The sequence below is a fragment of the Musca domestica genome, unplaced genomic scaffold, assembly GCF_030504385.1.
Source record: "Musca domestica strain aabys unplaced genomic scaffold, Musca_domestica.polishedcontigs.V.1.1 7, whole genome shotgun sequence".
Classification (NCBI taxonomy): domain Eukaryota; kingdom Metazoa; phylum Arthropoda; class Insecta; order Diptera; family Muscidae; genus Musca; species Musca domestica.
Window position 1 is genome coordinate 11,279,343 of NW_026712383.1, and position 144,179 is coordinate 11,423,521.

Below are 144,179 nucleotides of genomic sequence, written 5' to 3' on the forward strand. Positions count from 1 at the left end.
GCAATACAATTCCGAATTTAAAAGATACAAATGCTTCGGCATATTTAGTCCTTTGAACTTTAAATAATAATTATAATCATAGCGTGTATGATTGAATTCTCCCATAAAAACTTTTAATTGTTAGGTGGAGCTCTACTAAATTAGCAAAGTGATGTAGGGTATCATAAAGTCGGCCCCGCCCGACTTTAAGACTTTCTTTACTGGTTTTGATTATATCATATTTCTATGATATAAAGATTTTATGCATAGTGTAACAAATGTAGAGAAACTATAAATCTGAAAAGTATTGCAAAGAAAACAAGCTCTGTTATTCAATTATACCTCCAAAAAATGCACAATATGTGTTATAAAATGTTCAATACATATAAATGTGATATCCTACAATTCTACAATATTTTGCAAGCGACCTAATGTCCGCATCCATTTCGAAAGATTTCGTTTTCGAAATGATGTCATAGAGCCCTGCCAAGATTTTACCCCTAACTTTTTGACCGGTGGCAATCGCCCAATATTTTTCACGCACTCGGTCGTGTTGTTAGGTATTGAAAACAATTTCACAGGAAAGTTTTGGTCCATCTTAAAATTTTATTTTTTTCGGTACATCATGCTGACCACTGACCATAGGTTGTAGCATGGTACAATAATATCAAGGTAGGGCTTTGATACCATATGATTTCAATTTTTTTATTTTCTTGGCTTAATATGTCATCTTTATTTGTTTATGTATGTGTTTTATTTTCAATAACGGAAAAATTGTTCAGAAAACATTCAAATTCGGATGTTTTCAAAATGTTTATTTCATCGTATGCATCGACAAAATCTAGAGTTTTTGTAGCGAAATAATCCTTTAGAGATATATAGAACCTGGTTTTGAAAAGAAGTGTTGACCTTTCATTCAGTTTTCGCGGTTTTCAATTATTTATTCAAAATAAATGCAACAAGTTGTTTGATTTTGTTATTGTTTTGATACTATTTCTGACATTACAAGCCAAACAGGTAGACCTCTATACTTGCAATTTTTTCAAAGTTGACCTACCTTCTCTTCATTGTACCATGGGTTGTAGCATGGTACAATGAATTCAATGTAGGGCAGAACAACCATATGATTTCAATTTTTTTTATTTTTCTGGCTTAATATGTCAACTTCATATGTTTATGTGTGTGTATTTTTTCAATAATAAAAAAATTGTTCAGGAAATATTCAAATTTGGGTGTTTTCAAAATGCTTATTGCAACGTATACCTCGACAAAATCTACAGTTTTTGTCGCGAAATAAACCATAAGAGATATATAGAACATGATTTTGAAAAGAAATTTTGACCTTTCATTCATTTTTCGCGGTTTGAAATTATTTATTCAAAATAAATGCAACAAGTTGTTTGATTTTTTATTGTTTTGGTAGCAATTCTGACATTACAAGCCAAACAGGTAGACCTCTATACTTGCAATTTTTTCAAAGTTGACCTACCTTCTCTTCATTGTACCATGGGTTGTAGTACCCATTACGAACTTTAAATATGAAATTTGAAATGATTTCGGTGAATAATATTGCTAAAATCATCAAAATACCGACCGTTACCGTTAAATGGGGGCTATACGAAGACGTGGACATACAAACATTGTTGTCATAGGCTGAAGTACCCATTACAAATTTTAAATATGAAAATTGAAATATAATATATAAATATACCGAATATCGGAAGGTACCGTTATATGGGGGCTATACGAAAACGTGGACGGACATGGCCCATTTACGAACTTGCCTACTGGTAAAGTATGCATGCATGCAAAATTGTAGCTTTCTATCTCAATTCGTTCGAAAGATAGCGTGATTACAACAGACAGACGGATAGACAAACAGACAAACATCGCTAGATCATCTTAGAATTTTACGCTGATCCAGAATATATATAATGGGTAGGGTCTATTATGAATATTTCGAGGAATTACAAACGGGATGACAAAGCTATTATAACCTCCATAGAATGGTGGAGGGTATAAAAATGTAACAAAAAATATTCTCTTTTTTATTGGCATATTTTTACGCGATTTTCTTAGGTTTTATCCTTTTTTGACAAGAAACCATTCCGAATTGATAAGAATCGTGAAAATCCGGCGGTTCTTTATTTATAGGTATTACAACTTTTTCTTGTACTTATATATTACACCTATTTTGCTATATATCCCATATCTTGGCTATCAGCATGATTACAAATAAACAAGGACAGACGGACATACATAGCTAGATCAAATCAGCTTGGCGAGATAGGAAGACCCATATATACATTCCAATGTGGGGCACCAATATTTCGAGGTGTTACATAATTTTGGGGCCTATCAAACGTACAGTGTTGTTAAATGGTGTAATAAGAGTCTTAATCAATTCCTTTTTTGGTAGAATTTCTTCGAGTGTATTCCAATATAAAATAAATTGTCGCCAATAAATTAACACTGGCATGTGAATATTTCACATAAATTACCCATCTAATATTCGAGCGCAAAATGAAAACAAAACACAAACACAAGGATCTCACAGCAAATACAAAAATATAAAATCCAATTTATTTGCCCTCAGTACCGAACCAACAATTTGTTGCAAAAGTAATCATGGTTAACGAATTACATTTGAATTTTTTAAAATTCTTTGTCATCTTTGGCCTAGCGCCATACACGAGAAGGAGGCAAAATCAGCAACGAAGAAGGCGGCGGCAGTGTCAGTGCCGAAGTCAGTGCCAGCACCTCTCTCATACTTATCCGCATAATGTCAATTATCACAACAAGCAGCATTATTTCGTTCATCATCATCATGATGATAATGATGATGTACTTCGCGGTGGCCCCAATCACCATTTGCGTTGGCAACAAATTTACACGGGGGCGTTAATTATTCTCAATCTGTTGCTAACCTTGTACGGTGTGGTCGTTATGCCCTTTGAAGACAAGACAGTAATATCGGATTTGGTTAGCGTCATTGTTTTTGTAATACAAATGACAGTGATATTTGTTGTACTCATAGAGACGGCACTGTCATATGGCGAACATTATAGATTCATTGAAAATATCCACAGGATACAGAGTCTAATGCAACGGCTGTTACAGACCCAACTCTGCTCGGTGACGTTACGTCAACGCCAGAGGCGTAAATATTTTCTTTTCATTGCCGTGGTCTATGGCAGTTTATTGCTCGTCATGTTGGTGATATTTTTCGTCCATTATTATGGCTATTTTTGGCATGCCATATTGGCGGTCTTGATCATACGGACCCGTTGCCTACAAATGCTGGTGGCCCTAGATTACATCTGTTTTTATCTGGAGTTGATGAATCGCAAACTGCAGGCCTTGATTTCATGTAAAAATTCCCAAAATTATCATTGCCTCGATGTGAATTACGAACATTTGGAATCCTACGAGTATTTGGAGAATTTCAAATTGATCTATGATGAGATTTACATTTTGCATTCAATCTATAATCGAATATTTGGGGTGTCGTTGGTAGGCATCTTAACTGTCATTGTATTGGATATAATAATCCACGTCTATTGGTCGCTGCTGACCACAATGGGTTATTATGAGAGTTATTTTATTGTCATCACCGGAGCAACACTTCTACCGCTCACGACCATTTTTGTTGTACTCTGCGCCACGGGAGACCAGTGTGAGAAAGAGGTAAGAATATGGTTTAATTTTCTGAAAATATTTGAGGTTAGTTTGCACATCATTCTATGAATATACATATATAAAGTGAATCTTCTCTTATAACCTCCACCATAGTATGGAGGGTATATTAAGTTTGTCATTCCGTTTGTAATACCTCGAAATATATATTTTAGGCCCCAAAAAGTATATATTTTCTTGATCAGCATAAAATTCTATGTCGATTTAGTCTGTCCCTCTATTCGTCTGTGGAAATCACTCTAGCTTCCGAACGAAATGCAGTAGATTGATAAAATTTTACTCAAATGTATATTATGGCTGCAGGACTTTTGGTATTGAAAATGGGCCATGTAGGTCCACGTTTTGGTATAGCCCCCATATAACGGTACCTACCGATATTCGGTATTTTAATGATTTTTGCGACAATAATCATCGGAATTGTTTCAAATTTGGTATATGAAGTTCGTAATGGATACTACAGCTTAAGTCAGAAAATTGTCTGTGCAGCTCCATGTCTTCGTATAGCCCCCATATGACGGTACCTCCCGATATTCGATATTTTGATGATTTTAGAGACATTATTCACCGGAATTATTTTTAATGTTGGGATTTGAGGTTCGTAATGGATAATACAGCCTAAGTCAGAAAATTGTCTGTGCAGGTCCGCATTTTGGTATAGCCCCATATAATTGAACCTCTCAATTATCGGTACTTTAATGATTTTAGTGACATTATTCAACGGAATTCTTTCAAATTTGGTATTTGATGTTCGTAATGGATGCTACAGTCTATGACAGCTGATTGTCTATGCAGGTCCATGTCTTCGTATAGCCCCCATATAACGGAACTTCCCGATATTCCGTACTTTGCTGATTTAAGTGACATTATTCAACGGAATTCTTTCAAATTTGGTATTTGATATTCGTAATGGATGCTACAGTCTATGACAGCTGATTGTCTATGCAGGTCCATGTCTTCGTATAGCCCCCATATAACGGTACCTCCCGATATTCGGTACTTTATTGATTTTAGTGACATTATTCACCGGAATTCTTTCAAATTTGGTATTTGAAGTTCTTAATGGATACTACAGCCTAAGACTGCGCAGGTCCACGTCTTCGTATAGCCCCCATATAACGGTACCTCCCGATATTCGGTATTTTGATGATTTTAGCTACATTATTTTTTTAAGTTTAACAAAAATTCGTTCCAAATGGTGGAGGGTATTCAAAATTCAGCCCGGCCGAACTTACAGTTTTTTTACTTGTTTCACATTTATATTTAGCATTTTTGGCTCTCGTCAAATTTTTAAACATTTCATCAACGCCCAGACGAAACTCCTCAAGTTAGAATCTTGAAATTTTGGTTAAGGGTTAGTCTTGGTCCGAAGGCTGGGTTTTTAGAAATTCACACTAAAACGGTAGGGAATGTATTAAAAGGTATAAATATGGTACCATTTGTATTTGAGGAGACAGTATAGCTAGAACTCTTAAATTTAGAATGAGAGTCTCTGATGGATTGTATGATAAATGTTCCAAAGGGTTGTTGGAAATTTGCACTATAAGTGTACGAAAAGTTCCAATGTATACTACATTTGGTAATATTTCGTACCACGTGAACGGTTAGAGATAAAAACATAAAACTTGGAATGGGAATAAAGGTTGAGGGGTCCAGTTGATGTAATAGGGTAGTCTTGGAAGTGTATACACATTTATCATTCCAAAAGTACTAAACGGTACTAAATTTAGTACAATTTGAATTTGGGAGGAACGGATGGAGCTGGAATCCTGAAATTTGAAATTAACATTACTGGCGGAATGTTGCAATTGGGATATGGAGGAAGTTTTCGGAATTTGTACTTTTGTGCAGAGAAAAGTACTAAATTGTACTAAATTTGCTAAATTTTTGTTTTGGAAAAACCCATAGAGGTGGAATTCTGAAATTTAGAAATAAGATGGCTATTACATTGTCGGACTGAGGAATGTAGGTAATTTTGGAAATTCGTACTAATCTGTACTAAATGGTACCAAATTTGATACAATTTAAATTTTGGGAGAACCTATAGAGTTGGAATCCTGAAATTTGATGATAAGATTTCTCTTGGACTGTATGACGTAGGTATTTGTGAAAAAATTGTACTTAAGGTACAATTTGGATTTAGGAGAACCAATAGAGCTGGAATCTTGAAATTTGGATTTAAGATTACTGTTGGAGTGTAGGATTGGGTTATGTAGAAAGTTTCGGAAATTCGTACTTATCTGCACTATATATATACTATATATACTACATTTGCTACAAATTGGATTTTATATGAACCGATAGAGCTGGAATCTTAAAATTTGGAATTAAGATTGCTGTTGGACTGTAGGATTGGGTTATATAGGAAGCTTTGAAAATTCGTACTTATCTGAACAATATGGCACTAAATTTTGTACAAATTGTATTTAGGCAAACCAATAAGGAATGCTTAACTTTGGAATTGGGTTAGCTGTAGGAGTGTGTGGTGAGAATTTTCCAGAAAAAAAATTATTCGTGATGGAATTCAAGCGTGATAGTGTGTTTTTTTATATTCGGCTGGAAATTAGAACACTCCAGCATTTAAATATGAATAAATAAATTTTGTGTCTCGTATCAGCGCTCGTTACCGTGATACTGCTAGCGTAGCCCTACGTCAAGGAAATGGACGGAAGAAAACAGCAACATCAGCAGAAATGGTTCGAAAAGTAAAGAAGCGACTTGATCGAAACCCGCGTAGCAGTGGCCCAAAAATGGCTCGTGAGCTGAACATATCGCAATATTCCATTCGGCAAATATTGAAAAAGAAAGAAAATAGACTCAAAAGTGCTAAAGAGTTGTTTCGCTTGGCCGAAAGTGGTGAACAGCCGAATTTGGTTTTATCCGACGAGGAAACATTCGTTGTCCAGCAGTTTGTAAACAAACAAAATGAACGTGTTTACTTGCCAAAGAGGTCAGCTGAAAATGTGCACCCTCGGTTGGCCATGGTGATGGTGTGGGCCGCCATAACAGCCGATGGTCGCTTTCCGCTCGTATTAAACGTCCGTGGCATCAGAATAAATGCCGAATATTATCGAGAAAATATTCTGGAGGGTGTATTAAAGTCTTGGGAACCAAACATTTTGACCGCAGACCTTGGAAGTTCCAACAGGACTTAGCACCATCGAACTCAGCACCCACCACCCAAAAATGTTTACAAAATGAGGTTCCTCGCTTCATTTCCAGCGCACAATGGCCACCAACATCTCCGGATACCAATCCGTTGGACTATTGTGTCTGGAGTATTCTAGAAAGCAAGGATGGAACTAAACACCAGTAAGGAAAGCTCAAAAGTCGGGCGGGGCCGACTATATGATACCCTACACCACTATGCATATTAAGTAGAGCTCTCGTAAAAAGGTTTATACAGGACATTTCAGAGCTCTATGAGATATTTGGTACAAAATCAAAATCTATCTAATTCTATCGTGCATTTTACGAACTATAGCTATCTCTGAACCGTGTTTCTCCAAATTTGACGTATTAGCTTCTAGACTGAATTCGGTCTTATGTACGAAAATTCATGCCATTTGGGCTGATATTGGCCATTTGATGCACAATTAACACGAAATCGGATGAAGATATATATGGGAGCTATAGCTATATCTGAACCGATTTTTACTAAAATTGGTGTACGTGCTTCTAAGCTGGCAAAGACATAGAAGTGTAAAGATAGGACAAGACAGAGTCAAAACATGGCAACCCTGTGAAAATACCTCTGTTGTTACGATATCATAACAACATAGTTACCAATGTTAACAGATTTAAACCGCTAAAGGAATATGCAAATTTTTGGAAAGGTCTATAGAATAAAATTTCGAAACCAAAATTTTGGATTTTTCAAAATTTTATTTGTTATTCGTTTCTGTAACTGTGGTTTTCATATTAACATGTCTGTGCCATGAGCTGTTACTCTATGTATTATAGACACAAACCATTTGCTCAAAATGCATTTTGTCTAGTCTTTACCATTTTAGGTCTTTGAAGCTGGTTTCGGTAGGATTTGCCAAAATTGATGCTATTACGGCCATTTGGTGGTCAATCACCCGAAATCGGATGAAGATATATATGGGAGCTATATCCAAATCTGAACCGATTTCGGTAAAATTTAAAACAGCTATTCCTGTGCTCCATCTAATACCTGGTACCGAATATCACGGTTGTGGAGTGAATATCACGAATGTAAGGGACTAAAACACTAAATCGGATGAAACATATATATGGTTGTTATATCTATATCTGAACCGATTTTCACTAAATTTAATATACTTGCTTCTAGGCTGAATTTGGTCCGATGTACTAAAATTCAGTTCATTTGGACTTATATCGGCCATTTGGTGCACAATTAACCCGAAATCGGATGAAGATATATATGGGAGCTATATCCAAATCTGAACCGATTTCGATAAAATTACAAACAGCTATTTCTGGGCTGTATCTTTTATCTGGTACCAAATATCATTCTTGTGGAGTGCATATTACGAATGTGAAAGGCTTAAACACCAAATCGGATAAAACATATACAAGGGAGCTATAGCTGTTTCTGAACCGATTTTCTCCAAATTTGTTGTATTTGCTTTAAGGCTAATCTCGGTCACATGTGCCAAAATTTGGGCCATTTGGGCTGATATTGGCCATTTGGTGGTCAATTAACCCGAAATCGAATGAAGATATATATGGAAGTTATATCCAAATCTGAACCGATTTCGATAAAATTTAAAACAGCTATTTCTGTGCTCCATCTAATACCTGGTACCAAATATCACGGTTGTGGAGTGCATAGTAGGAATATGAGGGACTTAAAGATCAAATCGTATGAAAGATATATATGGGAGCTATAACTATATCTGAATCGATTTTCTCCAAATTTGATATACTTGCTTCTAGGCCGAACTCGGTTAGGTGTGCCGAAATTCAGGTAATTTGGACTGATAGTGGACATTTGGTGCACATTTAACCCGAAATCGGATGAAGATATATATGTGAGCTATATCTAAATTTGATCCGATTCTCACCAATTTCAATAGGGTTCGTCCTTGGGCCAAAAAAATGTTGCTTGGAAAATTTCATCTCAATCGGATAATAAATGCGACCTGCATTTTGTTCACAAGAATACATGGACAGACGGACGGACGGACGGACAGACGGACTGACATGCATAAATCAACTCAGAAAGTGATTCTATGAAGGTTCTCAAAAGTAACTATGGGTCTATCTCGTTTCCTTCTCCATGTTACAAACAAATGCACAAAGACATAATACCCTTACCACTATGTGATGTAGGGTATAAATACCAAAGTGTCGATCACCTCAAGCAAGCGCTACGCCGGCAATGGGCCAAAATAGCGAAGAGCAAAATTCGGGCAGCGTGTGACGGTTTCATTGCCCGTTTGAAGGCCATAATTCGTGCTAAAGGTGACCAATTCGAACAAATCTAAACTTATTCTAAAATTTTATGCTTTTTTTCGACATTTTTGCTTTAATTCAATAAAATTAAAAATATTTAAAAATTATGGCATTTGACTTTGTTGCGGTTTGTTTTATCTCATCCTGTATTTACCATAAAGAAGTAATTTTCCATTTTTTTCTGAATTCGCTGCAAATTTTATTATAATTTCACTTTCCACTAGCCAGTTTGGGTTGTGGAAAATTCCAAGTTGACTCTATAGTACATGGTTTTTTGTATCAAAAACCCAGAAGATAGGGATGGAATTGTGAAGAATTTTGGGTTCTAGGGGTAAAACTTTTTTAGGGCCTTTATAAAACCTTCAAAATAAAAAAAATCTGAGAGTGGAGAACAAAAAAAAATTTTTATAACAAAAATCATATCAATTATTTTTTCAGTGCAATTCAATTTTAATTTCCCTAAAAAGCCTCCTGAGAACCTCCTTCAATCCCCATGCCGTGGAATATAATTCATTGCTGCAAGGATTCATTATGCAAATTCTGCACAATCCGATACGGATCAGTGCCAATGACTATTTCACGCTCAATTTGAAATTTGTAATGGCGGTAAGTGGAATGAAAAATAACAATTTTAAAAAAATAATTTGAAAAAATTAACAAAACTTTCCTTTACAGATTGCTGCCAACATTGTTACCTACATTGTCATACTCCTGCAATTTCGTCAGAACTCCCCAAATCTAACCAATGGAAATCTCAATATGACAACGAATTGTACGAAAGATTTGTTGTTTTCAAATTCTACAAATTTCAATCGAACCTATGTGTATTAGTAAAAAAAACAATTTGGAAGTACACCATTATCTCTTTGCTGGTGGTCCGAAGATTTTCAAAATCGTATGTTATGATCATGCGAGGCAAACATGTTTTGATGTTTTTTTTTCGAAAATATTATTGTAGAGATAACAGAGATTAGTGTTGTTTTGGTTCAGATGTTAGTACTTGTGGCATTTTTGGGGCTCTTGGATACAATGGACGAAAATTAGGCAGATTTTGGTTGAATCTGGAATAAAAAAGAAATATCAATTTGCTCATATTATTTTTATATACAGTGAGAGTCAAAAGTGGGTATAGAGGATAATTTTAAGAGTTCTATGTATAGTAGAGGACAAAAGTGGTTAAAATTAATTGAGAAGATGGTCTTAAAAAGACTGAAGACTTTTGAAGGAATTTTATAGACCGAAAACCTTTTAAAAGACATTTATAGACCGAATACTTTTATGTTCTTCTGTACATTGAATACCTCGTTCTCGTGAAGGTCTTCTAAAAACCGGAGACCCTTTGAAGATTTTCTATAGAAAAAAAGCTTTTTGCAGGTCTTCCATAAACGGAAAGTGTTTAATAGACCGTAACCTTTTAAAGGTCTTCCAGAGATGCAAGAGCTTCCGAAGATCTTGAGTCTATAGAAGACCTTCAAAAGAAGATCTATATAGCGGGAGTCAAATGTGAGTATAAACAATAATTAAGGATTTTCTGTGGATGTTCCCCACAGTGGAGGACAAAAGTTAGTAAACATCTTCATTACACCAAAGCCATTTTAAAGGAATTTTATAGACCGAAGACTTTTGAGTTCTATTAAAGATGGGACCCTCTTTATATTAAAGAAGAACCTTTTTGCAGGTCTTCCATAGACGGAAGGTCCTTGGAAGGTCTTCTATTGACCAAAACCTTGTATAGGTCTTCAAAAGATAAAAGAGCTTCTGAAGGTCTTTTCTACTCCGACGACCTATTGAAGGTCTTCGATAGACCGAAGGACCCTGAAGAACTTGTAAAGGTCTGTTGTAGAACGAAGGCTTTCGAACCGGCTTCTATAGACCGTAGATCCTGTGAAAATCCCCTACATTCAGTAGACCTTCTGCTTCTGCTGTAGACAGCAGACCATCCAAATCATCCTAAAGTCAGTAGACTTTCTGCATGTCTTCTACAGTCAATAGACCTTCTGAAGGGCTCCTATAATCAGTAGATCTTCTCCCCTATAGTCAATAGAACTTTTCCTGTAGACAATAAACCTTCTGAAGGTCTCCTTTAGACAGTAGACCTTATTAAGGTCTCACTTAGACAGAAGTCCTTTTAAAGGTCTCGTTTAGACAGTAGACCCTATGAAGGTCTCCTATAGCCAGAAGACCTTCTGAAGGTCTCCTGTAGTCAGTAGACCTTCCAAAGGTCTCCTATAGTCAGCAGACCTTCTCATCGTCTCTTATGGTCAGTAGACCTTTTAAAGGTGTCCAATAGTCAGTAGACCTTCCGAAGGTTTCCTATAGTCAGTGAACCTTCCGAAAATCTCATATAGTCAGTAGACCTTCTGAATGCCTCCTACAGTCGATAAAACTTCTGAAGGTCTCCTATAGTCAGTAGACCTTTTGAAGGTCTCCTATAGTCAGCAGATCTTCTGAAGGTCTCCTATAGTCAACAAATTTTCTAAAGCTCTCCTATAGTCAGTAGACCTTCTGACGCTCTCCTATAGTTAGAAAATCTTCTGAAGTAAACCTTCTGAAGATCTCCTATAGCCAGAAAATCTGCCGAAGGTCTCATTTAGACAGTAGACCTTTTGAAGGTCTCATTTAGACAATAGACCTTTTAAAGGTCGCCTTTAAACAGTAGACCCTCTGAAGGTCTCCTTTAGTCAGTAGACTTTCTGAAGGTCTCCTATAGTTAGCAGACCTTCTGAAGGTCTCCTATAGTCAGTAGACATTTTGAAGGTGTCCTATAGTCAGTAGACCTTCTGTTGGTCTCCTATAATCAATAGACCTTTTGAAGGTATTCTATAGTCAGTGTTTCTTCTGAAGGTCTCCTATAGTCTGTAGTCCTTCTATAAGTCTCTTATAAACAGCAGACCTTCTAAAGGTCTCCCACATTCAACAGACCTTTTGAAGGTCTCCTATAGATAGAGGATGAAGCTCTTCTATAGACTAAAATCCTTTTATTTAAATCTGAAAGAGGCAGAGAATCTTTTATAAGTCTTCAATCAGTTGAGGAGCTTTGCTCACTTTTGACTTTCACTGTATTTTGTAAAAAAATCTTTATTATCATTTTAAAAACAATTATTGCCAAGTCTAATTTTTATTTTAATATTTCAAATTAAACAAAAAATTACATCTGTTTTCAAAATTCGAATACACACCGACTTAAGCAAAGAAAAAAATCTCGCATAAATAAAAATTTTCAAAAATAATCATCGCCTTATCAACTAATTCCGTGAACAAAAGTTCAAGTTATAACAAATTCCACTTTTTCGCGCCGGTTTAAAGCAGTTTTAGGGTTCTGGAAAACAACAAATCCAAATCGAAAACGGCAAATCTGTGTCTGGAATGCACATTCATTTTGACGCGGATTAAGCCTTTGTTTTACTTTTATAGACAAAGTAAAATCGTAATATTTTCGAACAAAATGAAAGAAATTTTGCAATCGCTTATCAGTTGTTGTTGGGTTCTTAGATAATTGTTTTGCTGTTTAATAGTCCACAAATAATTGCGACGATGACCTGCAGGTCACATCAAAATGGTACATCAGACATCCAGTTGCTACTGGTTATTTTGAAAGTAATTTTCGCCCGACCTCGTTGCTTAGCAAATCACTCAGTATGGTCGTGTGACTCGGTTATTGAGAACCAACACAGTGGGTTTCAAAACAGAAAGAAAACATATTCAGAAATCGGACAGATACAGGGTGAGATAAAAAAAACTGCAACAAAGTCAAACGCCATAATTTTTAAATTTTATTGAATGAAAACAAATGACTAAGTTTAGATTTGTTCGAATTGGTCACCTTTGGCACGAATTATGGCCTTCAAACGGCCAATGAAACCGTCACACGCTGCCCGAATGTTACTCTGCGGTATTTTGTCCCGTTCCCGACGAAGCGCTTACTTGAACTGATCGACACTTTGGTATTTTGGTAGGTCCACGTTTTGGTATAGCCTTCATATTTTCAAATTTGTGTCAAACGGTGGAGGGTATACAAAGTTAAAGCTATAAGCGTGGATTTTTCATCAGTTGTAAAAGAAAACTATTTTCCTAAAGACCATCTTCTCCATTTGAAAACATTTTTTTCGAATTACCGCATCACACGTTATCTAAGAAAAATTACAATAAAAAAAACTATTTTTCTCTGTCTACAATATTGCATTAATATTATACAGAAGATGCATCTGTATGCCAGACATGACAACCAAAGCTAGTTTACAAGTTCGAAACCGACTCAAACCGGTTGACTGCATCTATGGAAAACTGGTAAAATTGAACTTTCATGGTTGACATGGTGATAAGGATGCGAAACCAAGTCGCTCTCTATGGATCTAATTTGAAAGCAAAACAAAGCGAATAGACAAGCAGATGCAAGTTTTGTACTTTAGACGTACAAAGGGACCTAATAAAAGAGAGGTAATAGAAAAATCACCAATTACGAACAAAAAATATCTCTTTCCCTAGGGCGTAAGTTGGATGTTTTAATGATTTAAATACTAAATTAAAATCTCTTCTGATCGGGAATTTTAGGTTTACGACGATTCATAGTTAATCGGGAGGACTAGTAATAATATTCAGATAATAGACGATTTGCAAAAAATCGGCAGCTATGGTGAAGGGATGTCTGGTTGTTGACGAAGCTCCTGTCGAACATAAAGCCAAAACTTATGTGAAACAATGAGGCAAAGTCTACTGTGGAAAAACGTGCTAAAGATTTTTTGGGTACAACGAGCCGAATTACCGGGTACTCAACATTAAGTTATTCCCAGCTAATACTTACATTGTGCGACAAAATTATATAAAATAAAATTTTCTCAATATCTACGAGGAAAATCCACTAGTGTGAAACGCCTTAAAGTATGTTATAAAAATATTTAACATATACGTAGAAAATGTAGCTTTTCATGTGATTCTAACATTATGTGTATCCTAGCCTTATGAAATGAACCATTATGAAACCAGTAAAGAAAGTCCTAAAGTCGGGCGGGGCCGATTTTATGATACCCTACACCACTTTGCTAATTTAGTTCAGCTCCACTTAATAATTAAAAGTTTTTATGGGAGAATTCAATCATACACGCTATGATTGTAATTATAATTTAAAATTCAAAGGACTAAATATGCCGAAACATTTGTATCTTTTAAATTCGGACTTGTATTGCCCATTTGGTGCGAAATTAATTTGAAATATGATAAAAATATATATGGGAACTATATCCAAATCTGAACCGATCTCGATAAAATTTGGCAAAGATATTTCTGAGCTGTATTTGATATATTTCCCTGAATATCGTTGTTACGGAGTGCATATGACGGCTGTGGGTAACGAATACAATAAATCGGATGAACAGTATATATGGGAGCTATAACTATATCTGAACCGATCTTCACCAAATTTGGCATACTACCTTCTAGACTAAATTCGGTCGTATGTGCCAAATTCCATTCCATTTGGACAAATATTAGACGTTTGGTGCACAATAAATGGTAAATAGGACGAAGTTATATATGGGAGCTATATCCAAATCTGAACCGATCTCGATAAAATTTAGCAAAGGTATTTCTGAGCTGCATTTGATATATTTCCCCAAATATTGTTGTTACAGAGTGCATATTACGGTTGCGGAGGACAAAAATAACAAATCGGATGAACAATATATATGGGAGCTATAGCTATATCTGAACCGATTTCGATAAAATTTGGCATACTTATTTTCAGGCCTAATTTGGTTGTATGTGCAAAATTCCATACTATTCGGGCTGATATTACACGTTGGTGCACAATAAAAGGCAAATCGGACGAAGATATATATGGGAGCTATATAATTTTTACCGATTATTTCCAATTTCAATAGGGTTCGTCCTTGGGCCAAACAAATGTTGTTTGCAAAATTTCATCTCAATCGGATAATAAATGCGACCTGCATTTTGTTCACAAGAATACATGGACAGACGGACGGACTGACATGCATAAATCAACTCAGAAAGTGATTCTATGCAGATCATCAAAAGGAACTATGGGTCTATCTCGTTTCCTTTTACCTGTTACAAACAAATGCACAAAGACATAATACCCTGACCACCTTGTGGTGTAGGGTATAAAAACCAACTACAGACTACTGTCATTTCTAAGCCAATGGTCCGACAGATGTTTACAAGCGCACAATAGCATTTTGAGAATTTTCTCGAAAAAAAGTTATTCGCTATGGAATTCAAGCGTGATAGTGTGATTTCTTTATATTTGGCTGGAAACCCACAAGTGGCTATCGTTAGAGCACTCCAGAATTTAAATTTGAATAAATCTTTTGTGTCTCGTACCATCGCTCTTTACCGTAATACTGGTAGCGTAGCCCAACGTCAAGAAAGTGGACGCAAGAAAACAGCAACATCAGCAGAAATGGTTCGAAAAGTAAAAAAGCGACTTGATCGAAACCCGCGTTGCTGTGGCCGAAAAATGGCTGGTGAGCTGAACATATCGCAATATTCCATTCGGCAAATATTAAACAATGAGCTCGTGGTAAAGCCATTGAAATTCAAAAAAGTGCAAGAACTTACACCTGAACAGAAAGAAAATAGATTCAAAAGAGCTGCTTTGCTTGGCCGAAAGTGGCGAACTGCCGATTTTGGTTTTCTCCGATGAGAAAACATTTTTTGTCCAGCAGTTTGTAAACAAACGAAATGATCGTGTTTACTTGCCAAAGAGGTCAGCTGAAAATGTGCACCTTCGGTTGGCCACCAGAACTCAAGCGCCGGCCATGGTGATGGTGTGGGCCGCCATAACAGCCGATGATCGCTCTCCGCTCGTATTAATCGACCGTGGATAGAATAAATGCCGAATATTATCGCGATAATATTCTGGAGGGTGTATTAAAGCCTTGTATTAAAGCCAACAGAACTCAGCACGAGGAATGGTTACAAAATGAGGTTCGCTCGCTTCATTTCCAGCGCACAATGGCCACCAAAATCTCCGGATACCAATCCATTGGACTATTGTGTCTGGGGTATTTTGGAAAGCAAGGTTGGCACTAAATAATATCAAAGTGTCGATCACCTCAAGCCAGCGCTTCACCGGGAATGGGCCAAAATACCACAGGGTAACATTCGGGCAGCGTGTGACGGTTTCATTTGCTGTTTGAAGGCCATAATTCGTGCCAAAGGTGACCAATTTGAACAAATCTAAACTTATTCTAAAATTTGATGCTATTTCCGAAATTTTTTGCTTCCATTCAAAAAATTTAAAAAAAATGTAGAAATTATGGCGTTTGACTTTGTTGCAGTATTTTTTTAACCCTGTATGTACAAAAAGTACTAAATGTTACTTAATTTGGTGTTGGCTGGAGGAATAGAGTTAAAATCCTGAAATTTGATGTTGAGATATCTGTTATGGTTGAGAGATGTTGAGATCTCTGTTATGGATCGGCTTTACAAATGTCAACGTATTAAATGTTACTAGATTTGGTATTGAGTGAATGTTAGAGCTGCAATCCCAAAATTTGTCTGTTAATATCTGATACTGGTTTTGCAAAAGCGTAATATTATTCGAAAAGTACAAAATGGTACTAGTTTCGGATCACTGTTATTGGCTAGGATGGGGAGATGTAGATTGTTTTGGTTTCTAGGATTAACATACAGGTATTTTATTTTTCACAGAAGACCAATACGACTTTTATGGGACAATGATGGCACACATGTTTTCTATATGAGAAAGAAGACTAACAGGACTTCTATATGAAGACCCAAAATGTATCTTGGTCATACAAGACCAACAGGACGAAAAGTTCACAAAAAGGCATCTATAGAACATAGCAGACTTATAGAACATCTTTATGTCGTAACATACCAACAAGTCATCTATGTGGCAAAGAAGACCATCAGTTCTTTTTATGACGTCGATGACGCAGCAGAACCAAAATATATTTAATAGGGCACAAAAGACAAAAGGTCTCCTATATGGTATAGAAGACCAAGATCTTTCAGAGGTCGGAGGACGGAAGTCTTTCTGGAGGTGTATTATAAATGGAGCTCCAAAATATATTCCATGGATGAGAGCCTTTCAGAAATCTGTTTCTATATATAGAGAGATATAGATATAAATATGCCTTCTTCAAATGGAAGAACCACAAGGGGCATATAATGGGGACTTCAACAATCTCGTTGTCCATAGCATAAAAACCGATTAATATATATCTTAATTTTTAAATTTATAGTCATGGGTTTCATTTTTTACATCTGGTTTCTGGATATCAATGAAAGCATTAGCAAAGCTCAGTATCATTTCGTAACAGGATATTTCTTAAAAAAAATCTTTGTACAGGTTTACAACCTTTCTTGTCATCCAAATTTATAATTTATTCGGGCTACTCATTTTTTTGTTCATGGAGAATAGTAATATGATATATTCCCAGATCACGTGATACAAAATAACACAAATATTTGTTTTAATATTTATTTTGAATTCATTATTTAAAACTATAACAAATAATTGTGATTTTGTAAAAATTAAGGCTGATCTCCTCTTCGGTTCAATTTGGTATTTCAATATTCATAATGTATTTCAGCATTGACCATTATATTATCGACGATACCATCGTTACAATCCAATATTTCCAAATTACATTCCAAAATATCTGAATTGTAATTTTCTATATTCTCATCTGGTTTTAAGGGTACATTTTTCGAATAATCCAGGGATGAGTTTCTTTGTGATTGAAAAGATTCAACTTGGTGTTTGAATTCAGTATTCTTATGTTCAAAATCAGAATTAGTTCCAAGTGTAATTTCAGTTTGAATTTCTTGGTCCTGGGTTTGAGTTTTGACATCGGCTCTCTGTGCATCAAAGATAACGTTGACACCATTCGAGAGAACTTTGTAATAGGGATTATCTTTTTTCTCGTTGTTCTCTTCACCGATGTACCAGTGTTCTGATGCAATGCTCTCTTTATGTTGCTCTTTTTCACAAGTATTCTCAACAGGTACCTCTTTAGAATTATTTTCGGTATATTGACAAATTTGTACATGTTTTTCTGTTTGAGACAAGTTTGGGAAGTCCTGCAAAGAACAAAGACAAGAGAGAAGGTAAGATGAGGAATTTTAGTAAATCTGAAACGACACATTGCGATAATATACATAGTGTAAACTAAATTTGCGGATCAGTGATCATTATATGTCGGTGGAGGATAATAAACAGAAACCCTTAACAAAAATGCAACGGAGATGAAGAATGGAGAGTTAAAGGAAGACCCGGACAATCTAACTATAAACAAATTAATTTTGTAATTGATGTAAGACAACAAGGAAAATTACAAATGAAACGAAGATAAAAAGCAGTAAGTTAGGCCGGGCCGAACTTTGAATACCCTCCACCATTTGGAAATTTTCTTGGGTGGCGCGTTGGAGATAAAAAAAATTAAAAGCAAAAATAAAATAAAAAAATAATAAAAAATAAAGAAAAATAAAAAAATAAAAAAAAATAAAAAATAATTAAAAAAATAAAAAAAAATAAAAAAAATTAAAAAAATATATAAAAAAATATATAAAAAAATAAATAAAAAATATATATAAAAAATATATATAAAAAATATAAAATATATAAAAAAATAAATAAAAAATATATATAAAAAATATAAAATAATAAAAATATATATTATAAAAAATATATTTAATATATATATATATATATATATATATATATATATATATATATATATATATATATATATATATATATATATATATATATATATATATATATATATATATATATATATATATATATATATATATATATATATATATATATATATATATATATATATATATATATATATATACATATATATATATATATATATATATGTTAACTGACATCTACCTTTCAACTCCAGGGCCTACATCGTGGGTTAGCTGGAAGATGCGAACACATTTAAACAAACAAAAATGACCGAAAAAGCTTAATGGGGCTCATTTCAAAGCGTGACAATGATCCGTCCAATGAGAGCTCAAAATGCAAAATTCTTTGGGAGAATAATAAGTAATATACCAATATTGAAATAAAAGGTGCAAAATAGTAGAGCGAATGGGACTTTTAGTAAGAAAAGGTTTTATATCCTTCCAGAAATTCTTCCCAAACATTCAAAATACCTAAAATCACTTTTGCACGTCTTTATATCGATCATAACTCACGGATAAGGGAACAACCCGATTTCATATTTATATAACCATCTATGATTTAAGTTATTTTTGGGGTCTTGGCCGGTCACTTTTTTCATTTTTTGGCCCTTATTTGACATTTTTGTTTCTAAGGGGGTAGATAACCTCTTCGCATAAAATTTGAAATTTTCAGAGTAGGGCCCATATTGGTATTGACCACATTCATCAATTGATTTGGCTAAAAAATTGTATTTATGCCACCCTGGGGTAGGGAACCATCATACAGATAATTGCCACATAGGAATTTATTTAAGTAAAGTCCCCACATTGGAGTATCCCCAAGTCCACTTTCACATCTAATGTGTGGTCAGAAAAGAAAATTTTGTATTCTATTGAATTTTTAACCCCCAAGAGAATATTGGTTGGGAACGTAGATTTGGGATGTGCATCCATATGAAATAAATTGTGGAAACATGAACAAATTACAAATATAAGAAAGTAGCACGGGACCGAATATTTATTTAATCATCATTGAATTATCCTATGATGAAAATATGGACTTTATGCCATGTTTACGTTAGAACTTTTTGTAGGGTTAACCTACTTTGAGAGGATTTATTTGAAGTAAAAGTAATGGATATGACAATTTAAATCCAAATCCAGTGGCTAAACCCTCATATATATAAACGTACTTTTAAGGGGTCTCCAACTTACAATTTAAATGGCAAATAAAATTAATTCCCATCTTATCATTCTGCCCGCAATTATGAGGTGGATAAAACTATTTTTACTTATTTAAATCACGCGAAATGCTATGACATGCTATATTGTTCTGCTATATTTTTGATTTGGCCTCTATTTGTCATCTTGGATTATAAGGGGTAGAAGAAAGTTTTCAATGTAGGTCGATGTTTCGGAGTAGTGCCCATATAAAGAAGGTACCTCCTAATTTAACCTCGTTTCAAAGAATTTGGCTAATAATGCGTATTAGGGGGGTGAAAATCTTACACTAAAATTTCAACATATCTACAAATTTTAGAATTTTTATCCATGTTATAATACCCTCTCAAGTCCACCTTTTGGCGGACAAACAGACTGACATGGTTAGGGGGACTTATGAGGACTCTAATGCACAATCTAAGTTGCTAATGGGTTTAAAAAAGTAATTAACTTTGGCTATTCTTAAATCATTCAGCCCTCAATTATGTAGTATACAAAATACAGCAAATTCCAAATTACTGCTCATTTGACTGGAAGATTTTGCTACGATTTTTACCATATTAAAAATTAATTTGATCCCTTATATGGCGATAAGATTGATATATACTTTTTAATAGATTTGTATAGCACATCCACACAGTTGAAGCCCACGGTTTAAATATTGAAGCCCACTGGTTAAAAATGGGTACAGGTATTTTAAAACACTTTAAATCGACATGTACGTGAACACTTATATCAGTCATATCTGTGAATAATTATGCTTGGGAATATATGCATAATAGACAAAAACTATGGGCCGGCAACGCGGACCGGGCCGGCTAGAATATATGTATATATATATATAGTATATATATATATATATATATATATATATAGTATATATATATATATATATAGTATATATATATATATATATATATATATATATATATATATATATATATATATATATATATATATATATATATATATATATATATATATACTAGCTGGCCCGGTCTGCGGGACCGACTTTATGATACCCTACACCACTTTGCATATTTAGTAGAGCTTCACATAACAAATAAAAGATTTTGTGGGTATTTTGTGAGAATTGAATCATACCGGGTGTGCTGATAATTATAATTTAAAGTCCAAAGGACTAAATTTGCTGAGGCATTTGTATCTTTTCAATTCGGGCTTGTATTACCCATTTGGTACACAAATAACTTGAAAACGGATAAAGATATATATGGGAGCTATACCAAATCTAAACCGATCTCGATAAAATTTGTCAAAGGTATTTCTGAGCTGTATTTGATATATTTTCCCGAATTTTGTTTGTTATGGAGTGCATATTACGGCTGTGGGGAACAATTATAATCAATCAGATGAAGAATATATATTGAAGCTATAGCTATATCTGAACCCATATTCAGCAAATTTTGAAGTACTAAATTCTAGACTCAATTTAGTCGTAAGTGCCAAATTCCATACCATTTGGACTAATATTACCCGATTGGTGCACAATAAAGGGCAAATCGGTCGAAGTTGTACGCGGGAGCTATATCAAAACCTCAGCCGAAAAAAAAAAAATAACAAAGGTATTTCTGAGCGGTATTTGATATAATTGCCCAAATATCATTGCTACAGAAGGCATATACGGCTTCAGAGGACAAAACAAATCGGATGAACAATATATATGTGGAAGCTATAGCTATATCTGAACCGATTTCGATAAAATTTTACATATTTCTTTTCAGGCCTAATTTGGTCATATGTGCAAAATTCCATATTATTTGGGCTGATATTACATGTTTGGTGCACAATAAAATGCAAATAGGACGAAGATATATATGCGAGCTGCATCTAAATGTTGACAGATTATCTCCAATTTCAATAGGGTTCGTCCTTGAGTCAAACAATTGACTTGTACAAAATTTCATTTGGATCGGGCAATAAAAACGACCTGTACTTTGTTCACAAAAATACATGGACGGACGGACAGGCGGACGAACATACATAAATCGACTCAGAATGTGATTCTATGCAAATCGACAAAAGAAACTATGGGTCTATCTCGTTTCCTTTTGGCTGTTAAAAACAAATGCACAAAGACATAATACCCTGACCACCTTGTGGTGTAGGGTATAAATAAAATTCGTTAAAAGTCCTGTAAAAATCTTAAAAATACCGAATATCGGGAGGTACCGATATATGGGGGCTATACGAAGATCTAGACCGACATAGACAAAAATTCTGTAATTTCCCTATTGGGAACTTCAAATACGAAATTGGAAACAATTCTGGCGAATATTGTCGCTAAAGTCATCAAAATACCGAATATAGGGAGGTACTGATATATATACGAAGACCTAAACCTACGTAGACACTTTTCTGTCACAGCTTGCACCCACTACGAACTATCATTACGAAATTTAAAACCATTCCGTCGAACAACGTCGGTAAAATCATCAAAATACCGAATATAGGGAGGTAAAGTTATATGGGGACTATACCTAAACGTGGACCTATACCTATATAGTTCATCTTCAATACCAAAAGTCCTGCAGACCAAACACACATTTGAGTAAAATTCTATCAACCTACGTCAATTCGTTCGGAAAACTAGAGTGATTTCCACAGCCGACACTGCTCACCTTCTCCTCTCTTTTTTCTAGTTCTCTTTTTACATTCCTGTAAAGTCTCTAGTCATAACATGTTATCGTCACTGATGCCAAATTGTTTTTCCACTATATGTCACTTCCGAGTAAGGCGTAAGAATATCACTTACCTCTGTCTTGCTGCTGCCAATTTTAATGCTCTCCAACAGCGTACGCTCTTCCTGCGTAAAAACTTCCTCAGCCGGCAGCTGAATTAAGAGATTCCTCAGCTCAGTATAGCTGCGAGAGCACTGTACAATTTGATCCTCATCTTGTGGTGTAAAATTTAAATGATCCAATGAAAGTTTATCGAAAAAGTCGCGATGAATATTATCGAAAATATTCAGCGATTTCGATGAAGGTGGCAGGGAATGAAATTGTTCCTCATCATCTGTTCCACTCTCAATGGAGTACCAGGGATTTTTGTAGTTCATGGCGGCAATGGAGGGGGCCTTGGAGGGGGTGTTCTCCATAAAATTAAATATTTTTCCATCTCTACTACCATCTGTCGCCTTCTCGGTAGTAACAATCTCATCTCCATCAGCATCACTTTCAATTGATTTCCAGGAATTTTGTTGCTTAACGACGTCACTCTGTTCTCCATCAAGTGCCTTCCTGGGCTTACTACAACAAGCTCCCTCATCGGCAGTATCATAATCATTATTATCACTATCTGAGTATGCAATATGCTTAGGCTTTTCTAGCTCTCTCAATTCTCCCGTGTCCTTGTGGACAATCATCAACTTGTCATCTATCAATTCTATGCTATCATCATAACGTTCTCTCTGGGCATAGACTCTATTGACCATTTGCTGAATTTCAATTTTTTGTTGTTCTTTAAATTCATTGAGTTGTTTATCCAGACTTTCATGGGTATCTTGATTGAACATTTTCAGCTGGGGTTGGCCAGCTAATTTCTTTAGACATGCACTCTTATCGCTTTCAGAAACATGAACTTTTTGTCGCTTCTTCTTGGGAATCCCTTTGAAAAGATCTGCCAGAGAATCCAGGACATCATGGATGGTCTTTGTTAGGGGTAGATGTTTTGTTTTTGTCATCTCCAGGGGATTCTTCTTTGGCTCATCGGCATTAGCATCGATAGCTGGAATTTGTGGGACTGTAAAAGAGCGATAATGAAAACATTTAAAGTTTTAATCCATTTTCAAATCCCAAAGCTTTTAGCCTCATTAAAAATCCCAAAAATTATTTGCAGGCCAAAAACAGTGTGGAAAACAAAAAAAAAATGTGAAACTCGCTCAAAGTCGAGCGGGAGTTAAAAACAAAACGATCACCCCCTTTTTAGATGTTACACCCACACACAAATCAGCTAACAAAAGTATTTTTTCCACTCGATTTAACCCTCCACACAAAACAAAAGAGTGAAGAATAAACTCCGTATAAAAACTCCCATCTTCGAGCAACCCCGCTTGCGAGCGAATTATACTGCTGAGTGTAAACGAGCAAATCTGTGCTCTGATCATGGTTAGTATTCCCACTCAATTTTTCTTGTATTCTCTCCTTAATAAAATTTGCAGTGTCAGTGACTTTTTGGAGAGAATATAAGATAAAAACAAGTTAAAAAGCTGTAAGTTCGGCCGGGGCGAACTTCGAATACCCTCCACCATTTGTAACGAATTTGGCAATTCTGAAAAACAATTAAATCAGTTAAAAATTCTGTTAAAATCTTAAAAATGCCGAATGTAGTCGTTATATTAGGGTCTACAACAATTAAATCCGTTAAAAATTCTGTTAAAAACTTAAAAATACCGAATGTAGTCGTTATATTAAGGTCTATACGACGACTTGGACCTGCATAGGTAACTTTTGTCATAAGCCATTGCAATATTCGAATGCGAAACTAAAAAAAAATCGGTGAATAATGTCGCTAAAATCATTAAAATACCGAATATCAGGAGGTACCGTTATATGGGGGCTATACGAAGACGTGGACCTGCACAGACAATTTTCTGTCTTAGACTATAGTATCCATTTCGAACTTCAAATACCAAATTTGAAACGATTCCGGTAAAAAATGTCGCTAAAATCATCAAAATACTGAGTATCGGGAAGACCTGCACAAACAATCTCCCGTCATAGGTTGTAGTATCCATTACGAACTTTAAATACCAAATTTGAAACAATTCGGGTGAATAATGTCGCTAAAATCATTAAAATACCGAAAATCGGGAGGTACCGTTATAAGGGCGCTATACCAAACCTACATGGCCCATTTTCAATATCAAAAGTCCTGCAGACATAATATACATTTGAGTAAAATTCTATCAACCTACTTCATTTCGTTAGGAAGCTAGATTTCCACAGATGGATATACGGATAGAGGGTATAATAAAGTAAGAATACTAACCATGATATACTTTCTTTGATACTTTTTTGTTTTCCACATGATTTTCGGCTTGTAAATAATTTGTGGGATTTTTCATGAGGCTAAGGGCTTTGGGAAGTTCTCTCTCACTTTTAGCAAGCTTGGATAGTTCATTTATTTCTTCCCCACCAGTAACGCGTTCATCAATCGGTTCTTCTTTGAAATTATTTTCGCAAAAGCTATCGCCATTAGATTCTCCCTTTGCAATTGTTTCAACGAGAGCTAATTTATTGATTTCTTCTTCTCTGCGACACATTTTCTTATTTGAACGAGTGAGGTTTTCTCCGCCCACATTTTTTTCCTCTTTAACATCTTCAATTAGCTCATCTTTGAAATTACTCTCGCAAAAACTATTACAATTATTTTCCCTTTTCGTAATTGTTTCAACGAGAGCTAATTCATTGCTATTCTCTTCCCTCTGCGACATTTGCTCATTTGAATGAATGAGGTTTTCTCCGCCCACAACTATTTCCTCTTCAACTTCTTCAGTTAGCTCATCTTTGAAATTACTTTCGCAAAGGCTATCGCCATTATTTTCACTCTTTGCCAATGTTTCAACGACAGCTAATTCATTGTTATTCTCTTCTCTATGACACATTTTCTCATTTGAGTTAGTGATGTTTTCTCCGCTCACAATTTCCTCCTCTTCAGCATTTTCCATTAGCTCACAACCTTTGAAATTACTCTCGCAAAAACTATTACAATTATTTCCCCTCTTTGTAATTGTTTCACCGAGAGCTAATTCTTTGCTATTCTCTTCTCTCTGCGATATTTGCTCATTTGAATGAGTGAGGTTTTTTCCGCCCACAATTTTTTCCACTTCAGCATCTTCAAATAGCTCATCTTTGAAATTACTCTCGCAAAAACTATTACAATTATTTCCCCTTTTTATAATTGTTTCAACGAGAGCTAATTCATTGCTATTCTCTTCCATCTGCCATAATTGCTCATTTGAATGAGTGGGCTTTTCTTCTCCCACAATTTTCTCCACTTCAGCATCTTCAATTAGCTCATCTTTGAAATTACTCTCGCAGAAGCTATTACCATTAATTTCTCCCTGTGTAATTGTTTCAACGAGAGCTAATTCATTGCTATTCTCTTCTCTCTGCCACATGTTCTCATTCAAATAAATGGGCTTTTCTTCTCTCACAACTTTCTCCTCTGCAACACCTTGAACTGGCTCATCTTTGAAATTACTCTCGCAGAAGCTATTATCATTAATTTCTCGCTGTGTAATTGTTTCGACGAGAGCTAATTCATTGGTATTCTCTTCTCTGTGCCATATTTGCTCATTTGAATGAGTGGGCTTTTCTTCTCCCACAACTTCCTCCTCTTCAGCATCTTCAATTAGCTCATCTGTGAAATTACTTTCGCAGAAGCAATTACCAACAATTTCTTCCATTGTAATTGATTCAACGAGAGCTAATTCGTTGCTATTTTCTTCTCTCTGACAAATTTTCTCATTTGAATGAGTGGGCTTTTCTTCTTCCGCAATTTTCTGCACTTCAGCATCTTCAATTAGCTCATCTTTGAAATTACTCTCGCAAAAACTATTACAATTATTTTCCATCTTTGTAATTGTTTCGACGAGAGCTAATTCATTGCTATTCTCTTCTCTCTGCCATATTTGCTCATTTGAATGAGTGGGCTTTTCTTCTCCCACAACTTCCTCCTCTTCAGCATCTTCAATTAGCTCATCTGTGAAATTACTTTCGCAGAAGCAATTACCAATAATTTCTTCCATTGTAATTGATTCAACGAGAGCTAATTCGTTGCTATTTTCTTCTCTCTGGCAAATTTTCTCATTTGAATGAGTGGGCTTTTCTTCTTCCGCAATTTTCTGCACTTCAGCATCTTCAATTAGCTCATCTTTGAAATTATTCTCGCAAACACGATCTTCATTATTTTCTCTCGTAGTATTTTTTTCAACGACAGCTAATTCATTGCTATTGTCTTCTCTCTGCAACACATTCTCATTCAAATATGTGGGCTTTTCATCTCCCACAACTTCCTCCTCTTCAGCATCTTCAATTGGCTCATTAATTATTGGCTCATTAATAGCTCTCTTTGTAAATGCTTCAACCAGAGCTAATTCATTGTTATTCTCTTTCTCTTGCTCTCCTTCCTCAATTCTCTCCTCTTCAGTATCATCATGTGCAATTGAGTTTGAATTTCGATTTGAAGACCTAGATGATTCATATATTTCCGATCGTATTAACGAAATGTCCTCAATTTCACTGTCTTCATCGATTTCGGACTCTTCTTCTATGTCACTTAATTGCGTCTGCTCTCTATATGAATATCTCGAATTATACGTCTCTTGATAGTTTTCAACTTCATAATATTCGCTCTCTGGTGACATGTCATAATCAGAGCAATTAATTAACATATCCGATTCCGTAAAGATATCTTCACTCCATAGATCTTTTTCAGTTTCAAATTCAATTGCTTCTAAACATGGAAGAGGAAATTATGAAGAGAAATTAGAAAAACTGAGTGAAGAGAAAAGTTCACACTAGATGTAATATCACTTTTCTCTTCACTCAGTTTAATGAAGTGGGCAAAATAGTGGAAGAGAAACATTTGACTTATGGAAGAGAATTTGACTTATTTAATCATTTTCAAAGGAAAACATAATCAAATGTGCTCAAAAACTAATTTTTAGAGAACAGATTTGACTGATGTCACGGGAGTGAAATTCGCTCGCGAGAGGGATTGCTCCAAGAGTGGAAGTTTTATACGTAGTTTACTCTTCACTCTTTTGTTTGCTCTATAAAGAGCAAAGCTCGGGAGTTCACTCGTTTTTGTTTTGTTTTTTCTACTCCTGCAAGTGCTCCCGCTCAATTTCGAGTAAGTTTCACTCTTTACTCAAATTCGGGCGATTTTTAAAATAAAATGGTTAAAAATAATCCGTTTATGCCTGTTTATCAATGTTTCAATCATGACAGAGAAAAATAGACATAAACGCTAGTTTGCGTATACAGTGTGAGATTAAAAAACTGCAACCAACTTCAGACTGCTGTCATTACTGAGCCACTCCTCCGACAGCTGTTAAAGTTACTTCAGTGGCAGCTCATTATATTGTTTACAAGCGTACAAAAGCATTTTGGTGAGAATTTTCCAGAAAAAAAGTTATTCGTTATGGAATTCAATCGTGATTATGTGATTTCTTTATATTTGGCTGGAAAACCACAAGAAGAAATCTTTTTTGTCTCGTACCATCGCTCGTTACCGTGATAGTGATAGCGTAGCCCGACGTCAAGGAAGTGGACGGAAGAAAACAGCAACATCAGCAGAAATGGTTCGAAAAGTAAAGAAGCGACTTGATCTAAGAAGCGCAGTGAACGAAAAATGGCTCGTAGCTGAACATATAGAAATATTTCATTCGGCAAATATTGAAAAATGAGCTCGGGGCAAAACAATTGAAATTCCAAAGAGTGCAAGAACTTACACTGCAACAGAAAAAAATAGACTCAAAAGAGCTAAAGAGTTGCTTCACTTGAAAGTATGCACCTTGGTGATGGTGTGGGCCGCCATAACAGGCGATGATCGCTCTCCGCTCGTATTAATCGACCCAAGAATGGTTACAAAATGAGGTTCCTCTCTTCGCACACAATCGCCACCAAAATCTCCAAATACCAATCCGTTGGATTATTGTGTCTGGGATTTTTGGAAAGCAAGGTTGGCACTAAAAAATACCAAAGTGTCGATCACCTCAAGCAAGAGCTTCGCCGGGAATGAGCCAAAATACCGCAGAGCAACATTCGGGCAGCGTGTGACGGCTTCATTGGTCGTTTGAAGGCCATTCGTAACCAATTCGAACAAATCTAAACGTGTTCTAAAAGTTGATGCTATTTCCAACATTTTTTGCTTTCATTCAAAAAATTAAAAAAATGTAAAAATTATTGCGTTTAACTTTGTTGCAGTTTTTTATCTCACCCTGTATATATGGGAGCTATAGCTATATCTGAACCGATTTGATATCCATGCTTCTAGACTGAATTCGATCGGATGTGGCAAAATTCAGGTCATTTGGATTAATACTGGCCATTAAATTTGGTTGAAGATATATGGGAGCTATATCTAAATCTATATCCGATTATCGCCAATTTTTTGGGCCGAACAAAATAGTGGAAGAGAAACATTTGACTTATGGAAGAGAATTTGACTTATTTAATCATTTTCAAAGGAAAACATAATCAAATGTGCTCAAAAACTAATTTTTAGAGAACAGATTTGACTGATGTCACGGGAGTGAAATTCGCTCGCGAGAGGGATTGCTCCAAGAGTGGAAGTTTTATACGTAGTTTACTCTTCACTCTTTTGTTTGCTCTATAAAGAGCAAAGCTCGGGAGTTCACTCGTTTTTGTTTTGTTTTTTCTACTCCTGCAAGTGCTCCCGCTCAATTTCGAGTAAGTTTCACTCTTTACTCAAATTCGGGCGATTTTTAAAATAAAATGGTTAAAAATAATCCGTTTATGCCTGTTTATCAATGTTTCAATCATGACAGAGAAAAATAGACATAAACGCTAGTTTGCGTATACAGTGTGAGATTAAAAAACTGCAACCAACTTCAGACTGCTGTCATTACTGAGCCACTCCTCCGACAGCTGTTAAAGTTACTTCAGTGGCAGCTCATTATATTGTTTACAAGCGTACAAAAGCATTTTGGTGAGAATTTTCCAGAAAAAAAGTTATTCGTTATGGAATTCAATCGTGATTATGTGATTTCTTTATATTTGGCTGGAAAACCACAAGAAGAAATCTTTTTTGTCTCGTACCATCGCTCGTTACCGTGATAGTGATAGCGTAGCCCGACGTCAAGGAAGTGGACGGAAGAAAACAGCAACATCAGCAGAAATGGTTCGAAAAGTAAAGAAGCGACTTGATCTAAGAAGCGCAGTGAACGAAAAATGGCTCGTAGCTGAACATATAGAAATATTTCATTCGGCAAATATTGAAAAATGAGCTCGGGGCAAAACAATTGAAATTCCAAAGAGTGCAAGAACTTACACTGCAACAGAAAAAAATAGACTCAAAAGAGCTAAAGAGTTGCTTCACTTGAAAGTATGCACCTTGGTGATGGTGTGGGCCGCCATAACAGGCGATGGTCGCTCTCCGCTCGTATTAATCGACCCAAGAATGGTTACAAAATGAGGTTCCTCTCTTCGCACACAATCGCCACCAAAATCTCCAAATACCAATCCGTTGGATTATTGTGTCTGGGATTTTTGGAAAGCAAGGTTGGCACTAAAAAATACCAAAGTGTCGATCACCTCAAGCAAGAGCTTCGCCGGGAATGAGCCAAAATACCGCAGAGCAACATTCGGGCAGCGTGTGACGGCTTCATTGGTCGTTTGAAGGCCATTCGTAACCAATTCGAACAAATCTAAACGTGTTCTAAAAGTTGATGCTATTTCCAACATTTTTTGCTTTCATTCAAAAAATTAAAAAAATGTAAAAATTATTGCGTTTAACTTTGTTGCAGTTTTTTATCTCACCCTGTATATATGGGAGCTATAGCTATATCTGAACCGATTTGATATCCATGCTTCTAGACTGAATTCGATCGGATGTGGCAAAATTCAGGTCATTTGGATTAATACTGGCCATTAAATTTGGTTGAAGATATATGGGAGCTATATCTAAATCTATATCCGATTATCGCCAATTTTTTGGGCCGAACAAATATTGTTTGGAAAATTTCATCTCAATCGGATAATAAATGCGACCTACATTTTGTTCACAAAAATAACTGGACAGACGGACGGACTGACATGCATAAATCGATTCAAAAAGTGATTGATCCTCAAACGTAACTATGGGTCTTTCTTGCTTCCTTCTCCATGTTACAAACAAATGCAGAAGACATAATACCCTAATCACTATGTGGTGTAGGGTAAAAAAAGAGCAAAACTCGAGGTTTTTCACATTTTGCTTTTTCTACACCCAGGAGTGCTCCCGCTCTATTTCGAGCAAGTTTCAATCTTTACTCGAATTCGGGGAGGCCTGGTTCAAAATGTGAATAAGAACAATAATTTCGATTGTATTCAAAAATGTGAGAGAGTTGACCCTAAAGAATCTCTTTCATTGTCGATCTCTCTTTTTAGAATTTATGTTTTTTTTGCGATCATCATTATGCTTACCAGACTCATACATATTCTCGTCGAATACATTCTCCTCTGTATTTTCATCGATCTCAATGCCATCCTTCTCTATCGTCGTGTACAGGTTTTCGTTAAATAGCTCCTCAAGGGATTCCTCCAATATTTCCTCTACAAATTGTACACTATTGGAGATATGTTCATGGGTCTCTCCGTCAAAATGCATATCCTCGGATATAAAATCATCATGGTTTTCCCCATTATCTTTGACTGCTAAAGAATCGTCATCCCCTCTAATTTTCAGCATTTTATTATTGTTCTCACTTTCTTCCACATTCTTATTCACCAATATATTCCGTTGCAATATGCATTCATCATCGTTTTCTTCTGTTGAACATGCACTCTCGTTATGGATATTCTCTTCGTTATCGCTCATGTCTTCATTAGTCTCTCTGAGCACATCATAATCCAGTTCATTGTTTAACTTTCTTTCCATGTCCTTTATTTTTTTGTGAATTTCATTTGAAGAACCTTCCTCTCCGATTTTATCTTCTTTTACATTGGCCTCGAAATTCATTTGCTGAGATATAAAGTAGTCATGATTCTCTCCATTGTTTTTTACTGTTAAAGAATCGTCATCTCCTCTAATTTTCAACATTTTATCGTTGTTCTCAATTTCTCCGGCATTCTTCCTCTCCAATATATCCTGTTCCAATATGCTCTCATTAGATCGAACACCGTTATCTTTTGTTGAACTTGCAATCTCACCATGGACCTCATCTTTATCATCTCTCGTGTTTTCATTGGTCTCTCTGGGCACATCATATTCAGGTTCAATGTTCAGCTTACTTTCCATATCCGTCATTTTGTTATTCATTTCATTTGCACAACCTTCCTCTTCGATTTTATCTTCGTCAAAATTCTTATCCTCTCCGATTTTATCCTCTTTTACATTGACCTCGAAATTCATTTCCTGGGATATAAAGTCGTCATGGTTCTCCCCATTATCTTTATTATTGTTCTCATTTCCTTCCACAAAAATGTTCTCCAATATGTCCCGTTCCAATATTCTCCCATCATCGTTCTCTTTAATTGAAGTTGCACTCTCACTATAGGCCTCCTCTCCAATATCCCTCATGTATCCAGTGATCTCCCTGGGTGCATCACAACCAAGTTCATCGTTCAACTTTTCTTTCATATCCTTTATTTTGTTGTGAATTTCGTTTAAAGAACCTTCCTCTTCAATTTTATCTTCTTTTACAATGGCCTCGAAATGAATTTCCTGGGACATACAGTCGGCATGGTTCTCTCCATTTTCTTTATTATTGTTCTCCATTTCTTCCACAATAATATTCTCCAATATGTCCCGTGCCAAAATGCCCTCATCATTGTTCTCTTTAGTTGAAGTTGCACCCTCTCCAATATCTCTGGATACATCATACCCCGATTTATTGTTCAACTTTCTTTTCATGTCCTCCGTATTATTATGATTTTCGTTTGCGCAACCTTCCCCGCCGATTTGAGATGCATTCTCTTTGACTTTCATTTCTTGTCTATTGTCGTCGAAATCCATTTCCTGAGATATATCAACGTCATCCGGGTCTTCTGTCAGCGCTTCCATTTTTTCTATCTCATAGCAACTGAATTTCCTGTCCTCGCTCTGGATGTTGCTGCATTCGCTAGATGTAGCAGCATAAATTATATTGAGAACTGTTTGTTTGATATCAATTTCGTCGAATTGTTCTTCATTATTTCCCAGTTTAATTCCCTCCGATCCGATATCACTCGTTGTCTCTGCAGGATTCAATTTTTGGCATTTGTTATCTCTTTTGATCTCTTTGGACTCCGTTTCGGACTGATAAGAGATTTCCTTTCCTTGTTGTTCTTCTGAATTTTCTCCCATAATGACATTGTCTTCATAAGACTTCTCATCCACATTTTCAGTGATTTCTTTCTCTTGAAATTCAATCTCTTTGAATTTCTCTTCATTTTCCTCTTCTAGATTTTGTAAAAGAGCAATGAGCTCTTTTGTTTCTCTTTCCAGCGAGTCCATGGCTTTATTGGAAGCTCTTGTCAAGGATGCCATGTCCAGGGGTTTGTATTCAAAATTGTTATCCCGCAACAAGTTTTGTGAAGGGATTGCAGTTGCAGTTTCCAATTTGAAATTGGTCGGACTCTCTTCCGGGTTAACTGGATTGTTATCAAATGTTTCCAATTCATCTTCCTTGGGATTTTCATCCAAAGCGGTGCTCTCATCCTCATGTTTAGTTGCAACTTTTTCCATTTTGCACTCTTCCGCATGAGAATCGAGGTTTGCAATATTCACTATTTTGTTCTGCATTTCGTTTAAGAAACACTCCTTTCCGATGTTATCTTCATTTACATTGGCCCCAAAATTCATATCCGGGGATATAAAGTCGTCCGAGGATATAAAGTCGCCATCTTGCAGATTAACTGGATTTTTGTCAATTTTTTCCAATTCCTCTTCCTTGAGATTTTCATCCAAAGAGGACCTCTCATCCTCATATTTAGTTGCAATTTTTTCCATTTTCCACTCTTCCACATGTGAATCGAAATTTTCAATAACCACTATTTTGTTGTGCATTCCGTTTGAAGAACACTCCTCTCCGATTTTATCTTCTTCTACATTGGCCTCGAAATTCATATCCGGGGATATAGTGTTATCCGGGGATATAAAGTCATCATTTTGCAGATTAACCGGATTGTTGTCAATTTTTTCCAATTCCTCTTCTTTGGGATTTTCATCGAAAGAGGACCTCTCATTCTCATATTCAGTTGCAATTTTTTCCATTTTGCACTCTTCCTCATGAGAATCGAAATTTTCAATATCCAGTATTTTGTTGTGCATTTCGTTTGAAGAACACTCCTTTCCGATTTTATCTTCTTTTACATTGGCCTCGAAATTCATATCCGGGCATACAAAGTCGTCCGGGGATATAGAGTCATCATCTTGCAGATTAACTGGATTGTTGTCAAATGTTTCCAATTCCTCTTGTTTGGGATTTTCATCCAATGCGCACCTCTCATTCTCATATTTAGTTGCAATTTTTTCCATTTTGCACTCTTGCACATGAGAATCGAAGTTTTCAATATCCACTATTTTGTTGTGCATTTCGTTTGAGAAATACTCCTCTCCGATTTCATCTTCAAATACATTGGCCTCGTAATTCATATCCGGGGATATAGAGTTGTCATCTTGCAGATTAACTGGATTGTTGTCAATTTTTTCCAATTTCTCTTCTTTGGGGTACTCTTCCAAAGAGGACCTCTCATTCTCATACTTAGATGCAATTTTTTCCATTTTGAATTCTTCCACATGAGAATCGAGGTTTTGATGTTGTATTGGATTGTTTTTCTGGATTTCGGTTTTTGTAGTCGCAGTTTCTAATTTGGAATCAGGCAGATTCTCTTGCATTTCAACTGGATTAATGTCAATTTTTTTCAATAGAATATCTTCTGTTTTCAGATTTTTTTCCAAGGCGATGGTCTCATCTTCAAATTTAGTGGGAGATTTTTCCATTTTTAGCTCTTCGACATAGGGATCGAGGTTTTCGCCTTGAATTGGTTTTTGTTGTTGGACGATATTCGATTCGTTCTTTAATCCCGATAATTCCGATTTCTCCTTCACTATGACCGAAGGACATTTTTCTTTTGGTGCCATTTTTGAATTGTCATTTTCTTGTCTTTGGGAGAATAGCTGCTCTAGAATTTCTTGTTCCCTTAGGAACTCGATAATTTTAAGGATATCTTTCACATCATTATCCGCCTTTAAAGCCTTTTCTTCGCTTTTTTGAGAGAAACTTTCGGGTAGGAGAGATGAATCGTCCGGTTTTCGTTGAGGCTCTTGGATTTCAGTGTCCATAGTTTTCATAACCTTGTCCATTTCGTCTAACACCTCGTATTTATCATCGGCAATTTCGATTTCCAAATTAACCCGTCTGGGAGCATTTTTAAGGATATCTTTCACATCATCATCCGTTTCAGTTGTCTCAATTAAATTGTTCTCAGCCTTTTCTTCGCTTTTTTGAGAGAAACTTTCGGGTAGGAGAGATGAATCGTCCGGTTTTCGTTGAGGCTTTTGGATTTCAGTGTCCATAGTTTTCATAACCTTGTCCATTTCGTCTAACACCTCGTATTTATCATCGGCAGTTTCGATTTCCAAATTAACCCGTCTGGGAGCATTTTTAAGGATATCTTTCACATCATCATCCGTTTCAGTTGTCTCAATTAAATTGTTCTCAGCCTTTTCTTCGCTTTTTTGGAAGAAACTTTCGGGTAGGAGAGATGAATCGCCCGGTTTTCGTTGAGGCTCTTGGATTTCAGTGTCCATAGTTTTCATAACCTTTTCCATTTCGTCTAACACCTCGTATTTATCATCGGCAGTTTCGATTTCCAAATTAACCCGTCTGGGAGCATTTTCGTGACTTTCCTTCGAATCCTTAAGGGTAATAATTAATATGGCACTACAGATTAGAATGTTACGAATTCAAGTGAAAGTGGGAATGCAACAGCATCCATCGACTCGGAAGATAATGTTATAAAGTTGGCCAAGAAACCAATAAAGGAGGAAATTGGAGAAATAAAAGCGAGTAATGTTGAAGAACTGTGTGAGCAGAGGGAAGAAAAAATAAGAACGACGAAACTGCCGCAAAAGCTGCTTTCATAGAATCGATACTCCACTTAGAAAAAACTGATTTTGGAAGAGTAATTTCGACTGAGAATGTTCCGGAGAATTATCAGTGGCATTCAGATGCTGATTGTTCTTCAAATTTGAAGATTCGATCTCACGAACAGAATAATGATACCAGTGCTAATCTAGGGTATCAGTGAAAACCTCTTTGGAGGAGTAATCATCATCTGGATCCAAAGGATGATTTTCACTAAAATTGTTATTAGAAGTCATGTTTTCAACATCCTGATTCAAATTATTTTCTTCAATAATTTGAATCAAAATGTTAAAAACATGACTTCGAATAACAATTTTTCTGAAAATCATCCATTGGATCCAGATTTTATTTTCATTCTTATTTTTTTCAATAATTTGAATCAGAATGTTGAAAACATGACTTCGAATAACAATTTTACTGAATATCTCCAATGGATGATTTTTACTCTACCAAAGAGTATTTCACTGATACCCTAGATTAGCACTTGCTTCATCATTCTGTTCGTTAGATCGAACCTTCAAATCTTAAGAACAATCAGCATCTGGATGCCACTGATAATTCTCTGGAACATTCTCAGTCGAAATTACTCTTCCAAAATCAATTTTTTCAAATCTGAAGAACAATCAGCATCTGGATGCCACTGATAATTCTCTGGAACATTCTCAATCGAAATTACTCTTCCAAAATCAATTTCAAAATCAATTTTTTCTATGAAAGTTGCTTTTGTGGCAGTTTCGTCGTTATTATTTGTTTCTTCCTTCTGCTCACATCTTTCTTCCTTCATCTTCTCGACATCACTGAACATATCTTGAATATTTGGTTTCTCCGCCAACTGTAGAAGATTATCTTCCGAGTCGATGGATGCTGTTGCATTCCCACTTCCACATGTCTTTGTAACATCCGAATTAATTACCGAAGTTGAAGAACTAACATCCGTCTGGGATGAGGATGAAGATGGTGATACTTCAGCTCCATGGCCGTCATCTCCAGCTACTTCATCCCATATTCCAAGTTCCATATCAACACCCGAATCGAGAACATCTTGTTGACGTTGTCGTCTCTGCTGTGTGGCTTCGTCTTCGGAATCGGAGGATACCAATAGAGTCATATGATCTTCAGGTTTACGGTATTTGTTACGCAGGCGTATTGTGGCTGAAAAAAGGGAAGACAATTTTAAATGAGGGGTGTCTTGAATTTAAATTGGAAATAGGAACTAGCTCTCAATTTTTTTAACAATCAAGATTTTATTTATTTTTACACCCTCCACCATAGTATGAAGGGTATATTTTCTTTTTCGGTTTATTTGGGCAAATTTTATGTAAAAAACTTGATATAAATATTTATACAAAAGTATAATTGTGATTTTAAATCTTTCTAAAATTTGTACTAGTAAGCTAGCTCCTGCTGATTAAAATTTTCATTCTTACCATTAACGCTGTCTCTCATCTTGCGACGTTCCTGGCGATTCCAACGTTCATTTTCTTTGCGTTCCTCCTCATAGCCGCCACGTTTCCTGGGAAATGAGATAACGAAAATACCATAATTGTCCAGAAATACATCAATCAATTGTCGATATTGGTTAAAGGAAAAAAAGAGACTTTTTTACCATCACATATTGTTTGACATCAATGCAAAAGGACATATACATCACATACTAGATGGAATTAGTCAGGATCGTCAGCGAAGAAGTCCAAATTTTATATTCGTCTTTTTAATACTCAAAATACAAAATATTTACAGTTTGACCATTATTTTAAACAAAACTTCGTACGTCGTTCTAAATTATTCAAATTTTTTCCTATTTCAGAAAGAATAATAGGAAAATGTTAACTTTTTACACCAAAAAGTTTTCAAAATCTCTCATTTTAGAAATTATAGAAGATATTAGTTAAACCATTGTACAATGATAATATCCAATATTTCTGCCGCAAACTATTTCAGCGTCTTCATATGTAAACCCTAGGAATTAAAAGTAACACCAATATCAAATTTCTGAATTTCAGCTCTATTCCTTCAATCAATACCAAATTTGTAACATTAAGTACACATACCCAAAACAATGTATATCTCTACATCCTAGACCACCAACAGTGATCCAAACGTAGTACTATTTAATACTTTTCGAACAATTATAGTACACATTTCCAAAACTACCTCCATGTGTCAATTTCAAATACCAACAGAGAACTCAATATCAAATTTCAGCTCTTTTCCCTCACGCATTACCAAATTTAATTCATTTTAGTACATTTCGAACAATTACAGTAGACATTTCCACCATTCCATTCCATACACCTCCATATCTCAACTCCAGATACCAACAGAGACCTCAATATCATATTTGAGGATTCCAGCCATATCCGTTCACCCCAGTTCACCCATAGCAGCTTTCAATAATTTTCGTACAAAAATAGGACGCATTCCCAAAACACCGTCAAATCTTAAATACAAATACCTTAGACATATCCCTCCATCCGATACAAAATTTAATACCATTTAGTAATTTTCGTGCAAATATAGGTGCATTTCCAAAACCACCCCCATATCTTAATTCCAGACACCAACAAAGACCTCAATATCAAATTTGAGGATTCCAGCTCTGTGCATTCACTCAATACTAAATATTGCAGCATTTAGTCCTTTTCGTACAATTATAGCACACATTTCCGAAACCACCTCCATATGTCCACATGAATAGCGGTCCTAATATCCATTTCCGGAACTATCTCTTCACTCAATACCAAACATAGTACTATATAGTACATTTTTCGCACTTGTAGTACCCGTTTCCAAAACCAACTCTTTATAACAAACCTTCCAGGGGATCCTTCTAGCAGGGACCCCAATACAAAACTGAAAATTCCAGCTTCATCAGTTCACTCTAATCCAGATAGTTCCAAAATTTAGTATCATTTGGTACAGTTCGCACACTTAGTACATTTATCGCATTATAATTTTATATATATATTATTCGCCCAATACAAAATATAGTTGTATTTAGTACTTTTCGTACAAATATAGTACACATTTTCAAAACCAACTCCATAGCGACCATAATACTAGATCTCAGATTTCCAGCACTATCTGTTCACCCAATGCCAAATTGCATAAATACAGTACTTTTCGTGCACTTGTAGTACCCGTTTCCAAAACCACCTCTTTATCACAAACCTACCACTATCAAGGACCCCCAATACAAAAGTTTAAAATTCCATCTACATCAGTTCACCCTAAACAAAACTGTTCCAACTTGAGTAACATTTAGAACAATTCGAACACTAAGTATACTTTTTCAAAACCACCTTCATATAATAAACTTACTAACATTACTTGATTCTCATACCAAACTGCAAGTTTTTAGTTCAATCCGTTCATATAATACCAAATCATGCCATATATCCTGCACTTCATCAATGAATCTCATTCCAAATTGTAACTCATTCCATTTGTCCAATACAAAGTATTCAATTTGTAGTTTAGTTTAATTTCATGGATATCTCAAATACCCGATTAAATGAGTAGGTGGAAAGTCCCAAAAAGGTCTAATTTACAACATATATTTATGGGAATATGCCGGACTATAACAATAGAAGTTGTTTTGCTTATCATCGGGACGGCACGTCACTCAGAGTCTCTCTAACATCGTTGTCAGAGAAAGAAGGCACTCACTTCAGCCTCCTTAATATCGAAATACAAAACACCGATTCCATCTCTTGACGGTATTACTTATACCAATGGATGGATGCTAAAGCCTAACATGTAATAGCCTAGCGTAATAATGGCGTTTATAACTCAGAAGTCACAGTTAAGTTTAAGATCTCGAAAGATATTCATGCCATTCATCGCATTGAAAATGCATCGAATCCAACTCAAGACGGTATGATTTATAGCGATCGATCTATCTTTTACTATAACTGAATTATCCTTTAACCTGGACCGAAACATCAGATTCAGCAAAATGGTGACGGCTTTTCAATCAAAAGTCACAGCTTAATTTAGGATCCCAAAAAGCAATATATTGCCCTGGAAATGCATGGAATCCATATCTAGACAGTATAATTTATAACGATGGATCTAAGAAGATATTTGGGTCTATAAGTCATTTGGATAAAGTAGCCTTATGCTATAAACCTAAGCTTCAAAGAACACATCAACTTCGGTCTTCTCAACATCAAAATATACCACGGTGGACGCTATTCCTGGGAAGTGTTATTCTATAACCTTAACCTGAGCATTAGCTTCAAGCTCATGGTTGAATTTTAGATCCGGAAGGATTGCTATTTATCAACTCACAACTGCATCGAATACAGCTCTAGATGGTGACTTATGACTTATAGCAATAGAACTAGGAAGATATTTGGATACAGGAGCCCTATGCTATAGAACTAAGCATCAGCTCCAAGCTTAATGATGACGTTTCTGAAATCGGAAGTCACAGTTGAACTTTAGGACCGGAAAAGTAAATATTTATCATCTCAAAACTGCATCGAATCCAGCTCGAGACGGTATGATTTTAAGCTATAAACCTAAGCATCAGCTTCAAGCTCAGTTATGACGTGTTTGTAATAAAAAGACACAATGAACTTTAAGGTTACAACATATTTCGAAAGTCAATAGGAACGGAAAGCAATCAAGTCCCACACATTCATGTCAGTATTAATTTGGGTGTAGGTGCTATATTATTTTTCAGCAATCTGCCAATTGAAAAGTTCAATATTTCGAAAAAGTTTTGCCAAATATAATTCAACGAGTATGACTGATTGGTCTTAAAGACGATATGACAAATACCATTCACAATTACCAGTTCAAGTTAATTAGAAATATGAACTGTTATTCTATAACCTACACCGAAGCATCAGCTTCAAGCTTAATAATGGCGTTTTTGAGAGCAGAATGTCAATTTGTCCTAAAAGCACTGAAGTCCTACACCACTTAATCCATATCAATATTAGAATACAACATCATTTCCAGCATAATATCTTTTGGTTTGCCCGATTGAAAATCTCCATCTCGGCAATGATTTTCCAAGTATGTCTTAATGAGTCTGGCTAATGATGACGTTTTTACAATCAAAAGTCGCAGTGAAATTTAAGATCAGGTTACAACATGTTTCGAAAGTAAATCGGACCTGAAATCACTCAAATCCCACACCACTTAATCTACGTCAGTATTAGAATGCAACATTATTTTAAATAAAACCATCCTCCATGGCACGGCCCGGACTTGAATTCAAAGAGCCAGTGTTATGTCATTTGGTTTGCCCGATTGATAATCTCCATCTCGGCAAAGGGGTTTCCCAAGTTGATGAAAATGAGTCTAGCTTTCGATGATATTTTTGCAATCAGGAATTATAGTGAAATTTAATATCTGTTTACTTAATTTAAGATCTAGTTACAACATGTTTCGAAAACCAAGCAACCCTGAAATCGCTGAATTCCTACGCAACTAAATCCACGTCAGTATTGGAATGCAACATCGTTTAAAAAAATACTCCACGAGACGATCTGGATTTGAGTCAAAAGAGCCAGCATTGTGTCATTTGATTTGCCTGATTGAAAATCTCCACATCAGCGAGGGGTTTCTCAAGTTGGATTGAGTCTAGCTAAAGACGTTTTTGCAATCAGAAGTCACAGTGGAATTTAAAATCATTTTACAACCGGACCTGAAATCAGTCCTACAACACTTAATCCACGTCAATATTTTAATGCTACATCATTTTAAATAAGACCATCCTCCACGACACGACCTGGATTTGACTTCATTTGGTTTGCCTCATTAAAAATCTCCATCTCGGATTAAATGAGTCTGGCTAGTAATGAAGTTTTTGCAATCAGAAGTTACAGCGAAATTTAAAATCGGTTTTCAAAATATTTCGAAAGACAATCGGACCTAAGTGAACGGATCTAAGACAATCGGACCTAAGTGAACATACACCACTTAACCCATGTGAGTATTACAACATCATTTTACATAAAGCTTTTCTCCACGACACGAATTTGAGTCAAAAGATCCTTCCTTATTGAATCCAGACTCTTACCTCTTTTCCTGCGCTGAACTAATTCTCTACTCGACCTCCAATATATCCAACCCTATTACTCTTATGCCCCCTTTTAAGCGATTTCAAATTATCTACTATCAACCCTTCCACTACCTTTCCTTTAAATCCATATAATCGTATATTTTGTCTACAAGTTTAGGGATAAACTCCCTAACCGAAAATCTAGCTTAGTGTAGCCGTCAGATAAAATACCTACAACTTCTATGACCTAAATCTTATGCTGCACTTAAGCTTTATTTATTGAAGAATTTTCAGATCAAATTATATTGAATTTAAAAATCTCCATGTCAACAAAGGGTTTCCCCTAGCTAGTTGGTTTAAAAGAGTCCGGCTGCCTAGCCTTAAAGGCAATATGAACCAACTACGAACTGTTTCCCTGCCCTTCTTATTTTAGGCTCTGCGTTGTCACAGTCCGTCTTCTTGCTACTTCAATATTCAAGGCCTCTAAGTAAGAAAATGAGGACAATGGGAGGGAATTCAATCCAGACTCTTTCCTCTTTTTCTACGCTGAACTAATTCTCTACTCGCCCTCCAGTATCTCCCAACCCTATTATTTAATAGTGACACTTCGACCTCCTTTTAAGCGATTTCAAATTGTCTACTATCAACCTCCCCACTACCTTTTCTTTAAATCCATATAATTGTATATCTTCTCCAAAAGTTTAGGGATAAACTCGCCTAACCGGAAATCTCACTTAGTGTAGCCGTCAGAAAAAAATACCTACAACTTCTATAACCTAATTCTAATGCTTCACTTAAGCTTTATTTGTTGAAGAATTTTCAGATCAAATAATATTGGATCTAGGAAAGTTTTTAAGGATATGTTTACCAATTTTTAAGAAACTTCTAAATCTTAAAAACTCACTCAAGACCCCACAATGTCCTAACTAAAATCCCTAATTTCTTAGATTTTATTAGATTTTCAGCAGGAAAAAGTTGTGATTTTTAACAGAAAAGGTGTAGCAAACATAGAAACATAATCATGAGAGACTTACCAAGCTTCAGCACAAGCTCGATCTTTGGGAAAAACTGGTCGTTGGTCCAAATAGGTTAGTTTTTTCTATAAAGCAAAGGAAGATTAATTATAGTCTTTATATTTATAAAACTATTAAAAATTAAAAAACTTACACATTCCAATATTAAAGTCTTTCGATATTGAGGGATTTTCGAGACCACAGGATTTCCTTGCAATACCAAAACTTTTAGTTCCGGCATTTTGGCAAAAACCTTAAAAAATAACAATTACCAATCACTCTTCAATTTATCGACTATAACCTCTACTCACCTTCACCACCAAAATATCATCGATTCGGTTATTTGACAAATCCAAAACTGAAAGATTTTTACAATTCTCCAAATCTCGCAATCCCTCGGCATCTTTAATGTAATTCGATGCTATGTTTAAGGTATTCAGCACGGGCAGGACATCACAGCCGACATTTTCAATTTTCCTTATTTGATTTTGTGACAAATTGATTGTGTCCAGCTCTTTGCAAAATTCCAAATTTTCAATTTTCCTTATTAAATTGCTTTGCAGATAGAGGCATTTCAATTTGGTTTGGTTTTCCAAACCCTGAATTTCCGATATGGCATTACATTCAAGCCACAGACATTTCAATTCGGTATAATCTTCAAGACATTCAATGTTCTGGAAACCTGAAAAAATAGAGAAAAAATGGCGTTTTGTAATGAGGATGAAATTTTTCTCATCGAATGGATGCAATTTCCAAGTACAAACCTTGATAATGCAAATACAGGACATCATTTAGTCTGGGCGTTTGATATAGCTTATCGCGTTTACATAATTCTAAGATTCGTTTTTTCGTTATGCGATTCAAACCCAAAATCTCTTTGGGTTCAGATTGCTTTTGCGTTGGCATAATAAGTTTTTCCTTTTCTATGCTTCTGATACGATGTAGGTTAGAATTGGTAATGAAAAAATATTTTATTTTCTCGAATATTTGGTAATTAAAAAATCAATGGCATACTTTGTGCTTGAAAATATTTTTGAACTTGTTTTTTTTGAAAATCAAACTTGTTTATTTCAAATCTCTATAACAACGGCCATGGTTTTCGTATAGATGGTGTTGATGTAGCAATCGATAACAGTTTTTCATTCTTGCAGTCCTGTGACAGTCCAAATGTTTACATATATAAAGGCGCCAAAAGAAGTCCAGTGGCAATAGTCTTGAATTTAAATGATCTGTCCCAGCACTGCAAGAATGTTTAAGGCTGGAAATACATAAAGCGCATATTTGGCTGGCTTAAGTCATCGGCTGGCTTCTTCGTAGATGAACAAAGGAGTTTTAGGTTGATCTAGTTCGATTTTGGCCCTAGTCTCCTTTGTTCATTTCCGAAGAAGCCAGCCGATGACTTAAGCCAGCCAGATAAGCGCTTAAAGCTGGGAATACATAAAGCGCTTATTTGGCTGGCTTAAGTTATCGGCTGGCTTCTTCGGAAATGAACAAAGGAGCCTAGGGCCAAAATCGAACTAATTCAACCTAAAACTCCTTTGTTCATCTACGAAGAAGCCAGCCGATGACTTAAGCCAGCCAAATATGCTCTTTATGTATTTCCAGCCTTATGTATTCCCAGCTTAAGTTTTTACTACGATAACCGATTTTCTCTTCATTATATCGAAAAAAGTTGAAAAATTAGTAGATTCAACCATGGTACAATGAATTCAAGGTAGGGCAGAACTACCATATGATTTTAATTTTTTTATTTTTCTGGCTTAATATGTCAACTTCGTTTGTTTATGTGTGTGTATTCTTTTCAATAATAAAAAATTGTTCAGAAAATATTCAAATTCGGGTGTTTTCAAAATGCTTATTGCGACGTATGCATCGACAAAATCTACAGTTTTGTCGCGAAATAAACCATGAGAGATATATAGAACATGATTTTGAAGAGAAATTTTGACTTTTCATTCAGTTTTCGCGGTTTTAAATTATTTACTCAAAATCAATGCAACAAGTTGTTTGCTTTTTTATTGTTTTGATAGTAATTCTGACATTACAAGCCAAACAGGTAGACCTCTATACTTGCAAATTTTTCAAAGTTGACCTACCTTCTCTTCATTGTACCATGGATTCAACTGGGTTTTGTATATATAAACATGAATTTAATAGATTGTTTACATATGGCGATTACTCTTGCTCTGTTTCAGAACCTGCAAGAATCTACTATATTTGCAATTTTTTCGATATTATAAAGGGAAAATCGGTTATCGAAGTAAAAAGTTGTACATTCTTGCATTTCTAGAACAGTTATTGGATGTGTTAACCAACAATTTGAGCCAAGTGTTTACAGGCAAAGGTCTCATTAATTAGACTTCCTCATATATTTTCTGCAGTTTAGGTATGAAAGTGTTGCGTCATGTGTTCCGTTAATAGTTATCGATAAAACGGTAATGTCGTCTCTTTCTGAGTTACAATGTGAGTTACTGATCCGGTGAGAAGTGTTGTCCACTTTAATCACCAATTCGTCGATCAATTTCATGGCTATACTGGTTAAAAGCTTTAATGCGCGAGCCGCAATTCATGTGTCTTCCAATCATTGGTTGTGAAAATATATACATATTTTCTTTCATTTTTCAAAACATTAAATACATACAAAAAATTGGCAGAAGTCGGGCACACTTAGAAAAAAATTGTAATCAGCTGTTAGCTCTACCTTACCTTTCTCTACCTTACCATATACAAATCTACTTATTTTTGAAGAAACATTTAAAATCTGTTGAAATACCATTCTTCTACCATGGCCTAAATGGCATATGAATGACCACCAACATTGTTCCCAAAGACTGGAAAATGTGCAGGCTAGTCCACTAATTAAGATGTTAAATGTAAAACCATTATATGGTTGATGTACGAAGACAAGAACCTGCATACACAATCGCCTGTCGTACCTATAATGACCTACAAATACGAAATTTAAAACAATTCCGTTGAATAGTATCGCTAATATCATCAAAATACCGAATAGGAAGACGTGGACCTGCATAGGAAGACGTGGACCTGCATAGACAATTTTCTGTCATGGGTTGAAGTATCCATTACGGACTTCAAATACCAACTTTGAAACAATTATGGTGAATACCGTCGCTAAAGTCATCAAAATACCGAATATCGGGATACATCATTATATGAAGGCTATACGAAGACGTGGACATGCATATCCATAAAGCTGGAAATACATAAAGCGCTTATTTGGCTGGCTTAAGTCATCGGCTGGCTTCTTCGGAAATGAACAAAGGAGCTTAGGGTCAAAAGCGAACTAAGTCAACCTAAAACTCCTTTGTTCTACGAAGAAGCCAGCCGATGACTTAAGCCAGTCAAATAAGCGCTTTATGTATTCCCAGCTTAAGATCTTCCAATACGAAATTAGAAACAATTTCGTTGTATAGTGTCGTTAAAACCATAAAAATGCCGAACATTGAGAGGTACCGTTATATGGGGCTATACGAAAACGTGGACCGACTGGCAAAATACACATGTGTGAAAGATTTTAGCCTTTTACCTCAATTCGTTCCAAAGATAACGTGATTACAACAGACAGACGTGCATTGCTAAATCGAATTAGAATTTTACGGTGATCAAGAATATATATACTTTGTGGATCTGACATGAGGGTATAAAAGACAATATATTATTAGGGTGGAAATACATAAAGCGCTTATCTGGCTGGCTTAAGTCATCGGCTGGCTTCTTCGGAAATGAACAAAGGAGCCTAGGGCCAAAATCGAACTAAGTAAACCTAAACCTTCTTTGTTCATTTACGAAGAAGCCAGCCGATGACTTAAGCCAGCCAGATAAGCGCTTTATGTATTTCCAGCTTTATGTTTAAAGTACAGTACATAAAGAGCTTTTTTAATGACTTAAGCTATAGGCTGGCCCCTTCGTAATAGAGCAAAGCAGTTTTAATTTGACAGTTCAACTTCAGGTCCATAATTTATACTTGCTTACCTACTCTCCTTTGTTCTTTTACAAAAGAGCCAGCCGATGACTTAAGTCAGTCAAAAAAGCGTTATATGTATTCCCACCTTAAGGTGCAGATGCATAGGCTTTTTTAACTGGCTTATGTGGCGTTTCCACTACACTTGATTCGCTCTCTATTCGTTGTTTGACCCTTAACTATGAAAAAACAACTTAATTCTTCACACAAATTTTACTGAGCGAACACTCATATTTGTAAGTTGTTCAAATCAAATTACTCTCAGAACAACGAAAAAATATGTCCCATCCCTAACAAATGAGAGCATTTATCGAAAAAATAAATTATGACATTTAAAAATTAAAAATAGATAAAATTGATGAAATTTAAAAATTTTTGGGAAGACTGAAAATTATGAATGAAAACTACAATGTTGAATGGCGTATGTACATTCAAACGAAAGTAAATTTTGTTTTCTCTCTCATTCGAGGTACGCATTTGGTCCACGAGTTAAATTTTCCACAGAAAACTGCAAACAAAAGAGGCAATATTTTCAAAATGTTTCTATCGACAGAAAAAATGTTTGACAAGTGTCTCTCCAGCAGAAATTAAAAATGGAAAAACACAAAAATATGTTCAAAATGTCAACATTTACACAAAAAGTTGAAAACTTGAATGAAAATTGTAAAATTAATGATATAATAAATCTTTGGGAGGAAAACAATAATTTCTTCTATTCATATTAGTGGGAATTTCATGTATTTTCGTATAAATTCCCATTAAAATCAACAAACAAAATTTTTGAAAAAAGGAATTACTTTACTATAAATTACGAATCGTGCCGTATGAACGGGTTAATTCGTGTACCTAATTCTGAGAGCGAACAACGTTGTTCGGTTTCCAATGGAAACATGCTATTAAGTTATTAGCGCGCTTCTTCGTAAAAGAACAAAGGAGCGTAGGGTAAAAATGCATAAATTAAGGGCCAAAATGTAAATAAGTCAACCTACACTTCCATTGTTATCTTACGATGAAGCTACCAGATCAGTTAAGCCACTCAAAAAAGTCTTCTATTTTTCTGCACCCTTTCAATAAAAATAAATCTGCAAATCGAATTAATCGATTTATAAGACGACATTAAAATTATCGATTATTCGTTTCTAGCAACCTTAATTCGATTTGTAACAATATCGATTTACATATCCCTAATCAAAACAGCTGTAGATTTAGAGTGGAGAAAAAACAATAACACAAACGCAATAACAACAACAAACTGAAACAAATTTATTACAAATGCAACGTATTAACTAGCAAAACGTCCATTCTACGCACAATTTCAACTAAAATTATTTAAGATTGAACAAATGTGAGAGTATTACAATCAAAAGAAACCAAAAGTAGGATAAATAATACAAATGAAAAACATTAAATATTGTGTGAAAATTTAAAGTGGCCATTCAACAGCAGCAGATTGTGATGCCAACAAACAAACAAGTAAAAAATTGGTATGACATTCTTTAATATATTTCTATACTAGATAAACTATACACACATATATTTGTTAATATTTTTTCTCAATGATTGCCTTTCTTTTTATTTTGCAGACAATTGTTTGTGTGTGTTTGTTTTTGGTGGTCATTTCCACAAAATATTTACCACTCTGCCCCTCAAAATATTGGGTTGTTATTGTGGATTCTTTTGTTTGTTTTCCATCCATACATTGTACGCGCGTCATGATTTGATCAATTCACATTCATGTTCTTCACAGACTAATATCAACTCGTATCGAATACCAGCAGTGCGCTGCGCTATATTAACGTCAAAGACTGCAATCAAATTTTGTTTTCTTCGCTTGTTGACATTTTGCATAAGTTTATTGTTGTTCAATGCTTTGCTAAAAGATATAATCATACATTTTCCAACAAAACGACCACACAATTTGCATGCATCACATGCAGAGCAAGAGTTACATGAAATATGGATCCACAGAAGATTTCCGAACTAGCCAAACTCTTGAGGAATAATGGCGACAAAATATTAAGTTGTGAATCGACATTAACTTTATCAGGTAATTTTATATATTCGATATTCTAACATAGTGTTTTTTAACATGAGGGTTTTATAAAGTAGACAGTGTCCATGACATGATCGTTATTTTACATATACCCCCTCTGTCATCAATATGAACGGTCATAGAATTAATTTCTTATCATTTAGTTTACATTCATTGAAATGAAAATGGAGCTATGTATGTTGTTTGTTTGTGTAAATGATTTGTATTTATTAGGATGTTATTTGTTTATATTGATTCTAAACGTAGTCCAAACGGATGAGTAACAGGTGTACGCACACACATACATACATGCATGTAAACAAATGGGAAAACAAAAACTTTACAATTAAACAACAACAAAGGGTTAGAATATCCAAATCTCAAATCAATATGGGAATACAATTTTATTCATTTCTTGACGACTTCAAATAATAAATATTTTTTACAGCAGTTCTGGCATGTTTTTTCGGGTATATAGTAATATTTTGTTGTTGCAAAATAGCCAGGCTTAATCCCATTATTGTTGTTTTTATAAAAACAACGTTTGTTTATTGGTGGAGAAAGGTGGTAATGTTTACAGAGCGTAAGGCAGGGAATACCCAGGTTTCGGAAAGAGCTGCCAATCCTCATCAGTTCCCTTGTTTTTTGTCTGGGATATTCGCCCCAGCAGTTATTTTAGTATTTTTAGTAGCAGTTGATTACCACAATTCGCTCTCCAAAACAGGTTCTGCCTTAGCTTGGATGATCGGTGACAGAGCAGATGTTCCACATTCAAATAAGAGAAAAATGTCACAGTTCGCCAGTTATAATCATAGTATCCCCCTTGATTTGGCAAACGCATCGCCCGATAATCGTCTCCATAAGCAGATCAATTTCATAACCTCTGAACGCACCGCACTTACCATAACCATGGAAAAGCTCAATAGCCAGAATTCAGAGAGTTCACCAACCTTGGCTTCAGAGAACTACTCAACCTTTCTGATGCAGCGGGATGATGTGGATCAGCGTTGGCATAGCAGATTGATTGCTCTACAAACTGCACGAATTAAAATAGGTTGACCCCACCCGAAAAAGAGAGGAGGTCACAGTTTGCCAGATTTAAGCATAGTGAGTCTCTGTCAATCCGTATTTGTCTTGGCTCAGACTATCTCCTGATAATCGAACTCACCGCACTTACCTTACCATGGAAAAGCTTAATAGCCAAAAGTTCAGAGAGCTCACCAATCTTCCCTTCAGAGAATTGCTCAACCGTTCGGAATATTGTGGATCAGCTTTGGCATAGCAAATTGATTGCTCTACATACTCCACGAATTAAAAGAGGATGACTCCACCCCAATAAGATGAGAAGGTCACAGTTTGCCCGATTTAAGCATAGTGTCACCCGGTCTATTAATGATAGACTTGGCAACCCACCATTTCTCATGGGTCAGACCTTCTCCAAATAATCGTTTCCATAAGCAGGTCGCCCGATTTCCTCTCTGTACGCTGCACTTTCCTTAACCATGGGTAAGCTTAATGGCCAGAATTCGGAGACAACTGTCCAACCCTTCAGATGTTCGGGTAACAGAAAGGATTTTCCGAGACATCATCAAAGCTGCAGCTGTTCGCTATATGCTGGTCGAATACCTGAAGTAAGACCAAACTTCCAGCAGAGGCAGCTAGAACTAGGTAAAAAGGCCCGGCGTTCCAACCCCTTCGCTTCAGAGAACTGCTCAACCTTTCTTATACATCGGATATTTATATTGGAATGTTGTGGATCAGCGTTGGCATAGCAGATTGATTGCTCCACATACTGCACGAATTAAAAGAGGATGTCCCCGCCCGAACAAGAGGAGAAGGTCACAGTTTGTCAAATTTAACCATAGTGACTCCCTGTCTGAAAAAGACGTGATTTGGCAACCCGTATAATCGTCTCCAAAAGCAGATCGATTTCATAACCTCTGAACGCACCGCACTTACCTTAACCAAAAAGCTCAAGTGCCAGAATTCAGAGAGTTCACGAACCTTCTCTTCAGAAAACTACTCAACCTTCAGCGTTGGCATAGTAGATTGATTAGTTCACATACTGCACGAATTAAAGGAGGATGCCCTACCCGAATAAGAAGAGAAGGTTTTAGTTTGCCCGATTTAAGCATAGTGTCACCCGGTATGATAAATGACTTGACTTGGAATCCCACCATTTCTCAGGGGCAGACCTTCTCCCAACAATCGTTTCCATAAGCAGATCGCCCGATTTCTACTCCTTACGCAGCATTTTCCTTAATCATGGCTAAGCTTATTTGCCAAAATTCGGTGAGTTCTCCAACCTTCGCTTCAGAGGAACACTCTTCTGATGTTCGGATAGCAGAAATGATTTTCCGACACATGAGGAAACAGGGTTGGGCATATTGCACTAAATTTTTATTGCACTAAGAATTAAATAATTAGTGGTAGTGCAATTTTTAATTCCACTATCACTAAAGGGTTAGTGGTAGTGAAAAATAAATTGCACTACCACTAACCCTTTAGTGATATTTAAAAAAAAATTGCACTACTACTAAATTTTAGTGGTAGTGAAATTTTAATAGCACTACCACTAAATTTAGTGACTTTTCAAAAAAAATTTGCACTACCACTAAATTTTAGCGAACCCAAAAAAAGCACTATGTATATAAGTATTATACCAGCTATAATGAAGTTTATTGAAGTGAGTAGGGAACAACAATTCAGAATATATAGTACATATTCATAAAATTTGATTAATTTTCTAAATAGCACTAATTTAGTGCTATTTTTTATGAAATACCACTAATTTAGTGCAAGTTTTTTTAAATACCACTAAATTTAGTGGTAGTGCTATTGAAATTTCACTACCACTAAAATTTAGTGGTAGTGCAATTTGTTTTTAAATATCACTAACGGGTTAGTGGTAGCGCAATTTATTTTTCACTACCACTAACCCTTTAGTGGTAGTGGAATTAAAAATTGCACTACCACTACATGAACAGTGATAGTGAAATTATTAGTGCACTAAAAATACAGTGCATTATGCCCATCTCTGTGATGAAAGCTGCAGCCGTTCGCTGTATACTTGCTAGTAGAATACCTGAAATAAGACCAAATTTCCAGCAGAGCCAGCTAGAACTAGGGAATAAGCCTTGGCGTTCCAACCCTGCTGATCCCAGAGACAGTGAACTGACAGTGTAGGTCAGCAGTTGGAAAGAGAAGCACATGTCGGAAAAGTAGATTGAAGCAAAATTGAAACCGATATAATCTGTGGGTAACGGTTAAGTCACACTCGAACTCTGGGAAAAAGGATGTGTGGACCCCGTCGTACGTAGAATTCCAGAACAAGAAGTCCAAACACCGTAGAGTGAAACAGGGGCTACCCAAGCTGGGCACGATATCTCCTATTACCTTTCCGGAATTCCGTGCTCTCCTCTACGATCGTGGTGTCGGTGCCTGTCGGAGGTTGCAGCCTTCTTCCATGCGAGAAGTATGAAAATATCCGCCACAAAATCAACGGCCACCCTTTTCGAGTAATTACTTCAAGATTCGTGAGGTCATATTCTATGATAAAATGAAAAATAGCAATATTTCCAAGGGTGGATACAATGAACCAATGGTGTTAAAAACAAACTACTGCCTCCAGTGTAGCTGCGCATCCTCCAACTTAAAACACTTATAGAGAAACCTCCTTTTTTAGAATTTTGAGCCAATTCCGCGTTTCAGGTTTCAAATACTTTACCTATTTGGAATATCATGTAGCCCCTTTACCTTATGTACCTTATGATTTAAACACTATTGAAGGTTTCGATTCAGTTTTTGAAAGTTTTTGTTCATGTTATGATAACTTTTTGGCATAGAAAACTTGTAGGTATATATTAATACTATATTCATATAGGATATGTTCTATATATTTTATAACTATATTTCGTTACATAAAGCTGTATTTGACTAAAATTATTACGAATTTTTCTCTCTCTCTCTTTCTTCCCAGGTTCCCTTTTGCGTGCCCTCAACGATGCCTTCACACTCATCGTCGATTCCCTGGAAGTGGGTGAAGTACAAAATTTTCAAGTCCTCAAGCCGATGAATTCCAAGCCGCCGGTCTTTCGTGATCTACAATTAATACATGATTTTGTGCAGAAAACCGCTCTACTATGTCTGGTACATTATCCCGGTGATGAATATTATGGCAAAATCGATATATCGAAATTTTGTGCCCTCAAGAGATTGGAAGTGCAAAAAATCGATATAAAACAATTGGCTGGTATCCAACGTCTGCGCGGCCAGCTGGAACATTTGATTTGTATTAAAAGTATTAAAACAGTAGATGATATTATCACACATTGTGGTGGAGACAATTCGAATGGATTTGTTTGGAATGAGTTGAAAAATGCCGACTTTAGTTATAACAATTTACAATGTGTTGACACATCGTTGGAATTTGCCCAATATTTACAGCATCTAAATCTAAGGCACAACAAGTTGCAGTCAGTTAAGGCCATTAAATGGTTGCCGCACTTGAAGACATTGGATTTGAGTTTTAATCGTCTTACGCAAATACCCCAGTTTCACATGGATGCCTGTAAACGTTTGCAGTCCCTGAATATGAGCAATAATTTGCTGGAAGACCTGATGGGTATTGTCAAATTGGATGCCTTAACCGATTTGGACTTATCTGACAATTTCCTGTTGGACCACACTTACCTATTGCCGCTAAGTGCTTTAATTACATTGAAGTTTCTCAATCTCTTTGGCAATCCGCTACACTGTCATCCCAAACATCGTTTGGCCACATGTCAGTATTTGCACAAGAATTGTTCGACGGTAAAATTTGTTTTGGATTTTGAAACCCTATCGAAGGGGGAAAAATCCCTGACTGGCACTCATCAACTGCGGCAGGTGGGAGCATTAAATCGTTATACCATGCGCTCATCCTCCAGCTCCATTTCAACCACACATGGTGGGGGTGTAACACCAATACGTAGCTCAAATACTCCCGCCTCCAGTGTGGGTTCATTGATTTCCTTCAAGTTAACTACGGATAATTCCTCCGAATCTGAAGCTAATTGTAATGAAATTGTAGTTAAACAAAAGAAAAAGTCTTCCAAAGTGCGTTGTGTAGAAATTGAAGATTTCGCACAGGAGCCGGAACTCGGCAATAATGGTGAAGCAGCAGAAGATGCTATGCAAAGTTCTGTAATTAGTTTGGTTAAAAATAAAAGTGTTATACCCGAAGAAACTTGCAAGGAACATTTGGAAACCAAACGACAAATTGTTGAGCTAAGAGAAAAATATGGCAATGAATGGCTGCATTCTGGCAATGCAGAAATAATGAATAACTCTCCATCGAGCCAAGTAGTAGATATTGACCTAGAAAGACAAAAATCCCGTGCAATGTTTAAAGAATACATTAAAGATGTTTCGGGAGATTTTGCAGCCACAAATAACCTACAAATTTCAGCAGCGGCAGCATCAGGGACAACAGCAACAACAACGATGACCTCAACACCCACCAACAATACCTTAGACAATACAATGTCTCAATTAATGTTATCACCCATTAAAACCCAGTCGGAAACAAGTGATTCTTCGCTATACAAAAGTTTAGATCAAACGCAAACTTTGATTAACAATAATGGCAAAGAACAGACCTTATACAAATCTTTGGATGAAAGTAAACAGGGAAATCCCTTTGAAGATTCAGATAATGAAAATACAATTGCGGAAAGAAAATCTGAAAATGAGGAAAATAACGATGCTGAGAAGGTGGAAGAAGGTGAAGACGAAGATGATCATTTGAAATATGTCTATTCACGGACAGATAATGATGATTTGGAACAATGTAAGTATAGTGATGTATTAATGCATACAAACGTTATTTTCGCAAGAGTGCCAGGTTCTTTAGTTCACCTTGTTGGCTGAGGGTTTTCCTGGCAATTCCCAAAACCCCTAAGAAATTCCGATGTATATTCGTAAAGTTTTTCTCAGAATCCTGGACATCTGCCGACCATTATTGTCGTAGATACAAAATGCTCTTGATTTTGTAGTTTGTGTTTTTAGGATTCTAATTGGGTTTTTGATTTACTAGAAATATAGATTTCAAAAAGAATATTCTATGATCCAACAAAAACTCTGTTATGGTTCTATCCTGTGAAGAATTTGGGACGAGCTGTTCGGCTGCTCAGTGCAACTCAGGTAGAGTTCCAACCCACTCAGTCCCCTTTGAACCTGAACAAAAAAAAAGGTATTACTTTACTCAAAATCACAAACCCCTTTCTGCACTAGAGACTTGGTGAATCTGTCTCACACTGGCCCTCCCAACCTAGGCTTATAACATCCGTCCAATTTTTATTACAAAGCCCCATATCTCTTCCCAAGCTAAAACGCCATATTTTTACATACTTGTCTCTTGAGTCATTGCGCCAAAATCACCCTATTTGCACTCTCAACCTAAATTTCTTTGCTTAAAATTAAAATGGAGTTTACCCTTTCATATTCGAAAATTCTAATCTTTTTTCATACCCCTTTCCTGCCTTACTGTCATCTATTTTCATTGCTACTCTTTATGTTACATTTTTTTGTTCTCTTCCATGCGTTCCCTTAAATGGTCATTGCATTTAGTAAGTTACTTTTTATATTAACCCACTCTCTTGCAGGCACGAATAATCATAGTTGGCAAGTCTAGCAAGCGAGAAGTAACTTTGAACGCTCAAGCCAACTATTTTTATTACAGACTATCAACACAAGAATTTAATTGTTAACTACATTTGAAAAGCTGAGAACATTCACAGCCCTGGGGTGCAGATCCAACTTACCACCCCCAAATAAGGGTTTATGCCCACCAGTGGATTCCTCCATATACCGCTCATCTTTAACAATTTCCCCCTTTTCTGAACTGTGGCCACCCCCTTTTCCCGTAAACACGGATTACTCCCGTGTCTCAGACGAAGACCAATCTCCCCATCCGGAAGCCCCCATTGAAGTTCATGCAACAACCCCTTTTCAAATACCTTGTAGCTTCTATCCGCTAAGTACTCGATGTTGGTTTTTGTATATGATGGTTTTTGTCTATGACCTTTCCGTTTCCATGGTTTCTCGTATCTCTCTCTCTGACTGGTCCAAATGTTGCTGTTCCTATTTTAGATTGTGCATCATTCCTCCTATTCAATTGCAATGGAGGTAATATAGATGGGATAATTGAATTTATGAATCGGAGGAATATTTTGATCGCAGCATTGAAGGGAACCAAGGTCAATCAAAATTACAGCTTGCACTAATGTCCATGGTGGATAGAACTACAACTCCCCGAACCATGCGTGTCAGGAAGGACCTGCATGATCTAGAGAGGGAGGTCCAACGATATAGGATAGAACCTCTAGATCATGAAGCCTTTCAGGCAGGTTTGAGCGAGTTTTAAGTTTTGGCCCAATTGCGCGCATGATAGAGCTATCGTTTTAAGAATGTGCAGAACTAAATGATACACTGCATCTTTTCTGTTATCCTACCAAACCCATCCAAAACACTCCTGAAGATCTATGGCTAAAGCCTGTGAGGGTAGCTGATTTTTTAAATTTAGAGTTAGAGTCTGATTAGCGGAAAGCTACACGTAACATGTATTGATATTACTCCACAAGAATACAGTCGCTAAGTTTACTAGGAAACGTGGAAAGTTTCTCCTCGTGGTCATGTGGTACGGTGAATGCCATTCAGTCCTGTTTGATAGTCCTGTTGATCTAGAGGCTAACCTCTTCTCTAGATCATTAATGTCTTTCCTTACATGTATGGGTCTATCTACCAAACGGTGATTGAGATGCCTCCGTTTATAATACCCAAACATGTTTGTACCGACAGACCCAAAAATGTCGGAAATAGCATCAAATTTTAGAATAAGTTTAGATTTATTCGAATTGGTCACCTTTGGCACGAATTATGGCCTTCAAACGGCCTATGAAGCCATCACACGCTGCCCGAATGTTGCTCTGCGGTATGTTGGGCCATTCCCAGTGAAGCGCTTGCTTGAGGTGATCGGTACTTTGGTATTTTTTAGTGCCAACCTTCCTTTCCGAAATACTCCAGACACAATAGTTCAACGGGTTGGTATCCGGAGATTTTGGTGGCCATTGTGAGCTGGAAATGAAGCGAGAAACTTTAATTTTGTAACAATTCTGGGGTGGTGCGTGCTAAGTGCGATGGTGCTGAGTCCTGTTGGAATGTCCAAGGTCTGCGGCCAAAATGTTTGCGTGCCCCAGGCTTTAATACACCCTCCAGAATATTTTCGCGATAATATTCGGCATTTATTCTGATGCCACGGTCGATTAATACGGGCATAGAGCGACCGTCAGCTGTTATGGCAGCCCACACCATCACCATGGCCGGTGCTTGAGTTCTGGTGGCCAACCGAAGGTGCACATTTCCAGCTGACTTCTTTGGCATGTAAACACGATCATTTGGTTTGTTTACAAACTGCTGGACAACGAATGTTTTCTCATCGGAGAAAACCAAATTCGGCAGTTCACCACTTTCGGCCAAGCAAAGCTACTCTTTAGCTCCTTTGAGTCTATTTTTTTTCCTGTTCTGGTGTAAGTTCTTGCAACTTTTTGGAATTTCAATGTCTTTACCCCAAGCTCATCTTTCAATATTTGCTGAATGGAATATTGCGATATGTTCAGTTCACGTGGCATTTTTCGGCCACCGAGACGCGGGTTTCGATCAAGTCGTTTCTTTACTTTTCTTTCTGCTGATGTTGCTGTTTTTTTTTCGCCCACTTCCTTGATGTCGGACTACGCTACCAGTATCACGGTAATGAGCGATGGTACGAGACACAAAAGATTTATTTATATTTAAATGCTGGAGTGCTCTAACGATAGCCACTTGTGTTTTTCCAGCCCAATATAAAGAAATCAAACTATCCCGTTTGAATTCCATCACGAATAATTTTTTTTCTTGTAAACAATATAATGAGCTGTCACTGGAATAATTTTAACAACTGTCGGACGAGTGGCTTAGAAATGACAGCAGTTTGAAGTTTGTTGCAGTTTTTTTCATCTATCTGTCTGTAAAATAATATTGTAGGAAACAAGTTAATTGAACCTTTCCCTTGGTTATCCCTTCCAAAAACAAATGTTAATTTAAAGTATATTTACTGAGGTTGCTGGATCAAACCTTATCTTACTTCAAGCTGCCAATATTATACCCAACATCAACTAAATTCGAACTCTAATAAAAAATTCCCATATTGTATATTTTCAGTTTCCGAGCGTGAAGATGATGAAGAAACGTACATAGTCTATGACACATCAAAACATAATGAGGCCATATTTTTAACAAAATCATCGAACTTCTTAAGAGAACGGGATCCTCTGACGGAAAAGTAAGTATACCCACCTGTTGAGTGCATGGCAATGTTTTGAGTTGGAGGGAAATGTATAAAATAAATGTCATTGTTTCTACATCCCTCAATCCCAAATTCTTAATTTTTTGTTTGGATACCGACTAATTGTGGATATTTATTAATTTTTCATAATTTGCAGAACAAAAAACAAATGGAGTTTAAAAATTCTCGAATCTTGTGATCGCATTAAATCAAATACAATACGATTGAATTTCGACACCGTTAAAGTGGATAAACAAGAACGTATCTATACAGTGGAGGAAGATTTGTGCCAGGTATGAACGAGAGAATCAGAAATCACCAATTTTGAGATTATAATTTAAAAATGTTTTCTTTTTTTAGGAACTGGAGAAAAAGCTACGTGATATATTATCTCAAAGGGATTTAAGCGAAATGAATCAAACCATTTATCGCTGTGTCAACTGCAATTGCCAGTTTTCACAAGAAATTAAAAATAAAATACCAAATATGGGTAAGTATTTATTAGGAAATCCAATAAATAATCTGACATTTAATTAATATTTGATTGTAACTTTGCAGAAGTCCGCTGTCCTGATTGTAAATCATGTTTTGTGGCCGAAATCCATGTTATACCCAAATCATTGGAAAAGACCAACATTTTAATGGACAAACTATCGCCTGCCTCAATTGTGGAGGAACTACCCACAAGCATTGTACCTTTAAATGTAGAGGATGTTGCCAGCATAGAAGTGGCCGATGATACAAACAGCATTGGTATGTCGCAAATTGGACGAGTTAATATCTTTATTCACTGCAATTCAATACTAAGCATGCATTTATTTTAATTTTGTTTAACTAACTTGAAAAATTTTCTTTATCTCTTGTATGCTATTTGGTTTTTATGTTGGTTTTTTCTTTCCTTTTTTTATTTTGTTTATCTTTTTCTAAAAACCAATCTGAAATGGTGTTCTAAGGTAAAGGCAAAACAAGGCTTTCAACTAATTCACTGCAAGCAACACAACTGAAACAACCTCTAAAAAGTTAATATCACTTTACTACTGATATGTATTTATATAATGCAAAAAAGAAAGAAGCATTGGCTTGATTTGAATTCCAAAAAGAAAAAGAATTCGATTGGCATAAAACCTAGAATGTTTATCTTGCTTTTGCATATAGAATTTCCTTTGGTTATTACTAACAAACCAATGTTTCTTTATAAAGAGAATGATAAGTCAAAACTAAACTGATTGGGAAAGGAATGGTCTGTTTCAGAAATGCAAGAATGTAAAAACTATATTCTACAATAACCGAATTTCCTTTATGATATCAAAAAAATGCTAAAATAGTAGATTCCTGCAGGTTCTGTAAACGAGCAGAAAGAATTGTTTTAACTAAAACTTGCAATAGTTTTGACTTGTCGTTTCAATTAAGTCACTTAAAATACACATACCATTTTAATTCGTTTTCTCCTTCCCCCATAGGTTCAGCCACATCTCTCAACGAATCATCGTGCTCGAAAATCACCACAACCAACTCGGAAAGCTCGTTTAATTCAAATCAATCCCTGGTGGGCAGCAGTAATACAGATCGTGATTTAGATTTTAAGACAAACGGTGAAAGTGACATTGACATCATATCCAATCCGAGTCAATCTAGCATTGAAGTTCTCGATCAATTTGCCAGTCGTAAAACATCCGAAGAAAGACGCATCTCACACATACCAAATCTAGAGACAATCGATGATCAGAGTTATACACAAACATTTTTGGAACGTGAATTTGATAATATGATTAATTATGCACGCAAAGATAAACCGGAAGAATATCCTGAAACGATGACAGCTACCAAAGACCAAGAAAAACAGGGCGAAGAAAAAGATGGCGCAAAAACGAAAAAAACTTCAACATCAACATTAGTGCAACAAAATCTAACAGAGAGTAGTTCATCCGGTTCGGTAACGGATAGCATATGTACAGCCTATGAACAGCAGGGAAAAGTGGCAGAGTTGAACAATCAGTTTTTGCAGCACGAAGCGAAGGAGCATAGCGGGAATGTTGTGGAACCGAAAAAGGATGATAGCAGCAGTGATGGATTATCGGTGTTTGGTGGTAAGTAGTTGTTTTTATTCCATACAAATCCTTTCCGAATTCAAGTACAGTCAAAATTGCTTACAATAACAGTCAAGGGAACGAAGGAATTCGGTCGTAAAAAGAGCTTTTAGATTAAGAAGCCTATCAGGCATTTCCAAGTGGCATCAATACTGATGCTGTCGCAGATGCGATTAACACTTGTAGTGGCTAGAACATCAGAAGCATTGCAATATCAGTACCGGACTGTGACAACGGTTAAAACGCTCTCGAATCCTGGAAAAAGGGATGATCGGGTATCTGTCTCATTTAACGGCGTAGGAGTGACAGATACGGAGTAACAGGAGAGGCTCTTAAGTTGTTTTTACCGGTAATTTATAGAGCACACCGAGAGTGACAGGGCTTAGAGGAGGATCATTCACCATGTACGATCTCTCCCAACCGAGGAGATACTCTCACAATTCACGTTTTTAGATTTTGCAGCAGAGTGAAACAAGGAGTTCCACAAGCTGAGGTGATATCTCCGAAACAGTTTAACGTCCACCTTGCTGGCATTTCACGCCTTCAGGGTGTCTTAGGGTCATATTCGATTGACTCTTTAAGTCGTCCGCTCATATCACAGCTATCTGCGACAAGAATAGAAGTAGAAACAGGGTTCTCAAGTCTCTGGTCTCCGACAGTACATGGGGACGAAGAAACCTTGATGATCTCTTACAACTCGATAGGTCGGTCGGTGGTAAACTATGCGGCTCAAGTGTGCTTCGCCAAAATTAGTAAGCGCTATGCAATCGATGTGCATTCAGTCCTGCCAGAAGGCCGTCCTAAGAACGGCAACAGGGTGCCTTCTTTAGTATCAGTTGACATAGTACTCCCTGTGAGTTCGGCTGAATCGATTTTGAGGAAGGCTTCGGTTTGTTCTTCTTTCCCGCAGCCTTCGTAGGGGTCTGCGTTTCGGCACGCCTAACCGGTACCTTACCTTCGTTTAAATTAGAGTGTGGTACCTCCTGTTTCGCAGGCTTTGATGCGTTCTGAAAAGATACCAACTTCGATAACAACATTCCAGATGAACAGGAGCTTTCCGCAATCGTCGATCTTTTTGTGACCTAGACAGGTTTTACCACTGTTTTATATTTGAGGATTCTGCCTATAAAAATTTCCCTTAACGTCAGTTAGAATAGTTCCTCCAAATCAACCTATCAATAGAAGCTCGAGTGCCTCCAGCCTTAAAAGCAAGGTTTTTTCAATATTTTCCGACGATACAGTTTTTGGCCCACAAGGACTAATCTGATTGTCGTGCCTAGCATCTCCCACAGGAGTCATCCCTTGACGGAAGGCCGATGCATGGGTTCTCGTAGTATTCACGTCATCTTTAAGCCTTAATTACCTTCTGAGAAACTTATAGGTAATGTATCCTTCGATAAATACTTTCCAGATGAAAATCTGTTTTCCGCAGTCGTCTCTCTCTTTTGGGACCTCTACAGGTTAGCCTTTTTGTCCCTTACTTTCTTCGATTTGGCAATTTTGGTGTAATTTTATCAATGGAAGCGTCAATTTGTGCCTCCAGCCTTGAAAGCAAGGGTTTTTCAATATTTGCCGACGATTAAGGTCTAGTCTGATTATCGAGCGTAGCATATCCCACAGGAGTCATACCTTTACTTTAGGTCGAGGCTGCTATCCTGACTCAGTCTGAGTTGTCCCATATTCGTGATAATTTGGGGGATTGATTGATCTTGGTAGCCATTGTGCGCTGCAAATGAAGCGAGGAACCTCATTTTGTTACCATTCTGGGGTGGCGCGTGCTGAGTGCGATGGTGCTAAGTCCTGTTGAAATGTCCAAGGTCTGCGGGCAAAATGTTTGCGTGCCCAAGACTTTAATACAGCCTCCAGAATATTTTCCTGATAATATTCGGCATTTATACTGATGCCACGGTCGATTAATACGAGCGGAGAGAGACCATCGGCTGTTATGGCGGCCCACAGCATCACAATGGCTGTTGCTTGAGTTCAGTGCACATTTCAGGTGACCTCTTTGGCAAGTAAACACGAAACTGCTGGACAACGAATGTTTTCACATCGGAGAAAACCAAATGCGGCAGTTCACTACTTTCGGCCAAGCGATGCAACTCTTTAGCTTTTTTTGAGTCTATTTTTTTTCTGTTGCGGTGTAAGTTTTTGAACTTTTTTGGAATTTCGATGGCTTTACCCGAACTCATTTTTCAATATTTGCCGAATGGAATATTGCAATATGTCCAGCTCACAAACAATTTTTCGGCCACTGCTACGCGGGTTTCGATCAAGTCGCTTCTTTACTTTTCGAACCATTTCTGCTGATGTTGCTGTTTTCTTCCGTGCACTTCCTTGACGTCGGTTTACGCTACCAGTATCACGGCAACGAGCGATGGTAGGAGACACAAAAGATTTATTCACATTTAAATGCTGCAGTGTTTTAACGATAGCCACTTGTGGTTTTCCAGCCAAATATAAAGACATCACGCTATCACGCTTAAATTCCATCACGAATAACTTTTTTTCTGGAAAATTCTCACCAAAATGCGTTTGTACGCTTGTAAACAATATAATGAGCTGTCACTGGAATAATTTTAAGAGCTGTTGGACTTAGTGGCTTAGAAATGACAGCAGTCTGAAGTTGGTTGCAGTTTTTTCATCTCACACTGTTAATATAGATAGAGTCTGAGCCTCCCGTACATTTTTTGTCCAAAATAATCTCACATTCTAATTCCTTTCATTACAGCCTTAATGCAATCGACGAGCATACTTATGAGCAGTTCCAAAAAACTCATTGATACCGAAAAACTATCCAATATTAAATCGGGAACGGTAATACCACAAACTGCAACAACAACAGCTATATCATCGACAACAAAAACAACAGCAGCAAATCCAGATCTTAATTCAAGAGCTTTCAAATTCAATTATACCGATTTTAATTATATCGATCATCGTTTAAAATTATATTTCTATCAAACGAAATTCGAAGAGAAAGATGAACATTTCAAGTGGATTGTCAAGGGTCGTATTTACAATGAGAATACGAAACAATTGAGCGATGGCTGTGTGGTAATGTCAAATTGTAAATTATATGTAATGCAAAGTTACGCTGAAGAAAACGATGATGTTGCCAAGTGGTTGAGGCCCATTGTTAGCTGTACAGTGGATCGTTTGGAGAGTATCCAATTGCTGCCATGGAAAATCGGGTTGCATTTTCTTTTGCGGGATTGGGGTGGATTTTTGTTGCTGCTGCAGGACATCTTGAGAACGGATTCGTTGATGTTGTTCTTTGCAAGTAAGTGGAGATATTTTAGAATGGTATATATATTTGGTATTTATAAATTTCGTCTTTTTTTCAGATAATTCCTTACCTCCAAACTGTGATCTACAATACCAACCCAATGAGCTAATACTCAAGCGACTCAATACAGCCGTAATGGATGAACAATTGAATATGTGCTCGGTGCTAAATGGCTGTGAGATAACATGTGAAAATGCCAAACGTTCGTTTAGCATTTGTTGTCTGCTCACCACAGATTCCCGTTTATATTTAAGTTCGACCAAAGTTGGCTGGCTGTCGTCCAGCAGCGACCATGGCAGCGAAGACCTGGAATTGTGTGTCACTCAATTCATGTCGAATTTAGTTGAGGTCGAACATTGCAGCGATAATGTGTTTATCATCAATTTCCTCGATGAGACCCAAGACAAATGTGAACTCTGGAAGTGTACATTTGAAACGGCAGAAAATGCCAATACCTGTCTAAATGCCATAAATCAATCGTGGGAAAAACTATTTGGTGTACCTTTAATAAGTGCATGAAAAGCAAAAAATCAAAAAAAAATCTTTTAAGAAACCTTTCAAAAAATTGACATTATTGTAGAAAACATACTAATTTAACATTAAGGAATTCCAAACAAAATTATACACTTTTTAGTTAATTTTTTAACCCAATTGGCTTAGGATAAATGGAAAAATGTCCATATAAATTTTCTTAAAATTAGTCATAATCTTGTTTGTCTCTTCCCGTTTTATTTGCAATGTATTTTTGGTGCCAATTAAGCCCCTACATATCTATCATACCTTTATGTTTTTTTTATTATTATAATTAAGAATAAATCAATGTCTGTCCAACGGGGCTCGACAAAATATTATTGAAAAAGAACTGTTGAACATATAACGACCATATAAATATGTATATCTGCAATATTAGTTTATATATATACTATTGCCAAACTTTTTTTTAAAAATGTAAATAAATGAAAAAAGGAATATATATAAAGAAATCCAAACTCTTTTAACGTAACAACATAAACATATAATTATTATTTATTTATTGTTTTCTTGGTTTTTTTTTTCACACATTTCCTTAACTTACAATTGTATTCAATTTTATTACTACATGTTTAGATTTTTTAAATCCACACAACTCGTCCACCACTTTATTTATCACTTAACTGTTCGGCAATCCAGTCAATATTTTCCTCATAATATCTTGGATCGGATATGGTCAGGGCTGTACGTTTGTAGGTGTAATAATAGAAAAATGAAACTGCAAGAGAAAGAGAAGAAGAAGAAAGGTAAAGTGGGGAGCAAACAATTGGGGAAAAGGCTTTTTACAAAATCTATAACCAAACCAGAAGAGAAGGGCGGGGCAGAATATATGATACCCTACACCACTATGCATATTTAGAAGAGCTCCCGTAATAACATAATTTTTTTGAAGCAGATCGTACCACCTATCAGCATTTGGCTTTAGATAAGTTTTTCATTTTTTTTTTTTTTTTTTTTTTTTTGGTTTCATTTGGGAGGTCAATTCCAATTCTGAATCGATTTCCATTAAATTTGACGGACACATTTTAATTTGCTATAGAGTGCTCGATATCACTTCGAGATGGATTGTAATAAAAACAAGTAAAAAAGCTGTAAGTTGGAACGAATGTGGGGGTCTAAACGACGACGTGGACCTATATAGGCAATTTTTGTCATACGCCATTACAATATTCAAATGCAAAACTTGAAAAAAATAAATCGGCGAATAATGTAGCTAAAATCATCAATATAGGGAGGTACTATTATATAGGGGCTATACAAAGGCGTGTACCTGCATAGACAATTTTCTGCCTTAGGCTGTAGTATCCATTACGAACTTCAAATACCATATTTGAAACAATTCCGGTGAATAATGTCGCTAAAATCAACAAAGTACCGAATATCCGGAGGTACCGTTATATGGGGTCTATACCAAAATGTGGATCTGCACAAACAATTTTCGGCCTTAGGCTGTAGTATCCATTACGAACTTCAAATACCAAATTTGAAACAATTCCGGTGAATAATGTCGCTAAAATCATCAAAATACCGAATATCCGGAGGTAACGTTACATAGATGCTATACGAAGACGTGGACCTGCACAGACAATTTTCTGCCTTAGGCTCCAGTATCCATTACGAACTTCAAATACCAAATTTGAAACAATTCCGGTGATGAATGTCGCTAAAATCAATAAAGTACCGAAAATCGGGAGAAACCGTTATATGGGGGCTATACGAAGACGTGGACCTGCACAGACAATTTTCTGTCATAGACTGTAGTATCCATTACGAACTTCAAATACCAAATTTGAAACAATTCCGGTGAATAATGTCGCAAAAATCATCAAAATACCGAATATGAGGGCTATACAAAAACGTGGACCAACATGGCCCATTTTCAATACCAAAAGTACTGCAGACATAATATACATTTGAGTAAAATGTTATCAATCTACTTAATTTCGTTCAGAAGCTAGAGTGATTTCCACAGATGGATACTCTGACAGCCGTACAGACATCGCATAGAATTTTATGCTGATCAAGAATATATATACCTTGTGGGGTCTAAAATGTATATTTCGAGGTGTTACAAACGGAATGACAAACTTAATTTGTCTTAATTTTAATTTGATGACAATTTTCCAGAAAAAAAATTATTTGTGATAGAATGCAAGCGTCTTCATATTTGACTGGAAAACCACAAGTGGCTATCGTTAGAGCACTCCAGCATTTAAATGTGAATAAATCTTTTGTGTCTCTTGCCATCGCTCGTTACCGTGATACTGGTAGCGTAGCCCGACGTCAAGGAAGTGGACGGAAGCAAACAGCAACATCAACAGAATTTGGTTAAAAAAGTAAAGAAGCGACTTGATCGAAACCCGCGTCGCAGTGGCTGAAAAATGGCTCGTGAGCTGAACATATCGCAATATTCCATTCGGCATTCGACCGTGTCACCAGAATAAATGCCGAATATTATCGCGAAAATATTCTGGAGGGTGTATTAAAGCCTTGAGCACGCAAACATTTTGGCCGCAGACCTTGGACATTCCAAAAGGACTCGGCACGCGCTACCCAAGAATGGTTACAATATGAGGTTCCTCTCCGGATACCTCTCCGAATCCATTGGACTATTGTTTCTGGAGTATTTTGGAAAGCAAGGTTGGCACTAAAAATTACCAAAGTGTCGATTACCTGAAGCAAGCGCTTCGCAGGGAATGGGGCAAAATACCGCAGATCGACATTGGGCCAGCGTGTGACGGTTTCATTGGACGTTTGAAGGCCATAAATCGTGCCAAAGGTTACCAATTCGAACAAATCTAAACTTATTCTAAAATGTGATGCTATTTCCGACATTCTTGTTGTTAAATAAAATTTAAAAATTATGGCGTTTGACTTTGTTGCACTTTTTTATCGCGCCCTGTATGGGTGCTATAGCTATATCTGAACCGATTTTCCTAAATTTGAATAGCGTTCGTCCTTGGGCCAACATTTCATCTCAATCGGATAATAAGTGCTGTCTGTTGAAATCACGATATAGCCCACATTATTTGACGTAGAGCTTTGGCACAACAATTTGCTTTGTGTCTAGGATGGTTGGTATTAAGATATATCAGTTTACGTTTTGGTATAGTCGCCATATAATGGTACCTCCCGATATTCGTTATTTTGGTGATTTTCGCCACATTTTTTCACGGATTTGTCAAAATCTTGGTATTTGTAGGTCATAATGAGTTCAAGCTTCGGTGCCGAAACATTGTATGTATAGCTCCACGTTTTCGTATAGCCCCCATATAACGATACCTCCCGATATTCGGTATTTTAACGATTTTTGCCACATTTTCCACGGATTTGTCTAAAAATTGGTATTTGTAGTTCGCAATGGGTGGAACATAGTATGTATAGATCCACGTTTTCGCATAGCCTCCATATAACGGTGCATCCCAATATTCGGTATTTTGGCACATTTTTCCACGGATTTGTCTCAAAATTGGTATTTGTAGGATATAATGGGATCTAACTCCGATGGTGGAACATTGTATGTATAAGTCCACGTTTTCATATAGCCCCCATATAAGTGTGCCCCCGATATTCCGTATTTTTATGATTTTTGCCACATTGTTCCACGAATTTGTATAAAAATTGGTATTTGTAGGTCATAATGGGTTCTAGCACCGGTGGCGAAACATTGTATGTATAAGTCCATGTTTTCGTGTAGTCCTCACATAACGGTACGCCGGATATTCCGTATTTTGGTGATTTTTGCAGATTCTTTCACGAATTTGTTTAAAAATTGGTATTTGAAGATCATATTGGGTTCTAGCTCCGGTGGCGGAACATTGTATGTATAGGTCCACGCATTCGTATAGCCCTCATATAATGGTACATTTTCATTTTTGTTACATTTTTTCACGAATTTGTCTGAAAATTGGGTTCTCGCTGCGGTTGTAGAACATTGAATATCTAGGTCCATGTTTTTCTATAGCGCACATATAACGGTGCCTACCGATATTCCGTATTTTGATAATCCTCGTCACATTTATCTTCTGATTCGGTTGAAAATCTGGTTGGCGAACAAAATAATGTATATACTGAAATATATCTTACCTGTTCTTTGAACAAATGATAAAGCCTTCATGGTTGATGACCAATCCGACATGGGATACCACAAGGCATGGTAGACGAACCAGAAATGTTGCGAAACCGACAATAAAAAATATAAAAGAATTGTAAACAGGAAGAATTTACAATTCCTGAGAATGACATGAGTGGCTCCAACCTGAAAGTAATACGGAATTAAATATATCAACTAAAGACTGATAAAAATTCTGTTATTCTCTTCATACCTCATAGACACAGGTGGCATGGACAGCGAATGTAAAGAACAAATATTCACATATTATAAACAAGTCCTTTGTCCTGAAAATATACAAAAATAACAATCAATACTTTTCCTCACATAACATCCTGTGCTCCAAAATCCACACGCATAATGCACTTACACAAACAACAATATAGTCAATTGTAACTTTTGCGGCAACAACAAATGGGCAAATGTATTAAAAAATAAATCGGCAATAAGTAAGGAGAATTGCAGACCCAAAAGGATACGATAACGTGTCAATGTTAATTTCATATTTTGTTTTGGTTTTCCGTTTTGTTTTCACTCGAAATTTAAAGAAATTTTATTATTGTCCCACGGTTATGACGTCAATGTTATGAACAGCTATTACCAAACACTTGACATTTACTTGAAGGAACAGTGAAGTAAGGAAGCGACATTTGCCAAAGGATATTTTACGCGCATGCGCTTTTTGAAGTTGTAAATACAAGCGTGGTTCAAAATAATATGTCGTAATATAACTTGATATTGAATGTAATTACAAAGTAACAGTAGTAACAGTAGGAAAGGAAAATTAGAAAGTGATTAATAATTGCCAAATTCACTTCACTATTGGGTTAGGAAAAAATTATATGCAAAAGTATCTGGATTCAAACGTGTTCCACTTTAACTTCGTAGGTTAATGTGACTAGGATGACAAGGACCAATATGGGCAATGTTTTAACGCCGGTTGTAGAACCCATTATGAATTACAAATACCAAATTTCACACAAATCTGTGAGAAAATGTGGCTTAAATTATAGGAAAACGACGACCTAGATATTTAATGTTCTGCCACCTGAGCTAGAACCCTTATGAACTACAAATAGCAATTTTTAGACAAATCCGTGGAAAAGGTGCAAAAATCATCAAAACAACGAAAGTCAGGAGGTAACGTTATACGGGGGCTATATACCAATTCTTAGACAAATCCGTGGAAAAATGTGGCAAAAATCATCAAAATATCGAATATAGGGAGGTACCGTTATACGGGGACTAGACGAAAACGTGCATCGGAGCTACAACCAATTACGAACTACAAACACCTTTTTTAGACAAATCTATTGAAAATGTGGCAAAAGTCATCAAAACACCGAATATCGGGAGGTACCTTCATATACGGGCCATATGGAAACGTGGACCTATATATACAATGTTCCGCACAGAAGCTAGAACCCATAATGAACTGCAAATACCAATTCTTAGACAAATCCGTGGAAAAATGTGGCTAAAACCATCAAAATACAGAATATCGGTACAATGGTACTTATATGGGGGCTGTACGAAAACGGGGACCTATATGTCAATGTCCCTCCACTAGGTACCCATAAGGAATCAAGGTAAAAATATATATCTCTAGAAAAAATCGGAAAATTCGAATAGTTTTTCCTATGCTAAAGTTGTTTCAATTTTTCTTACCTTTTTATGTTTTTATTTCCTTTTTATGTTTATTTTATTTTTAATTTTCTGTTACAAATTTTAAAATTTGACATTTTTTCAAGGATACAAATTTTAACTATTTGTTATCGACAGCTGTTAAAATATATGGCCTGTTCCAGAAGTGCAAGAATGTAATAGCATGTTTCCATTGAAAACCGAACAACGTTGTTCGCATGGTACAATGAATTCAAGGTAGGGCAGAACTACCATATGATTTAAATTTTTTTATTTTTCTGGCTTAATATGTCAACTTCATTTGCTTATGTGTGTGTCTTCTTTTCAATAATAAAAAATTGTTCAGAAAATATTCAAATTCGGTTGTTTTCAAAATCCTTATTGCAACGAATGCATCGACAAAATCTACAGTTTTTGTCGCGAAATAAACCATAAGACATATATAGAACATGATATTGAAAAGAAATTTTGACCATTCATTCAGTTTTCGCGGTTTTAAATTATTTATTCAAAATCAATACAACAAGTTGTTTGCTTTTTTATTGTTTTGATAGTAATTCTGACCATGGTAAAATGAAGAGAAGGTAGGTCAACTTTGAAAAAATTGCAAGTATAGAGGTCTTCCTGTTTGGCTTGTAATGTCAGAATTACTATCAAAACAATAAAAAAGCAAACAACTTGTTGTATTGATTTTGAATAAATAATTTAAAACCGCGAAAACTGAATGAATGGTCAAAATTTCTTTTCAATATCATGTTCTATATATGTCTTATGGTTTATTTCGCGACAAAAACTGTAGATTTTGTCGATGCATTCGTTGCAATAAGGATTTTGAAAACAACCGAATTTGAATATTTTCTGAACAATTTTTTATTATTGAAAAGAAGACACACACATAAGCAAATGAAGTTGACATATTAAGCCAGAAAAATAAAAAAATTTAAATCATATGGTAGTTCTGCCCTACCTTGAATTCATTGTACCATGATTCTGACATTACAAGCCAAACAGGAAGACCTCTATACTTGCAATTTTTTCAAAGTTGACCTACCTTCTCTTCATTTTACCATGGTTGTTCGCTCTCAGAATTAGGTACACGAATTAACCCGTTCACACGGCACGATTCGTAATTCATAGTAAAATAATTCATTTTTTCAAAAATTTTGTTTGTTGATTTTAATGGGAATTTATACTAAAATACATTAAATTCTCACTAATATGAGTAGAAGAAATGATTGTTTTTCTCCCAAAGATTTATTATATCATTAATTTTATAATTTTCATTCATGTTTTCAACTTTTTGTGTAAATGTTGACATTTTTAACATGTTTTTGTATTTTTCTGTTTTTTAATTCTGCTGGAGAGACAGTCGTCAAACAATTTTTTCTGCCGATACAAACATTTTGAAAATATTGCCTATTTTGTTTCCAGTTTTCTGTGGAAATTTCCACTCGTGGACAAAATGCGTACCTCGGATGAGAGAGAAAACAAAATTTACTTTCGTTTGAATGTACATACGCTATTCAACATTGTAGTTTTTTCATAATTTTCAGTCTTCCCAAAAATTATCAAAATTTCTTTAATTTTTTCTATTTTCAATTTTTAAATGTCATAATTTATTTTTTCGATAAATACTCTCATTTGTTAGGGATGGGACAAATTTTTTCGTTGTTCTGAGAGTGAATTGATTTGAACAATGTGAAAATATGAGTGTTCGCTCAGGAAATTTTGTGTGAAGAATTAAGTAGTTTTTTCATAGTTAAGGGTCAAGCAACGAATAGAGAGCGAATCAAGTGCAGTAGAAACGCCACATAAGAGTTTCTTCTGCGATAACTGAATTTTCCAATAGAGCAATATGTACAGAATTAAAAAATATTACTGCCGATAAAATAAGCAATAGCAATAGTTTTTCAAACACCTGCTAATGGTGCAACCTGATAGGAAAATTATCTTAAAAGAAAATGGATTAGTTCAATTTTAGTTCGAAATTTTAACCAGTCCGCGAAACCATTTAAGCTCGCATTTAAACTACACGTTTTCATATGTTAATTCCATAGAGTAGAAGTCATGTAAATCGAATTCAAAAATCTAGTGGATATTATTTTACGTATATGTTATGGGATTGACATTTGAGATCGAGTGGATTTCGCGAATGTAAACGTACTTATTTAAACCGAACATGTCTTAATAAAACGCGTTATTTTGGTAGTCATTTATTTTACATAAACAAAGGCAATTGGTTATGTAAGATATATGACAAATCTACATAAAAACAATAATTTAATCGTCGGGGGCATTACGTATTTTCACCTTTAAACTTTATCTAGTTTTTCTGGTTGATTTGCGTATGAAACGCAAAACGTTGAAAATTAACACGACCCCTCACACAGCAATATGAACAGTGTTGTATTTGTCACCACACCAACACCATCTATTGTTAATGTTGCAGCACTAACAAAACTGCATTTCAATTACCCGTATCATGGCAACCCTTGCATAAAATTTTGTTTGTCATATCAATTTTTTTTGTTGAGTGGAGCAGACCTACAAATAATTTTTTTACTGCTGATTGTTATTTAAACGAAAACGCTGGAACAAACAGTACTTGAGTGCGTCGTTGTTGTGTTTTTTTGCGCTGTACAAAAGAAATAAAATAAAACAATTGAAAGTGAAGAATACAACAAAACTAAATTACTCACTGTTAAAAGGTGACAATTATTGCAAAGAGTAGAACAGCAAAAAAAACAAAAAAAGAAGAGAGGAAGACGGAAAATCTCACTCCTCCATTCAATTACAACGCATTAACGATAATTTGGAAAAATAAAGTAGCAAAGTTAAATCCCTCTGGCTAGCTGACTGTTGGATTGTGAAATTTGTGTGTTTTGGACGAACAAAGAAGGAAGTTGTCGTCGGTGAATTTAAATTTATTCTGATTGCATAGTTGCAGCAAAAACAACAACAGCAAAAATGTTTTATAAAACCTCCATTTTCTTGCTGCTATCAACGGCTTGCTTGTTAACAGGTAATTTAATTTAATTTGCAGTAAAATTTGTTGGTTTTCTTCCATTTTTGCAGAATGTAGATAAATTGCAAGCAAATATATTCTTTCTATTGCACATAACGTCGTTAGTAGTTCTTTGTTCGCCAGTCATTTGTGCTTCTACTGGTATTTATAATCATCACCATCACCTTTTTCATTTTGTTGTGTGTTATGGATTCCTAACACACATTCGCTTTTCTCCTCTATTCGAGTGGTAAGGTGCAATGACAATACAAAGTTGGAAAATAGATTTCCATTATGGAAATGCACAATGTAACCTCAAAGAGACATTAGAAATAAATCAGCTGATCGCTTGAATTTTGTATAAATTAAAATAAGGGGGAAATACATTTTTACCCGTAGCCCTTTGTCACGTCTTCGATTAGCAAATACAAATTTCAAACAAATTACAAATCGTTCGTCACGTACCGGGGAAGAGGTCCGTATGAATGGATAACCACAGACGATGAACTTGATTTTCATTTGATATTCAACTTGCTATTAAATTTCTGAGTGAGGGAAACACTTGGCTCCGTTGAAAATACATAATATTTTTTATGGATGCAGAATTGTCAGCGAAAATCGGAATTAAAATCGACGCAAAAAATCTCAAAATAATGTGCCTGCGGCTGAAAGATTTTCAACGATTTTTTAAAGATACTGGATACACAGGAATCAATGAATGGGATGGCATTCCAATCAACAACGTTCGATAAAAATGTAAACTTTCTATAAAATTAAGGGGCCCTTTGGAGATCGATCTGAAAATTGAGTCCTGACTACAAAAATATATAAAAAATCAATGCAAAGCTCTAGTGCCCCCGATCACAAAACCCAATATAGCTCTGCTTTATAAAAAGGATTTGGTCACGTAGCCGGTGTTGCAGTTCGTCTATAGCCGATAGTCTTAAATTCCCTGCCTAAGAACGATTACCCACTAAAATTCATTCATTCATTTTTTAAAGAAATATTGTCTTGGTTAGTGTTACAAACACCGGACTGGAACACTGGTACTTACGGAACTTAGAGGCCCATAACAAGGAAAGTACGGACTTCCCGATGAAGAAAATTGTGTCGTCGTACTGAGGACCCAGAAGGGGACGTGTGGTAGGATGATTGACGTGGTGCTCTAAGCCCTTCTTTCAAAATTGGTTCGAAACGAACATGTTTTTTTTTTGAAATACCGGGCAGGGCTCTAGGCCCTTCTCCTTTCAAAATTGATTTAAAAGAAACAGATTTTCTTCAAAAATACTGGGGGAAATCGACAATTCTACCAAATATTTATCTCTTTTTAATTCTTATAATAATGGTACAATCTATATTTCCTAAGATGCGTTCTAGAATTAAAAAGTTAAAACTTCCGGTTTTCAAACCTGGAATACGACAAACAAGGGCTTTGCGAACCATGCTTTTAAATTGGAAGATACTTCTCTCTATAGAGCCGGATTTCGGCCTCTTGGGTGTGTTCACCCCACAATTTGTTAACCTCTTATAAAGTGATATGTCGTTCTGGCTGCTTAGTGTGGTCTGCGAATACTATGCAGTGGAAGAGTATTCACACCTGCCAGAATCGTGCTCTGAAAACTTCAACAAGGCGGCTCCTCATTGCACCATTGAACCATCTACGTGAAAATACGAGTGTTCTTTCTGCTTTCCTTGAAATACCGGTAGGGGTGTTACCGTACGAGTCATCTAAACCGTTACATGATAAGTACAACTTTCCCGACTTTAGGAAGGACCTTTGCGATCTAAAGAGAGAGGTGCAATGATATAAGGGAGAGTCTCTAGACCAAGAAGCCTATCAGGCAGTTTCTTTCTCACTGTGAGGTCTCAAATGTCATCAACAATTACACTATGAATGCCGTCACCCTCCCCCCTCTATTGCAGCTGAAGAAAGTTGGCGGCATAAACAGGCCAGGGTAGTTTTGGTCCACGTTTAAGTTGGCGTAGTCACCCCAATTCGTATTGGGCTTGACCAACCTTAGACGATTAAACATGGCTTCTTTATGACATATCTGCATAGTTTTTTCTATTAGGAATTATCGAGTTTGCGATGAAAATCCAGGATGACGAAAGGGTCATTGTTTAGATTGCAGACTGATAGTTTATATCGGAGGTTTGCTTAAGTTAGTCTTTACGTTGCGATATCACTGTAGAGAGGGTTCCAAGGCATGACATTAGAGCTCGCAATTTTTAATATATTTGCCAAGGCATAGATATTAATCCCATATGATGGTAGCTCCTAATTTTCGCTATTTATTCCACAATTCCCAACTGCAATTTAAAAAGTCGTGTTCTTTGTGGATTTTTTAACTCCTCGCAAAAAAGTCCACTTTTTGATGTAGCCCTCCTATAGCTGTACCCCCTTAATTTTTTGAGTTTTCTGCATATCAATTTCATTTTTGGTCTACTTTTGTAAATACCCAGTTACCATATAACTCGATATTTTTCGATATTTTCTAGGGCTTGAGACAAGTTTTCCCTAGAATAATTGCAATTTGGACATTCATCTCGGAAGGTAGTTTAACTCCTCGCAAAAATATTTAATGTAGCTCCACTTTTGGAAGCCCCCGTATGACGATACCTTTTGATTTTCTTTCTTTATTTCTTTCTTTCGGTATTTTTGTAGGATTCTGATTCCGAATTCCAACCAAAACATCTGTAATCTGACAATTTAGCTTCTCTGGTGACGGTTTAACTCCTCAGAAAGAAATTGTCAATGTAGGTCCACTTTTGGTATAGTCCACATACGTCTCGATTTTCTGATACAAATTTTCAATCGCATCAGCTGTAATTTGGCAATTCCGGTTCTTAGTGTCTTTTTTCACTTTTCGTTTCTGATACCAGTTTTCAATCGCCGCAGCTCTAGGTTGGCATTCCGGTTCATAGTGGCTTGTTTAAATTCTCGTCAAAAATTGTATCAGCTGCAATTTGATATTTCGGTTCTCTGTGGAGCATGTTATTTCTTGTTAAGTCCCCATGTATAGCTACTTTCTAATTTTCGACATTTTGAAGGTTTGGTCCGAGAATTCATGTTAATCACCTGTTATGTCGGCATCTTCATGGGTAGATGGCAAGTGATTCCGAACTACATGTATTTTTGGTTGATGTTTATGACTTCTCATGATTTAAACTACTTTAAAAAAGAAACAGAAAGTGTTATCTTTTTTTTGGCAAGTTAGATTTTATTATCCCTTTTGTGAATAAACTTCGCGGATATATCGTATTCCCTAAAAGTTGACTTTTTCATAACAATATCAACGTGCCTAGACTGTCCAATCACAGCATTACTACTGCTCATTACATGAACCAGTAGTAGCCTCTTTTTTACTTAGCTTTATGATACAAAAAAAAAATTGCTATATGACAGTGTGTGTACGATATTTGTTGTTGAATTTTTCCATATATTTTTTTGTTATTCCCCCCAAATGATCAACAAAATGTACACGTCCACACAGACCCATACAAACGCCTCATCAACTCGTCTATTTGATTCTCCAACAAACAAAAGCGAATAGAATTGAGAAAATAAATACAAAACAAGACGGCAGACGAAAAGACAATTATAAACACACGAACTATTGATGCTTGCAAAAAATAAAATAGCAACAATAATAACAACAACAAACTTTCCAGTTATTTATTTATATAATTTTGTTTGTCATAATAATTTTTTATTCTTGTAAATTGTTTGTTTTGTTCTTATAAAAATAATTTTGTTTTTTTTTTTTCGACGCATTCTGGAGGTCAATTAGTAGACTTTTGGTGAAAGATTTTTGTTTGAAAAAGAAATTGAAACATTTTGATAAAGGGGGGTATTAATTAATACGTTTCAGACCCAATTTGATTATTCATCTTTCTTACACTTGATTTGGAGTCCGGTTCAAAATATTTAAGATTACTCATTTACAATGGATCCTTAAATAAAATATTTTTGATGGTTTGATCTAACTATTTTTTGGTAACTCTGCTGTGATTTCATAGAGGGGAAGTTGGGCTTGTTTCGCCGATGCCCTTTCATAGTACGATCCATAACTATTCGAATTATACTCCGCCGAGGGCTATAATTGGACAGATGGTTTCCATCTTATAACCAAGCTGTGCTCGATATGTCCTCACTGTTACAGCACCCACAATGTGGTTAAACCAAAGCTACAATGTTTTATCTACACAGCCGAGTTCTTTAGCTGCAATGGATGGGATAGACTTCGAACACACTATTCATGTTTCATGGAGGCTTTGTTATATTTTTGAACCTTCCTCTCTAGATCATGTACGTCTTCCCTGAAAAACTGGGCGGGAAAGATCTATCCATCAAATGACGGTCTAAATAACAAGGAAACCCTTTTACTCCGAGGATGGTATTCATATTATAATTGTTAACTGCATCAGTATGAATGCTATACAGACAGACCGGCTTGATAGATTTCATGATCTAGGGGCTCTCTCTTATATCGCTGGACCTCTCTGTAGATCATTCAGGTCCTTCCTGACACGCCTGGGTGGGGCTTGTAAGTGCTCATGTCTGCTCATGTAAATGGTCTACAGGAGTCATAAGGAGGCACCCTGTTGCAGTTTTCAGGGCGACATTCTGGCAGGTGGGGGGCTTGGTCGCGTTTAAGGCTGTTACCTTTGACGAGATTGGTAACTCAGCGGAGAAAACACTCTTGCATCCGCTTTTGTTTTCTTTCTAATTGTCTCCGCACTGTACACCTGTTGATTCACCTCCTTTGCAGTTATAACGGATTTAACCGATGAATTAACTGATGCGATCAGCTGAACCATTTTCAAGGGCTTCAATTTCTTCTTCTTCCAATTAACATTTTTACTGGTCTGCGGTTCAATTAAATTGATCTCAGCCTTGCCCTCCCTTGGTTTGGTGGTTCGTGCCTCTGGTTTTGGCGATTAGATACCACATTTCCCGATAAACAGTGGTTTCCCACAATCGTCGGTTTTTTTTTGAAGACAACGACTGGATTCAACCCTGTTCTGTAAGTGGGGATCATGCTTACTAGCTTTAGGTTCGTTCTTATAACTGCAACTACTTATCCCAGGGAGTTTCGAAGAATCCCCATCGACAGATCGACCTTAGTAATTTATCACTCGTCGATATTTGTCGGGAGAACTCGGCGGCACTTCCATTTTATAAATGGAAAATCCGCTCTGTCCTCCTTCTTCTTCAATTGCCTCCTGCTTTGAGAGCATGGAGAAGCCGCTCTGTCTTCCTTCTACATCAATTGCCTCCTGCTTTGAGAACGTGGGCTTTCGAAGGATCCCCATCGACAGATCGACTTAAGTAATTTATCGCTCTCCAATATGTCCCTTTATCCCTTGCCTCTCTAGATTTTGCACCTTTGGTGGCACTTCCATTTTATAAATGGAGAAGCAGCTCTGTCCTTCTTCTTCCTCAATTGCCTCCTGCTTTGAAAGCATGGGCTTTCGAAGGATCCCCATCGACAGATCGACTTTAGTAATTTATAGTTCGCCAATGTGACCATTTATACCTTGCCTCTCTAGTTTTGGCAATTTTGCTGTCGGGAGAACTCAGCGCCATTCCGATTTTATAAATGGAGAAACAGCTCTGTCTTCCTTCTACCTTAATTGCCTTCTGCTTTCGAGAGCATGGATTTGTCGGAGTTTGTGTTTTCCGACGAATCATTAGGGCTAATCGGTTTGGCTTTCATAGGAGTCAACCCCTGATTAGAGGACGAGGCATGGACTATTTACTGTCCATGTTTTACATCCTCTTCAAGCAGAAGACTTTCCCAGAAGACTCCAGAGATACTGTCCTAATTCAGACTTAACGATATCGTATTCGCAATAATTTGCCGGATTGCTGGTCTCTGTCTGACAACTTTGTCGTTATTTATGCCCAAACTTCCCATTCCCAGCTTATGGTTTCTATGTAAAATTTACAAAAAATACCAGAAAGTTACCATTTTAGAGGACCTTCGTACGTTCTTAGCTCAAGATGGGCAAATACATCTAATAAATGATTTTTGGTCTAAGCTCCCAGTCTGGAAAATTGTTCAGAGACAAAAGCGAAAGAGTAGCCTCCACCGTCCTTTCCCAATGCTTCTAACTTATTCTTTAGTTTGGCTCAAACGTGGCGGGAAGTTCCACCGCTATGATTCCTAATAAAATTTGTTTAGTACATGGGCGAAAACTAATAAGTGTTATAAAATTTCAATAAATATCTGCTTTTGCTAATTGACGTTGTTTCACTTTTTTCTGGCTCAAACTGGTTTGGGTGTTCATTATTGAACGATTTCTGTTGTTAAATTCTCCTTTATAAATAGCCTAAACCGGGAGTGGTCAGGGTTTTTATATATCAAATATCTTGTAGGAAGTAAATGGAAACTTTCCATTTTTTTTAAGATTCGCAATGAATTTTTGCACTCTTTCTTTCAAGGGTTTTATTGTTGATATCAAACAGCCTTCGTGTAAAATGCAAATCTCTATATACAAAATACAAATAACATATATAACTGTGATTAATATATATTAAATAAGTAACAGCTACATTAAACAAAAACACATACAGATTCCTCTTTATAATATTCTTACATGAGCAGTTTTTACTTATCAGTCATCTTCCATATGTGGTTTGTTGTTTGCATTTACTGTGCACGGTATGTGCGAATAATAATTCAAAAAACAGAACAAAATTATAATTATCAGAAATACATAAACTATGGAAAGTTTTTTATTTCACACATTGCAAAGGGAAGATTTGAGTTTCATACGGAATGATAATATGGGTATTCATTCTGTGGCTTTGCTCCATTTGTAAAAATGTCTGATGCTGTAAATGGTGTTTTGTTTTAGATGTGGAAAATATATTCCATACTCATCTCCACAACTAGTTTATTCAGCAATGCTGGCTGGCTGGCATAGCAGCAACCACACAAATGCAATTTGTAATACAAGCCGGGTGCATTCAACTAGTTCTATAAAGAATTTCTATGGAAAAATAAACAACATCTAAGACAAATTGCCAATGCTGGCTGGCTGGCTGAACCCTCACCCTCATTTTTTTGCTTTTTGTTCTGTTCATGCAAAACAAAAGCAGCCAAATGACTAATAATCCCATGACCAATACCATAATAGGCCCTTATCATTTTTTTTGAAGAAGAAAAAATGAACAAAATTATAGGCGTTTTTTATTAGATTTTCTTTCTCTCATGTAAAATTGACAACAAGTTCAGGGTATATTGTTTAGTAATTTATCTATTATTTTGTGGTTTATTTTTAGATGCCAACTGAAAATACTATAACTGTTCGAAATGAACATTTCTTGAAAAGGGCAAAGTTATGACATTGCCCTTTGTCGTATTGAGACCAACCACATAAAGTGAATCATTTCTTAACTACCTGTAATTGTATTCTTGAGGTTGTTTGCATATCCTGATATGAGCACTCGTTGTTATTGTTGCTACTGTTGTGGTTTTTGGATTATATTTTGAATCTATTATTGTTTGTCGTAAAACTAAGTCGCAAGATTAATTTATTGAAAAACCAAAGTCGAGCGGACCGACTATATGATACCCTACACAACTATGAATATTTAGTAGCGCTTCAATAACAAAATAATTTATTTGAAGTAGATCACCTATTAAGATTAGGCTTTAGAGTTTGGTTGCAGAGAGAACTAATATATGGGAGGCATATCCAATTCTAAATCGATTTTCGCTAAATTTGACGTAGACATTTTCATCTTTTATACAAAAAAACTTTGCTATGGAGTGCATGATATCACTTCGAGGATTATATTAAAAAAATACATATCGGAGCCGAGCTCCACCAAATGGAAACGTACGTCCTGAAATTCACTACATTTGTGCTGGCATTAGTCATTATTTGCACAATAAAACTGAATTCGGATAAAGGATATATATGTGAGCTATATCTAAATCTTAGCCGATCTCGATAAAATGTGGCAAAGGTATTTCCAAGCTCTATAAAATATCTGGTACCAAATATCATTGTTGTCGAATGCATATTATGAAAGTTAGGGACTTAAAACCCCAAATCGGATGAAATATATATATGGGAGCTATAGCTATATCTGAACCGATTTTCTCCGAATTCGATGTACTGTTTCTAGACTGAATTCGGACGGATGTACCAAAATTCAGGGCTTTTGGAATGATATTTGCCATTTGGTGCACAATTAACCCGAAAACGGTTGAAGATATATAAGGTAGCTATATCCAAACCTCAACCGATCTTGATACAATTTGGCAGAGGTTTTACTGGGCTGTATGTGATATCTGATACCAAACATAATTCTTGTGGGGTGCATCTTACGAACGTGGGGGACTTAACCATCAAATCGGATGAAATATATATGTGTGAGCTTAGCTGTATTTTGTTCACGTTGCACTAGGTTTTGAAGAGCACTTTTGGCCGCATAGCTAACCACAGACCGACATATCGCGTTATAAGAGGTAAACAAGGTCCGCTTGTCCGCGTATCAAGTGCTGGCGTCTTAAAGATCTTATTTCTACTTTTCAATTCATCGCAGATAACTGTGTCTGCGCGGCCGACTTAAACATCCTGTCAAAATAGTACGTGGTCGGAATTACGTTCTCGATCTGCATACTCAGTTCCATTCTCATCTCCTCGTCTATGTGATAAAGATTATGTACGCTGTTTTAGCGTCGGATATTGTCCTCGAATTTACATTTCGAAATTTTCTTCGTTGGATGTCTTCTGAATTTATCAGGGCTTGAATTTATATTAGACGAGCTATTCTTGTCCACTCCCGAAAATAGTTACTCTATCGAATTGTAGCATGTTTTTATCTCGAAGTCGGTATTTGGGAGGCAAAGAGTACGGAAAATTCAGGAATTGCAGGAATTCACATGGTTTTCTTGGCTGAGATAGCGACCTTCTCCGTAGGGCCAGGTCTTAATCCCCTAGTTGTGGAGGTTTGTTTGTACACTGTCAAGAATTATGTCTCCACGAACTGTGACATGTATTTGTAGAGTTCGGAAATTCTAATTTCAGGCTATAAACTAATGGTCTTAATTTAAATATTTTGGGCAGGAATTGTCTATGGAGTTATTCTTGTCCATTGTCAACAATCTCATGATCACACAAATCTTTCTTTCGATGTCGTCTATAAAGGGAGAGGGAGTAAAGAAACCAAGATATGACTTCTAAGTTCCGCGGATTAGGATGTCAAAACCGACCGGTAGCCATGCTACTTGTAAAATTATTTGGATCTTTAAAACAGAATGAATGTCTTCCACCAATGTGACCCACATTCCAGCTGCCTTCATGGTTTAGTATTGGACCCAAATTATTGGCATAACACAGAATATTGTCTCGACATATGCAACGAACTTTTCCATATAAATTATGTACTGTTTTGGCTACGTCGGCGGTCTAGATCAACTGACTTGTCGATCAGGCTTGATCTAATTCAATAAAAAAAGAGTAAATATTCTTATTTGACATCTCCCGCCTTTCAGTTGCCTCGACAAATGAAGATGAGATTCTGAGATCGGCACCAGAATTAATGGTATAACACAAAATATTTTCCCGATATGCCACCTGAAAGGCTGCATCTTCTTAAATAGGCATTCAAAACTGCTCAACTAAACCGGAATGTTTCGAAAAAATTTTCTATGCACGCCGATGGTTACAGACTTTCCAGCATCATATTTTTGTACGAAAATATAATTCGTGTTAGGGCCAGCGTGGTTGATTACTTGCGAAGATGCCTTGGCGGACGCTGAAAACTTCAAAGAGAAATTCTTCCAAAATTTCCATAGAATTCCGCACCCTTATATTTACAAGCGAAACCAGCCATCTTAAGAATCACCACCTTAACTTAAGAATCAACCGTCAATTTTTCTCGTATCCCGCAGGCCACTTAGTTCAAATAGAATTATCTTAATTGAAGCATACTATACTTGTAGTCTCTTTCATGTTCTTATCTTTTTAGTCACACACAGAGCATTATTTATTTATTTAGTTATCCCGATACAAGTGTTGACTTTAACTGTATATGCCGTTTAAGTCAACACTTGTATCGGGGATGGTTTAAAATAATATACACAGTCAGTCTGATTGTTCGTAGATATGAATGTTAATTTTTGCCATCTCTTTTTTAAATACTCCCTAATCACCTTTGTTCTCATTGTCCAGAGTTTTTTTTAGTGATGTCTTTATTTAAATTAAGCCAGATGAGAAATGCATCATGCAGTGGGATCAGTGGAGGGGAGTGGCAAAGGAAATAGTATACTACATCTTAGTGTGTGTTATCTAGTTCTCTTTGAATGGAAGTGGGCGGAAATGAGGGGTCAGCGGTGCCAATGAGTTTGATTGAAATCAATCTTGATGATCAATACTATTAGCCACACTTTCTTCCCCGCCTCCAGCACATTTATATCTCGATAGAAATGAATCATTATCTTATATGAGCTATTCTAAAGATGTTTGCTTTTTTTAATAAAATCGATCCGAGATTATGAATAATAGGAGTATTAGAGGCTTGTCTTATCGCATGATGACAGCAAGAAATTCAGATACGAGTGCTTTTGTCCGTCCTGAAAATTATTTTTTTTAATATGAGGGCATCGGAATGGATAAGATTTTATGCATCCCAAATTTGTACACATCATTTGAATACTCTTTCCCCCATTAGCTTCCATCGATCTCTTCGTGTGGATTTAGGTAAACGTTGGATTGCCTATTTTTTTAATATCTTCAAATTATTTGTTTACCATGTTGTTGTTTTCTTTGTTCTTCTGGAATATGTAAGTAAATCCTATACTATAGCACATTGTTCTAAATGATAAGATTAGATAGATTATCTGTTTCTTTTTTGTTTTTAACAACAGAGGTTAGTAGGTAAATATGTCTACTCCAAAATAATGATTGTGGCTTTTGTTTACATTTTTTTTAACAAATACCACAAATGATAAAAATTATTGAATCTCGATTATAATATGGTGTTGGCATATACTATGCATGAATATTAAATGCATATATATTATAATGAAGATCTGAGTCAACCATTATCCAGTCGTCTAGGCAATGATTGACATTTCCATGTTGTCACTTCTAGGCGAAATTCCAAATACATGAAAAGGACCACCTTTACATTTATGCATATTTTGTTGACGTACAAAGTAAAATACAGAGGTATAGCATAATGTATATAGGTATGTAAATTTTCCATTATTGTTTTGAATTCCCATCAGCACTACAGATTATGTATCTGCTTCCCTCTTTTCTGAAGAGTTTGCCAAACTCAATCTCCCATGCGTTGTTTGCGCCGAAATTAGTTTGATATCAAGCGAGAATTTTGCCTCTGGGCTCTCTGTCAATTCAGGCTGCCTGTCCCTATATTCTTGTCCTTGTCTGTTACTCACTGAGACAAAAGTAAATCAACGAGGCAATTATCGGTTTCTTTGTGGATTGTGGACGTAAGTAATGATACTCCCTCCCAGTTAAATTAAAAATCCCCGCCAAAATACCTCATTAGGGGGTAGAAAATCTTCTGTGGAGCCACATACTTAAAAAAACCAGTATATGGTGAAATTAATTTGATTCACAAATTTCTGGGGCATAATTTTGTGTAGCATTGAGGCTATCCTTCAGCGATGGGGTAGAAGATCCACAGCCACTAAAATGTCACAGAAACTTGAATCCACAAAATTTGAGTTTCCCAACCTCCTCGTACAGTTTATCCTAGTCTTTCATTATTTGTTTATATTGAATCATCAATACCCTAATAACTTATCTATGTAGATCTTCAGTTCGCGGTTCCATGCTTATATGTGATATGGCGGTGGACCGGTGTTCTTTGTTTGATTCCGCTAACGTTAATGTCATCGTAGACACATTTTTGTTCGTTTTTTAATTTCTTTTTGGGAGGTGTAACATTTTCATTAAGTCGGTGCCTGGCTCTGTGGTTGAGTGTGCAGGCGAGGCCACAAATCCAACATTTTATGTGTTTTTAAAACCTCAGCTGTTAGTGATTCAGCGATTGAAGTATGACTCACAGGCGAGTTTTTAGTGCTATTTGGGGTCAGATGCCGAGAGAGGAAGTTTGGCAAAATGGTAAGATGTCACAGGTAGGGGCGAATCTTCTCCCTCTCTATAAACATTGAAAACCCGTGGTCGATAATTTTTTGCACACTAGCCCCTTCTACTTTTGGCCTCTTGATTTATGGCGGAATCCTTTACACCTCAAGTTCTCTGAGAACGCCTTGCCGCTGGAAGACGGCATCGTCAATTTTGCTTGTCGTACTGCCCCCATCAACGTTTGACCCCATCTGAGTGCCAAAGAGAGGACTTCAGTTAAACCATCCGCGAAGATGTTAGGATTACAGCTACAAACAAAACTTCGTCGGAGAGGAATACTGGGACAGAAACATCGAGGAGTGCACGAAAAGGGGACATAGTTGCACTCTATTCATGTAGGAACATTGTAAGGAAGATTTGGGAGCTTAGACTACAAGTCGTACACTGGATGTACTTGTTCTGACCTATAAATTCCTTTTCTAGTGGCATACAATCAAGGCCAGGTTGCTCTCCGTGCATAAAGGAAATAATTGCCCTTTTTGGTTTAGCAGAAGAGTCTTCTTTGCTGTACGTTTTCTTGTTTCTCAGATCTCTTATAGGGTTTATGCTCTCGTTGAGGGTCTGTAAGTCGACCTGAGGTATGGCGTATGTATAGTTCCTTCCTGACACGCCTGGGTGCAGAAGTTTTATTCCCAATATGGTGGTTTGTATGACTCCCACGGTAACACAAACAGTTTGTAGGGGTGTTTTAGTTGTTGTTGTAGCAGTAGTACATGCAAGTGTTTGCGTTCTGCTAATCTGTTCCCAGCTCCAGGTTTAGAAATTCGGCTACTTTAATGGGCTGTAGCCAGAGATCTTCTGGAGTGAGTTGGGTAGGTTTGGATGTGCAATTAAAGAGGTGCAGCGTATTGTGCGGGCCTGTATCACACGCCGGGCAGGCTTCATGCACATCTTCATCAATTCGTGCCCAATACGAATTGAGACGACTACACCATCCTGAACGTAATTGCGCCAGAACTACCCTGGTTTGTCTAGGCAGCTGACGTTCTTCAGCTGAAATGGATGGGGGGTGGACTCCGATGACGGCATTCATTTTATAGCCGCTAATAGCATCCGCGACTGCATCGATATGACTGCCACTCAGACCTGGTCAACAAGGTTTATTTGTCCGCACCCCAAGTGCTGCCGGCTAGCGCCTTGAGGACCGTGTTCCTACTTTTCATCTTGTCACAGATAGCTGTGGCTTGCGCGGACGACTTGAACATGTGACCCCTAGAATCTTGGGGTAGCTCGTGGTCGGTATTAAATTCCCCTCGGCCTGCTGTGTTCTCATCTCCGCAGACCATGTGTTAAAGATTGTGACCGATTTTGATTTCGTGGCGAATATTTTCATATTTCTCGGGTGGAAGTATGCGGCAAGCTCGGCGAGATAGGGGTTCAGCCTTTCACATATGTCATCGACCACTGGGCCTGACGCCATGATCGTACAATCATTCGCATACGTTACGATCTCTATGCCGTCTGGAGGGCAAGGAATTCCGGAAAGGCGGAGGTTAAACAGTTCCCCAGATATCACCCCACCTTGGGGAACTCCCTGTTTCACTCTATGGTCTTTGGGCTTCTTGTTCCGGAATTCGACGTACGACTGGCGGCCACACATATAGTTGATTATCCAACGATTCAAACTTGGCCGGTGGATGGTTCTCTGCACGTTCTCAAACAGTATGGCATGATTGACCGTATCAAATGCCTTCTATTAGCCGTTTACTAAGTGGCGAATATTTTTATATTCCATGAGATAGGTTTTAAACCTCTCAAATATGTCATCGTCTGATCCGCATAGATATCGAACTCAATGCCGCCTGGAAGTCGAGGAATTCCGAAAAGGCTGAGGTTAAACAGGGGTTTCACTCTACGGGTATTGAACTTCTTGATCCGCAATTCCAGGTATGATTGATGTCCACACATATAATTGATTACGTTGGATAATCAATTAAATTTGTCTGGAAAGTAATACTCTCGACACCCCTAACCAGCTTGTCGTTATAAGCTATTATATCGAAAGTCTTCCATAAGTCAGGGCCTATTCTGGTGCTGTTCTCTTCTAAATTAAGGTGGGGATATGGGCTGCAATGCAATATGAATATGAATGTGCATTGGTTGTTATATTAATTTTGGATAAAAATTCTATTTTATAAAATCTATCAGAGAGAAGGTCGAGCTTTCGACAGTTTAACACATTTGCCATTGTCCGGAGGTTAAAGTCCAATTCAAATGAAAATAATAACAACACTAAAATTAATGCAATTGTGCTCTATTTCCAAGTCTGGCCATTTTAAATAATTTGCCAAGATTTTGGTTTCAAATTACATTCATTGCTGCCGTTTATTATAATGCGATATACTTTGGTTTTGCTTTTAAGCTTCCTTTTGTACTTGGCAACCAGTAGTGTTTTTGTTTTGTTTTCGTTTTGTGATTATTAGCGAACTTTTTTTTTTTTGTAAAACGCGATTAAACTTCTTTATGCATCATCAGCCAAATAATCGCAATAAACAAAATTGTAAGTGATTTTGTGTGTGTGTCACAGTAAATTTACCCTTTCAACAAAGCAGCAGGGCAATGAAAAGCAATGAGTCATAGCTTAAATGCAATTGTTTACAGTGTGTGTATGTGAAGATAAACTTTGTGTGTTTGGAAATTTAATATTTTAAAATTGTATATATTTGTTTTGTTGGAATTATCTGGATATGTTGGTGCTTCCTTCGTCATCCCACATCATCCTATAACATTGTTGTTTCCAATTTTATATATATATATATATATATATATATATATATATATATATATATATATATATATATATATATATATATATATATATATATATATATATATATTGTTTCAATATTTCTTATCATTTGGATTAATGACAAATTATTATTTTAATTTGTATAAGTTATTGTGATTTTTTTTGTGTGCTTATGTTTTTTGTTGTCATCTTGGCAATTATCAATTTTATAAATTAACTATTGAATAATAAACGACCCTTGTGGCTTTAATATGGGCCTGATATATATGTATGCACCTCTCCAATCAGATGTTTCACTGAAGGACTGAACAAAAGTTCAATTTGATTATTGATTTGAAAAACATAAAAGAATTTGCCGCCCGATTCATTATTGAATTTGCCGCGTAATTCAATAATTGGCCCCTTTTCGGGGATAACCTTTAGAGCATTTGGCTTATTTAAATATTTTAGGGTGGTTTTGCAAGCTTATATTCCTTTCGTTAAGATCAAAACTTTAGGGCCCAATTTTAAATGTTTGCTTGTGGCGGAAATTTAGAATTGGATAGATACCTTTTGGGTAAATAGTTTCTTCTCCTTCCGTACATAAAATCATCAAACCCGATCAGCCACATGTATTTTTATACCCTCGGCCATATGGCTATATAGAGTATATATCATTTGATACGGCAAAAACGTGCCTCATCGACCCAAGGTATCTTTGGAAGAATTCCGTTTCAGGACATTTGGAGTCGATCTAGAGATGTCCGTCCGTCCGTACATCTCTCTGGCTAGCTGGTGCGAATATTCATGAAGCTCATAAAACACGAAATTAACATCCGATTGGCATATCTAAATATTTCCATAACACAATTATCCCTTCTGGTACCGCCCCCACAAAAGGGTCAAAGTTTTGAATAACCAAAACGATCATAAAGTCCGAAATAAGCATCCGGCTCTCTTCAAATTATGCACCTCACAATAGTTTTATTAACCTGAAGTCTGTTGTGAAGATGGGATATATCAGTCCATTCCTTCTGGAACCTCCTCCACGAAATGTTAAAAATAATTAACTGCCCAGAAAGAGAAAGGATAATCCGATTTTGCTCCAACTTTGCAAATCCTAATATTTGCATCAGTGCTAGGTCAGGTGCGAAAATGGACAATATCGGTCCACTCCATAAATACCTTCACCACAAAGGGCCAACATTTTGAATAATTATAACTCTAATAAAATGTAATGTAAGAGTCCGATTGTCTTCAAATTACACAAAACACAATATTTTTATTAATCCAAGGTCAGGTGCGAAGGTGGAATATATCGGCCCACTCCTTCTGGTACCTCACCCACAAAGGGTCAAAATTTTGAATATCTATGGAGGTCAGTAGACGTGAAATTAACATCCGATTCCATTCAGTCTTAGCACATCTCAATATATCCGTAAACACGAGATCTTTTATAAAGGTGGTAGAGATCGGACCATTCCAAACCAAAACGATAATAAAATCCGAAATAAGCACCCGGTTCTCTTCAAATTTCATACATCCCCTTATTTTTACTAATACAAGATTTACTGTGAAATGGGATAAATCGACGCACTTTTTCGGCTACTTCCATCAAAGGGTTCAAAATTTTGGAAAACAAAATGCTAATAAAACCCGAAATAAGCATACAACTGTCTTCAAATTTCAGACATTCAAACATTTTTGCTAACGCAAAATCTGATGTGAAGATGGTAGATATCTGCCAACCCGTTCTGGTACCTCAACCTCAAAGGGTCACAATTTCCTATACTTATATCTGTCATAACTTGCGAAACAAGTCGGCGATTATAACTTGCTATATCTAAATATTTTACTTAGCCAGAAATCTGATATTCAAATATGGCACGTTGTAGTATTTATATCAGTCTTAGGTCCGCAACGAATTGAACAATATCGGCCAACTGCTTCGTAACCTCCCCCACAGTTGGAATAATCATAAGTCAAGTCTGGGGGTATACATCTGTCGGCAAAACCAACTGATACTATTTAACTTCTTATTGAAGAGAATTAGTAGGCCAAAATTGGTGGGTGTGAAATAAAAATCTAATCGTCCCTGCAATAAGTTATATTGCCCTACCACACTGCTGCCCACTAGTTTACCCATTCCTTTGAGCCAAAAATCGACAAATTGTTTAATGATTTCTTTGTCGATTTTCTTAGCTTTCTATATTTGACACTTTATCATTTACCTAATAAATTTCTAATCATTTTTTCCTTTCTCCTTAAATTTTTAGCGGCTCAAATGAGCGTAAATTTGAGCAAAGCTGAGGTACCTTCATCGACAATTTTGCCTGAGAAGCATAAGACAACAACAACAAGCACTAGCTCAACTTCCACCACCACCACCACGACCACTACAACTACAACTACTGCAGCTCCAACTACTACATCTACGACCACCACAACAACAACCACAGCTGCTCCCACGACCACTACAAGTGCACCCGATACAACTACACCCACAACAGAAGCTCCAGTCACCACCACCACAGCTAAGCCTGAACCCCCAAAACCATATCCTCAACCCGATGTGGCAACATGGAACTCTACATGTATTATGGTCAAAATGGCAGTTCAATTGAATTTCACTTATGAAACCAAAGGTAAGGGATAATCGATCAAATTGATAATGACAATAATAGAACATCTTTTCTTTCCCAGATAATAAAATGGTCTATGGCTTGTATAACATTCCCAAGGATGCCGTCGTCGATCATGTAGACTGTGATAAAAATACCACAGAATCTATGCAAATCAATTGGGGTCCAGCCGATGCTCAACACATTATGGTGATGAATTTCGAACGTGGCAATGGCACGACCAACATGACAATGATTATGTTTACCTTGCCATTGTTGAACACCACCTTCCCAGATGCTAAAGGTGAGTTGGATTGGAAGGAGGAAGATCGAGATAGGAGTATACGTTTTTTTCCTGTCTGGAAGGAATTGAGTTAAAGGGATTAACTCTATAAAATATGGATTTTAATAAGGTTTTAACACACAAGAGGAGTTTTTCTTCTGACATAATTTATCTGCTGGATTTTATTGTTAAAAACCGATGGAATTCATAGTTGCCTCTCTTAATTAAGCCCATAATTTTACCTAGAAAACCAGCCTATGGCTTATGCGAGAAAAAATCATTTTATGTATCTAGACCTTCATATAAGTTGTAAACTTAAAAGTATATTACCTCTAAAAGCACAGTTATGTTTATTACAGACCTATGTGGCTTGAGTTATTTTTAGAGAGATATATATGAGGAGGGCTCATATTCATGTGTAACTCTGCTAAGATAGATACCTAAAAATCACAGACGTCGATCCCATCATCATTTATAGGTTTGACAAAAGCATTTTCGACCCAGTCACATCAACCTACTACCAAAATCCGAACCGATTGTGTCACCAATCCAAAGACTCTTCAGGCTTTACTCCTCTCCCGGAGACATATGGGACATAAGGCTGTTGCCAAACAGGAGACATAAGCTTTATGATAGGTGGGAGGTAGTAATGCTCTAAGATTCCATCACCAACAATAGGTTTCTTTGAATCATCTCCTGACTAGGCACTTTCGCTTTTGTCGCCAGTAACAAATATTCTTAAGGCTTTACTCCTCCCTAGGGCTTAAGACTGTTATACAACATGAGACGTATGATTTTTCGTAGATGAGAGATATCAACATTAACGTTCTTTGAGACTCAGACCCTATTATCATCTATGGGATGTACCAAAAGCATCTTCTGCCTAGGCACATTATCCTACTACTAAAACAGGAACATATAAATCGATTTCGCTTTTGCCGTCGGTAACATAAGGGTTTTTCCCCAGAGACATATGGGGCTTTTTGATAGGGGAGAGATAGTAAGTCTAACGATTTTCTTAGACGCAGAACCCATTATTATCGATAGGTTTCTTTAAATGAATTCCTGAATAGGCACACCAACCTACAACTAAAACATGAATATAGCGGGCGATTTCGATTTTGTCGCCAGCAGCAAATACTTTTGAAGCCTTAGTCCTCCCCAGCATTAGAATGGTTTCCGTCATCAACACAGTACCACAACAGCAGTACACGCCGTTTGCACAAATATTAGTAGAAGTTTCAACAAGAACAGGCTGTGCCATAGAACAGTACTTGTGGCTCATCAGTTTTCAAAGGCCTTTGATACATAAAATCACGCCACACTGTTCGAGGGTGTCGAGAATGCTACCCTCCGGCCGAGTATGAAACTTTTGATAATTAAAACTCTTGATAATTATTCGGAAGAATAAGTCCAAACCCCCAAGAGTGAAACAGGGAATTCCCCAAGTTGATGTGATATTCAGCGATCTGCAGACAGTAATGAGATCGTTACTTATGCGGACGACTGTACGATCATAACGTTGGGTCCAGTCGTCCTAGCGTTTGTCGTCTTTCACGAGGGGAATATGAAATTATCCGCAAATAAATCAACGGCTACACTTTTATTCACATGTTCTTCGGATATGAGAAAACAGCTGAATGTAGAGGTTGAGGGGCGCAGAATTCATAGCACTACCCCAAGAGCTTAGGGATCACATTCGAAAACATCTGTGACAAATTGAATAGTAGGAACAAGTTCCTCATTGCGCTAAGCGGCAGCATTTGGGTCGCAGACTATAATATCTTGTTCATCATATCAATAGGTCGGTCTATGGTTAGTTATGCAGCTTTTAAGTGGTCTACGAACATTAGTGCAATACAATGGAGACCTGTCAGAATGCCGCCCAAGAACTGTAGCAGGGTGTCCCCTCACGAGTCTGGATCATTTACATAAGGGGGCGAAGGTTCTTCCCTAATGTCTTTATAAACATTTTCTTTCGTTACAGTACCTGCTTGGGTGCTACCGTGTGAGTCATCTAAATCTTTATATGTCAGGAAAGACCTGCATTATCTAGAGAGGAAGGTCCAATGATATAAGAGAGCTTTTTACCTATCCATTGCAGCAGAAAGACATCATATGGTAGTGTTGGCTCAACTACGTATGATTGTACAGAAGTTTCAACCCATGAATATGTGCAAAATGTCTGCCCAGCGTTAAGTACAGGCCCCCACACTACACAGCCTATTTTTAAATACCAAACCTAGCCATCTCACTGCAGACTACTTTCTGTAAATGTAGCCTTTCGGGCGAGCCGAAGGCCTGGTAGTCTTTATAAACGAACTGAAGCCCAAAGAGTCTTTATAGACGACCTGAAGGCCAGGGAGTCTTTATAGACGAACTGAAGGCCAGGGAGTCTTTATAGACGAGCTGAAGGCCAGGGAGTCTTGATAGACGAGCTGAAGGCCAGGGAGTCTTTATAGACGAGCTGAAGGCCAGGGTGGCTTTATAGACGAGCTGAAGGCCAGGGAGTCTAGGAGTTTTTCTAAAGGCCAGTGGGTCTTTACAGACGAGCAAAAGACATAAGAACCTTTATAGACGGGTTTTTTTGATCGGAATCCCAGTCTTTTTAAACCAGCTAAAGGCCCGACGTGCTGAAGGCCATGCGTTTTTTAGACCAAATTAAGGCCTAAGCCCAAGGAATATTTGTAGACCAGCTGAAATCCACGAAGTCTTTATAGCCAAGCTAAAAGCTAAGGAGTGTTTTTAGTAAGATGAAGGCAAAGCGCCTATGTAACCCGTTTAGGATACTGTTGCCGACAAACACTACAATAAAAAATAATTGACAAATCATGGTCGAGGGTGTAAAAACAATCCTGGTTTTGTTGCTCTAGTTTATTTTTAAAAATGTCTTTTACAATAATTATAATTAATAATAATTACACCACATTTCTCTTTTTCCAGAAAACCAAACCGTACAATTGATACATCGCTCCAATGAATTCAGTGCTCCATTGAAGATGTCCTATCACTGTACCCGTCCACAATATTTGAATTTGACTGAGACCATCGACTCGCAAGTGGTTGGTGTTGCCAAAGTGCACGATGTCCAAGTAGAAGCCTTCCGTGCGGCTGGTGCTACCGGTTTCTCTACCGCTCGTGATTGTGACAGTTCCGAGACTTCAGATGTTGCACCAATTGCTGTTGGCATCGCATTGGGTGCTTTGATTTTGATTGTTTTGATCTCATATTTGTGTGCTCGTCGTCGTTCTACTTCTCGTGGTTATATGAGCTTCTAAGCGAATGAAGTATGCAGAAAAAATGGAGTAGAATAGCCGTTTTTTATTTCAATCTACTTTTATAATAATTTTTATTTCTCTTTTTATTTTCGTTTTTTTCCTTAAACTCTCGTATCATTGTAAGAAGTAAAAAAGGAAAAACAGAAATGCGGTTGGAAAGTTCATGGGGACAATGGTCGTGTGTTAACGCCTAAGAATGTAAATTAAAACCACACTTTGCTTCTATTTTTATTTTTTTAGTTTCAAAATTTTCTTGTATAGGCTTTGTTTTATTTCCACTGAATACGAAAATAAAATTCCCTATCCCTGTTTCTTTTTTATTTAGCCAAAAAACATGTTTCAATTTTTTATAATAGATTTTATTAGCTATCCCCTTCATATTAGAGTTTATCATTATTATTATTATTTTATTTTCTTAGTATTTTTTGTGTACCATTTATTTTTTTATTTTATCCAATCTACACTCATATTAATCATTTATGTTTTATTTTTTTTTTGTAGTATTAAATTTTGTTTTACAAAAACTACAACACCAAATGTGTAAATTTTTTCTTTTCGCTCTCAACGTGAGTTGTTTTGTTTAATAATGATTTCTATAATCTTCCTGGATCTTCTTCGTTATGCCAAAACATTTATATCGTCGGCTACCGAAATTAGTTTAATAATTGATTACAATGTCATAGTTCTTTTTTTTTTCTAATTATATTGCCTATAACAAATACAATACATAAAAATATATGATTTTATAAATTATTATTCACAACTGTGTAAAGCAAAGATATCAATTTTTAAATTGGCCTTAATTTAAAACGAATAGAAAAACCAAGAAACAAATCATGTATCTTTAAAGAACAAAATCGTAATTATTATAAATAAATAAAGCCCTTAACTGGAAAAAGAAAAACAAAAGCGGAATGTAATTTGTATTATATCAGATTGAGGAAAAGAACAATTTAAAAATACAGGATGAGATAAAAAAACTGCAACAAGGTCAAACGCCATAATTTTTACATTTTTTTTAAATTTATTGAATGAAAGCTAAAAATGTCGGAAATAGCTTTTAAATTTTAGAATAAGTTTAGATTTGTTCGAATTGTTCACCTTTGACACGAATTACCAATTATTCAAACGGCCAATGAAACCGTCATACGCTGCTTGAATGTTGCTCTGCGGTATTTTGGCCCATTCCCGGCGAAGCGCTTGCTTGAGGTGATCGACACTTTGGTATTTTTTAGCGCCAACCTTGCTTTCCAACATACTCCAGACACAATAGTTCAACGTATTGGCATCCGGACATTTCGGTGGAGCTGGAAATGAAGCGAGGAAGCTTATTTTGTAACCATTCTTTGGTGGCGCGTGCTGAGAGCGATGGTGCTGAGTCCTGTTGGAATGTCCAAGGTCTGCGGCCAAAATCTTTGCGTGCCCAAGGCTTTAATACATCCTTCAGAATATTTTCACGATAATATTCGGCATTTATTCTGATGCCACGGTCGATTATTACGAGCGGAGAGCGACCGTCGGCTGTTATGGCGGCATCACCATGGCCGGCGCTTGAGTTCTGGTGGGCAACCGAAGATGCACATTTTTAGTTTTCAGCTGACCTCTTTGGCAAGTAAACACGATCATTTTGTTTGTTTACAAATTGCTGGACAACGAATGTTTTCTCATCGGAGAAAACCAAATTCGGCAGTTCACCACTTTCGGCCAAGCGAAGCAACTTATTAGCTCTTTTCAATCTATGTTCTTTCTGTTGTGGTGTAAGCCCTTGCACGTTTTGGAATTTCAGTGGCTTAACCGCGAGCTCATTTTTCAATATTTGCCGAATGGAATATTGCAATATGTTCGGCTACTGTGACGTGGGTTTCGATCAATTTCTGCTGATGTTGCTTTTTTCTTCCGTCCAGTTCCTTGACGTCGGGCTACGGGCTACCAGCATCACGGTAACGAGCGATAGTACGAGACACAAACGATTTATTGACATTTAAATGCTAGAGCGGTTTTCCAGCCAAATATAAAGAAATCACACTATCACGCTTAAATTCCATCACGAATAACATTTTTCCTGGAAAATTCTCACGCTTGTAAACAATATAATGAGCTGTCACTGGAATAATTTTAACAGCTGTCGGACGAGTGGCTTAGAAATTACATCAGTCTGAATTTGGTTGCAGTTTTTTCATCTCACCCTGTATATAGACAAATCTCATCCAAGGGGTAATGTACCCACAAGGAACTATTTTTGTGGATTTTATGACAATTCCATTGACAAATTTAGCTGAAATCATCAAAATACCGAATATCGGGGGGTAAATTTATATGGGGACTACACGATATCGTGGACCTATATAGACAATTCTCTGCTAGGGGATAAAGTACTCACATGCAACTCCTTGTGTGAATTTTTAGACAATTCCGTTGAACAATTCGTTTTGAACGTAGCGTGATTACAACAGACGGACATACGTACAGGACTAAATCGTCTTAGAATTTTACGCTGATCGAGAATATATATACTCTGTAGGGTCTTAAATTATTATTTCGATGAGTTACAAACGGAATAACGAACATAATATACCCTCAATGCTATGTATGGCATATATTTAGGCATACTTGCTTTCCAGGTATGATTGACAGCTACTTCACTTAGAAACAAGGAAATGCAGAGATGCAGCAAGAGAATACGCGGGGAAAAGCAGGCGACAGATGACTATTGAATATGTATAAGATCTGGCGTTCAGAGTATTGTGCAGCTCTGCTCAAAACCATTAAGATTTTTGGGAAAGTTGAACATGGTCCATGTTTGTAAGTTGGTTTATAACATCAGAGCCCAGCAGCCATTGTTTCCGGTATGAAAGTTTTGAACGGATGTACAATATATGCTCAATATTTTCCACCTCTTCCTCGTCATCACTTAATCTGATAAATTCAATATCATCCCTCCCTTCAGTACTTAGCCATCGATCGAAATGGTAAGGACGCAAGAGACAGTTTATATAACCTCCACCTTATATTAAGTTTGTCTTCGAATTTTATTTTTTTGGAAATTGCAAAACTCGTTCCAAATGGAGGAGGGTATTCAAAGTTCGGCAGGCCGAACTTACAGGTTTTTACTTGTTACAACTCCAATCAAAACTAGATTTTGGGATACAAGCTAAAGGCCTGCACAAGACGAATTGTATGAATTATGCTTTTTTCGACACACTGACTTTGTCTACTCTATCATGCGCTATGTATTTGAAAAGCAATGACAACCAACAACATCCCCCATTTTGATTCATGTGTGCCATTGTCTAAGGTTCGATCGTGGCATGGCTGACTCGAATATTTGCATGGTGTTCTCGAAAAATGCAGGGTGTCAACGATGACATCGAACCGTGTCATCATCAAATTATGTGTCATTTGTGTACGTGTGCTTAAATTGAGAGTGTGTGTGTGTGTTACTTTCGACGACGAGGGTGTGTTTTGTGTGTGCTGCAATTTTGAAGTAACAAACACCGCGTAAATATAAAATTGAGTTCAATAACAAAATGTACATGGGCAACAACAAATGAATAGAAAAAATGAAATATATGCTTAATAATCCCAATTTATTGGTGATTATCATAAAATGTTGGTCATAAAAAAGAGGTAAATATTGTTTGCATATTTTCAATCTACATATATTGTTCTTTTAAAATTAAAGTTTGTGGGCAGAGATTTGACTCTCATTCGATAACAGAATATACATAGAATTGATAATGGTAGTATATAGTGTTGTTATGTGAATTACAGTAGCACTCATTCTCATTTACATATCAATACCTGAGGCAAACATTTATGAAATTATAATCAAAATGAGAAACATTTTCAGGGGATTATTGTTTTTTTAATAAGGACTAACATTTTAGATTGTTTCGTCAATAGCCACGAAATGTGAACATTCTGTGTGGACCAATTAGAAGTACCTTTAATATTTTAGTAATCGCCAAGAAATTCTTTATTACAAAAAATGTATTTTTTCACATATCGGAAAAGCAGGTAGCGATTGCGCTTTGCCTTCATCATGTGTGTGTCTTTTTCGTTGGCAATTGTATCATAATTGTTGTTGTTTTTTTGATAGAACTTTTCTGTATGACACACTATTCAACATTCCCTTTTATTGGTCATTACATGTTATGACGATGGGTTTGAGTGTGATCGACATGACGAGACATCGAGCATTTAGTTGGATGTCACGTACTGTTATGCGTTTGATCAAACAGGGCACAACATGACGAGCGTTTTTTCTCCATGGCATAAATAGAGAAAAGTGTCACATTTGCAGCCCTTTAATACAAGCCTCCTAGTTATGATTGACAGCTACTTTACTTGAAAATTGAAAGATGCTGAAAGGAATACGCGAGGCAAAGAAGACGACATGTGACTATTGAATGTGTATGTGTATGAATATGAATATGGCGTTCAGAGTATTGCACAGTTCTGTCCCAAAACCATTAAGAGTCTTGGGAAAGTTTAACGCGTCCATGTCTGAGAGTTGGTTTATAACATAAGAGCACAGCACATTTTTAAATGCCAAACCTACCCATCTCACTCTAGAAGATATTTTTCTACTGCCTGTGAAAGTAGCCCTCAGGGAGTCTTTATAGGCGAGCTTGAGGTCAGGCAGTCTTCATAGACGAGCTGAAGTTCTTTATAGACGACCTGAATGGCTGAAGCTTTATAGGCTGTAGATGTATATCATGGAGTCATATTAATCCCGCAGAAGGCCTAGGCGTTTATAGTCGAGCCGAATGCTGGGAGTTTTTATAGGCGAACTGAAGGCCTAGGAGTCCTTTTGGACCAGCTGAAGGCCTGGAAGTCTTTATGAACGAACTGAAGGTCTGAGAGTCTAGGAGTTTTGCTTGAGGGGCTCAAGGCCAATGTATCTTCTTAGACCAACTAAAGGCCAGTGGATCTTTACAGAGGAGCAAAAGACATAAGAACATTTATAGACCATTTGTGGAGGTCTAGGGCCCTTCTTAGATACGGTAAGGGACTCCCAAAGTCTTTTTAAGCCAAATAAAGGCCCGACGTGCTGAAGGTCATGCGGTTTTTTAGACCAGCTTAAGGCCAAAGAGTCTGTATAGGCCAGCCTAAGCCAAAGGAATATTTGTAGACCAGCTGAAATCCACGAAATCTTTATAGCCAAGCTAAAAGCTAAGGAGTCTTTTTTTAACGGAGTCTTATTCATTAAGTCGAAGGCAAGGCTATCTTTGAAGACAACCTGAAGCCCAAGTGCCGAACACCACGTTTTTTCAATAGCCGGTTGCACCCGAAGTTTTTTTGAAGTTTTTCTCAACTCATTTTCCTATTGAAATAGCTGAACTTTTAAACTTGAAGCTAGAAAAAGACCCAGCTAATAGAACAAAAAAAAATTTAGCAGGGTCCATGTCTGAGAGTTATTTTATAACATAAGAGCATTTCAGGAACAAGGCCCTCAAGGCGCTAGGAGGCAGCACTTGGGGTGTGGATCTGCAATTACAGGATGAATGCCGTCCTCGGAGTCCACCCCCATCCATTGCAGCTGAAGAACGTCAGCTGCCTAGATAAACCAGGGTAGTTTTGGCGCAATTACGTTCAGGATGGTGCGGTCGTCTCAATTCGTATTGGGCACGAATTAACGAAGATGTGCGTGACGTCTGCCCGGTGTGTGATACAGGCCCGTACAATACGCTGCACCTCTTTAATTGCACAGCCAAGGCGTACCCAACTCACGCCAGAAGATCTCTGGCTACAGGTCGTTAAAGTAGCCGAATTTGTAAACCTTTAACGTGAACTAGATTAGCAGAATACTACATATACATAATACATATGTAATACTGCTACAACAACAACAACTTCGATAGAAGGACTGAGAATCGCTACAGGAAAAATATTGGTATTTTTAGGCCAGAAAGACTTGCTTTACATTTCTCTTGGGACAATTCTCTGACCCAAATTTGGCGACATCGCTGAATTCAGGGCAATTAACTTACCCGTGATTAAGAGAAGTACTTTGTCCTGATGTCCTAGTCCTGGGGGAAAATCATAGTACTCTAATAAATATTCCACCTTTGCAATTGGTCAGTTCATTGCACTGACGAAAGGTACTAGACTTCCTATGGATATTTTCATTAGCTCCCAAAAAGCCATACAAAAAAATGTGCATGCAAAATATGTTGCATACTTTTAGACCACGAAATCAATTTCATTGTTAGTAGTCAAATGAACAAGACGCTCCAAACATTATACGTAGCCGCACTCTCAAGCTGCATACCAAAGAGGCGAACTCCAACATTTATCAGTTACGACAAAAAATGTCACACGGTTTCGTTCTTGAAGTGGCTAAACGTGATACGAATACCTTTCAGTTTGCATATTCGAGTAAAGTAAAGGATGCCATGAATTTGAATATCTTAGCATGAAGTTGGAGAACATTACAATGTGTTGACAGGACACACATACTTACACACATCTACATTCACATCGAACAGCCACGGATTACATCAGCTATGAGGACAACAACAGTTCGATATCCATTGTCGAACACAACGTCGACGATTGGCTAAATGAATGAGATAAATTGATTTGAATGTTCAGACATGCTATTTAGAAATTCAATCGAAAGCCATTGTTGTTGCATACTTTTGGGCATGAGGTGTTTTGTGGGAATTTTCATTCATACCTTCCTACAAAACAGGTAGGAAGGTATATATTTAGATGTTTTTAAAAAAAGAAAGAAGTTATTGTGCATACTTTTAGGATGATATAAGCAATATTTTATTATTTTCACATAAAATATTTAATTAAAACTGAAACTCATTAAAATTTCATTGAAATATTCGTAATTGTAAAACTACATCATTATCTGCTTCGCATCATTAACGTTGTGAATTTCTTCTGTTAACTGCAAAACCACACCAATACGTGCCAGAGGCACCAAAATAATAAGTAGTTTTAATTGTGATATTCGGAGAGGGGGTGAGAGTCACACGAAGTACGAGAAAATACAGATACATGGTCATTTTAAAATATCTTATTCTTCATCTTTAAAATATCTTCGAAAATGAAGTGGAAAACGTTTTTAAAACCCCGAAAAGAGAATATTTCTGGCCATTTTCAAATATCTTATTTTTATACCCTCCACCATACCTAGTATGGAGGGTATATTAAGTTCTTCATTTCGTTTGTAACTCATCGAAACAATAATTTCAGACCTAACAAAGTATATATATTCTTGATCAGCGCAAAATTCTAAGACGAAAACGAAAGTCAAAACGAATTGCAATAGGAAGCTAAAATTTTGCACAGATCAGTTTTTTGTCAAGTTCTAAGATGGGCTATATCGGTCTACGATATCGTATAGCCCCCATATAACGATACCTTCTTATATTCGGCATTTTTATGATTTTAGCCTCATTTTCAATGAAATTGACTGAAAATCCAAACAAGGAGTTCTTTCTGAATACTTTACCTGCTGTAAGAGAATTTTCTATATATGTCCACAATATCGTATAACCCCCATACAACGGTACTCTCCGATATTCGGTATTTTGATGATTTTAGCCACATTTTTCAACGAAATTGTCTGAAAATCCACACAAGGAGTTCTTTATCCCTTGGAAGATAATTATCTATATAGGTCTACGATATCGTATAGCCTCCATATAACGATATCTCCCGGTAATCTATACTTTAATGATTGTGGCCACATTTTTCGATAAAGTTGTCTGAAAATCCACACAAAGAGTTCCTTCTGAGAAGTTAGCCCCATGGAAGAGAATTGTCTACATAGTTTCGTACAGCCAGCAGACAACGGTATCTCGCTATATCCGGTACTTTGATGATTTTAGTGACAATATTGACCAGAATTGTTTCAAATTTCGTATTTAGAGTTCGTTATGAGTACTTCAGTATGTGACAGTAAATTGTGCATGCAGATCAACGTCGTCCACGTATAGGCCCCATATATCAGTACCTCCATATATTGGGTATTTTGATGATTTTAGCAATTTGTTGTTTCAAATTTCGTATTAGAGTTCGTAATGGGAATTGCAGTCTATGACCGAAAATTGTCTATGCGGGTCTATGCGGTCTTCGTATAGCCCCGATATAACGGTACCTCCCTATATTCGGTATTTTGATGATTTTAGCTTCATTAATCACCGAATTTTTCATTCTCAAGTTTCGTATTTGAATATTGTAATGGCTTATGATAAAAGTTGCCTATGCAGGTCCACGTCTTCGTATAGACCCCAATATAACGGCTATAGAGGGTGAGAGAATTTTTACATTTTTTTTTAATTTTATTGAATGGAAGCAAACAATGTCGGAAATAGCATCAAATTTTAGAATAAGTTTAGATTTGCTTGAATTGGTCACCTTTGGCACGAATTATGGCCTTCAAACGACCAATGAAACCGTCACACGCTGCCCGAATGTTGCTCTGCGGTATTTTGACCCATTACCGCCGAAGCGCTTGCTTGAGGTGATCGACACTTTGGTATTTTTTAGTGCCAACCTTGCTTTTCAAAATACTTCAGAAACAATAGTCCAACAGATTGGTATCCGGAGATTTTCGTGGCCATTGTGCGCTGGAAATGAAGCGATGAACCTCATTTTGTAACCATTCTTGGGTGGCGCGTGCCGAGTGCGATGGTGCTGAGTTCTGTTAGAATGTCCAAGGTCTGCGGCCAAAATGTTTGCGTGCCCAAGGCTTTAATACACCCTCCAGAATATTTTCGCGATAATATTCGGAAATTATTCTGATGCCACGGTCGATTACTACGAGCGGAGAGCGACCATCGGCTTTTATGGCGGCCCACACCATCACCATGGCAGGCGCTTGAGTTCTAGTGGCCAACCGAAGGTGCACATTTTCAGTTTTCAGCTAACCTCTTTGGCAAGTAAACACGATCATTTTGTTCGTTTACAATCTGATGGACAACGAATGTTTTCTCTTCGGAGAAAACCAAATTCTTCAGTTCACCACTTTCGGCCAAGCAAAGCAACTTTTTAGTCTTTTTGAGTCTATTTTCTTTCTGTTGCGGTGTAAGTTCTTGAACTTTTTGGAATTTCAATGGCTTTACCCCAAGCTCACTTTTCAAATATTTGCTGAATGTAATATTGCGATATGTTCAGCTCACGAGCCATTTTTCGGCCACTGCGACGCGGGTTTCCATCAAATCGTTCTTTACTTGTCGAACCATTTCTGCTGATTTTGATGTTTTCTTCCGTCCGCTTCCTTGACGTCGGGCTACGCTAACGAACGTTAACGAGCGATGGTACGAGACACAAAAGATTTATTCACATTATTTGAATATTTTAAAGTTGGCTATGCAGGTCCTATATTCTATATTCGGTATTTTTTTAATATTTTAACAGAATTTTTAACGATTTTTTTTTCGTAAATTTCCAAATTTGTTTCAAAAGTTGCCTATGCAGGTCCACAGGTCGGTATTTTTTTAATATTTTAACAGAATTTTTAACGAATGTTATTTTTTTTTTCGTAAATTTCCAAATTTGTTTCAAAAGTTGCCTATGCAGGTCCACGTCTTCGTATAGACCCCAATATGAGGGCAACATTCGGCATTTTTAAAATTTTAACAGAATTTTTAATGGATTTTAGTTTTTATACCCTCCACCATACTATGGAGGGTATATTAATTTTGTCATTCCGTTTGTAACTCCTCGAAATACTCACGTCAGACCCAACAAAGTATATATATTCTTGATCAGCGTAAAATTCTAAGACGATATAGCCATGTCCGTCTGTCTGTCTGTCTGTCTGTTGTAATCACGCTATCTTTCGAACAAATTGAGATACCGATATTCGGTATTTTGATGATTTTAGCGACATTATTTACCGGTATTGTTTTAAATTTCGCATTTGAAGTTCGTAATGGATACTTCAGCCCATGCCAGAAAATTGTCTGTGTAGGTCCACGTCTTCGTATAGCCCCCATATAACGGTACCCCCTATATTCGGTATTTTTATGATTTTAGCTACATTATAAACAAATTTTTCTTCAAGTTTCGCATTTAAATGTTGTAATAACTTATGACAAAAGTTGCCTATGCAGGTATACGTCGTCGTATAGACATTCGGTATTTTTAAGATTTTAACATAATTTTTAAAGGATTTTTTTTATTTTATTTATTTATTTATTTATTTATTTTATTTTTTTGGAAATTGCCAAATTTGTACCAAATGGTGGAGGGTATTAAAAGTTCGGCCCGGCCGAACTTACAGCTTTTTTACTTGTTTTTTTTTAAATTTCCAAATTCGTTCCATATGGGGCTTTTTTATTTTTCATATTTAAAAGCCTGAATGAAAAAAACATTTGAAAAAAGTATTTGAAATATGCTATTTTTCTTCATTTAAAAACCTAAAATTAAGAACATGCTTAAACTCCTAAATGTCAATATTGAAGGAGTTATGGGCATCTTAAGATATGCTTTTTCATCTTTAAAAAAATTAATTTAAAAATTAACTAAAAACCCCGAAATGTCAATTTTTTATGAGTTACGGCTATTTTAAAATTTGCTATGTTTCATCTTTGAAAAACTGAATAAAAAATATACATAAAACCTGAAATTGCAATATTTAAGGAATTATGACCATTTTGAAATATGATATTTTTTATTTATAAAAAACTGAATGAAAAAAACTATCTAAAAAGTCCGAAATGTCAATATTTAAGGAGTAATGGCCATTTTAAAATATGCAGTTTTCTTATTCAAACCACCGAATAAAAAAATATGCTTCTAACCCCGAAATATCAATATTTAAGAAGTTATGGTCATTTTAAAATAGGCTATTTTTCATTTTTCTAAATGAAAAAAATCAAGACCCACAAATGTCGGTATTTAATTAACTGAGTTAACTTCCTGCTTCCCATCAAATGAATTCGTTAAAAAAGAAAAAAAAAAAAAACATAGCTATGTATTTATAATACCAACAAGAATCCCATTATCTCCATCTTAACATCAAATTATTGATGGTTTGCAACATCAAACGTTGCAGCTTAATCTTTAAGAGGATGTTGTTGCTCCCCCATTGCTTCGGTTTATCCTGTTTTTTTTTTTCAATTTCAATATGTTTTTTCATTGGAACCCCCAAAGTTGTTATTTCCAATATTCAACCGAACTTCTGTTTTTTTATATTGCCTTTTAAGTCATCATATTTGTAAAAAATTGTTCTGTCATGCATTAAAATTGCAATTTTGTCTATCAACTGATGTATAAAGGAATAATAGTCTACTGAAAAAAATTACTTGAACGTAACGAAAGAAAGTTGAAATTTCGGTAACAAGAAAATTGGAAAATTACAAAAACAATCAACATTAACAAGACATTGTTTTCATTGTTATTATCTACCTTAAGAGGAAAATCAATTTTGAGTTATAAACATGTTTTTATCATCCACAAAAAATTTGGTTTGGTAAAGGGTGAAGTCTAAGTTAATAATACTAGTTTGTTTTCCTTTTGTTTGGGAAAGTATTAGCCATACGGTAGAAGGAGATTGCCACCAGAAAAACATACAAATACCCCTGAAACGAACTAAAGAGGAGTGAACATATATTCTCCAAGTTTGGTCTGAATTGTAGCCCTTCTTTGCAAATGCCCGTTATTTCGTCAGAGAAAAGCCCAACATAAAATTTAAGATTCGTTTCAACAATTCACGTTAGGCCTTTTAAGTGCCTGGAATTCACAATTTCTTACTTAATTTTTTTTTTTGATATCACTCTTAATTTTCAAAGACTTTCAAGTGTAAATATTCAAATTTATATAAGTTTTTCTTTTTTCGGAAAGAATAATAGATAAAAAAAGTCTTCAAAATCTTTCATTTTGATGTTTACCGAGGAGGATATTAGTAAAACCATTGCGCAATGGGGACACATCCAGTTTTTCTGTCCAAAATGAGTATATATGTAAATCCTTGAAACAAAATAGCAATATCAAATTTTGAAATTTCAGCTCAATCCCTTAACCTTAAATTTAGTACCACTTAGTACATTTCGAACAATTATGGTACACACTCCAAAGGCACCTTCATCCCTCAACTACACGTATCTTTTCGTACAATTATTTCTAAAACCACATCAATCCCAGACACCAACAGTGACGTCTATATCAAATTTCAAGATATTAGTTCTTTTGCTTCGTCCAATACCAAATTCAGAGCTATTTAGTATTCCTTCACCTAATACCATATTTAATACCATTTAGTACTTTTCGTACAATTATAGTATACATTTCCCAAACCACCTCCATATCTTAACCAAAGACACCAACAGTGACATTAATATAAAATGTCAGGATTCCAATCCTATTCCTTAATCCAATGCCAAACTAAGTGCCATTTGGTACTTTTCAAACTTTTATTGTACAAATTTCCAAATCCACCCCATATCTTAACCACAGACAGCAATAGTGGCATCCATATCCAAATTCTGGGTTCCAGCTCTATCCCTTCACCAAATCCATATTTAGTACCACTTAGTAATTTTCGAACAAATATAGGATGCATATCCAAAACCAGATATGATATTGTACCATTTAGTACTTTTCGAACAAAGATGGGACGCATATCCAAAATCAGCTTTTTCTTAAAACTACATATACCAACAGTGATATTTCAGCTCTATTGCTTCATCAAATAAAAAATTTAATACTTTTCGTACAAATATAGGACGTATTTCCAAAACACCGCAAATATCATCTGTCATCTAAATATCATATTTCAGAATTTTATCTCCTTTTCTACTTCAACCGATACCAAATTTAGTACCATTTAGTACTTTTCGTATAATTGTAGTACACATTTCCCAAACCAGCTCCATTTGTCTTGGCTACACGTGAACAGTGACTCTAATACCAAATTTAGGATTTCAAGCACTTACCCTTACCCAATATTTGTACCAAATATAGTACTATTGTAAACATTTCCTAAACCAGCCCTTTATCACAAACTTATCACCAACAGGGACTTCAATACAAAATTTCAAAATTCCAGCTACATCCTTTCAGCTCAAGCCACATTAGTCCAAATTTAGTACTGTTAAGTACAGTGCGCGTATTTAGTACACATATTCAAAAATATCAAAATTGTACTCCAACCTTGATTCTCATACCAAATATGAAGTTTTAGGCTCTATCTATGCACATAATACAAAATGGTACCATTTTAGAAGTTTAGTACCATTTTAGAACTTTTCGTGACCTTAAAGTAAAAAAAAAACCTCTAAAACCCTTTGGTACATCTATCCTGAAAGGATTAAACGAAATTGTCCAACAAAAATACCCACAACAATGGAAATAATGGGACATTTCTCAAAACAAGAAAATGTATTAAAACCAAAAATCAACTCTTCAGACATCATACAAAAAATATGTGTTTGACTGTCACCACCTAAAGCAGTTTGGAAAAGTGGATGATAGTATGTTCCAAGGATTATTTTCATGTTGAAGTCACTACGCATTCCGATACATTTTATCTGTAAGATAAGATTTTTCGAACACATGATTTCTCAGCGAAAGCATCAAACATGTTTGAACGAATATGTTACATGAAGTAATGGGGAATGTCCTTTTATGAAAATTCTCTCTTGTTGCGAATTGGAGAGAGTGAGAGTCAAGTGTGTTTTGTAACAATCATATGTTTAAGTAGAGCTATGTTCTTTCACATTTTTGTTAAACATTCCGTTACATGAATTATCTTCGAGATTGTTCTTTTATGTGTGTGTTTGTGTATTGATGAACATTTGTTTGTAGAAAATAAAACGGGGTAACTTTTGTCTAGGAAAATGTTAACTTCAAAAAGAAGTTGCCTCTGACACTTGTTTCAGTTTATGAAGGATCGTGCTGGAAAACAGGTGTCATATGGAAAATGAAATGAACAATTTGAAACATATTTAAAACATTATCGGTAATGAGACGAATTCGTCAGAGTACAATAGAATTACAGAACAAAATGAGTGGACCGATATATCCCATCTTCACACCACACCTTGGGTTAATTAAAATATTGTGATGTGTGTAATTTGAAGAGAACCGGATGGTTATTTCGAATTTTATGATCGTTTTGGTTATTCAAAAATTTTGACCCATTGTGGGGAAGGTACTAGAAAATATGGTCCGATCTATACCATCTTTCTATTAAGGATTTTGTGTTTATGAAAATTTTGAGATGTACCAAGTCTGAATGGAATCGGATGTTAATTTCGTGTTTTATCAGCTTCATGAATATTCAAAATTTTGACCCTTTGTAGAGGAGTTATCAGAAGGAGTGGACCGACATATTTCATATTCAAACCAGACCTTGGTTTAATAAAAATATTCGGATGTGTGTAATTTGAAGACAATCGGACATTTACATTACATTTTATAAGAGTTATAATTATTTAAAACGTTGACCTTTTGTGGGGAGGTACTTTATGGAGTGGACATATTGTCCATTTTTGCACCTGACCTGGCAATAATGAAAATATTAGGATGTGTAAAGTTGGAGCAAACTCGGATTATCCTTTCTCATTTTGTTGACATTTTGTGGAGTGGACACCGCTAAATCGACTCCAAATGTCCTGGAACGGATTTGGTCCAAAGAGACCCAGGGTCTAAAACCGTTTTTTCGATGAGGCACGTTTTGGCCGTATAAAATTATATGTACCCCCTCTAGCCACATGACTGAGGGTATATCTAGACGAATTGAGATAGAAGGTTAAAGTTTTGCACACATATGTGTTTAGCCAATAAGCAAAGTGGGCCATGTCGGTCCCCATGTAAAGATACCTCACAATATTCAAATTTCTTATTTGCAGTTCTGAAGCCTATGGCAGAAAATTATTTCACGTTTTCGTATAGCCCCCATCTACACTGTTATATTTTTGTCAAACCTAGAACGAGTTTGAAGATGGACCTTTTCAGCCCACTCCTGTTGGTATACCCCAACAAAAGTTCCAATTTTTCAAAAAATAATTATATATTTTATTTAAAACATAGAATATATCCCAATTTTTAGAAACCTTTCACATCGTGATATTTATATCAGACTTAGGTCTAGGGCGAAAGACGACAACATCGGTCCACTGTTTTCGGTACCATAATTGATAAAATGTGACATGATTCGTAAATAACCCTCAAAAATCGGAAATTTCTATACGACTTTATTCAAACTTCGTACATTTCAACATTAAGTATCTAGTTTTCGGTGAACGGATAGAATTGGAAAATTTTGAAATGTTGGTATCGGGATTGCTGCTAGCTAGTAGTATAGAAATACGAAGGAAGTTTGTACTAAGAGGTACTTAGTTTTATATTAGGTAAACAGATATTGCAAGAAATCTTCAAGTTGGGGTTAAGGTCACTGTTAGTATTAGGGTCGAAATTTGGAGGATTTTACTAACAAAAAAAAAAAAAAAAAAAAAAAAAAAAAAATACAATATGGTATTAAACATGGTATTTGGAGAAGGAACACAGTTGAAAACATGAACTTTGGAATGAGGGTCTTTGATCATTTGTTGGATATAGTAGGCGTACCAAATGTACTAAACTGTACTTAATTTGGAACTATTTGGAATAACATGAACGAATAAGGTTAAAATCTTGAGATTTGGTATGAATAGTAATTAATTCGGAACAATTTGGTATTGGAGGAATATTGAAATGTAGTATAGAATGAAGTCGTTTTAGAAATACGTAGTATAAGTGCACGAAAAGTACTTAATGGTACTAAATATAGCATAAAGTATTGGTATTATGATCAATGCGAATGCCATGATTTTAAATAAACGAATATGAAAAGCGCTAAGTGGTACTAAATTTGATATCGGGTGTAGCGAAAGATCTAGCATTGTGTATATTGGTATAAGGATCACTGAGACTGTGCAGCGTGAATTTGTGAACCCGTAAAATAACTCGTACGAAGAGCGGTAAATGGTACGAAATGTAATGTAAGAGTGGGAATATTAGGATCACTGTGAGTGAACCAAATAGGATGAAAGATATACGGGGTGAAATGAAAAAACTGCAGCCAACTTCAGACTGCTCTCATTTCTAAGCCACTCGTCTGACAGCTGATAAAATTATTCCAGTGACAGCTCATTATATTGTTTAAAAGCGTACGGAAGCATTTTGGTGAGAATTTTCCAGAAAAAAATGTTATTCGTGGCGGAATTCAAGCGTGATAGTGTGATTTCTTTATATTTGGCTAGAAAATCACAAGTGGCTGTCGTTAGAACACTCCAGCATTTAAATGTGAATAAATCTTTTGTGTCTCGTACCAAAGCTCCTTATCGTGATACTGGTAGCGTAGCCCGACGTCAAGGGAGTGGATGGAAGAAAACAGCAACATCAGCAGAAATGGTTCGAAAAGTAAAGAAGCGACTTGATCGAAACCCGCATCGCAGTGTCCGAAATATGGCTCGTGAGCTTAACATATCGCAATATTCCATTCGGCAAATGTTGAACCAGTACAGAAAGTCCTAAAGTCGGGCGGGGAAACTTTTTGATACCCTACACCATTTTGCTAATTTAGTAGAGCTCCACATAACAATTAAAAGTTTTTATGGGAGAATTCAATCATACACGCTATGATTATAATTATAATTTAAAGTTCAAAGGACTTAATATGCACAATTAATTTGAAATCGGATAAAGATATATATGGGAGCTATATCCAAATCTGAACCCATCTCGATAAAATTTAGCAAATGTGTTTCTGAGCTGCATTTGATATATTTTCCCAAATTTTGTTGTTATAGAGTGCATATTACGGCTGCGGAGGACAAAAATAACAAATCAGATGAACAATATATATATATATATATATCTGAGCCGATTTCGATCAAATTTGGCATACTTATTTTTAGGCCTAATCTGGTTGTATGTGCAGAATTCCATACTATTACACGTTTGGTGCACAATAAAAGGCAAATTGGACGAACATATGTATGGGAGCTATATCTAAATTTTGACCGATTATCTCCAATTTCAATAGGGTTCGTCCTTGGGTCAAACAAATGATATGTGCAAAATTTCATCTCAATCGGATAATAATAAATGTGACCTGCATTTTGTTCACAAGAATACATGGACAGACGGACGGACTGACATGCATAAATCAACTCAGAAAGCGATTATATGGAGATCCTCAAAAGTAACTATGGGTCTATCTCGCTTCCTTCTCCCTGTTACAAACAAATGCACAAGGACATAATACCCTTACCACTGTGTGGTGTAGGGTATAAAAATGAGCTCGGGCCATTGAAATTCCAAAAAGTGCAAGAACTTACACTGAAACACCGCACCGTTAAGAAAATAGACTCAAAGGAGCTAAAGAGTTGCTTCACTTGGTCGAAAGAGGTGAACTGCCGAATTTGGTTTTCTCCGATGAGAAAACATTCGTTGTCCAGCAGTTTGTAAATAAACAAAATGATCGTGTTTACTTGCCAAAGAGGTCAGCTGAAAATGTGGACCTTCGGTTAGCAACCAGAAATCAAGCGCTCGTATTATCCGACCGTGGCATAAGATTAAATGCCTAATATTAACGCGAAAATATTCTATAGGGTGTATTGAAGGCATGGGCACGCAAACATTTTGGCTGCAGACATTGGGCATTCTAACAGGACTCAGCACCATCGCACTCAAGAATGGTTTCAAAAAGAGGTTCCTCGCTTCATTTCCAAAATCTCCGCATACCAATCCGTTAGACTATTGTGTCCGGAGCATTTTGGAAACCAAGGTTGGCACTAAAAAATGCCAAAGTGTCGATCACCTCAAGCAAGCGCTTTGCCGGGAATGGGCCAAAATACCGAAGAGCAACATTCGGGCATGGTTTCATTGCTCGTTTGAAGACCATAATTCGTTCCAAAGGTGACCAATTCGAACAAAGCTAAACTTATTCTAAAATTTGATGCTATTTCCGACATTTTCTCACCCTGTACATAGCAGTTCAGATGTAATTGAAAAGCGGGAATTCTATGTTTTCGATTTTTTTTCTTTCTCTCAATTCAATAAAAAAAGTGTAAAAATTATGGCGTTTGACTTTGTTGCAGTGCTACAAACGGAATAAAAAATTTAATATACCCTCCATACTACGGTGCAGGGTATAAAAATAACACCATAAGCAAACTCGAAAAATGTGGGTTAATCAATAATATGCACATTGTAGAGTTTGAATAACCTAATGAACTTTCTCTGCATTCTATGGTGGAGGTCACAATTACGTTATTTCGATATATTTATAGTGGCCTATATTTTTCCAACTTTTTGCAATCAACGTTGTTTTGTAGAATTGAAAAGCCCAAGTTTATGGATTACCAATAAAGTTTTGCCATTGAATTGTTGGTCATTCAACCAAGCAACAACTACTTAACTTACAACTTCAAATGATAACTCGGACAATGGTAATATTGACAAAAGGAAAAACGAGGGGAGGTGGAGATTTTCCTACAATACAATGACAATGTCTGTATTCAAGAAAAATCCCTCAAGTATTCTAAGCCAAGTGAATATCCTGCCTTTAAGTACAAAAGGCACTACAGATATAACAATAAGAACTCAATTAAGATTGAAATCGCCTGTGTATATGGACATAAACAATTCACACACATGGACACTCACACACACACACACTGGCAAACTTTTATTAAATTGCGTAATAAACACTAAAAATCTCTGGTCAAACAGATAATGAGCCAGCCCAAAGGAGGAAAGTCAAAGCACATGAGATAGAAAATATGTACGTTCGTTTATATCCAATAGAATAGTGTGGTTAATTTTATCAGATATATGTGTGTACGATGTAGGACAATTGCTCTAGGATGTTATTAAAGAAATAGTGTAGATTTAAGATGGAACAAAATGTAGCAAAATTATCTTTAAGACAAACATTTATTTAAGAAACTTAATATTACAGTGCAGGTCCACCTTCAGAGCCACATAAAATGTCAAAGATGAGAGGTGATTAAATTAGAAACTATTTTAAGTTTTGGACACAATAAACAATCAGAAAAACAAAGAACATGAACATGAAGTATGGGGATATAAGAAAAGTGTCGGTCGGTTTTGCCGACAGATGTATACTCTCAGCCAATGTTCGATTATTTAAAAAAAAAAAATTGACTTCTTTTATGATTATTCAAACTCTTGACAATATTTAGATATATCAATAGAAATATAGAAAATTGAGACCCCTTGTGTGTGAGGTACCACAAGGGGTTCGCATATATATAGCAACGCCATCTTTGAGCGCTTTGTTTTTCAAACTCATGAACCCTATGTAGGGCAAGTAGCAAAAAAAATGGACCGATCTCTACCATTTTTTTTGAACAGATCTTGTGTTGGTGGAAATATTGAGATGTACCAAGTCTGGAATAGAATCAGATGTTAATTTCGCTTTTTATGAACTTCATGGATATTTGAGCCTTTATGGGGGAAGGAGAGGATCAATATATCCCATCTTCACAACAGATCTTGTGTTAGCAAAAATGTTCTTATTTGTGAAATATAAAGAGAACCTGACGCTTATTTCGGATTTTATAAACGTTTTGGTTATTCAAAACTTCGATTTTTTGTGGGGGAGGAATGGTCCGATCTCTGCCATCTTCAGAACAGATCTTGTGTTGGTATAAATATTCACATGTGTCAAGTCTAAATGGAATCGGATGTTAATTTCGCGTTTTATGAGTTCAATGGATATTCAAAATTTCGACTTCTTGTGGGCGAAATACTAGAAGGAGTGGACCGATATATTCCGTCTTAATACCGGATCTTGGGTACATAAAAATATTAGGATGTGTGAAATTTGAAGACAATCGGACTCTTATATCATATTTTATAAGAGTTATAATTATTTAAAATTTTGACATTTTGTGGGAGAGGCACTTAATGGAGTGGACCGATATTAGCCATTTTTTGCACCTGACCTAGGACTGACGCAAATATTAGGATTTGTAAAGTTAGAGCAAAATTTGAGTATTTCTTTCCTTTTTGTGCAGAAAAAAATATACATTTTATTGAAATTTTTGACAATTATTGGGATGTTTGAAATTTGAAGACAATCAGACTCTTACATTAAATTTTATAAGAGTTGTAATTTTTCAAAATTTTGACCATTTGTGGGGGAAGTACTTGATGGAGTGGACCGAAATTGTCCATTTTCGCACCTGACCTACCACTGACGCAAATATGAGGATTTGCAAAGTTGGTGCAAAATTGGATTATCCTTTCTCTTTCTGTGCAAAAAATATATTTTTTGAAAATTTAGACCATTTGTGGGGGAGGTACCAGAAGGAGTGGACCGATGTTGCCCATCTCCGAACTCGATCTAAGTTTGACGAAAATATTATGATGTACCAAGTTTGCACCAAATCGGATACTCCCTTCGAGAGTTATTGTGCGCACCAGCCAGACAGACAGACGGACGGACAGACGGATGGACGGATCGACTCCAAATGTTCTGAAACGGTTTTGGTACAAAGAGACCTAGGGCCTAAAACCGTTATTTCGACTAGGCACGTATTGACCTATCAAATGATATATACCCTCAGTAGCCATATGGCTGAGGGTATAAAAATAAATAAATAAGCGGCTATTTCGAAGGAAATTGAAAATTTTCAAAAAAAAAAAAAAAAAAAAATTCCGAAAACTACCACTTAAATGAAAACCATTATAAGGGGACAAGACGAAGACGTGGACCTGCACACGAAATTTATTGTCATGGGCTGTAGTGCCCATAACGAACTTCAAATACGAAATTTGTTACAGTTATGGTGAATAATGTCGCAAAAATCATGAAAATAAGGAGTATCGGGAGATATCGTCATATGGAGGCTATACGAAGATGTGGACCTGCATACGATTTTTTGCCATGAGTTGTAGTATCCTATAAGATCTTTCAATACGAAATTTGAAACGATTCCGGTGAATAATGTTGCTGAAATCGTCAAAATACCGACTATCGGGAGGTACCGTTATATGGGGGCTATACGAAGACTTGGACCTGCATACAAATTTTTTGGTAATAGGCTGTAGTAACAATTAGGATCTTCCACTACGAAATTCGAAACGATTCCGGTGTTGCAGAAATCATCAAGATACCTAATATCGGGAGGTACCGTTATATGGAGGCTATACCAAAACGTGGACCGACATTTATACTTTAAGCCATGCTGTGGTACACGGTATAATGTCTTTGTACATTTGTTCGTAACATGCAGAAGGAAACGCGATCGATCCTTTTCCTTTTATTTCCTTTTCCTTTTTATTATCTTCATAGAATCACATTCTCACTCGATTTATGCATGTCTCACTTATTGCCTGATTGAAATGCAATTTTTCACAAATCATGTGTTTGGCCCAAGGACGAAATTAGTGATAATCGGATCAGATTTGGGTATAGCTTTTATGCATAGTTCATAAGTAATATACACCAAATTCGTAATATCAATCCGAATCAAATAAATTTTACCACAACCCACCAGTTTCAGTCCCAAAGTATGTCTGGCAATTTGAATATCGGTTCGTTCGATTTCAATTTTATTGTGCGCCATATGTTTAATATTCGTCCAAATAGAATGAATTTAAGACCAGAAGTAAGTTTCTCAAATTTGGTGAAAATCGGTTTATATATAGCTATAGCTCCCATGAAATATATGTTGTATATGTTTCAGCCGATTCGGGGCTTAAGTTCCTTACATTCGTAATATAAACCCCACAATAATGATATTTGGTAGCAGATATCTTATAGAACTCAGAAATACCACTACCAAATTTTATCGAGATCTGTTCAGATTTGGGTATGGCTCTCATATCTCCTTCACTACAGACACCAACAGTGACATTTATATCAAATTTAAGGATTTAAGCTATGTTCCTTTACCCCGTACCAGATTAAGAACTCTTTGGTATTTTTCGTACAATTATAGTACACATTTCCAAAACCATCTCTATATACATCTCAATTCCAAATACCAACACAGACTTCAATATCAAATTTAAGAATTCCAGCCACATCCCTTCACCCAATACCAAATTTAGTACCATTGAGTAATTTTTGGTACAAATATAGAACGCATTTCCAAACCATCTGGAATCTCTAACACGGATACGGTAAGTAACCTAAATATCAAATTTCAGAATTTTAATCTCTAGCCCTTCATCCAATACCACATTAAGTAACATTTAATACTTTTCGATCAATTATAGTACACAATTTTTAAAATAATGTCCATATCTTTACCACAGACACCAACAAACCCCTTAATATAAAATTTATGGATTCTAGCCCTATCTTTTCACCCAGTACTTTTGGACAAATATATGGCTCACTTCCAAACCACCGCCAAATCTCAAACACAGATACCATCAGTAATCCAAATATCGAATACCATTCACTACTTTTCGTACAAAAACTTTACACGTACCAAAACTACCTATATATCCCAATCCTACATTCCGACAGTAATCTTATTTCCAATTTTCAGGATACCAGCTCTGTTGGTTCATACAAATCAAAATTGTACCAAATTTAGTACGATTTAGTACACTTAAGTACCAATTTTCATAACTACCTACATTAGACAGTCCAAGAAAAATCTTTTTTTCAAATTTCAGGATTTCAACTCAACCGGTTCATCCAGAATTTCAAGTGTACCAAATTTAGTACCATTGTCATACATACAGGGTGAGATGAAAAAACTGCAGCCAACTTCGGGCTGCTGTTATTTCTAAGCCACTCGTCATACAGCTGATAAATTTATTCCAGTGACAGCTCATTATATTGTTTACAAGCGCACAAAAGCATTTTGGTGAGAATTTTCCAAAAAAAAGTTATTCGTGATGGAATTCAAGCGTGATAGTGTGATTTATTTATATGGCTACAGAGGGTATATATCATTTGATAGGTTAAAACGTGCCTAGTCAAAATAACGGTTTTAGACCCTAGGTCTCTTTGGACCAAATCCGTTTCAGAACATTTGGAGTCGATCTAGCGATGTCCGTCCGTCTGTCCCTTTGTCTGTCTGTTTGTCTGGCTAGCTGGTGCACACGATTAATCTCGAAGGGAGTATCCGATTTGGTCCATACTTCGTACATCATAATAATTTTGTCAAACTTAAATCGAGTTCGGAGATGGGCAATAAAGGTCCACTCGTTCTGGTACCTCCCCCACAAAATTTCGAAATTTTCAAAAATATACAGAAAGAGAAACGATAATCCGGTTTTGCTGCAACTTTGCAAATCCGAGTGTTTGCATCAGTGCTAGGTCAGGTGCGAAAATGAACAATATCGGTCAACTCTATCAAGTACCTTCCCCACAAAGGTTCAACATTTTGAATAATTACAACTCTTATAAAGTGTGATGTAAAAGAACAATTGTCTTCAAATTTCATACATCCAAATAATTTTATTAACCCAGGGTCTGGTGTGGAATATTTTAGTTCACTCCTTCTGGTACCTCCCCCATAAAAGGTTGACATTTTTAAAGGAAATATTTTCCTGCACAGAAAGAGAAAGGATAATCCGATTTTGCCGCAACTTTGAAAATTCGGATATTTGCATCAGTGCTAGGCCAGGTGCGAAAATGGACAATACCGATCCACTCCTTCAATTACCTTCCCCATAAAGGGTCAAAATTTTGAATAATTATTGCTCTTATAAAATGTGATGCCAGAGTCCGATTGTCTTTAAATTACACACATCACAATATTTTTATTAACCCAAGGTCTGGTGTGAAGGTGGAATTTATCGGATCACTCCTTCTGGTATCTCCCTCACAAAGGTTCAAAATTTAGAATAATTATATTTTTCATAAAATACGAATATGCATCAGATTGCCTTCAAATTTCACGTATCCCAATATTTCTAACAACACAAAACGAGTTGTGAAGATGAAATATATCTGGTACTACCCCCACAAAAGGTCGATATTTCCAAAGAAAATATTTTGCTGCAAAGAAAGATGATCCGATTTTGAACATACATGAAGTTCAAAAAAGCGAAATTAACATAACATTAATTTTGCCCAAAATGAACTACTTCGGTGACTATATCTGATACCTCTCGCATAATTTAGCATTTTTAAAAACTATCACCTATTTCATATAGCGTGTCGCAATATTTATATCAATACGAAGTCAAAGACAGAAGTCAAAATATATTTAAATAATCGAACATTACGGAGAGTATACATCTGTCGGCAAAACCGACCGAGTATGGAGGGTATATTAAGTTTGTCATTCCGTTTGTAACACCTCGAAATACATATTTTAGACCCCACAAAGTATATGTATATTCTTGATCAGCATAAAATTCTATGTCGATTTAGCTATGTCCGTCCTTCTGTCCGTCTATGGAAATCACTTTAGCTTTCGAACAAATTGAAGCAGATTGATAAAATTTTACTTAAATGTATGTTATGTCTGTAGGACTTTTGGTATTGAAAATGGGCTATGTAGGTTCACGTTTTGGTATAGCCCCCATATAACGGTACCTCCCGATATTCGGTATTTTGATCATTTTAGCGACATTATTCATCGGAATTGTTTTAAATTTGGTATTTGAAGTTCGAAATGGATGCTACATGGATGGATGCTAGGATAGAAAATGGTCTATTTAGGTCTCCGTCTTCGTAGAGCTTCCATATAACGGTACCTCCCGCTATTCGATATTTTAATGTTTTTATGGATATTATTCACCGCAATTGTTTCAAATTTGGTATTTAAAGTTCGTAGTGTATACTACAGCCTAAGACAGAAAATTGTTTGTACAGGTCTACGTCTTCGTATAGCCCCCATATAACGATACCCCCTATATTCTGTATTTTGATGATTTTAGCGAAATAATCCACCGGAATTGTTTCAAATTCGGTATTTGAAGCTCGTAATAGATACTACAGCCTAAGAAAGAAAATTGTCTATACAGGTTCCCGTCTTCGTATAGCCCCCATATAACGGTACCTCCCGATATTCGGTATTTTGTTGATTTTAGCGTATCTATTCACCGCAATTGTTTCAAATTTGGTATTTAAAGTTCGTAGGGGATACTACAGCCTAAGACAGAAAATTGTCTGTGCGTCTCGTATAGCCCCCATATAACGGTATCTCCCTATATTCGGTATTTTGATTTTATCGACATTATAACCGATTTTTGTTAAGTTTCGTATTTGAATATTGTAATGGCTTATGACAAATGTTACCTATGCAGGTTCATGTCGTCGTATAGACCCTAATATAACAGCTACATTCGGTATTTTTAAGATTTTAACAGAATTTTCAAGGAATTTTATTTTTTTTGAGAATTGCCAAATTCGTTCCAAATGGTGGAGGGTATTCAAAGTTCGGCCCGGCCGAACTCACAGCTTGTTTACTTGTTTTTTGTAACGTCGTTTAATCAAACTGCATTTTAATTTAAGTTGTGAGCAAAGGTGGCGTACGATTTACCTTTCTGATAGAATAAGTTTAAATTACGTATACTAAATGATATCGCAGAAAATATATCAATGGGCCTTACCATGTGATACTCTACACAGTTGCGTCTCATTTCTGCATTATATCGGCAGTTTAATTGTATACGGTCCACACGCACACATTCATTTCCCTTTCACGATACAAGTCGATTTATTTCATTTTAATGTATTCATTGCCAATTAAAATATATTTGTCAAATTTTCTTCAAAAAAAACCGCAAATATTTCCCCAGTTGAAACTCCTCGCCATTTGTCATATCGTCCAACCACTATAGATGCCATATTTTTGATTGATAGGCTGCCGTAAGTTACATATGGTATCCGTTAGACCTCTGAAATCAATTCCCCATTCAATCTTCCGCTCCTCATTTCTATTTCAATTGTTGGCTGGCCTACCAGCAACAATCTATCCACTTCCAAACCGAATAGGTATACTTTTTTCATCAAAGAAAACGTGCCAATTATTTTACATTTTCTTTTCTTGAATTGGCTTTTGAACAAATATCGAATCAATGAACGATTTCCCTAAAGGGATGCAAACGAAGGAAATTAATGCAAATTTCGTCAAAGAAATGTATAATAGAAAAAAGAAGAGAAGCAGCATGGGACCATCTTAAAGAAATGCAAATGAGATAGGCAGGAAAATGAGAAAAAGGTGGGGGTAAGGAAACGGAAGACAGAAAAAAGAACTAATGGCAATGAAGAACAACTCACAACAGAAATAAATAATTGCAAGAGAAGAACAAACGAGCTTGTTGTTAATCTTTTTGAGTGTTCTCTTTTGTTGTTTGTTCTTTGCGGGCTAAAGTGCTGTTATCAGTCCCGTTAGTAGTCCTTGTTTGCGGGTTTATAAAGCAAAATAGAAATATAAGTTAATATTAGTTAGCTAAGAGGATGCGTAATTGACAACCACACCACTCAAAACTGCCATTGTGTTCATCCTAAAAAAATGTTTAAAAAAAGAATATCTTCAGGTTTTGGACCCTGACCCCCTCTAATTTGTCTATTTGTAGATTTTACATAGAAATTTTACTTTAAGGTTAGTTGAAAACTTGATTTATGACCAAATCGGCTACCCTCAAATTTACAGCTGACCTGGTTGAAAACTAAAACCAGAACCTTTGAATTGTCGAAATTTAGGAGAAACTTTTATATGGGGCTTTACTTAAACTAGTACCTATATATTCCATATTCAATGCCCCACATCTGTGTCATCGCACGGATATAATAATGCGAGCTCTATCTTGATTTGACAACAAGTTAAAAAGCTTCAGTCGACTTTCCGACTGATACATACCCTCAGCATTTCAGCATATATTTCTGTATACCTATTTTTGGGGCTGTACCATAAATATGAAACCTATACATAAGAAATAAACCCTTTGCACGATCTAACGTTTATAGAAATAAGGCATCAATGTCGGACGCAGTGTAAGGGACCAAACCTCCTCCAAAATCGTTATTTTTCTAATTTTTTTTTTACATTTTAAGTGAAAACATTATTTTATTCCTGCAATGTAGTATACTAAAAATAATTTTACGATTTTAAGAAACTTATAATTATTAAAAAAATTATCCTTTCTGAAAGAGATACCATATTCCCTCCTGACCGAAGTGTAAAATATATATTACCACAGACCAAATTTGGATACTATATTTATACCCTACATCACAAGGTGGTCAGGGTATTATGTATTTGTGCATTTGTTTGTAACAGACAAAAGGAAACGAGATAGACCCATAGTTCCTTTTGATGATCTGCATAGAATCACATTCTGAGTCGATTTATGCATGTCCGTCCGTCCGTCCGTCTGTCTGTCTGTCCGTCTGTCCATGTATTTTTGTAAAGAAAGTACAGGTCGCATTTATTGCCCGATCCAGATGAAATTTTGCACAGATCATTTGTTTGGTCCAAGGACGAACCCTATTGAAATTGGAGAAAATCGGTCAAACTTTAGATATAGCTCCCATATATATCTTCGTCCGATTTGCGTTTAATTGTGCACCGAACGTGTAATATCAGACTGAATTGTATGGAATTTTGCATATGCACCCAAATTAGGCCTGAAAATAAGTATGCCGAATTAGATCGATATCGGTTCAGTTATAGCTATAGCTCCCATATATATCTTCGTCCGATTTGCCCTTTTTTGTGCACCAAACGTGTAATATTTGCCCAAATAGGAATTTTGAATTTTGCACATACCACCAAATTAGGCCTGAAAAAAGTATGCCAAATTTGATCGATATCGGTTCAGATATAGCTATAGCTCCCATATATATTGTTCATCCGATTTGTTATTTTTGTCCTCCGCAACCGTAATATGCACTCTGTAACAACAATATTTGGTGAAATATATCAAATGAAGCTCAAAAATACCTTTGCTAAATTTTATCGAGATCGGTTCAGATTAGGATATAGCTCCCATATATAACTTCGTCCGATTTACTTTTTATTGTGCAACAAACATCTAATATTTTCCCAAATGGGATGGAATTTGGCACATATATATATTATTCATCCGATTTGTTATATTTGTTACCCACAACCGTAATATGTACTCCGTAACAACGATATTCAGGGAAATATATCAAATACAGCTCAGAAATATATTTGCCAAATTTTATCGAGATCGGTTCAGATTTGGATATAGCTCCCATATATATCTTTATCCGATATCAAATTAATTGTGCACCAACTGGGTAATACAATTCCGAATTTAAAAGATACAAATGCTTCGGCATATTTAGTCCTTTGAACTTAAAGTTATAATTATAATCATAGCGTGTATGATTGAATTCTCCCATAAAAACTTTTAATTGTTATGTGGAGCTCTACTAAATTAGCAAACAAAGACATAGAAGTATAAAGATGGGACAAGGCCGAGTCAAAATATTGTCACCAGGTGTAAGTAGCTCTGTTGTTACGATATCGTAACAACATAGTTACCAATGTTAAGTTGTTTTGACAGCAAATGCAATTTTCAATTAATTGAAAACATCAAATGAATGCAATTTTGAGACCAATTTTTTGGTTTACAGAAAACGTTATTCGTAAAATTGCTCTGTAAATATGATTTTTATGCTAACATACTGTTGTGAGCAGCGCTCCTATATATTTTTCACTTGAGCTATTCTTCCAAAATGCATTTTGTCCAGTCTTTACCATTTTAGGTCTTTGTAGCAAAGTGGTGTAGGGTATCATAAAGTCGGCCCCGCCCGATTTTAAGACTTTCTTTACTGGTTTTTAATATGAGATATATGTGTATTTTTAAGAATTTTGTAACTTTTACAAGAGAGGTACAGAATTAGTGAGCCAATATTGTCTACCTTCGCTCCTGATCCAATTCTTATATACATATTACCATGTTCAAACTTCGAACTATATCTGTTACTCCCATCGCTGAATATGAACTACCATAGTATGAAGGGGATTTTAAATTTGTCATTCCGTTTGTAACACCTCAAAACATACATTTTTGACCTCACAAAATATTTACATGGTGAGATAAAAAAATTGCAACAAAGTCAAATGCCATAATTTTTAATTTTTTTATTTTAAAATTTATTGAATAAAGGCAAAAAAATGTTGGAAATAGCAAACCATTTTAGAATAATTTTAGATTTGTTCGAATTGGTTGCCTTTGTCACGAATTATGGCCTTCAAACATCCAATGAAACGGTCACACACTGCCCGAATTTTGCACTTTGGTATTTTTTAGTGCCGACCTTGCTTTCCAAAATACTTCAGGGACAATAGGCCAACGGATTGGTCTTTGGATATTTTGGTGGCTATTGTGCGCTGGAAATGAAGTGAGGAGCCTCATTTTGTAACCATTCTTGGGTGGCGGGTGCTGAGTGCGATGGTGCTGAGTCCTGTTGGAATGTCCAATGTCTGCGGCCAAAATGTTTGAGTGCCCAAGGCTTTAATACACCCTCCAGAATATTTTCGCGATAATATTCGGTATTTATTCTGATACCACGGTCGATTAATACGAGCGGAGAGCGACCTTTGGCTGTTATGGCGGCCCACACAATCACCATGGCCGGCACTTGAGTTCTGGTGGCCAACCGAAGGTGCACATTTTCAGCTGACCTCTTTGGCAAGTAAACACGATCATTTAGTTCTTTTGAGTCTTTTTATACCCTCCACCAAAAAAAGTATGGAGGGTATATTAAGTTTGTCATTCCGTTTGTAACTCATCGAAATAATCATTTTAGACCCAACAAAGTATATATATTCTTGATCAGCGTAAAATTCTAAGACGATTTAGCTCTGTCCGTCCGTCTGTTGTAATCACGCTACAGTCTAAACGAATTAAGATAGGAAGCTAAAATTTTGCACAGATCTCTCTTTTTTCTGCAGGCAGGTCAAGAAGATGGGCTATATCGGTCCACGATATCGTATAGCCCCCATATAACGGTACCCCCCGATATTCGGTATTTTGATGATGTTAGCCACATTTTTCAATGGAATTGTCTGAAAATCCACACGAGTAGTTCCTTGTGGGTACTTTATACCTCGGCAGAGATATCGTATAGCCCTCATACAACGGTTATTTTGATGATTTTTTCTTTTCCACTTTTTCCAATGGAATTATCTGAAAATCCACACAAGGAGTTCCTTGTGAGTACTTTACATAGATTTGTCTTTATAGGTCCGCAATATCGTATATCCCCCTATATCGGCACCTTCCTATATTAGATATTTTAAAGATTTTGAAATAATTTTTAATGGATTTTATTTTTTTGAAAATTTTTTAATTTGTTCCAAATGGTGGAGGGTATTCAAAGTTCGGCCCGGCCGAACTTACTGCTTTTTTACTTGTTTCTTTCTGTTGCGGTGTAAGTTCTTGCACTTTTTGGAATTTCAATGTCTTTACGCCGAGCTCATTTTGCAATATCTTTCGAATGGAATATTGCGATATGTTCAGCCCACGATCAAGTCGCTTCTTTACTTTTCGAACCATTTCTGCTGATGTTGATGTTTTCTTCCGTCCACTTTCTTGACGTCGGGCTACGCAACCAGTATCACGGTAACGAGCGATGGTACGAGACATAAAAGATTTATTCACATTTAAATGCTGGAGTGCTCTAGCGATAGCCACTTGTGGTTTTCCAGCCAAAAATAAAGAAATCACACTATCACGCTTGAATTCCATCACGAATAACTTTTTTTCTGGAAAATTTTCACCAAAATACTTTTGTACGCTTGTAAACAATATAATGAGCTGTCACTGGAATAATTTTAATAGCTGTCGGACGAATAGCTTAGAAATGTATATTCTCACCCCGTCTATGGGAATCACTCTAGCTTCCGATTGAATTGAAGTAGGTTAATAAAAGTTTACTCAAATATGTGTTTTGTCTGTAGGACTTGAATATGAGCTATACATATATTATGTATAGATCCACGTTTAGGTATATAATACTGTACCTTCCTATACACGGTATTTTGATGATTTTAGCGATATTATTCACCGGAAATGTTTCAAGTTTCGCATTTGAAGTTTTTAATGGATACGTCAGTTTATGACAGAAAACATTCTGTGCAGATACAGGTTTTCGAATAGAACCCATATAACGGTACCTCTCTGTATTCGGAATAAATACAGGGAGTTACCTTTATATGGGGCCGAACTTTGAATGCCCTCCACCATTTGGAACGAATTTGGAAATTTTCAAAAAAAAAAAAAAAACTTAAAAACTATGTTGAATGGACGTCGGGAATTGACTACTGAAGATAATCTAAAAATACAATATTGGTATTCAGGATGTTGGCTATTTAAGTCCGAAAACTGGACATCGGGTATTGACAAGTTGTTGAGAATGTAGGATGCTGATGTTCAGCTTGCGGTCGATTTGAAGATAATCCGGAACTTTAATGAGTGTACTTTAAATCTTGACGAGTTGTACAGAATCCAAAATGTTAGGACGTGTTCTGGTCGTGCAGATAATCTAATTGTTTTTGGGATCGCATGGTTTTACGCAAGATAGTTAGTCGGGTTATGCGATTGTGTCCCTCATTGTCACTGCTACAGATTTTGCTTGAAACAGTGAGCCAAAGATCCTAAAGAACAGCCAGTCGAAGCTACTGTGGAACGGCAAGCCGAACTTGTGTGGAACCGTGAGCCGAGTCTCCTGTGGAACAACTAGACGAATCTCCTATAATATAATATTAATGGTCAATCAAGTCCATGAGTGTCAGCTCAAGCACAAAAGATTAGTCATTCAAATATATGTCCTCAAGGCTCTCCTTCCTGAGCGTCCAAGTTTAAAATATTTCCTAGTTTTAGGGCGGCAGATTAAAGTCTAAGGACGGTTGAATGACATTTTTACATACGATTTAAGCAAAAATGGTCTGTGCTGGTCGCCATCGACTTTATAAGTCATTTCCTAGCTTTATTTATTTATTTATTGAGACTTCATTCATTTCATTAAAGACAAGGTATTAACAATAAATATCAGGGACACTTAGAACTATCATGTATTATTCTAATATCATTACATAAAATGGGTATGCTACATGCTTAAACATTCTTTAGATATGTAATTATATTTAACAAATAATCAATAAATAAGATATGGGAACTATTATAATAGTACGTATCTTTCTTTAGGACAACTGATTCGTCTTTGAAGCAATTGCATTAATATTTCACAGTAGCCCAGTTCATTTAATTGCTTTTTTATATATCCTTTTATTTCATCACCATTGTTATCATTGCCGCCGGAAATGAATGATGTAAACAAGTGTGGTGACAAAAAATCATTTCAAAACTTTGCGCTTCCTCTCGAAAATTTTCGGCATGGCCCTAATGACACTTCAGTCAACACTTTCAAAGATAATATCTTTTTGAATTTTGTTTCGTAGTATCTCTGGGGAATTTTCCGATGTCTCTCAACTCAGGACAAGTGAATGTTGAGAGGCTTGGTAGGTACTTTACCCGCTACAATTGTTTGTTTTGCCAGCTAGTTGTTGTCGCAATTTGCTTTTGGGAATTAGTTACATTTACAGCTATTTCCGTTGCCAACATTTGATTGCAAACCACTTGGTTGAATGTCTTCTTGTTTTGACTCTCGTCATTGAAATTTTCAACAATAACAATATAGAGAGACGTATATTTCTCCTCAAGGCAGGCAATTTTGAAATTGGTCTAAATTAGAATTTGAAGGATTTGAGTTTAGTTCCTTTGTTTTCCCTTTGTTATGCTGATTGTCGTCGCCGAAACAGTTTCCTTGTAAATTGTTGTTTTATTTAGATTTTTTCTTTGTTGTCACTTCAAACACCACTTGTGTGCTTCTTAATTCACGAAGGAGGAGTTTCATACTCCCTCACTCATTCCTCTTTAAAGCTATTTTCAGATTACTCGCGACACTTTGCAATTGTCCTTCTTTGCAGACAAAGAAAATTGAAAAGAAACCAATTTTTATGTTTTCTGTGTCCTAAGCATGCGGTTCATTTCAATATAGGCATTCGGGGCTCAAGATCAGATAAGTAATTAAATATTTTGCCAAAAATTATTAATATAGGTCCAGGAAAAAGTTAGTGTAACTTGGCGTTTCAAAGCCTCAGAAAATGTAGAATTAACATTCTAACGTTACCATATACAAGGTAAGATGAAACAGGGTGAGATGAAAAGCTGCGACCAAATTTAGACTCCTATCATTTCTAAGCCACTCGTCCGACATCTGTTAAAATTATTTCAGTGACAACTCATTATATTATTTACAAGCGTACAAAAGCATTTTGGGGAGAACTTTACAGAAAAAAAAACAAGTAAAAAAGCTGTAAGTTCGGCCGGTCCGATCTTTGAATACCCTCCACAATTTGGAATAAATTTGGCAATTCTCAGAAACAATAAAATCCGTTAAAACTTCTGTTAAAATCTTAAAAATACCGAATGTAGCTATTATATTAGGGTTTATACGATGACATGAACCTGTGTATATAACATTTGTCATAAACCATTACAATATTCAACTGCGAAACTTAAAAAAATCGGTTATAATGTCGATAAAATCAAAATACCGAATATCGGGAGCTACCGTTATATGGGGGCTATACGAAGACTTGGACCGCACAGACAATTATCTGTCTTAGGCTGTAATATCCATTACGAACTTCAAATACCAAATTTGAAACAATTACGGTGAATAAATTCGCTGAAAAGACGGAATATCGGGAGGTACCGTTATATGGGGGCTATGTACAGACAATTTTCTGTCTTAGGCTGTAGTATCCATTACGAACTTCAAATATCAAATTTGAAGCTATTCCGGTGAAACATGTCGCTAAAATCATTAAAATACCGAATATCGGGAGGTACAGTTATATGGGGGCTTTACCAAAACGTGGACATACATGGCCCATTTTTAATACCAAAAGTCCTGCAGACATAACATACATTTGAGCAAAATTGTAACAATCTACTTCAATTCGTTCGGAAGCTAGAGTGATTTTCACAGAAGGACAGACGGATAGATGGATGGACATCGCTAAATCGACATAGCATTTTACGCTGATGAAGAATATATATACTTTGTGGGGACTAAAATGTGTATTTCGATGTGTTACAAATGGAATGACAAACTTAATATACCCTCCATACTATGATGGAGGGTATAAAAAGTTATTCGTGATGGAATTCAAGCGTGATAGTGTGATGTTTTTATATTTGGCTGGAAAACCACAAGTAGCTATCGTTAAAGCACTCACTTAAATGTGAATAAATCTTTTGTGTCTCGTACCATCGCTCGTTACCATGATACTGGTAGCGTAGCACCACGTTAAGGAAGTAGACGGAAGAAAACAGCAACATCAGCAGAAATGGTTCGTCGCAGTGGCCAAAAATGACTCGTAAGCTGAACATATCGCAATATTCCATTCGGCAAATATTGAAAAATGAACTCGGGGTAAAGCCATTGAAATTCCAAAAAATGCAAGAACTTGCACCGCAGCAGAATACAAATAGATTTAAAAGAGCTAAAGAGTTGCTTCGCTTGGTCGAAAGTGGTGAACTGCCGAATTTGGTTTTCTTCGATGAGAAAACATTCGTTGTCCAGCAGAGCAGTTTGAAAATAAACAAAATAGTGTTTACTTGCCAAAGAGGTCAGCTGAAAATGTGCACCCTTGGTTGGCCACCAGAACTCAAGCATCGGCTATGGTGATAGTGTGGGCCGCCATAAGAGCCGATGGTGCATAAATGCCGTATATTATCACAAAAATATTCTGGAGGGTGTATTATAGCCTTGGGCACGCAAACATTTTGGCCGCAGACCTTGGACATTCCAACAGGACATAAACCCTCGCACTTAGCAAGCGCCACACAAGAATGGTTACAAAATAAGTTTCCTCGCTTCATTTCCAGTTCACAATGGCCACCAAAATCTCGGAATACCAATTTGTTGGACTATTGTGTCTGGAGTATTTTGAAAAGCAAGGTTGGTACTAAATGATACCAAAGTGTTGATCACCTCAGGCAAGAGCTTTGTCGGGAATGGGCGAAAATACCGTAGAGCAACATTCGGGCAGCGTGTGATGGTTTCATTGGCCGTTTGAAGGCCATAATTCGTGCCAAAGATGATCAAATTCGAACAAATCTGAACTTATTCTAAAATTTGATGCTTTTTTCTTTCATTCAATAAAATTAAAAAAAATATAAAAAAAATTTTGGCGTTTGACTTTGTTGCAGTTTTTTTATCTTCGTCCTTTTATTGGGCACCAAATGTTAGTCTAAATATTAGTTTAAATAGGAAGTAATTTTGCATAAACGAAATTGAGAAACCTAAGAAATAAATGTTTTAAATTTATCGGAAATTCAAATATAGCTTTAGCTCTCATATATATTGTTCATACGATTTTTTATATTGCCCTCCATAGCCGTAAAATTAAATACAGCTTAGTAATGCTTTCCAAATTGTATCAAGATCGGTTCAGATTTGGATATAGCTCCCATAAATATACTCCATTTCAAGTTTATTCTGCACCAAATGCTTAAAACAAGCCCGAATTAAACGGATTTTTTGAACATACGAACGAATTCAAACTGGAGGAAAGTGTATCAAATTTGCCGAAGTTCTCACATAAAATTGCTAACATCAAAAACCATATTTGGATCCAACTATCATATATAGCAACGCAATACCTCAGCTAAATTTTATAGAGATCGGTTCAGATTTGGATATAGCTTCGATATATATTTTCATCCGATTTCACGTTTAATGTGCAGCAAAAGTGTAATATCAGCTGGATTTTGGTGAGCATCGGTTTAGTCCGTCACATTAAGAGGATGGAGGATACATTTCCATATATTAGTTCCTTTCGGCTTTAAATTGTATATGCTATAAAGTCATAATTTTTCAAAAACGATCATAAATTCCCCACAAAAAAGTTTATTAGCGCAATTAAATGTGAAAATTGGTGTAGGGTATCATAAAGTCGGCCCACCCGAATTTAGGCATTTCTTTACTTGTTTCAGAATATGTTTTTGTTATTCGAAAACTATTAGATTTACAATTCAAGAATAAACAGATCACTAATCGTGATTTTTTGAAAAAAAAAATAAATATTTTTTTTTCGGGGTTATCAGATCTGTAATCGTGGTTTTAAGAGATTTTTTGTCAACTCTATGTCCGAACCCTACGAAGTGTCAAAATTTTACTTAGACTTGTTTAACTTCATCTTGTTTAACTTCATCTTTCCGTTTGAACCTCTCCGAAACACTCATATCAGACCCAAGAGAACATATATATTCTTGATCAGCGTAAAATTCTAAGTCGATTAATCAATGTATTGACTCTATTTCTGTCTGTTTTAATCACGCTATCTTCCAAAAGAATTGATATAGAAGGCTAAAATTTAAGTTCGAAAATGGGCAATGTTGGTTTACATTTTTGTGTAGGCTCCATATAACAGTACCTCCGATATTCGGTATTTTTAAGATTTTAGCGGCATTATTCACTGGAATTGATTCAAAATTCGTATTACAAGTTCGGAGTCGGTACTACAGCATATGACAGATAATTAACTATGTACGTCCACGTCATCGCATATATCCCATATAAGCGGTATATTTCGACGAATTTGTTTTTTTTTTTTTTTTTTGAAAATTGTCTAGTTTTTCCACATGTTGAAAGGTATTAAAAGTTCTGTCGGGCCGAACTTAGCTGCTTGTTTGCTTGATTGTATCGAAAATTACCGCATAGATCCACGTTTAGATATGGATTCATATCATTTTACCGGCAGATTTAAGGGTTTTCTGCCACAGTTTTAAACCAAATTAGCAGTATATTTACAGTTTATGTTACCAGGACGTGGAAAACATTCTTTGCAAGAAACTGTTCATATAGGTCTAAGTTGTGGTATAGTCCTCATATAATTGTACCTCCATATATTCGGTATTTTGATGATTTTTACCACACTATTGACGGAAATTGTTTCAATTCTGTTATTCGAAGTACGTAATAGGAATTACCTCCTGATTAACCACTCATGTCAACATTTTCGTACATCCTCTCTTATAATGGTACCTTCCGATATTCGGAATTTTGCCTATTTTAACCACACTTTTCATCGGAATTATATCAGAGCTGTTGTTTAGAGTTCGAAATAGGCACCGTCTTCTCTGGCTGATAATAGGCTAGTTAAGTCGACGTTTTCATATAGCTCCCATACAATTTTAATCATCGATATTCGGTGTTTTAATAATTTTAGCTACATTTTTCAACAGATTTTGGAGAGTATTGAAAGTTCAGTCCGACTAAATGTATCTGCTTTGTAGTTTTTAATTAAAATGAGCATTTAATCCGCGCTGAGATCATCCGAAGCGCTGGAAATGTTTTCAAATTACAATTAGCGTTCTATTTTAATTCCGAGGAAATGACACCATTGATGAAGAGGCGGTAGCTCTATGCCACCTGAATTAAACCTACTGGAAAATGGGGATTTCAAGCCTGATTAAAATAAGTATCGACTATTTTAATTTTTTTTGTACGGAAATATAAAAATATTTAACAATTTGAAGAATTAACACTTGCAAGGACACCTTTTATTTAATGCCAGCGTGAGAGAAACGAAGCAAATCCTTAAAAATCGAAATCGTAACTTCATCTAAAGATTTGAATTTATGTAGAAGTTAATGTAGGAAATAAATACAGACAACCCCTACACCATAGGCTTGTTGCGAAGATGAACGTGATTTAATTTACTTACCCGGCATATTAAACTTTCCGAAGGTCCATGACTAATCCAAGCAAAGTAAATCCAAAAAAACTTTAAGGGACATTGTATTTATGCATGCTTGTTTTGGACTTAATTCATGATTAGCCACCTGAATTCTCAATTTATTTATTAAGCCATTATAATTACTTTTACTTTTCTTTGCTGCTCAAATCTCCATTTGGGAAAGAGCCACGTAGGCAAAGCAACACTTGACACAATAATATGGAGATTTGTGGGTGTTTCAAGGCAATATCCGTTTGTTGGAGATAGCAAGAGTCGTGAGTTGTCCAAACATAAATTTTCATTAATGCCACAAACAATACCCACCAATACCCACCCCCCACAAATTGCTATGGCCTTATGGCTTTTAGAGTTTTTCTTTCGATTTTTTAACCTTGTTCCCCTCACTGTGTCACATTTGAAAATTTGTTGTTTGTGTGATGTCCTTTTATCGGATATATTAAATAAACGTAAGAGCAGATAAAATGTTAGAAATTGTAACAAACAAATAAATATACGAGAATTAACCGCGGTAACCCCAGATAAACAATATACTTCGCCTTTTTCCATGCTCAATTTCTGTGACAAGGTAACCTGAGCTAACGGAAAAATTCGAGTCGTTACAACACGTGGTATATATTTTTTCTTCAGTAAAAAATTAATGTTGTTTTCAAAAAACATTATTTGAATTTATTATTCGATAACATAGACTAATACTAATACTAACTACACGACCATGCTGTGGTTTTTTTGATGAAATTCTTCGGAATATCCCTATGGACCAATGTAGACAATTCAACATATATCCAAATTTAAACTATTATATTCTTATTATCTGAATGGTTTCGTCAAAATGGGGCTTATTGATTTATCTACACAATTTTCAACCAAAGAGATGGGTACCATTAAAAAATTCACATATCGAATTTCAGACAATAACATTTGAAAACAAGTAAAAAAGCTTTGAGTTCGGCCGGACCGAACTTTAAGTACCCTCCACCATTTGGTACAAATTTGGCAATTTTCAAAAAATTAAAATCAATTAAAAATTCTCTTAAAATCTTAAAAATATCGAATGTAGCTGCAAATTAGGGTCTATACGACGACGTGGACCTGCTTACACAACTTTTGTCATAAGCCTGCACAGACAATTTTGTGGCAACGGCTGTAGTATTCATTACGAACTTCAAATACTGAATTTGAAATAGTTCCGGTAAATAATGTCGCTAAAACCATCAAAATACCGAATATTGGGGGGTATCGTTATATGGGCGCTATACGAAGACGTGGACCTGCACAGACAATTTTCTGTCATAAGTTATTGTATTCATTACAAACTTCAAATACCAAATTTGAAACAATTCCGGAGAATAATGTTGATAAAATAATCAAAATAATGAATATCGGGAGGTAATATTTTATGGGGGCTATACGAAGACGTGGACCTGTAAATACAATTTTCTATCTTAGGCTGTAGTATTCATTACGAACTTCAAATACAAAATTTTAAATAATTTCAAAGAATAATGTCGCTATAATACCGAATATGGGGAGGTACCGTTATTTGGGGGCTATACGAAGACGTGGACCTGCGCAGACAATCATCTGTCATAGGCTGTAGTGTCCACTTTAAACTTGAAATACCAAATTTAAACAATTCCGGTGGATAATGTCGCTAAAATCATCAAAATACCGAATATCGGGTGGTACCGTATACGAAAAGGCGGATCTAACTGGCCCATTTTCAATACCAAAAGACCTGCAGACATAATATACATTTGAGTAAAATTTTGTCAACCTACTACATTTCGTTCGGAAGCTAGAGTGATTTCCACAGACGGATAGACGGACGGACATCGCTAAATCGACATATAATGTTATGCTGATCAAGAATATGTATACTTTGTGGGATCTAAAATGTATATTTCGAGGTAATACTAACGGAATGACAAACTTAATATACTCTCCATACTATGCCAATTTTCGTTGACCATTTATGGGGGAGGTTCCGAAGGAGTGTGCAAACCCTGTTTATTTCGTATCTGATCTAAGTCTAACATAAAGTACAAAGTACCCGATTTGAACTATATCGACTACGAAGTTCGTTTTATGTGAGATATGTGATCATTTTTGAAAAATGTTGGAATATGCGTGAAGTACCCGACATAGTACACTAAAATATTCCACTTCATCTAATAGTGATGCAAATATTGAAATGTGCAAAATGAATCGAAAATCTATTTCCAATTTCATGCGATTAAATAAAAACCAGAAAGAGTAGCCCGATAAATTCCGATAAATTCAGTTCTTGCTGACTTGTTTCGCAAGTTATGTGAGATAAAAAAATTGAAAATTAAAACGGGGTGGTACCAGAAGTGGTGGGCCGATGTCTCCCATATTCACACCAATTTGTCGTTAGAGAAGAGAATCGGATGATTAGCTCGCATTTTATGAGAGTTATAATTATTCCAATTTTTGACTCTTTGTGGGGGAAGTACCAGAAGGAGTGGTGCTATATTGGGATGTGAAATTGAAAAGAAATTTAAAAAGAATCGGAAGTTTATTTCGCATTTTGTGAGAGTTTTAATTAGTCATTTATGGGACTATAAGAAAACGTGGGCATGAAACATGTATATGGGAGCTATAGCTATACCTGAACCGATTTTCACTAAATTTGATGTACTTGCTTCTAGACTGAATTAGGTCGGATGTGTCACAATTCTAGCCATTTAGGGAGCTATATCCAAATTTTAACCAATCTTGATAGCATTTGGCTAAGGTATCTGGGCAGAGGTATTTCTGGGCAGTATCTGATTTCGGGTACCAAATATTACATATCATATGAAAGGTTTAAATATTAAATCGGATAAAACATATATATATATATATATATATATATATATATATATATATATATATATATATATATATGAACCATTTTCAAAAACCTTTATGTACTCACTTCTACACTTAATTCGGTCGGGTGTGCCAAAATTCAGGTCTTTTGGAATGATATTGAATATTTGGATATGGGAGCTATACCCAACTCTTAACCGATCTTGATAAAATTTTGCAGAGGTGATATCTTGTACCAAATCTCATCCTTGTGGACTGCATATTACTAAAGTGAGGGGCTTAAAAAACAAATCGGATGAAACATATATATGGGAGCTATAGCTGTATCTGAACCATTTTCACGAACTTTTATGTACTTAAGAAATATTGCAGCATGGTTACCAAAAGAGGATGACCTAGGTGACAGTTTGATCTTAATTACGAATTTGTTCTTATACCCTACACCACAAGGTGGTCAGGAAACGAGATAGACCCATAGTTCCTTTTGATGATCTGCATAGAATCACATTCTGAGTCGATTTATGCATGTCCGTCCGTCTGTCCGTCCGTCTGTCCATGTATTTTTGTGAACAAAATGCAGGTTGCATTTATTATCCGATTGAGATTAAATTTTCCAAACAACATTTGTTTGGCCCAAGGACGAACCCTATTGAAATTAAAGATAATCGGTAAAAATTTAGATATAGCTCCCATATATAAATTCGTCCGATTTACCTTTTATTGTACACCAAACGTCTAATATTTTCCCAAATGGGATGGAATTTGGCACATGCAACCGAATTGAGTCTAGAAGCTAGCATGCCAAATTTGGTGAAGATCGGTTCAGATATAGCTATAGCTCCCATAAATATTATTCATCCGATCTGTTGTATTTTTTACCCACAGTCGTAATATGCACTCCGTAACAACGATATTCAGGAAAATATATCAAATACAGCTCAGAAATATCTTTGCCAAATTTAACCGAGATCGGTTCCGATTTGGAATTATAAATATAATCATAGCGTGTATGATTGAATTCTCCCATAAAAACTTTTAATTATTAAGTGGAGCTCTACTAAATTAGCAAAGTAGTGTAGGGTATCATAAAGTCGTCCCCGGCCGACTTTAGGACTTTCTTTACTGGTTTTATTTGGCAAAAGACTTTTGTGGGTCAGTTTTCAGAAATAGTAGAATTACATATTCCATATTGAAGTAAAATTTTTGTAAAATATTACATATTTGGACCATTGTAGAGGAGGTTACAAAAAGGAATGGAAAACTCCCCTTACGTTTTCACAACAGACCATAAAAAATATGAAGGTTTACGAAGTTTCAACCTAATATCGTCGATTTCTATAGAAGAAACAATTATTTTTGAAAAAAAAAGTCCGTTTAAGTTTTAGATCTAGTGAAAGTAACGACCCGTGTTTCACAAGGCATTACCGGCTTCCAATACATTAGCAAGACACCTGAGTAATTCAATTTTCCTCGAGGGTATTTTAAAGTGTAGAAGAGTGATGCACTTGTTTACAAGTGCTTTGCATTCAAGAATATAAATATTTTATCTTAAATCTTATATTTGTATGTTTATCTTACAAAAATGGCACAACTTTAAGAATGCGAATATACATTTTCGACTTGACTTTAATGTTGGTCATTCACTTTTTTTTTGTTGTTTTTCTTGGTTTGTGAAATTTCTTGTCTCTATCCTCTTTTATTTGACCTACACTTCATCCTGTCTATTCCAAACAAACATGTGTTTGTATAAGGCAAAAGTCAGCTGTGAATCCGTCCTTATATTGACAGTGGGAGTTAAAGCGGTGGTGTGGGAAATGACAGTCTTTTCAATTTACAGAGAAATGCCAGTTGGTGTATTCAATCGGGGGTTAGAACATGTTGGTACAAACTTATTGTAATACAAAAAGAATTAAATTAAAAAAGTGCTAAATATACTCGGTGAAATGGCAAATGTACAGGAAACTGCAATCTTTTAAAGTTGAACCGCATTTACTGCTATTAGTTGGTTTCGAGGAAACAATACATATAAACGTACATACTTCTCCCCAATAATCGTAGTCTCAATTCATTCCATTCATCAATTGAAATCGGCCGAAAAATGTATATAGAACCGAATTCCGTCACACATTTCATATTTTATTGAAATTGAAGATATATAACGTGTTTTGTAGGGGATATATATATATATATATATATATATATATATATATATATATATATATATATATATATATATATATATATATATATATATATATATATATATATATATTTCATTGGCGTCGGGGAAACATGTAGTATTTGGTGTATCAAATATGTGAAATCGACCAAAAATATATACGGGAAATATATTCAAATCTGAACCAATTTCAATTTATTTCAATTCATTTTTGTGCAGAGTTTCGTTACACATTCAAAATTCAGAGACTCTATCTACAGCCGGTCAGGCTGTTTCAGGCAATACGGTAGTATATTTGGAATTTTTTAAGAAAATCTGTTTAGCGATTTTTGAGTCCATAAATTACAAACAAACAATTAAACAAAGGTACAAATATTTTCCTATTGTTATATCCTCCACCTGGAAAGAGGTTATATTAATTATATTAACTTTTTCATTCCGTTTGTCACATCCTTCAATATTCGTCGTAGACCCCAGTTAAAAAAGCTGCAACGAAGTTAAACGCCATAATTTTAATATTTTATTGAACGAAAGCAAAAAATGTCGGAAATAGCATCAAACTTTAGAATAAGTTTAAATTTGTACGAATTGGTCACCTTTGGCACGAATTATGGCCTTCAAACGCCCAATGAGACCGTCACACGCTGCACGAATGTTGCTCTGCGGTATTGTGGCCTATTCCCAGTGAAGCGCTAGCTTGAGGGGATCGACACTTTGGTATTTTTAGTGCCAACCTTGCTTTCCAAAACACTCCAGACACAATAGTCCAACGGATTGGTATTCGGAGATTTTGGTGGCTATTGTGCGCTGGAAATGAAGCGAGGACCTCATTTTGTAACCATTCTTGGGTGGCGCGTGCTGAGTGCGATCGTGCTGAGTCCTGTTGGAATGTCCATGGTCTGCGTCCAAAATGTTTGCGTGTCCAAGGCTTTAATACACCCTCCAGAATATTTTCCGATAATATTCGGCATTTATTCCGATGCCATGGCCGATTAATACGAGCGACCTTCGGCTGTTATGGCGGCCCATACCATCACCATGGCCGGGGCTTGAATTCTGCGAATTTTCAGCTGACCTATTGGGCAAGTAAACACGATCATTTTTTTACAAACTGGTGGACAACGAATGTTTTCTCATCGGAGAAAACCAAATTCGGCAGTTCACCATTTTCGGCCAAGCGAAGCAACTCTTTAGATCTTTTGAGTCTATTTTCTTTCTGTTGCAAAGTTGCGATAAGTTCTTGCATTCGGGCTTAACCTGAGCTAATTTTTCAATATTTGCGAATGAAATATTGCGATATATCCAGCTCACAAGCCGCGGGTTTCGATCAAGTCGCTTCTTTATTTTTCGAACCATTTCTGCTGATGTTGCTGTTTTCTTCCGTCCACTTCCTTGACGTCGGACTACGCTACCAGAACCACGGTAACGAGCGATGGTACGAGACACAAAAGATTTATTGACATTTAAATGCTGGAGTGCTCTAACGATAGCCACTTGTGGGTTTCCAGCCAAATATAAAGAAATCACACTATCACGCTTGAAATCCATCACGAATTACTTTTATTTTCTGGAAAATTGTCACCAAAATTCCTTTGCACGCTTGTAAACAATATAATAAGCTGTCACTGGAATAATTTTAACAGCTGTGGCTTAGAAAAGTTTGTTGACATTTTTTCATTTCACCCTGTATATTTCCAATTCCAATGAAATTCAGAATGTGTTTGGTTACAATAACAAATTTGACAAATTTATTATAAATCGGTTAAGATTATTACGGGGAAGTATGCTGCTACCTCGAATTCTCTAATTGCAACAGAAATGCCACTCAACTTCATAAGATTGCAGTTTCCCGCACGCTTAACATTTGCTACGAAATTAATAAATCCGAAGGACAGTACCGAATACCCTCCACCATTTGGAAGGAACTTGAAAAATGTATGTATGGAGGCTATACGATACCGTGGACCTATGTAGATAATTCTCTTTCAGGGGTAAAGTAATCACAGAAAACTTCCTGTGTAGAAAATTAGGCAATTCAATAGAAAAATGTGGCTAAAATTATCAAAATACTGAAAATCGTTGACCGATATATTCCATTTTCGAGCATAACCTGCTTGGCGACAAAAGACTGATCTGTGCAAAATTTTAGCTTCTCATCTTAAATCGTTTGGACCCTAGCGTGATAACAACAATGAGATGGACTGACTGGGCTAAATCGTTTCATTTTACGTTGTACTTTGTTAGGTCTGAACTTATTATTTAGATGAGATACAAACGGAATGACAAACTTAATATTCCCTCCATACTATGTATGGTGGTGGGTATAAAAAATTGTGAGACAGGAAAATTGCCTGCTCAAGCCCTTGTACTTCGGAAGTTTCACGCTTGATGTATGGGATTGTCCCAAGCAAGATAGGTCTGTATTGAACAGAATAATGTATCAGTAATACTAGTCTCCACATCCACTTCTGGTGCGATCCTCAATACGTTGTAACCATAACACCGTTGATATAAGCACTTCAACCTCGACGCTTCCACACTTGACTGCCACCCCAAATGCATGTATGGGTCACTAAAGACTGTCTCAAGCGACATAGGTCTGCATTGAACAGAATGATGTAACAGGAATGCTAATCCCCATTAAAACATTGTTGGCTGTAATATTCATTGAACATGGTTTCCGGCACAGCTGTGATCCAAATATTCCTCCGATTCATAAATTTCACTTCCCATCTATTTTGCCACGAAGTCCGTTGCAATTAAATTGCAAGAACGATGCACAATCCGGATTTGGAATTGCAACATGTGGCGTAAGATGCTGCGGTATAGGTTGGTGTTCGGAAGGTTGATGATTGAAGTTCTGTACTTCGACGTCAACTAAAATAATGAAGACGTGGATGCGGCACATTGCAATATATTCTCTTTCGCTTTGGCTTCGCAATCGATTTAATCCGGAATACATTGCAACGTGACAGATCTGTGGTGGATGACATTTTGGCAGATCAAACACAATCAAGATCCAGGGGTTTGTTTGACACCGGCATGGATCAAACTAATCCAGAGCAGGCATTCAGGTATATGCTACTTTCAAATTAGAAAAATAAACAAACAGAAACATATATTCACTGGAGTGGCAGCCCCTGGGCGAAATTGAGACGTTCTTGCTTCGGGTCAATCCGGTTATGTAGAACTCGTTGGGAATGAGGTCGATAGGTTGCGTCGTCACAGTTGTGCTACAATAATAACTTCTTCTAACCTTCGCTATACTTACTTTTCTGGTAATCCAAATGAAACACTTGTGTTTGCAGTGCAATCTATAGACTAAGTGTGTCCGAAGGTGCGATTTAATAATGAATAAGAATAAAAAGTAAATATTTTTCCAATATGTTTAACCATAAACCCGCTTTAGCAGGGTAAAATAAGAATATGTGGCATTAAGAAGCGACTGCAACATTTCCAAATTCATGGGATAAACCTTGCCCACTAAAATCTTAAAAAAGAGATTTGTTACGATTCATTCCAATTAATAATATTAAATAAATAAAAATATAAATAAATAAAATAATAATGTTAATAAAAATAATAATAATAATTGCTTACGGCACAAGGCTTCTGGGCCCTCAGTATAAACAATTTAATGGTCTTCTGAGTGGACACATCAAAATCGAACCAATTACTTTCATAGGCTGCAATGGCCACCTTCAAGCTTTGATCATACAACTCATTTGCAAAATAATACATAATGACACTCTGGGCAAAAATCATAAATATATAGATACAGATAATACACATCTGGGCAACCGTTTCCACCTATTATTAATTTAAAGATTTGAAAATTATGAGAAATTAATTTTCCTAAATAAAACTCACAATAATCAACAAAAAGAGCATGGCACACAGCATCGCCCCAAAGGCCATAAACTCAAACAGAAATGTAAAGGTTGTCAAATCATTGATGGTATCCACAAAACTAGGAGGTAAGAACATTAGCAATCGCTTATAACACATTTCTCTTCACCTTACTTGATCAACTGCAATTGATATTTAATACACCACACAATAACCATTCGGGCCTTTTCACTGCTGACATCCTTCAGATTTCTCAACTTGTGTTGCAAAACTTTACACATCAAAATACCAAAGAGTATAAAGGATACAATTAGATTTGTAAATGGTATATACATGCAACATCCTGCCGGTGTGATAATTATTTGAAAGAGAAAACATATCTGATAGTAGGGCGATTCATATTTGTCCACGCCCGGAACATACATGCCAAATGGCAACGCTGGAAAAGAAAAAAGTGAAAATAAGGGAAAAATATGAATTTTTAAACTTCAATAACTAAAAAAGCAGTAAGTTCGGACGGGACGAACTTTGAATACCCCCACAATTTGGAACGAATTTGGAAATTTTTAAAAAATAAAATCCGTTAAATATTACATATTACGAAGACGTGGACCAACATTGGCAACTCTTGTCATAGGCCATTACAATATTAAAATACGAAACTTGAAAGAAATCCGGTGAATAATGTAGCTAAAATCATCAAAAATACCTCATATAGGGAAGTACCGATATATGGGGACTATACGAAGACCTGAACCAGCATAGACAATTTCTGTCATGGGCTGTAGTACCTATTAGGAACTTTAAATGCGAAATTTGAAACAATTTCGGCGAATATTGTACCTAAAACCGTCAAAATTCCGAATACAGGGATATACTCATATATGGGGCATATACGATGACATGGACCTGCATAGACAATTTTTTTTTCATAGACTGCAGTTCCCATTAGGAACTTTAAATACGAAATATGAAACAATTATGGTTAATAATTTCTCTAAAATCATCAAAATACGGAATATAGGGAGGTGGCGTTATATGGGAGCTATACGAAGTGGTACCTATTAGGAACTTCAAATGCGAAATTTCAAAAAAATTCGCACCTAAAATTGTCAAAATACCAAATATAGGGAGGTACTGTTATATGGGGGTTCTACGAAGACGTAGACCTGCACAGACAATTTTCTATCATAGTCTGTAGTACCCATTACGAACTTCAAAATACCGAATATAGGTAGGTACCGATATATGGGGTCTATACAATGACCTGGGCCTGAATAGACAATTTATTGTCATAGGCTGTAGTTCCCACTACGAATTCTAAATACGAAATTTTAAACAACACCGGTAAGTAAAGTCCCTAAAGACCGGTATGTAAAGTCCCTAAAGTCAATAGAGAATATCGGAAGGTACCGTTGTATGGGGGTAAAATACTCAAGGAATACTAAGGAATTCCTTGTGTGGATTTTCAGAAAATTTCATTGAAAGAATTGGGTACAATTATCAAAATACCGAATATCGTGGGCTATATGATGTCGTGGACCAGTATAGGCCTTCTCGAACTTGAATTGTCTGCAGACAAAAGACTGATCCGTGCAAAATTTTAGTTTACTATCTTTATTTGTTTTGACTATAGCGTGATTACAACAGAAGGACGGACATTTCTAAATTGTCTTCGAACTAACTTCAGACTGCTGTCATTTCTAAGCCGCCCGTCCGACAGCCGTTAAAATTATTCCAGTGACAGCTCATTAGATTGTTTACAAGCGTACAAAAGCATTTTGGTGAGAATTTTCCAGAAAAAAATGTTATTCGTGATATAATTCAAGCGTGATAGTGTGATTTCTTTATATTTGGCTGGAAAATCAGAAGTGGCTTTCGTTTGAGCACTCCAGCATTTAAATGTGAATAAATCTTTTGTGTCTCGTACCATCGCTTGTTACCTTGATACAGGTAGCGTAGCCCGACGTCAAAGAAGTGGACGGAAGAAAACTGCAGCATCAGCAGAAATGGTAGGAAAAGTAAAGAAGCGACTTGATCGAGCTCGTGAGCTAAACATATCGCAATATTCCATTCGGAAAATATTGAAAAATGAGCTCGGAGTAAAGCCATGGAAATTCCAAAAAGTGCAAGAACTTACACCACAACAGAAAGAAAATAGACTCAAAAGAGCTAAAGAGTTGCTTCGCTTGGCCGAAAGTGATTTTGGCTTGGCTTGGCCGAAAGTGTTTTCTCATCGGAAAACATTCGTTGTCCAGCAGTTTGTAAATGAACAAAATGATCAAGTTTACTTGCCAAAGAGGTCAGCTGAAAATGTACACCTTCTGTTGGCCACCAGAACTCAAGCGCCGGTAATGGTTATGGTGTGGGCCGCCATAGCAACCGATGGTCGCTCTCGCTCGTATTAATCGACCATGGCATCAGAATAAATGCCAAATATTATCGAGAAAATATTCTAGAGGGTTTATTAAAGCCTTGGGCACGCAAACATTTTGGCCGCAGACCTTGGACATTCCAAAAGGACTCAGTACGCGCCAACCAAAAATGGCTTCAAAATGAGGTTCCTCGCTTCTTTTCCAGCGCACAATGGCTCTGGATACCAATCCGTTGGACTATTGTGTCTGGAGTATTTTGGAAAGCAAGGTTGGCACTAAACAATACCAAAGTGTCGATCACCTCAAGCAAGCGCTTCGCCGGGAATGGGCCAAAATACCGCAGAGGAACATTCGGACAGCATGTGACGGTTTCATTGGCCGTTTGAAGGCCATAAATCTAGACTTATTCTAAAATTTGATGCTATTTCCGAAATTTTTTGCTTTCATTCAATAAAATTTAAAAAAATGTCAAAATTATGGCGTATGACTTTGTTGCAGTTTTTTTATCTTACCCTGTATGTCCTAATACCAAGAAGGATCACACCTCAATGAAGAAACTACTTTTTCACTAATAAACTATGGGAAAAGGATTATTAGAACAATAAAATATTAACCTTTCGATGTTGCAAATAGTGGATACATATTAAAACCCACACATGATGTAAAGCCCATCAAGAGATTAACCTTCGAAATAAATCTTGAGGCTACGGTGCATTCCTGTAGCATTTTCCTCAATGCTGGATCCTCAGAGTTCTACAAAAGAGAAAACAATACATAAATTCCCATTATTATCCTCCTTCCCCTTCTCTTACCATCAATTCAATATACAATAGACGTATTTTCTCCATAAAACCTTCATATTCGAAACGATTAACACACAGCAAGACAGCTCTCAAAATTGTATTGAAAAATAGAACAGCTATGTAGGCATTGCGTACAATCGCATCAATCGGTTCCGTACTAAAGTAGACATCTAAAAATTGCGTCGTATTAATGAAAAGATAAGGAATCAAGGCGAAATAGCGACGCCAATTGTGCTCCAATAAAAATGACCAAAATTTCATGATACTCAAATTGGTGCTGAGCAGCGGGACATCTTCAATGGAGCGAATTTGCATTTTGAGTACTTTTATTTCAAAATAAGCACAGTAGAGAAAAAATCTTCCTTTCACTTGTATTTCTTAAACAATCTTAAAGAAAATTCCGAACTAGACTGCGATGATATACCTTGCTGGAGGAATTTTGTGAAATTCTTCAAAAGCGCCTTGCAGTAGTCCCCAGATGACTTGT

At 36.1% G+C, this 144,179-nt stretch overlaps 7 protein-coding genes across 11 annotated transcripts; 4 read left to right on the forward strand and 3 right to left on the reverse strand.

Moving 5' to 3' along the window:
- The first annotated feature begins 2,583 nt into the window (after positions 1-2,583).
- LOC101891642 (putative gustatory receptor 39b) lies at positions 2,584-9,377 on the forward strand. The gene is made up of 2 exons (XM_011293509.2): positions 2,584-3,666; positions 9,339-9,377. The coding sequence occupies exons 1-2, from the start codon at positions 2,608-2,610 to the stop codon at positions 9,375-9,377; spliced, it is 1,098 nt and encodes a 365-aa protein (XP_011291811.2). The 5' UTR covers positions 2,584-2,607.
- A 154-nt stretch (positions 9,378-9,531) lies between these two features.
- On the forward strand, positions 9,532-10,198 carry LOC109612258 (gustatory receptor 23a-like; the record flags this gene model as incomplete). The annotated part of the gene is made up of 2 exons (XM_020036167.2): positions 9,532-9,720; positions 9,790-10,198. Coding segments are annotated over 2 exons (345 nt in total), but the record flags the coding sequence as incomplete, so codon positions are not given.
- A 7,369-nt stretch (positions 10,199-17,567) lies between these two features.
- LOC101891811 (protein PFC0760c) lies at positions 17,568-43,813 on the reverse strand. Of its 3 annotated transcripts, none has more exons than XM_059130007.1 (10): positions 43,618-43,813; positions 43,165-43,535; positions 43,008-43,106; positions 42,875-42,939; positions 37,249-37,334; positions 36,735-36,973; positions 31,176-35,592; positions 25,120-27,480; positions 22,778-23,763; positions 17,568-18,183 (listed from the first exon to the last, which is right to left on the reverse strand). In XM_059130007.1, the coding sequence occupies exons 1-10, from the start codon at positions 43,757-43,759 to the stop codon at positions 17,671-17,673; spliced, it is 9,279 nt and encodes a 3,092-aa protein (XP_058985990.1). In that variant the 5' UTR covers positions 43,760-43,813; the 3' UTR covers positions 17,568-17,670. The 3 variants fall into 3 exon arrangements, with proteins under 3 accessions (XP_058985990.1, XP_058985989.1, XP_058985991.1); XM_059130006.1 differs by having other exon boundaries at positions 25,012-27,480; XM_059130008.1 differs by lacking the exon at positions 25,120-27,480.
- A 4,219-nt stretch (positions 43,814-48,032) lies between these two features.
- On the forward strand, positions 48,033-64,192 carry LOC101890827 (uncharacterized). 2 transcript variants are annotated; one of them, XM_005181839.4, is made up of 11 exons: positions 48,033-48,319; positions 48,419-48,882; positions 52,847-54,697; positions 58,105-58,225; positions 58,386-58,521; positions 58,589-58,718; positions 58,787-58,981; positions 59,182-59,247; positions 59,689-60,315; positions 63,047-63,598; positions 63,663-64,192. In XM_005181839.4, the coding sequence occupies exons 2-11, from the start codon at positions 48,792-48,794 to the stop codon at positions 64,121-64,123; spliced, it is 4,230 nt and encodes a 1,409-aa protein (XP_005181896.2). In that variant the 5' UTR covers positions 48,033-48,319; positions 48,419-48,791; the 3' UTR covers positions 64,124-64,192. The 2 variants fall into 2 exon arrangements, with proteins under 2 accessions (XP_005181896.2, XP_005181897.2); XM_005181840.4 differs by lacking the exon at positions 59,182-59,247.
- Positions 64,193-64,604: 412 nt separating this feature from the next.
- LOC131806030 (transmembrane protein 138) lies at positions 64,605-68,943 on the reverse strand. Its single transcript, XM_059129900.1, has 4 exons — positions 68,617-68,943; positions 68,461-68,533; positions 68,222-68,393; positions 64,605-64,853 (listed from the first exon to the last, which is right to left on the reverse strand). The coding sequence occupies exons 1-4, from the start codon at positions 68,748-68,750 to the stop codon at positions 64,744-64,746; spliced, it is 489 nt and encodes a 162-aa protein (XP_058985883.1). The 5' UTR covers positions 68,751-68,943; the 3' UTR covers positions 64,605-64,743.
- A 3,458-nt stretch (positions 68,944-72,401) lies between these two features.
- On the forward strand, positions 72,402-94,851 carry LOC131806043 (lysosome-associated membrane glycoprotein 1-like). Of its 2 annotated transcripts, XM_059129926.1 has the most exons (5): positions 72,402-72,912; positions 90,037-90,405; positions 90,464-90,685; positions 93,608-93,951; positions 94,067-94,851. In XM_059129926.1, exons 1-4 carry the CDS (start codon positions 72,858-72,860, stop codon positions 93,940-93,942), a joined length of 981 nt encoding a protein of 326 aa, XP_058985909.1. In that variant the 5' UTR covers positions 72,402-72,857; the 3' UTR covers positions 93,943-93,951; positions 94,067-94,851. The 2 variants fall into 2 exon arrangements, with proteins under 2 accessions (XP_058985909.1, XP_058985908.1); XM_059129925.1 differs by having other exon boundaries at positions 93,608-94,851.
- A 45,126-nt stretch (positions 94,852-139,977) lies between these two features.
- On the reverse strand, positions 139,978-144,078 carry LOC131806112 (odorant receptor 30a-like). The gene is made up of 6 exons (XM_059130027.1): positions 143,702-144,078; positions 143,504-143,642; positions 140,689-140,953; positions 140,536-140,635; positions 140,266-140,475; positions 139,978-140,155 (listed from the first exon to the last, which is right to left on the reverse strand). Exons 1-6 carry the CDS (start codon positions 144,005-144,007, stop codon positions 140,054-140,056), a joined length of 1,122 nt encoding a protein of 373 aa, XP_058986010.1. The 5' UTR covers positions 144,008-144,078; the 3' UTR covers positions 139,978-140,053.
- Positions 144,079-144,179: the final 101 nt, after the last annotated feature.

Excerpts from the sequence above, each read along its gene's own strand:
- LOC101891642 (XM_011293509.2), top strand. The coding sequence starts at position 2,608 with ATGGTTAACGAATTACATTTGAATTTTTTAAAATTCTTTGTCATCTTT. Across the intron at positions 3,667-9,338 it reads GAGACCAGTGTGAGAAAGAG|CCAGTTTGGGTTGTGGAAAA; the intron begins GTAAGAATATGG and ends ACTTTCCACTAG.
- LOC101891811 (XM_059130006.1), bottom strand. The coding sequence starts at position 43,759 with ATGCCAACGCAAAAGCAATCTGAACCCAAAGAGATTTTGGGTTTGAAT. Across the intron at positions 37,335-42,874 it reads CGAGCTTGTGCTGAAGCTTG|GAAACGTGGCGGCTATGAGG; the intron begins GTAAGTCTCTCA and ends CTCATTTCCCAG. Across the intron at positions 18,184-22,777 it reads TTGGCAGCAGCAAGACAGAG|GACTTCCCAAACTTGTCTCA; the intron begins GTAAGTGATATT and ends TGTTCTTTGCAG.
- LOC101890827 (XM_005181839.4), top strand. The coding sequence starts at position 48,792 with ATGGATCCACAGAAGATTTCCGAACTAGCCAAACTCTTGAGGAATAAT. Across the intron at positions 58,719-58,786 it reads AAATAAAATACCAAATATGG|AAGTCCGCTGTCCTGATTGT; the intron begins GTAAGTATTTAT and ends GTAACTTTGCAG. Across the intron at positions 58,982-59,181 it reads CGATGATACAAACAGCATTG|GTAAAGGCAAAACAAGGCTT; the intron begins GTATGTCGCAAA and ends TGGTGTTCTAAG.
- LOC131806030 (XM_059129900.1), bottom strand. The coding sequence starts at position 68,750 with ATGAAATTAACATTGACACGTTATCGTATCCTTTTGGGTCTGCAATTC. Across the intron at positions 68,394-68,460 it reads ATGCCACCTGTGTCTATGAG|GTTGGAGCCACTCATGTCAT; the intron begins GTATGAAGAGAA and ends TATTACTTTCAG. Across the intron at positions 64,854-68,221 it reads ATCATTTGTTCAAAGAACAG|TTTCATTTTTCTATTATTAC; the intron begins GTAAGATATATT and ends TTTCTCTTGCAG.
- LOC131806043 (XM_059129925.1), top strand. The coding sequence starts at position 72,858 with ATGTTTTATAAAACCTCCATTTTCTTGCTGCTATCAACGGCTTGCTTG. Across the intron at positions 72,913-90,036 it reads AACGGCTTGCTTGTTAACAG|CGGCTCAAATGAGCGTAAAT; the intron begins GTAATTTAATTT and ends TTAAATTTTTAG. Across the intron at positions 90,406-90,463 it reads TTTCACTTATGAAACCAAAG|ATAATAAAATGGTCTATGGC; the intron begins GTAAGGGATAAT and ends TTTCTTTCCCAG.
- LOC131806112 (XM_059130027.1), bottom strand. The coding sequence starts at position 144,007 with ATGCAAATTCGCTCCATTGAAGATGTCCCGCTGCTCAGCACCAATTTG. Across the intron at positions 140,954-143,503 it reads ACTATTTGCAACATCGAAAG|CGTTGCCATTTGGCATGTAT; the intron begins GTTAATATTTTA and ends TTTCTTTTCCAG. Across the intron at positions 140,156-140,265 it reads GGGCCCAGAAGCCTTGTGCC|ATTTTAGTGGGCAAGGTTTA; the intron begins GTAAGCAATTAT and ends CTCTTTTTTAAG.